The following is a 121896-nucleotide window of genomic DNA, read 5'->3' on the forward strand; positions in this document are numbered from 1 at the left end:
GTTTAAAGGTCAATACACCAGAAGGCATGCGGTTAATCAGGTAAACTGCATTGACAATAGCATCATCCCAAAGATGGCGAGGAACATGCGTGCCAATCAGAATTGCTCAGACGGTTTCAAGAAGATGTCGATTCTTTCATTCAACAACACCATTTGATTGTGGTGTCTAAGGACAAATCATCTTATGGATAATTCCATGTTGTTAGAAGTAAACTTGAAAGTCATGATTGACAAATTCTCCACCATTGTCTAAGCGAAGAATTTGTATTTGAGTATTGAACTGAGTTTTCATCTTTTTGTGAAAGAACTGAAAACGGGAAAACACTTCATTTTTATTCTTCAGCAAATAAAGCTATGTCATCCGTGTACAATCATTTATGAATATGACAAACTACCGAATGCCAAAAGGAGTGGTGATAGGTGAAGGTCTCTAGACATCAGAGTAAATTAATGTAAACAGAGAAGTACACTTGTTTGTACTTAACGGATAAGGCATACGGTGACTCTTGATCAAAATACAAGTATCATATGTGAAGTCGGAGTCCTTGAAACTTGAGAATAAATATGGTATAAGATGCTTCATATAACTAAAATTTGCTTTTGTTTGCTATGAGAGGGATGCGTCACACTGTTAGCCATGTCGGGACTGAAGTCATTTGCATAATATAGCCCCCATCTCTTGATACCACGACCAAGAATCTCCTTAGTGTGAATATCCTGAAACAAACAAAAACTCAGGTGAATGAGTACATAACAGTTCAATTGTTCAGTAAGCTGATTAACTGACATCAATTTATTGGATGAAGATTGAACAAGTAAAGTATTAGATAGTGAGAGAGAGGATGAGAGTGAAACAGTGCCAGCCTTTGTCACAAGAAAAGTAATTACATTAACGTTAGCAATATAGGTTCGTTGAAATTGGGTAGTATTTAGAAAATCATCAGGATCAAATGTCATATGATCAGTTGCACTGGAATCAATTATCTAGCTCGTGAAATCACTCTTATCTAAAGTATGGAATGCATGACTAGTATCATTACAGGTCATATCGGGTTGTGTCTGATCTTTGAGAGTAGCCCACGATTCAGGGTAGCCATGCAATTTAAAACAAGTCTCACGAGTGTGTCTCGAATCACCACAGTATGCACAATCTCGTCCATATGTCAAGGTCATTAGTTGGGAAGTCATAATTTGTGTTGCGGAAGATGTATAAGATACAAGTTTAGTAGGAATTCGGATCGGGATATGAGCCTGAGTCGGGGACGGGGTAGTTATTGGAGTCGGGGTCGTCGTCATTGTAGTCGGGGTCAGGGTTGTCATCATAGTCGGGGTCAGAGTCTAGGGTTTGGGGTCATGAAAATAAGATCCTAAATCAGGATCCGGTTTGGGGTCGAAGTCTGCATTTGTAGAAGCTGAGCCACCTGGGCACTTATCTTCCTCCCAATTTCTTCCCATCCCAAATTTCTTCAACCCCAGATTTCTTTCCTCCACCCAGATTTCTTCAACCCCATATAACTCAGACATATAGTGATGATTGGAGAGGGTCAGAACCAACACAATTAAGAAACTAGAAGTGGTGCGGTGGATGTAATGTTCGAAAGTCATATTTAAAACATACTTGTACGATACTTGACGATCACAATGAAATGCAACCAAAAGATCAGTATTCACATAATACATCAAGTCTATCTGCAATAAAGACAGATTTAGAACTCTAGAATTTGGAATCATCACAGTACTCTTTTTTGGTTTTTCTCTTAATCCAGAAATTCAAGTTAGATTGGAAGTTCTCTCCTTTGTATTTTGTAACTATAAACAAAGGTACGTCATCTAGAACTTCTAAATCGGGTTGGGTCATTAATCATGACCAATGCAACAATTATGAAATTGTTGAAGACCCAAAAACAGAAAACCCAAAAAAAAAAAGCTGCACAAGGATTGCGTCCGTTGAGGAGCCAACCCCCTCCCGACTCAATCCCACCTCTCAGCCACCCCTTTCCTGTCGCCCACCCCAAAACCCATTCATCACATCAGAGGTGGCTTGACGAGAAACCTGACATCGCCGACCATAAACATAACTGTTCTCAGTTTGGGAATTAAGCACAACCTTCATGGCAACTGATGAAGTACTCCGACACCATTCCCGAAACGATCCGACTGAAAAAACCCCAAATACTGGTGAGCGAAACGAAGATCGAAACGTCGACGTATCCAAGCGCCAACCTAATCTGGCCCATATTGTTCATAACCGCTAACCCCATCTCCACCCCACACAAAAACGACACAAACAACACCCAGAAATCCAAACTTGTCATCGCTTCTAAAATCGTGTTCCTCTCCAATTACCGGCCTTCTCCTCACCACCGCCACAACGTCACCACCCGCCACCTCTGCCTTATGTTGCGCGTCGTCCGCCGCCACCTGACTCAGAAGCGGCTCCACTATTTGAATCTCAGGATCCGCACCCGACTTCGACGCGACCTGATCAGACTTCGAAGGGTCCGGGACGAAGTCGTAGCCAAGGAGGTAGAGAACGACGAAGACGGCGACACCATTGAATACCCGGAGTACTTCATTTCGGTTTAGGGTTTGAATGGTTGTGGGCTAGGAGGAGAGGAGAGAGAGAGAGAGAGAGAGAGAGAGAATCTGGGTAGAGTTTTTTTTTTATTTTTATTTTTATAAATAATAAATAATTTAATATGTTTAATTTTTTTAATAATTTTTAAAATAATTTTTTTATTATTTATTTGTCCACCTGGAAGTCCACGTCAATTAAAAATGGATCCCACAAATGCCACGTAGGCAAATAACGGATTTCTTGACGGATTCGCTAACGGATGGGGGGCGATCTGTAAGTTTTCGCGAAGTTGTGTATGTACCCATAAATGTTCCCAAAATCGGGTATGAACTCGTAATTGACCTTATAGATTGGGGAGTTTACTGTAGTTTGTCCAAAAGTTTATATCAAATAAAGGACCAAAATTGTGCCTTCAACAAAGTTCATATCAACAAAAATAATCACAAAGTTCATACATGTCTTCTGCCTCTTTCTCCATTGTTGTCACAACTTGCAGAATTGTGACCTTCACCTCCACAAGTTTTACAACAAATGACAATCCCATATCTCTTCAGCTTTGTTGCATTTTTGGTATCTCATCAGGTTCCTTTTGCCTACTTGTTCTATGCCTTTTTGGTTGTTTGTGGTAAAGATGTGGCTTGATGGATCTAGGACCTATTTTTCTCCAGTATTCTTGACTAGGCATTGGAGATATATAACTCCCATAAGCCTTGTCATATGCAGTTCTTTTGTAAAGTGAATGCACAAAGTCATAAGGGCTCTTCTCTCTTTTGGCAATTGCAGCCATAGCATATGAACAAGGGATTCCACATAAGTCCCACTTTCTACAAGTGCACGTGTGCCTGTCCAAATCCACTACATACATCCCACCATGGATGTTATTAACTTGATATTTCCCCCAACCATCATATGATGCTATGCATTGAGCACTCTCAGTTGTTAGCTTTTCAATAATTCCAAAAATTCTAGGACCAACATCATGTGTCCAAACAATTTCTCTAAGTCTAGCCATTCTTAGCTTCAAATAACTTCGAATTCTCTCTAGTAGTGTCAGAATTGGCTTATCCTTTGCTTCAATAATAGCTGAGTTAAAAGACTCACACAAATTTTTAAGAAGCATATCACACTTAGAATGAGTTGTGAAGTGTGACCTACTCCAATGACTTGTTGGCCTTTCTTGAAGCCATTTGTAAGCTGCATCTAATTAAGATAACATCTTCTCCATTTCAGCTTCAAATGTGGGTATTGTAGTTGATCTAGGTGCTGCCACAATCTTTGCTTCAATGCTAGTCCACTGTGACCAGCAATCTTGAAATAATTGTGGAGGTGCCTAACACAATGCCTATGTTTAGTAGTGGGAATCAAATCCCTAATGGCTTGCCTTAAACCCTTTTGCTTATCTAACATGAACACCCAACCATTACCATTTTCACACTCAACATCAGCAAAGAAAATCTTCATAAACCATGTCCAAGTCTCAATATTCTCTACTTTAACCACAGCAAATGCGACAAGGTACATCCCATTATTTGCTTCAATACTAATTGTAGTTAAAATCTATCCTGGATGACTTTCCTTTACATGACAACCATCGAAACCCACAACTAGCCTGCATCTTGTAATAAAGCCCTTCTTCAATGCACCAAAATAGATATATATTCGTTTAAATACTAGGTTCTCCCCTCACAAATTACTCTTGATTAATACAATGCTACCTGGATTGTTTGCCTTCAACTCTTCACAATAATCCCACAATTTTACATACTGCTATTCAATACTTCCATATATTCTCTCTTTAGCTATGCTCTTGGCTTTGTAAAACTGGTTTGCAATGATATCTATGTCATAATTCTTCCTCACTATCTTCATGAAATCTGACATAAACATATTAGGATTATCTCTCAAGTCCTCATCAAACCTTTGAGCAAGCCATGAAGAAGTGGCAAACTTGGTCTGCTGCATCCTTCCACATACATGCTTAGATTGATATGTCTTGATCCTAGTAGTAGGCCCTATGCCCACATAAGATGCATATAGCAACCAATCACACTTTACATCCCTATTTTCTTTACCCTTTTCTTCACCATTTTCTCCATTTTCTTCTCTACCATCCTCTCTAGCATTTCATACACGTTTTTCTCTATTTTTTTCTCCATTTGTTTTTCCTTTTTTTTTTCCAGTCGTTCCTCTACTTCCACACATCACCCTAACCCTATGAGGGTCATTCTTGACCCATCTCATTGGCCAAGCACTTGAAACTACATAGAATCTTATTACCTCTCTACATTGTTCCACGTTAGCAAACTCCATTGCAATATGAAATACTGGATTAAATAAATTAATCTCCCTTTTGAATTGCTTGAACCTAGGAGCTTTTCTTCTGCAACTAACCTTTTTCAAAACTGTATTTTCATCAACTTCATCTTCCTCTTCTGAAACACTTAGAAGGTCCTCTGAATTGTGGTCATCACTTGGAACATCACCAAGTTCTCTTTGTGGTTCTTCAACAGCTTCAACAGCTTCATCCACTACATGCCTATCAAACCAACTGTCATCTTATGCTTCCTTTTGTTTGTCTTGTTCTTCATATTCACTATCTATGAACTGCATGCGCTCTTCCTCATCATCCTCTCCATCAACATTTACATCTTCTTCCTCATCTAGCTGTTGCTCCTCATCTTCCTCTTGAGTAGCCTCATCTTCATATTCATCATCTACAACATCAGCAATGTTCACATCATCTTGTACGTCTACTTGTATCAATTGTGGTTGAAGCAAATTCTGAAAGTTAAATATAGGTGCAGAGGCTTCATTCTCTAACAAGGTGGGTTCTAGCTTTTCTGTGATGTACAAACCTTGAACCCTTGATGTAGGTATATCATGCACAAACTCAAGCACATCTAAGTCTCCTTGAATTGCCACATAACCCAATGTTGTGGACATATAGTGATAATCGAGTTTTATGTGGTTGTATCCTAATGATTCAGTAATATCATATAAGTCTAGCATAGATAACTAATCTGTATTACAGTTGTCTGCCCACTGTAATATACCTCCCACATACTTTCCCTTTTTTAAATACCCCCTATGGCGAATTTCAATAGTAAATAACTATGGATTACCTACAAACAACAAAATTTAATTAACTCAGCAACTTCAATTTAAACCTACCAATCGAATCCAGCCTTTACTAACATCAGCCACACAAAGACAAAGCAAAGCATATGCTTTACTTTGGGACCACACTTTTTTCTATTAAAAAAGGAATCTTACAGAAAGGCAAGAAGATAGAAGAATCCAATTCTACCGACAACCTACGGATCACAACCGCTTAAACAATGAAAAGAAAGGGAAAGTTGAAGACTTACCATATGTGGGAACATGCCCACTGCTTCGCACTTCGACATGCATCTTTCTTGATCTCCACAAAGTGTTGCTTTGAGATTCCTATGACAACCTCGCCGATTTGTCAAATCTAGCTACTATGCAGCTTGATTTTGTGAAATCCCTAATCCCCCTCCAAAACTTTCGAACCCTATAGTTGTGTGAATGGAGTCTTTGACCAAGCCTTTTTTTTTTTTTTCTGTCAAAACTCTAACCTTGCCTCCTTCAACTTAAACTGGATTGACTTGAGTGGAGACACGAAATGACAAAACTAACCTCCATCTTGACAGCAAAATGCATGGGAAGTGCCAAATTTTGACACATCGAAGGGCACATTGGCGGGAAAAAAAATGCTTCGGGTCCTTAATTTTCTAAAAGAAATGATAGGAGGCCAATTGAAAGTTAGGTACAAGTTCAGGGAGCAAATCACCAACTAACCCTTTTTATCAATTATTGAAATCAACTCAACTCTTTAGCCCAAATTGATCTTAATTGGGTGACTTGGGTTGGGTCCAGGCATTCTTTTGGCTCAATGTAGAGAGAGAGAGAGAGAGATATATATATATATATATATATATATATATATGGGGGTTGGAATTGGAGTGGGGGAGGATAAGATGGGGTAGGGTTGGGTGGGTTGTTTTTTTTTTTTGGGTTACTTTTTGTTATTTTTTATTCTTTTATAGTTTTAATTAACTTAAAAAATAAAGAAAATTTTGTTTTAATTTTTATTGACATATTTTTTTATTTTTTAGTTGTAAAAGTCTTATTTACCCCCATAAATATAGCATGTGCTGCTACATGACTAAATTTAATAGAAAATGTAACGGTATTACCAATTGACTGAATAATAAGGAGTTTATGGACCATTTGAACGAATAATTTAGTTGAGCGACCAAAATGTAAATCGGGTATAAATTTGAGGATCATTGAGTAAATAACCCAATTTTAACTTACTTGAAGTTGAAACATCAATAAATGCTTACGAACTGTTGTAGGCGAAGGCCAAGGACATATTTATTTTTATTATTTTTTTCTCAGTTTTATCATATTTCTAGTGTTAATTTTTTGTTTAAATATGTTTTTTTGTTCTTTCTTCTATTGTAGCAGAGCTGATAATTTTGGTTAACTAAAGATATTGATAAGAATTTGTTCCATTGTGGCGAAGCTGATCATTCATTTTGTTTCTTTTTTTTTTCTTTTTTTTTATACTAAGCCGATTCTTACTACGAGGAGGGAAATCGTTTTATGTGTGAATAAATATGTGTATAGTGCTTTATTTTGTTTAGGGAAAGATGAGTAATGCTAATTCAAATTAGGCCTCCTCTCGTGCTCAATCTTATTTTGTGGTGCATTAGTTATTATGTATAAATGATGAATATGAGTACTTTGTTTTGTTTTATTGTATTATGACATTGAAGTATCGAGTATAATTTTTTTTAATACAAGTATATTATAATTTTATTAAGATTTATTATTATTTTAATTTGTGTCCCCATGTCCGTGTCCATGCAACATAAATTGTGAGTACTCTAGGTTTGGTTTTAGTGGGATCTCAAGGTCAGCGCTTCATCTTTTTCTATCAAAATATAACAAGAAATTAAGACCATCTACAATTCATGGTAATGTCCCGAGTATCAATTACATGGGCAACATATCATGCACATCCCTTCTTGAGTAATCATTTAGCCATTAGGGCTGAAATCAGACAAGATGGGAGAACTTTACGCTCTCCACAAAAAGTTACTTATGGCTGCCCCGGGCTTCGAAGTGTAACCTCCTTCCAGAAACAATCAACATAAGCATGATGTTTTTCCAACCAACAGGGCCAAGGATCGAGAGCCCAGCAAGGGCAGGGATCTAGTGCCTAGCAAGGGCAGGGTAGTGGTGGTCGAGTAAGGAAAGAAAGGTGCATCAACTTCAGCTCTGAGGTCTTCTTCCAACAACGAAGTTCAGTCTACTTGCAGAAGTAAGGGTGGTAGGCGTCAGAGAGGTCAAGTGAGGCGTCCGGTGACTCATGCTCGTGTGTTTTCCATGACCTAGCAGGAGGCGCAGGCCACACCTGACGTTATCATTGGTATGTTACTTGTCTTTGGATACCTTGCACGTGTTTTATTAGATCCAGGGGCCACACACTTATTATTGCAAATAGTTTTGTCCCTTAAGCAAGTGTCAGACCCACACCAATAGACGGAGAGTTTAGCATTGCTTTACCTATTGGGGATGTCCTTTTCGCAAATAGGGTGTTTAGAGGTAGCTTTGTTCAAGTAAGTGATGCGCCACAGAGAAATGACATGGATTTATTAGGGGCATTCCCATTTAAAATGCCCAGTTTCCTGACTCGTCCTCCAATTTGCACATTCTGGGGTGCATTTCTCTGTGAAAATTCTCTAGCTGTGCTAGCCATTGATGATTGACCCACACTCGAACCCAGGCTGGTGCAGGTCCGGATCTTCCACTCCTGATCCCGATCCACGTCCCCGGACCAACCACCTCGAAGAACTGGAACTTGACCCCTTATCTTGGATGGACCCTAACTTGGTCCACCCAAGCTAGTAGTATCTGGTGACGTCTCGCCATCCCCGATGCTCTACGTGTCCGTGACACACGATCAGCGACTTCGTAGACACGGCAAGCGGGTTTCGGTCATGTTTGTGTCAACCCGTTAAGTTAACGGGTTAACACGACACGACCCGTTAAGTTAACAGGTGACAAATCCTAAACCCAAACACGACCTGTTACAATTCGCGAATATCCAACACGACCCGTTAAGATATATATATACAGAACAACACAGCTTCTCTACCCAGCAAGCTAACACCGCCTTCTCTGTCCTTTTTCCCCCAAACTCTTTCTGGCTGCTCAAGTCTTGAGAAGTTTCCAGAGATTTCAGTCATTATGGAGGAGCTACAAGTGCTTCATTTAGATGGGACTGCAATTAAAGAACTGCCCTCGTCAATTTATAAGAGCAGAAGAGCTAACCCCACTGTAATATGCCATAGTTCACCTCGGTGCGGTAGTATATCACAAAAGCAGCGTTTCTGCCCTAGGTTTTGGCTATGGTGAAAGCATTCAAGGAGCGACGAGATTTCTTGGTGAAAAGCTTTGGTGAACTTTCTGGTGTTAAGATTTGAACCCAGTACGGATCTGATAATCCGTTTATTTCCTCTTTATTTTTCTCATTTTCATTTCCCCCTTGTCTGGAGTGTAGCAGTCCTTGACCAAAAAACAGCAAAAGAGAAGAAGAGAATAACGAGAGGAAGAAGAAAAGGAAAAGGGGAAAGAAGAAAACTAAAGAGGAAAAGAGGAAGAGTAAAAGAAAAAATATACTTTTTGCAAAATTACAAAATTAACCTCCTTAACGGGTGGTTAACGGGTTAACCTTTTTTTGACCCGACACGACCCGTTAGCTTAACTGGTGGCTAATGGGTTCACCCATTTTTAACCCGGCCCATTAAGCTCAACCCAAATACTGATAATTTTGTGCACATTTGTGTCGTGTTAACGGGTCGTGTGCAATATTACCAGGTCTAAGCTTGAGCCATCATTCCTAGAGAAGGATAGGTATTTGCAGTTATCACCATTTGGATCTTAGCCCACAAACCTTCTTCAAACCTTTTACACTTCTCTTATTCATTAGGAACAATCTCTAGACAAAACCTGGACAATTCATCGAACTTGTGTTCATACTCCAATACCAACATAGTCCCCTGTCTCAATCTTAAGAACTCGGCTTGCTTGGCATCACGGTAGGAGCGAGGACGAAACTGCCCACAAAACATATTCTGAAAAATCTTCCCAAGTGATAATACTAGGATCAGCATAGCCCCTCCGAACTGACTCCCACCAATAAAAAGCATTCCTCCTCAAGAGAAAAGTGGCCAAACGAACCCGGTCTTCCATTGGACACCTCATAACTTCGAAAACTCTCACTAGATCAGTGAGCCAGTTATCAGCTTCCACTAGATCAGCATTGCCTTGGAAATCACGAGCTCCCAAATCCTTAGCTCTCTTAATGTCCAGAGTTTCATTAGGGTGTCTCCCTTGTAGAGCGATCGCCACAAGATGCGGGTGGAACTGATCCAGCACTTGCTGTAGGTTGGGATCAACCTCACCCACACCCTCTGGATGAGGTGGAGGCGGTGGTGGATGTGGATCACCATCCCTCTAAGGGCGGGTCATCGGCCTCCCACGTATAAAAGGCATGCTCTAATAGGAAGTAAACAGGAAATCATCAATTCTCAAAAAGCACAAAAGCGTTTGGTCCAAAGGAAAAACAAGAAATTTCATAGGAAATAAATCAGTGACAGCCCCTCCACGCATATTAGGACTAATGCTCTGATACCAAGTTAACAAGATCCGACCCAAATTCCCCTTGGAATCTATGCCAAATCCTGCTTCCCTTCCGACACCCATATGATGTCGGGCCCACTACATGTTTACGAACTCGTGAGAGCGAGCCATACAGAATGACACAACTCAATTCCCCAAAATCCTTTCCAAATTAAAAATGACCAATTTACCCTTACTTTTAAGGGTAAAAATGTAATTCCATAGTTAAATTCTTAATTTAATAATTATTTTAGATCAAGATGTTACAATGCATTTTCAAACGAATTGTACCAATTCCTTATGTTTCACATGGACTGTCATCTCCCATGAAAACAACTCCACCTCTCAACTCCTTAAAGTTAAAGAACCAGTTACTATGAGGACACATATGATGAGTATAACCCATATCCAAAATCCACCTAGTAGAATAATTATCTGATGATGAAGCAATTAAAGCTAGCTCAAAATCACCATTTTCAACCTCTGCAACATTAACTTCAGAACTCATTTTCTCTTTGCCTTTAGCCTTCAATTTTGGGCGGTCTTTCTTCCAGTGACCTTTATTATGACATAAAGCACATTCATCTATGTCCGAACTTTTTCTATTTTTAGAATCTCCTCTCGACCAAGATTGAGACTTCCTCTTGTTAGTAGACGTCCTTTTCTCTGACGATCTACCTCTAACAACCGAAGCTTCAAAGGAACTATCATGATTTTTGTCTCTATGCCTTACTTCATGATTCATGAAGGCATTTGACACATCCTCAAACTTCACAGTTTCTTTTCCATACATGATAGTAAGAACAAAATGGTCATAAGACTCGCGCAAATAATTCAACAATCTTAAGGCCTTATCTATTATGTTTCTTATTTAGATCGGTGCACTAGATACTAAGTTATATCAGGTTTTGATAAGAGTTTAAATAGGTTATACCTTGAGGCCCAAAACCTTGTGGAATAATGAAAGGTTTTGAAGCCTATTAAGGGGTCCTATTTATTTCCTTTTTTGCATGAACCGTTTTAGTGGGCTTGGAAGATTAGTCAAGTTGGCATTCCGTGATAAGTAGAGACGACTTGACCTAGCCCTATATAAGCTTAAGGCCCTACTCTCGTTAGACACGTTCTCTAAACCCTAATCTTATCATAAAGAGAGAGCTTAAACAGATTCTGAGAGAGAGCAGACGTCTTAAGCCGTTCCTATTCTTGCTGGGATTGTTACTGTTGTAGTTGAATGAGTTTAGATGTTGTATACTCAAGAAAGATGGCGTCAAGTATGTCTTACGTATTTCAATTTGTGTGAAAGATCATGAAAACACATATAAAGAAATCTAATAGTTGTATCAGAGCACATGGTTGTTCGCACACACTAAAATCGTTTTTCAAGTATGCCTATTACGATTTCTTATATGTTTATGCCATGTTGAGTTTTTGGTTATGTTCAAAATTTGAAGATGGATTAAACACGTTTTCTAAATATCAAGAATATTAAAGAATATGGAAAAGCATGTTTAAATTTGATTTTTCATATCTTCAAAACTTTAAATACAATTTTGACCTACCAAATGACCTTAAAACCCTAAAAATGCCCATATGTCACAGCAAAGCTATGAGTTGTGTTAATTAGGTCATTCCCTATTCAGTTATTTTGCGTAAAAAACAAACACCAAAACTACCAGAAACACTGTTCACGGCAAAAGTTACTATTCACTGCAATTAAGGGTCTTCTCTCTTGAACTGTATTTGTTTGGTTATTTTCTGAGCTAGATAGGTGTTTCTCTTTGTTCTGAGAATCAACAAATTTTTCATAACAAAACCAAACCTAAATACTGAAACACTAAAGAAATAACCAAAATTGCATCATACCTAAATTACTTGATAAGTTTCTTCAACAAATAGAATCTATCCTGTAATTTGTTTATGATGGCACAAGATAACAGGTAATTTCTGTAAGCTATAAGTAATCTCTTGCCACAAAGGTGTGATACTTAATTAAGGAAGCTTGCATATGTTATTTATTAGTTTTGTGAATAAAGTTAAACGGAAAAACTGTTTTCTCTTAACAAATTGATAATCGGTTTCTTGGAAAGTAATTATGCTTTCTTTTGCAAATCCTTACAGCTTTGAACACTCCCTCAATCAATTTCTCACAAATTGAAAGATTCACTAGATCAAACTTCAAAATATGGACATTTGATTTTGAAGTTGTTCTCGGAATGAATGAGATCGTTTATGCTCTCACTCATGATTATATTTAATTCAAGCTAGTCATTTCGCTTATGTATCTTGTAGTGCAACTCCTAGAGCTTAGGGAAAAGGAAAAACATGTGGCGGTTAATAGGAGCCACTCGTGTCAACTAATCATGAATGAAATTCTAGTAAAGAATATAGTGGAGTTAATTAAGAAGCGGAAGGAAGATGAGCTAAAGCGAAAAAGGGTTAAGGCGCAATGATGTTGTCAACCTTATGGAGGACCCATAAGGATATACACGGCTACAAAGGACAGTCTCAAAAGTCTTAGGATCGCTATAAAGCTCGGTGTATGTGCTTATGAGAGAGGACAAAACATCAATAAGCTACTTCGATTCAAGAATCTTCTGGTGCAGTTTGTGAAACCTATGCCTCAACCTGAATCACCTATTGAGATTTTCGATACCACCACTAATAGGGAGATAGTGGTACTTGACCCGTTCCCTGCTAGGGAGAACAACACCTTCATGGCAGCACGTTATGACAAGAAGGATTAGATAGCTACCTGTTGATTTCATTAAATACTATTGGAGTAGTTGATTTTAAGTTGGATTCAGGATTTATTTTAGAGTTGGATTATGTAGTTTCAGTACCCTAAATAAAGAGAAATTTAATTTTTGTTTCAAGATATTTTGGATTCAATAAAGATGTTTTTGTATCTCAAAATTCAAAGACATTAAAGATGGATTATACTGTCTCAATTACAATAAAGATGGTAAAGTTTTAATAGCTGAATCGAGTGAGAAAAAGATTAGAAATGAAGGAACATCCACTAGGTTATGGCATGGATGTTTAGGTCACATTTCAAAAGAATGAATGAAAATTCTTGTTAATGAACAAATCTTGCCATCATTGACTTTTGGTGATGAAGAAATTTGTATTGAATATGTTAAAGGAAAACTCACTAACACTAAAAAGAAAGGTGCAACTCACAGTAGTGATCTTTTAGAAATCTTCCACATAGATATTTGTAGACCATTCTCTCATCAAACAATTGATGGAAATCACTATTTCATCACCTTTATAGATGACCATTCTCGTTTTGGTGATCTATATCACATAGCAGAAAAGTCTCAAGCTTTTGAAATGTTCAAAAAATTTCAAACTAAAGTAGAAAGACAACTTGAGAAAAAAATAAAAATTGTGAGGTTAGGCATAGAGGGTGAATATTATGGATGTTTGATGAAGGAGGAAGACGTGCTGAACCTTCACTAGGTATCTACAAGATAATGGAATAGCACTCAGTACACAGCGCCAGGAACTCTGGAACATAATGCTGTGGCTGAATTGATTAGTTGTCATTTTATAGGTTATCCCGCAAGGTCAAAGGGTTTTAGATTTTACTGTCCAAATTATGGTACCTGAATTGTTGAGACTGGTTGTTTAGTATGAAGAACTAGTTGATCAACAACAACAAGAAGAACAAACTACAGAAAACCCACAACAAGAAAATTCACCCAAACCAATACTGTTAAGGAGGTCTGATAAAACAGAAGATCAACAAAAATTTTGGATTATGTGTACTTACATGAAGCAAATTTTGATGTTGGAGATGAGGCTGATCCAACAAGTTTTAAAAAGTTATGGAGAGTCAGAATGCAAAAAAATGGAGGGAAGCAATGTTGAATGAACTCGAAAGCATGAAGAATAATTCAGTATGGGAATTAGTTGAACCTCACAACATCCAGAAATTGGTAGGCTCGAAATGGGTATTTAAAACAAAAAATGATAAGGATGGAAGAGTCGAAAGATTTAAGGCTAGATTGGTAGCAAAAGGATTTACTCAAAGGAAGGGAATTGACTACACTGAGACGTTTTCTCCAATTTCCACCAAAAATTCTTTCCGCATCATTATGGATTTGGTGGCATCATTATGACCTCCTTTTACATCAAATGGATGTCAAAACTGTTTTCCTGAATGGTGAACTCGAACAAGAAAATTTTATGAGGCAACCTGAAAAGTTTGCAAAGGAGGAAAAAGAGCATGTGGATTTGTAAACTTGACAAGGTAATTTATGGACTGAAGCAAGCAAGTAGGAGGTGGTATTTCAAATTCCATCAAGCTGTTTCATCTTATGGTTTTGAAGAGAACATAGTCGATCAATGCATTTATCTGAAGAAGTGTGGGAGCCGATTTATTTTTCTAGTATTGTATGTCGACGATATACTTTTGGCTACAAATGACCACAATTTACTAAAAGACACTAAGGAGCTACTTTCAAACAATTTTGAGATGAATGATTTGGGAGAAGCTGCTTTTGTGTTAGGCATTGAAATTCAGAGAGACCAAGCTTAAGGCCTCCTAGCATGTCATAGAAAACATACATTGAAAGGATACTCAAGCGTTTTGACATGAGTATGCGTTCTGGACAAAAAGTTCCATTAGCTAAAGGAGATTTAAAGAATGAGCATTGCCCCAAGAATAAACAAGAAGAAGATGAGATGAGGAACAAGCCATACACTTCTCAAGTTGGAAGCATTATGTACACACAAGTGTGTACAAGGCCAGACCTAGCCTTGTGCATTAGCAAGATGGGGAGATTTCAGTCAAATCCGGGAATGCAACATTGAATAACTAGAAAGAAGATTCTGAGGTATCTACAGAAACAAAGGCTTATATGTTGATTTACATATGCATAGAGAATTTAGAGCTTGTTGGTTATGCTGATGCGAATCTTGGAAAAGTAGAGCATGATTACATCTCTACTTCAGGTTTTCTTTTCAAGATGGCAGGAGCAGCTATTGCTTGGAAGAGTGCTAAACAATCTAGTGTTTTGAGTTCAACCATGTTTTCAAAATACATAGATTGTTATTAAGCCACTTTTCATGCAGTATGGCTAAGGAATTTTATTAAAACATTAAGGTGGTGGACTCGATTTCTAGACCAAACAGATATATAATGACAACTCTGAGGCTTATTTTCACTGCATGAATAGTAAGATGTCGTCTGGACTTCAGTATATTAATAGAAAATATTTAATAGTGAGGAAGAAGGTAGTGGACAAACTAGTCAGGTTTGATCATATCAGAACTCAAGATATGATTGCAGATCCATTCACAAAATTTTTGCCTTCAAAAGATTTTCTGAGACATGTTGAAAGAATGAGATTATTTCCTAGCTTTGATGTTGCAATCTAGTGGGAGTCTTGTTCCCATTCTGATATTTTACTAGTTTGTTTATTTTGCTGTTTTTTTGATTGAGGGATTTGCATTTAAGGATGTTAATTTGGTTGATAGTTTTATTTATTATTGAATAAATTCTACCATTTTGACTATTTAGCTGTTTAAACTTATTATGCAATTTTGTTTATGCATGTGAGTTTATGGTCTCTTTTGAGATGCTATTGTTATAATAACATTGCGGATTGACTCTTGCTAAGTCATAAAGGGATACATGTACTAACAAGCATAAAGATTCACATTACAGATCAGTACATATTAAGGTTCGTGTTTGTAGGTGCTTCATGTGTTTTGAGATTGCATTATGTGATTATAGATGGCATGTTTTTAATAAAGAGAGCAGTGCTTGTCTATAGTTCATTTTGTCTAATCGCTTTTCACTGTAGCTTGAGGGGAAGGACTAATTGTTTTAAACTTATGGCCAATAAAGATTATCAAACCTTTTGGAATACAGGAGCTTAGTGCTCTAGTGCTTGATCTAGTGGGAGAATGTTATGTTTCCTAGTTAGATAGGTGCACTAGATATTAAGTTATACCAGGTTTTGATAAGAGTTTAATTTAGGTTATACCTTGAGATACAAAGATGATCACTCATCAACCAAAGTAGGAAACCAAAAACCCAAACTAGGTTTTCTCCAACACTTAGCTTATATAGGACAACACAAAAAGGGCAAGAGGATAGCTCCCCCTTAGTTGCAAAAATTTTGGCTGGGTATTGGGGCTCCATTTGGTCCATGGTTATGCCATCTTATGCCACTTATCCCTTGAACCCAATAGCCTTTTGGGCTATTTTGTCCATTTCTTTTTAAATCATATTTAAAAAAACCCAATCCAATATTTCTATATGTCAATATTAATTCCATAATTAATTTTTTAATTATAATTTAACTATTGAACTATAATTATAGTCTTACTTAATTGACCCGGTCGAATTATTTGACTTTGGTCAATTGCTCCAGTCAACATGTTGACTTTTGACCGTTGACGTTAACATTTGATTATCAACCATTGACTTGTGTCTCTTCATTTCATTTCTCCTCATTAGTACCTCTAATCCCATTCTTTGGATGTGCAGATCCGTAGGTTTCTTTAGCAAGTAAGTGGGTTGACTCAACTCTTCAGAGATGATATACGAATTAAATTCCACAATTTAATTCTTCATATTAATAAAGGTTAATTGAAACCTTTTAGGACATCCACAAACCATGGTTGTTGCCTAGCAGCAAGTCACGGTTATCCGAGCTAAATGAGACGTTGTGAAAGAACCTATTCAAATTGGAATGACAGTGCAATTGAATCCTTCTCTTATGTCTATACTCCTTATTCACATTATTAGATCATGGAATCTGATTGTTAATATCCTAATGTGAATCATTTCTTTTATATGATTATCCTGATAAGATTTGAAGACTTCTTCTTTCAAGTCTTATCCTCTACTCTGCGCAAAGATTTGACCAATCATATCTTGGAGTATTCTTTCTCCTTTATTGAGAGTAGAGATTCCTTGTTGTACATTCATTTACTTCCATGACTCTATTGAGAATCCTAATGAGCACCTTTAAGCTATGCCTAATTCAGCATGACTGTATAGTGCCCTCAACGATTAACAACATAGCTACAAAACATCTAGGATGCCTCAAGTCTAAAGATTTGTTTGCACCATTGCAATTTATGAGCTCCAGCTTGACATGTGAATAAAGACCTCCATGTTGTAACTCATGTGTTGGATTGTTAGTGTACTTGTTCTTCTACAAGCACCTACACACATATCGATGTGTCTCCACACTTAATGACTTGAGACATTGTCATTCCCTACATATAGAGACGATACTGTGTGTACTGGTCTTTGCGGAATATTGACACCCGATCAATATTCCTATGTCCAGGAACATATTCAGGATTTAGGGATGATGAGAAGTCTCCATGTATGTCATCTCATTACATAGCTTTCATATCCACTTGTGTATTCCTTGGACTATGGTTGTTCTACATATTGAAAGATAATATAGGATGATTTAATGTATAAAACAACATTTCTTACCCATTGATAACATAATATGTCTTTTATCAAAGATGTCCTTAACTCTAACTATTATATAATTAGTTGGCTTTAAGGGCATATTTCTAACAACTTGTTGCAAGAAAATTCACAATGTTAACAAACCATGGTAATTTAGAAACACCAAACAATTGTTCATCAGGAAATGAGTCTTTTATAGGAAAACATTCAAAAGGCTCCTCAAAAGATATCTTAGAAAGATGGTCTGCAACAACATTCTCCACTTCTCTCTTGTCCTTGATTGTAAGATCAAATTCTTGGAGAAGCAAAATCCATCTAATCAATCGTGATTTGGTTTCCTTCTTTGTCAATAAATACTTCAAGCCGAATGATCTGTAAAAACAACAATTTGTGAGCCCAAAATATATGATCTAAACTTTTCCAATGCAAAAACCACAGCAAGCAATTCTTTTTCAGTTATAGTGTAACTTTTCTGTGCACTATTCAAAGTTCTGCTTCCGAAGCAGATAACAACAGGCTTCTTGTCTTTTCTTTGGCCTAGCACTGCCCCAATAGCACCATCACTAGCATCACACATTATTTCAAAGGGCATGGACCAATCTGGGGGCTGCATTATTGGAGTTGATGTTAGCATTTTAATTAATTTCTCAAATGCTTCTTGACAGGCAAAAATCCAATCAAATTTAGCATCTTTCTCCAGGAGATTATTCAATGGCCTTGCAATTGCACTAAAATTTTGTATAAATCTCCGGCAAAAACCTGCATGTCCCAAAAAAGATCTAATATCTTTAACAGTTACAATTAAATCAATTTTTGACTTATCCAATTCAATTCCTTTGTGAGAAACAATGTGTCCAAGTACTATGCCAAATGTGACCATGAATTGGCATTTTTCCCAGTTAAGCACCAAATTTTTCTCCTTACACCCGATAAGAACATTCTCCAAGTTAGATAAACAATTAGAAAATGAATCACCAAACGCAGTAATATCATCCATGAAAACTTCTAAATATTTTTCTACCATGTCACTAAAGATGCTTATCATGCAACGTTGATAATAGTTATTTTTTTCTTGATCTTCCAATGAAATCTCAATTTGATAATATCCTGAATAACCATTTAAAAAACAATAATACATATATGCTCTGCAACTCTTCCAAAATTTGGTCAAGAAATGGTAAAGGAAAATGATCCTTTCTTGTGACTATGTTCAATTTGCGGTAATCAATACACATTCTCCATCCAGTAGTGACCCTAGTTGGTACCATTTTTCCATTATCATTTTCAACTAATGTGAGTCCTGATTTCTTACAAACAACCTGTTTAGGACTTACCCATTTGCTGTTAGAAATTGGATATATGATACACGCATCCCAAAGTTTAAGTACTTCTTTTTCTACAAATTCTTTCACTGTTGGGTTAAGTCTATATTAAGCCTGCCTAACTGGTGTAGCGTATTCTTCAAGAAAAATTTGGTGTGTGCAAACCAAAGGACTAATACCTTTAATATCATATAAAGTCCATCCAATACCAGTCCTATGATCTTTTCACAAGCACTTAAGGTATATTGGTTTTTATTTACAGCCTTAAGTGCTTGTGGGAATGGAGCCAAAAAGGGCACTTAACAATTTCGGGAACATTATTTTATTTTTCATAATTTTTGGATTTTTTAAAATTCTTTTTATTTTCAACTCTTTCTGAATCATCTTTCCCAATTAGTTTCCCACTACGAAGAGTAGTGACAGCCTTCACATGTTCATGCTTATTTTCATTCAAAGAAGAAGAAGAAGGGGTAGCTACCTCTAACTGTGCATGTGGATTGGGTTGGACTTGAGAAAGAAATTTACCCTTTTCTTGAATTGATAGTGAAGAAGTGAGTTTGGAAAAAGTGCTCTTAATCTCACTAATGTCTTGTGCATGCTTTGGATTTGTGGCAGTTTGGCTTTGCATGAATTGCTTCATAACATCTTCCAAATTTGATGACGATGATGATTGTCCTTCCACCTGTGGAGAATAATAAAAAGAATTAGATTTTTGTTGATGCACCTTATTATTAGTATTATTTCTTCAACTGAAATTTGGGTGGTTTCTCCATCCTAGATTATAAGTTTCAAAAAAGTGGATGGTTTTTAAATTGATTCACAAAGTTTGCTTGATCATGCAACATTTCTCTGAAAGCTAGAAGTGTTGGACACTCTTTTGTTACATGTCTCATGACCCCCACAAACTTCACAAATCTAAAAAATTTCTTGACTTGCAATTGAATTAACTTTTTGAGGCAATTTTGATTTTAGAGTTTCAACTTCCCTAGCCATTGTTGCCAATTGAGCTTTGAGACTATCTTCCTCCTTAAGGTCATAAATACCGCCATTGGAAGGATTAAGAGAAGATTTTGCATTTTAGGAATTATGCTCAAATGTGTTACCAATACTCCAAATCTGAGATTTCTCTACAATTTCATCAAGAAAATCAAAAGCATCTTCAGGATCTGTATACATAAAATTTCCATTGCACATCATCTCAATAAATTGTCGATCTTTATGTGTTAGGCCATCATAAAAATGACTTACCACCCTCCATCTTTCAAAACCATGTTGAGGACATAACATTAACAAATCTTTTAATCTTTCCCAAGCCTGAGGTAAAGACTCAATGTCTTTTTGAGAAAATGTGCTCATCTATATTTTCAAAGAATTTGTCTTTTGAATTAGGAAAAATTTCTTGAAAAATTCAGTTTGCATTTCAAGCCATGTTCCAATTGTTCTTGACCTTAGAGAATAAAGCCAAATTTTCGCTTTATCTTTTAGTGAAAATGGAAATTTTTTTAGCAAAACTGTATCAAGTCTACACCCTTGTGTTGGAAAAGTTCCACAAACTTCCTCAAACTCATGCACATGTGAATATGGATTTTCAGATTCCATTCCATGAAAAGTTGGTAAAAGTTGTATCATGCCTGGTTTAAAATCAAAATTTTGACCATTTAACGGAAAAATGATGCAAGATGGCACACTGGTACAAGCATGATGCAAATAATCATGTAATGTCCTAACAAGTGAATTCTCTTCGTTATGAACACTATAATTCTCATCATTATGAACACTATGATTATCTTCATCATTTTGGGGCATTTCCAATACATTATTATTATTATTGTTCTCAGCCATTTGTGATCAAGTTTGATCAAATTGAGGTCTCTTTGCAAATCTACCAAACCAATCACAATATCTCATAAATAAAATAAAGAAGCAACAGACAAAAAAAAAACTAAATTTTTCCTTCTTTTTTTTTCTTTTTTTAAATTTTTTTTTTAAACTAAGACAAAAGCAAACAAAAAACACCAAAAATAAAAATAAAAAATAAAAACATAAATGAAAAATTGAGTTTGATAAACCTTACCGAATTAACTTTGGAAACTAAAACCGCAAACATCAACAATGAATTTTCCTTATGCTACTTTTCGCTTCACCGTTCCCTGGCAACGTCACCAAAAACTTGTTGCGTCTACCCAAGTGCAAGTTGTCACACGTAGTAATAATCTTGGAAGTCCAAGTATTGTATCCTCAAGGAGAAGGTAGGCAAATGTCTGCACACAAAGAAATAATTAAACTTACCAAAATAAAAGTGACAAGCAAAATGGAAAAGTAATTTGATTTGATTGTTGTAGAGATTGAGTTTAAAAATGAAATATCAATAAGGCATCAAGGTTCAATTCTTTAAGCAAAATATGTTTCATGCTCTTTAATCCAAATTATAACTCGATTAAAATTATCATTGAGAAACTTTAACCGGAAGATAAAGAAATTAAAACCAATTTAATTTTCCAATGTTAACTTTTATTAATGATTGTTCAGAAAATGAAATTGTTTAATATCTACTCTTTTAATTTAAAAGCATGCTAAGTCAGTTCTTAACAATGAGAAAAATATAATTGAACTCATGAAAAAATAGTAGTACTTAACATCAATCAAAATAAAAGGATATGAAATATTGAACAACCAAAAATAAAAGAATTTAGCAATTCATACTGTATATTGGATTAAAGAACAATTCATAAACTAACTCAAAAGACATTCCATTTAGCCTTAGCTAGAGTTCTAGCAACTCATTACAAGGGAAAACATAACTAAATTATGAGTGAAATGCATAAAGAAATCTGTCGTGGTGGTCTCCTTGCCAAATAAGTTGATGGGTGATTTATAGTAGTCAATGATGGGTGATTTATAGTAGTCAATGAGGTGAGTGGAAAGTAAATACATTCATGGTGGGTAATAAAGGTGCTAAAATATGAAAACTATGAGAGAATATTTGTTTGTGGGAATTTTCTATGTATTCTTCTCCTTGTAGGAGGTCATATTTATAATACAACAAAACCTTAATGGGCAAGTAAATAATAAATTCCTAAATCTATTTACAGTAGGAAATCAGGAATTAAAGTAAATCAATTACAAATAAAATAGGAATCCTTGGTGTGTAATAAAAGTAAGTCAATGTCCACAAGTCACGCCAACACTCCCCCTCAAGTTGGTGCATAGATGTCGCCAATGCCCAATTGATCCAGTGAATTGTGGAATGCTTTACTGGAAATTGCCTTTGTCAAAATATCCGCCAATTGATCCTCGGATTTCACAAAAGGAAACTGAAACACTTTAGCCTCAAGCTTCTGTTTGATGAAGTGTTGATCCACCTCAACATGTTTAGTACGATCATGCTGAACCGGATTCTGTGCAATGGCTATAGCAGCCTTGTTGTCACAAAAGAGATTCATTGTAGATGTAGGTTTATACCCAAGTTCAGTAAGCAACTTTCTTAACCAAAGAAGCTCACAAATCCCTTTAGTCATGCCTCTGAACTCGGCTTCTGCACTGGATAAAGCTACTACATTCTGTTTCTTGCTCCTCCATGTCACCAAATTACCTCCCACGAATGTGAAGTAACCCGATGTGGATTTTCTATCTGTTACATTACCTGCCCAATCTGCATCTGAATAACCATCAATATTTAGATGACCATGCTTTGAGAACATAAGTCCTTTTCCAGTGCAGACTTCAAATATCTAAGTATCCGAAGAACTGCATTCATGTGGTCTTCACTTGGAGAGTGCATAAATTGACTGACAACGCTCACTGCATAAGCAATGTCTGGTCGAGTATGTGACAAATAGATCAATCTTCCCACTAACCTTTGGTATCTTTCTTTGTTAGTTGGAACTTGATTTGGATATTCTCCAAGATGATGATTCTGAACAATAGGAGTGTCCGCAGGTTTGCAATCTAGCATTCCTGTCTGCATCAACAAGTCCAAGACATATTTCCTTTGAGAGAGAAATATGCCTTGCTGCAATCGAGCCACCTCAATTCCCAAGAAATACTTGAGTCCACCTAGATCCTTCATCTCAAACTCTGTAGCCAGATAGTCTTGTAGCTGTGATATTTTCTGTTTATCATTCCCAGCAATAATCATATCATCAACATAAATTATTAATGCTGTTACCTTCCCTTTCCGATGTTTCAAGAACAAAGTATGATCTGAGTTGCACTGTTTGAAACCATTATTCTTCATTGCCATGGTGAACCGTCCAAACCATGCACGTGGTGACTGTTTCAACCCATACAATGCTTTTCGTAGCCTGCAAACTGTTCCGGTCTGAGTAGTATTATAACCAGGAGGAATGTCCATGTACACCTCCTCTGTGAGTTCGCCATGTAGAAAAGCATTCTTTACATCAAACTGGTGTAGTGGCCAATCCAAATTAGCTGCAAGGGACAATAAGACTCTGACGGTGTTTAACTTTGCAACTGGAGCAAAGGTTTCTTCATAGTCTATACCATAGGTCTGTGTGTAACCTTTTGCCACAAGTCTTGCCTTGTATCGCTCGATAGATCCATCTGCATTGTGTTTTATAGTAAACACCCATCTACATCCAATAGTCTTTTTTCCTTGTGGTATAGTCTCCAATGTCCAAGTCTGATTTTTCTCAAGAGCTTTCATCTCCTCTTTTATAGCTTGGACCCATTTAGGATCTTTCAATGCTTCAGAGACCTTGGTTGGAATATGGATAGTAGACAACTGATGCACAAAAGCCTTGAGTGGTTCAGACAGCTTCTCAGTAGATACATGATTTGCAATTGGATACTTGGATGTCTTGCTAATATCAGGTGAATAGCGATTTGGTGGCTTCCCACGATTTTGCCTGAAAGGTAATTGATATCCAATAGTTTTATCCTCTAAATGCACAAGTCTAGTAGGAGTAGTTACCTCAAGGATATTCTCAGGAGATTCTTGGTACATTGGTCTTGTTGAGTTAGAGGGGGTCTTCATCTTGTTGTTCTGTATTGTCTGTAGGTGTGAGACTCGGATCAGAAATATCTTCGTATGGATCAGGTGGGTCAGGTAATTGATCGCTATGAATGGGCGATTGGTCGCTTTTCGGTGAGAGTAATCTTGTGCTCCAGACTCGGGATGATCAATCATTTCTGTACATAGGAGAATTTCTTCGTTTTCCAAGTTGCTCCAATTCTGCTCTTCATTTCGTATCTCCCCCAAGCGTAGAATTGGATGATGGGTCATCAAAGAACAGCTCAGATTCCGAAAGGTCACATCCAAAGTGACATAGGTACGTCGGGTAAGAGGGTGATAACAACGGTAGCCTTTCTGATGAGTGGCATAACCCACAAAAACACAACGAAGCGCACATGGATCAAGTTTGCTACGTTGATTTTTGTGGAGATGAAAGAAAGCCACACATCCAAAGATTCGGGGTGTGAGTACCAAAGCGGAGGCGAGTCTGTGTTGCACAAGCACCTGTAAGGGAGTTTTAAAGGTCAATACACCAGAAGGCATGCGGTTGATTAGGTGAACTGCAGTGACAATAGCATCATCCCAGTGATGGCGAGGAACATGAGCGCCAATCAGAAGTGCTCGGGCGGTTTCAAGAAGATGTCGATTCTTTCGTTCAGCAACACCATTTTGTTACGGTGTCTGAGGACAAGTCGTCTCATGGATAATTCCATGTTGTTGGAAGTAAGTCTGAAAGTCATGATTGACAAATTCTCCATCATTGTCGGAGCGAAGAATCTGGATTTGAGCATTAAATTGAGTTTTCATCTGTTTGTGGAATGACTGAAAACGGGAAAACACTTTGTTTTTATTCTTCAGCAAATAAAGCCATGTCATCCGTGTACAATCATCTATGAATGTGACAAACCATCGAACACCAGAAGGAGCAGTGATAGGTGAAGGTCCCCGGACATCAGAGTGAATTAACGTAAATGGAGTAGTACACTTGTTCGTACTCAACGGGTAGGGCACACGGTGACTCTTAGCCAAAATACAAGTATCACATGTGAAGTCGGAGTCCTTGAAACCTGAGAATAAATCTGGTATAAGATGCTTCATATAACTAAAAGACGGATGTCCCAATCGACGGTGCCACAACCAAATTTGCTTTTGTTTGCTATCAAAGAGATGCATCACACTGTTAGCCATGCCAGGACTGAAGTCATCGACATAATATAGCCCCCCTCTCTTAGTACCACGACCAAGAATCTCCTTAGTGTGAATATCCTGAAGCAAACAAAAACTCGGGTAAATGAGTACACAACAATTCAATTGTTCAGTAAGCTGACTAACGGACAACAATTTAGTGGATAAAGATGGAACAAGTAAAGTATTAGACAGTGTGAGAGAGGATGAGAGTGCAATGTGTCATCACAGGATAAGTAACGCCATTGACATTTGCAATACAGGTTCGTCGAGGTTGTGTAGTATTCAGAAAATCATCAGGATCAAACGTCATATGATCAGTTGCACCGGAATCAATTATCCAACTCCTAGAATCAATCTTATCGGAAGTATGGAATCCATAACCAGTACCATTACTGGTTGTATTGCATTGTCCTCGATCTTTAAGAGTAGCCCACCAATCGGGATAGCCATGCAATTTAAAACAAGTCTCACGAGTGTGTCTCGGATCACCACAATATGCGCAATCTAGTCCATGTGTCGGTGTCGTTAGTCGAGAAGTCATAACTGTGCAGCGGAAGATGCATAGGATCTGATTAGAGTAGGAATTCGGATCGAGATCGAGCCCTGAGTCGGGGAGTCGAGTCGAAATCGGGATCGAGGTCCGAATCATAGACAAATTCGGGGTTGTGGTCATCATCGGAGTTGGGGTCGAGGTCGTCTTGAGTCGGGTCGGGGTCGTCGTCGTCATAGTCGAGGTCGGGGTTGGGGTCGTCAAAATAGGATCCTGATTCCGGATCGGGTTCGGGGTCATCAAAATAGGATCCTGATTCAGGATCAAATTCGGGGCCAAAGTCTGCATCTGTAGGAGCTGAGCCATTTGGGCACTCAACTCAGCTATAGTTGGTTGAGAATGAGAGAAGGAGTCGGTGGTGCTACCTCCATGAGGGTTGAAAAAATCATCAACCCCCATAGCGGCAGTGGGGTTTGAAACTAGAGTCGCAATTCCAGGATCGCCGCTCTGATACCATGCTAAAATATGAAAACTATGAGAGAATATTTGTTTGTGGGAATTTTCTATGTATTCTTCTCCTTGTAGGAGGTCATATTTATAATACAACAAAACCTGAATGGGCAAGTAAATAATAAATTCCTAAATCTATTTACAGTAGAAAATCAGGAATTAAAGTAAATCAATTACAAATAAAATAGGAATCCTTGGTGTGTAAGGAAAGTAAGTTAATGTCCACAAGTCACGCCAACAGAAGGATTTAAGTGAGGGATTAATTAGATTAAACGTGTGTAGATGGTGGAGAGTTAGTAGAAAAGAAATAACTTCTCAAAGATGGATCGTCTCGGAGCAAAAGCCCCTTGATTTCGAGAGATGCAACTAGAGAGAAGAGGTCTAAGGCGTTGGATAATAATTTTGGTGATCAGTTTATAGGTGACATTACAAAGATTGATAGGTCTAAATTGTCCTACTTTCTCAGGGTTACTCACTTTAGGAATTAAGGCTATATTAGTATAGTTAATAGATGCCAGGGGTAGATTATTGGCGAAAAACTCATTAACCATGTTCTTTAACATGTGCTTGGTTTTATCCCAAAATTGGTGATAAAACAAGGCATGCATACCATCAGGCCCAGGGGCCTTAAGAGCTCCAATACTCTTAATGGCTGATTCAAGTTCTATATCAGACACATGAGCTAACAGACAATTATTGTCGCTTGGGGTAGCACAAGGTTTAATGATCTTGGTAAAGTCCTTAATTTGATTATGGTTGGGGGATTAATAGAAGAAAATCTATGTTTGAAGGCAGCAATGAAAGTTTGGATAAGAGTGTCACCTTCTACCCAAAGCCCCCTATTAATGCATTATGTTGTTAAGGGCATCCGCAAGGGTTGTTTAATAATTCAATGCAATAGAAAAAATATATCGATAATTTTTTTCTCAAATATATTCAAAATTGGTCTCTTTTTAAAGATCTCTTTGAGAATATTGCAATAGTACAATTTTTAGTGTTATTAAATTTATCCCTTTTATTTTATTTGAGTATATAAAAAAGCATATAAGTAGATATAATTATTGATATGAAGCTATTGAACTATGTCATTGCAAATAAAACTGCAGTTCAATTTAAAGATCCCAAAAGAGTTTAATTTATTGAACTATTATACAACCATTTTGGATGCTTTAACCTTAGAATTCCCACGCACACGTAGTAGCCCACAAATCTAAAAAGATCATTTATACTCGTCGGCACCTTAATTCCAAGCACATTAAATTGTATTCAATCACATATCCATCCGTCCTGACCCAAAAAAATATCATATATCCATCCGTTAACAGTTTTTGACCAAAAAAATCCGTTAGCAGTTTTTGACCAAAAAATCCGTTAGCAGTTTTTGACCCAAAAATCTGTTAGCAGTTTTGGTTCCAATCTAGCCCCCCTTTGATTTGGTGTAAGAGTGATTTGGTATAAGAGTGGCGAACAATCACCAACCAAAGGCCAATAGCGCAATGACATAAGATAACTTTTTCACGTGTTAGTGTTATTAATCAGAAATAACAAAACAGTATCATCCCTGTCACATGTAAGTTTTTTTGACAGGGGAGGGGTGAGAATAAGAGGGAGAGCTTAGGTGCTCGACAAATTTGACCCTAGAAAACGTGATCATTTCTAACAGAAAACTGAATAGATTCTACCCCATGGATTAACACTGATCCACGGCCATAAACATGGTATCCAGCACTCAATTTAATATTTTCCTCAAATACTCAACCATAGCATGGTAGGAGGCGGGGAAGGAAGGCGAGATGATAATAATTTAATTAACAAGAATAATAATTAATTTGTTCTCTACAAATGTCAACTTCACCAAACTCCAGGAATAATGCACACAATCACGAGACATCTGAATTTGCAGTCCAAATGCCAGTCAGAGGTTCTCTAGATCTGGGGAGATAACCCAGGCAGCCAGAAGACACCCACAATGTACAAGGTTGTCAAACCCCATATTAATTTTACACCCAGTAAACAGTCATCATAGGAGTTGCCAGTCATCTTCATGTGCACTTCCGTCTGCATCACTTATGGGCGGGGCCACAAATGAATCATCATTTTGAACCCCACCACTATCATCCAAAACATCACTGTGGTTAACCGGCTTGGGAAAATTATGTGTCTCAGTCACAGTGAACAGCGGAGCACCGTTTGATCCATCTGCCAGCTTGGAAGCTCGAAAACAAAAATCATCAAAATCATCTGCAAGCCATGAAAATTTAACAATACTAAGAAAGTATATGTGTTGAACTATTAACTACATAAACAAAGGTTCCGAAAACTATGAATTCAGCCAAGAGTAACCAGCAAACCTCTGTCACGGCAATAAAATCCTATCGCCAAAGATGGATCAATAGAATCAAGGGGAATGTGCCGTATAACACTGCACAAATTACCAATAGTTAGAAAAATAGTATAACGAAACACTGAAGACAACTAGTCTGAAAGGATCTTACTTGCAGTGGTAAGATAAAGTATCAGCCTCTAAATCATCCCGTCTTATATTGATTGCCTGGCACAACCAGCACCAAAAAAACCAGTCAGGCATGAACTTGAAGAGAACTCAAGTAATGATGCAAAACATTATTATCACCAGTATCAAGCCTAGTTGGACATTCCCTATATGCACTGCATCAACAAGTGTTGTAAAGATTGCTGTTAATAAGCCCAAAATCCACTTGTAAAAAGCACATCCTAATAATTAAGATGAGTCCATAGAGAGATGAGTTGGACATTCCCTATCAGCGATGCACTGTGCCACACTTGAGTACCGCAAAATCTGACCCTGCCCAAAGCTCCTCTCCTTCTACCCCTACTGCATCTTCAAAAAAAAAAATTTGTTTCTTTTCCCCAAATGACCTAATGACAGCTATCACACTTAAACCTTCTGTGCTTGAAATTTGAACGAAATCTTAAACTAGAGGAGTCTGTTGGTTATCGGAACTACCTAATTTCTATTCTTTAGGAATATAATGTGGAAACTTAAACTAACTTGTTTCCTGCTGATTTAAGACTTGTACTGAGATTTGAACAAAACCCTAACTTGAGGAGTCTGCTAGTCATTGAAACTGCCTAATTTCTAAATTTTATTTTAAGAGCATAATGCAGGAATTAAATTTAATTTGATTCATGCTGATTTTTACTCTCAAATTTACAATTTCATAATATGGAATGCATGCTGAATGAGTTTCAAAGAGCTTAAATTAATTCTGCAGTTGATCTCAGGTCCTAGTTAGTTTATATCCTACATCAACCGTTCTCTGCATCAAATTCTCTAGGATCTTCTTGTCTAGGTACTGAAGACCCAGAATCCATGTTTTCATTTTCCCCACCTCCATTCGCATTTTCCCTAACCAAAGCAGCAATAGTTTAAGCTATTTTACAATGAAACAATTGTTGCAATCAACTCATTGAGTGCCTTATTGCCTCGAGAAAGCTCAACCCTAGATGAGTTTTTGCATTTGTAATCACTGTACTCGAAGAAATAAAACAAATTTGAAAGAACACAGATTTGATGTACGTTAACATGTTTCTTATGTTGATGCTTGGAGTGGCCTTAAGATACTAATAAGTTTGGCAAACAGAACAGATTTAGAGAACAGTAGATTTAGGATTACATTGAGAAACAGAGAAGAATAAGGAAGATGAAAGAGAAGAAAGTAGAGGAGATATGACAGCACCAAGTCCAACAACACTTCATTTTCATTAATCCAAACCATATTTGGTTTACAAGAGATGACCTAATTCAAATATTTAGGCTTCAGAAAGTGCTCCCAAATATTCCTGGGAATACTAAAAGTAAAATAATCATTAAAAAAAGAAGATAATACTGAAAGACACATCATTGATAGGAGACTCTTAAAAAAATAATAAATATAATAAATATAATAAATAAATAAATAACAGAGTTGTTGTAAGACCTAAATACATCAACTTTTATGACACTTGATATTTACAGTATAGGAACTCTTTAGCCTATTTCTCTATAAGACTTTCAATTATTCTTTTTTATGCCCCACCTTGCACTACTGTGGCCATTTATCTTTCGACTAAAAAGGCCTTATTGTTCAATTTGGGCCAACAGGATTAGGCTTCACCTTGGGCTTTCAAAAAGGAAATTTCTTTTCCACCAAGTTGTTGCTACTGCAACAGATATTATGCCGGATAACAGAGAATAAGGGAGCTCCTATTACATACACTAAGATGGTTCAGTCCATTTTGGACATGTAGAACAACAACCTGGACGTGTACACAAGAGTAACTTGATTCAAGTTGAGGGCATCAGGGGAAGTGGAAGCCCAAAACATTGAAGTAGTTTGAGTGGAGGGACAAGAGATATTCAAAATTCTCAACAAATACCACTAGACTACCTTAACCGATTTACCCTTAGCATGAGATATTCAAAATTCATCAAATAATATTCTTTGCCCATAAGACAGGCCTTTGCAACACAGTTTGCTCATTGAATGATGCAAAGGCTATTAGCATTTTATCCAGGTTAAGTACATATCGAGACATTTGAATGAGAAGTAAATTATAAAAAAATGCCATACCGGCTGAACTTCATGCGGATCAAGGTAAAGTGCTTTTTCATCTTGCACACCTATAATGTAAGTTGATGCACCAGGTTTTCCACCCATGATGCCAAGACTTTGGGGAAAAGTGAATGTCGCCCACAACGATGGAATGTACCTGATAATAATGTTTTTATGAGAAACAATACTTTATTAAAGAGCTTAAAATTACAAAACAAAACGTAGTGCAAAAGACGTCGACCAACTGATACCACCCTAAAAAAATGCAAAAATAACGTCTTACATTGTAATACAACTAAACTATCCTACAGCAGTACCTGATAATTAATTAAATCATCCCATTAAGTACCATAAATGGTTGTGAAATTTGGAGTTATGAATTCTCTAATTGTATAATTCCCTATGTCATCTAGGCTGCCAAACTCCAGGTTGACTTTATGGTTCAGTTAGAAAGATAAACATAAAGTTTTAGTAAAGCACTTTCTAAATCAAAATTCTAAATCTAACCAGAAACAAAAAGAGATATTTAGTCATATACCCATTCTTAGCGCGAATGATATAGATAAACCCTATACCATTTAATTTCTATAAACAAACCCAAAAAATGACAGCTGGCCTTATTGAATTTAATTTTGATTATTAAATTACTTTGATTCCCTATTGAGTGTTTTGGTTTTTTAATGAGGTTTTGAGGTTGGGCTTGTTTTAAGAAATTTATGGCAGTTTTGTAATTTATAAGAAGTTAAAAGCCTCTTTGTTATGTCGTAAATGGGCTTCGGGTGTGTTTCTAAAGTCCATTTCATATAGGGTTTTTTTTTTCAATTTGGGCCCCTATATTGCGTATAATAGTGAATCTCCCAAAAAAAAAAAAAAAAAAAAAGCTAACTGGTGCTAACTCAATTTGCTAAACAAAAAATCCAGCGACCAAATATTCCCTAGGTCAGCAAAACGAATCATAATCATCTAGCTACCATGATTAAAAAAGGCACCTGGGGTTGACTTTTTCAAGTCCAAGAACCAAAGGAACCAGTAAAAGAATAGGCGTCCAATCAACCCGACCTCTTGAAAACTCCAAACAATGTCTAGAGGCATCTTGAATGCAGACAACTGGGGCTCCACCCCGTTCCCCATCTTCATCCCCAGATACAATATAAACAGCCATTGGAAGTGGCTGGTTATCAAAGGCAGTTCCTTCTCTCTTACACCGAACTAGAGTCTCCCATGAGCGGCACATGGCATATGGGCCAACCCATGACCCGGCAGCGAGGTCATAAGCCTTTCCAGACTGAAGAAGATTGTGGATAGAGAAAGCTGATCCTTCGGAATCACCAAAATGATGCAGGATCTCAATATATTGTTCATCTAAAGGCTGCATAACAAAGGTATAAAATATATATGTATGTATGTATGACTAATAATTCCAAAATGTGATTCAAGAGCAATAAGTAGATGGATAAGATGTAAACTACAAACAATCCATCTTACCTTGTGCAAGGGTCTTCTCCAAGATCTTCCCAATCTATGGAAAAGCAATGCCTGTAAACATACGCTGTAGTCATTCACTATCTAACCCAAAAGACAGCATGATTACAATGACTGATGCCATGATCAAGAAAGCTTTACAGTAATATTCAGACATATGAAACCTTAACCATGCATGAATGCAAGCACCCAAAAGAAACAATGCTGCACCACACCTGAGCTACAAGCATCTGACTACTCCGAAGCATGCAGCCCCAATTTACGTCACTAGTATACTTTGAATCTCCAATAGCATCAAAACCTAGAGATAAATATGTCAATATTGGTTTTGCTCCAGAAACTTATATGTGCTAAAGTTAAAAATGATGTTTGCAACTCAAACCTTTACGATATGTCATCAAAATTCTTGATGACAAATCCTGTTCAAATGCTCTTAATCCATTATTGGTAGCTGCGTCTCCAGAGAACTCATCTTGTGAGACTTTGTAGCGCACACCAAGAAGCCATATGTCACTAGCAGAAGAGATGCCAGTTCTGCTGGATCCAAGTACACGCTCGTGAATCCTCCTCATAGAGCCACCAGTCACAACTTTCCTCACAGCTTCTGTCCATCCATTGTTTCTAGAATGAATTTCCTTCTTTTCAGTATTTGATGACTCACTATGTGTTTCAAAGATTGAGAAAGCAGATGCAAAGAAGTTTGACCACAGGGACGCCTTGTCGTGCTTACTGTCCCTAGATCCTGAATCTGAACAAACAGATGACGGACCTCTATCTGTCGACTCTGTTGAACTTTTAGAGGAATATTTCGACGCAACAGCCCTCTCACAAAAACCCTTCATCACCTAGTCATGGAGCAGCATATAATCCTGAAGTTGCTCATAGAAGCAACCTGAGTTTTAAGCATCCATCTCAGTCAAGAAAGTTCCAAAGAAGAACCAAAGGAAACCCGAGATGAATAAAGAAGCATGTTTATGACAAGTTAGACATAGTACATTCAAAGCAACCATATGTGCAATATTCTAGAGGAACTAAGACCCAACTAGCTTAACTTTCAGAAAGTAGAAGAGAAGCAACGAAGGGAAAAAAAAGTAAAAGCGTTCAACTTGACCAAATAATGTTGCATATCCCAAAAGCGTGGGATTGGATCCAGGAAAGACCATATAACTTAAAAAAGAAAAACGAAAAAATATCTTCGATCGTTACAATTTTCAGTTATCATCCTAAAATGCTAAACATATTCAATTGTAGGCCGGAATTTTGAAGAATCCATATAGCGCGAGACAAAGATGCAGAGGAAGCAAGAAAGTATAATTTGCAATTCATGCAAATCATTAATAAGTCATAGAAGAAGAAATTAGGAAAGACATAAATCATGCAAAGCTGAAACAGATAAGAGATTTAGGAAAACAACAAAGGATGGAATTGCCGAGATATCTACCCAATCAAAAGAGTCACATCCCATAAGACAGCCCCAATTTCTGAACCCTAGAGAAGCCAAAAGGCGTCATGGCCTCGACCGATTATAATTCAACGACAGAAAACTCCAAAGAAATTTTTTTTGCACAAACAGAAGAAAGAAAAGAAAAACCAAACCTGGTGATCGGTGATGACAAGGAAACTGGCTGACCGACAACAGCCCACAAAAACCACGTACCCGGTTTCTGAGTCTATTCTTTAACAGAAACACTGGCACCGAGGGGAAATTCTACTAACTGAAATGAGGGGAAATTTGGAGAGACGGAATTCCAGGGTAAAATTCTCCAACGGGGTGTAGTCAATTAGGATTTTGGAGAATTTTGAAAAGCTTTTCTAAGTGATAGATTTTGGACAATCTGCTCTCCTCTCTATATCCAACAGATTCCAATGGGTTTTGGAAGATTCTACATGGGCTTTTGGGGAATTCTATTTAGGCCATTCCAACGGGTAAGGAGAAACTCAAATTTTGGGTTTTTAGCCCAGAAATACCTCCCAATGCGTGTGTACAAGGTTTTTGGGCCCAAACTCTTTTTCGGGCGAAATATCAGACTCAATATGAGTCCAACTGGAAATTTGTGGAGCCCAATGACATTCCAGGTCCAATTCACACGAAGCTGCTGTAGAGGGGGGCTCATATCAAGCCTTTCTTTTTTGGCCCAAGACCATCAACTAGTGGAAATGCTATAATGAGGGAGTTGTGGGAGGGGTTCAATCCCATCATCCAATAAGCGAGAAAATATTGGACTTAAACTTTTTAAGTGGTTGGATGGTTAGATTGAACCCCTCACCAAAATCCCCCTCATTGTAGCATTTTGTTCTCTTTAGAAGGCATTTTTACCAAGATCGAAGCAAGCTGTGCAAGTGGATCCAACCTCAGTTACGTGGTTAGTACCCATTTTATTCATGCAATAAAGGTAGGTGGGTGGGGGTGTGGTTGTGGTGATGGGAGGTAGGTTGGGGTGATGTTGGAAGGGAGGTAGCTGGGGAAAGGGTGTTGGGGCTCTAGTGGGTGCACCATGGACATGTTTGGCCTAAAAGGGAGTTTATGAAATCCACCGAAGTCTATGGAGAAAGGCTAGGACTGTTTATGGCTTAAAATCCACTCTAAATCCCACTAAAATATACTAATTTATGTATGTCCATCAAAGTTCATGACTTAGCTTAATTGTTGATATGTCCCATGTGCTTTACCAAAAATCTCAATTTACCTCATGTACTTGTAATTGGCACACTTTACCCCCTGTACTTTATCCTCGTGTCCTTTGTTCCCCTATTCCATCTAGTTCCTCATAACAATCATTAACTCTACTTATGTGGCAGCCACTTGGCGTCAAGTATAGTAACATCTGTCATTTGATAACATTTGAAGATCTATAAAAATTTAGGCTGCTAAAATTGACTATGTTTCCCCAATTTAAGGTTTAGTTTGGTGATGTAGTGCCCTAGAAATTGAAGGCTCATATCAATTGAAGACAAATTGGTCTTCCTCTATTGTGGGTCTTCGTTTCTGTTGTTGTAGTCAGTCATCATCAATTGATTAGATGGACACTGTTGAAGGAAGGCATTAGCGGTGTCACTGTGGAAAGCTAGCTAAAATTCAAACTTCGTGGACTAATTCTAACCCAGGAAGGAGATTTCTAGTATTTCCAAACTCGAAGGTAAGAAACTAAAATATAAGATGCTTGATGGGTGGTTATTTTTTGGAAAATAATAATGATAAATGTGGTATGGGTTGATGCAGGGAAGACACCAGAGAGGATGTTACTTTTAGGAGTGGTTTGATCCCAAAATTTGTGAATGTTCAAAGATGGCGATACCTGGATTACTAAGGAAGATTGATAGATTAGAAGAGGAAAAAGCAAGAGGTTGAGGAAAATCATGAAAAAAGTGGGCTACTATGTTGTTTTCTTTATTTTTGTTTGTTGTCATCAAGTTAGTTTGAAGGTTCATGTTATGAAATGTGTTTAAGAAGCTGTGTTTTGTGAAGTTAATGATGTAACTTGTTTAGTGAAGGTTGTATATGTTTTTCCCTGTTTCATCAATGAAAGTTCATGTTTCACTAAAAAAAAGGATCGGTTGAACCAAAATTGGAAGTTGCACTTTTTTTTTTCTTTTTTGGTGTAGGCCTGACACAACAAAGCCAAAGGCAAAGAAACCCAGGCCACAACACAATAAAACCAAAGGCAAAGAAACCCAAGCCACAACACAACAAAGCCAAAGGCAAGGAAACCTAGGCCAAAACATAGCAAAGCCAAGCGCAAAGAAATCCAAGACAAACCTACAACAGCATAAACAAACAAAACAACAAGTTTAATCCTATTACAATCAAATGAAATTATCCACCAAATACCAAATAGTCATTGCATAACTTCCAAATCTTGTCATAAGTTCCAAATAATAAATTCCAACAGGTTCTAAAATATAAATTCCAAACATAAGTTCCTAAACATAGGGTCTGCAGCAATAACACCCTAATCCACATAAGTTCCAAAATATTTTCAAAATGACAATAGCCCAATTTGCAGCAATAAGATCCTAATCCATAATCTGCAGCTTAAGAAACATATTTTCCACCTTCAAAAACACATCATCTATTTTCCACCTTCAAAAATGCATCTTCCATTTTCCACCTTCAAAAACACATCCTCCATTTTCCAAAACACACAAGCCATTGCCCCAAACAATTTTCAATTCTTCAAGTGTAGTGATTTTCACAAAGTACTTCCTCTGTGCATTTTGTTGTTGATTCTTCCTCTTCCTAGTTTGACCCTCTTGACTTGCATTATGTGAACTTGGCCCTACTTGAATTGGAGGTTGAGAGTTGCATGCTTCTGTTCTTGGCCTTACTTAACTTGCATGTACTTCAATTGGAGGTTGGGATCTGCATGCTTCTTTTCTTGGCCTTAATTTCTTGGGATGTGATGCCTCTCCATTAACTTCTTATTGGGAACTACTACTTTGGGTTCTTGGCCTGAGTGCCATCGTGTTTTTTGTAGCATCTCTCCTTCTCACCTACAAATAAAAAAATTGAAATTTTAACCCAAAAATACAGTTCAAATTTTCCATTATTGTAAGCTTTGGCCTAGAAATCCTCTTCCTAGAAGGCTGAGAGTTTGGGTTCTTTGACTCCTGAGATATGATTCAGTTAATATTTCAAAATCAAAATCAACTAAATAAATGAGCTTTAAGGGTCAGTTTATACCTTACAACCAAGCCGATTATGTCCTTCTTCACCACAATTCCCACATTTTAATGGGATTCCATATCTTGGAAGCTTGTAAAAATAAGTGGATTTTTTAAGTTCATCGGCTGCTTTGTTCCTTGACTTCTTTGGTCTGCCAGGTTGTTTACGGTATTTGGGAGGCATCAATGGAGGTAAATTAGTCTTCATCCATTGATTCTCACTAGTCATTGGCATAATCATGGGCTCATAGGTTCTCAAATAAGCATCTTTCTTATACTAATCATCAACATAATCCTCAGGGTTCCCATGAAACCTACTAATTGCAACACATGCATCCACACAAGGTAGACCATTAAGATCCTAAGCATTGCATGAACAAGAGTGGGCATTCAAATGAACTGCAAAGCTACATCTACTGTGATGCAATACCTAGAACTTATTCTACCCAGCAGCCTTGGGAATGCACCATTGTGAATTTTCTTTCTTTTTCTCCAAAATTCTTTGTATTCTTGGCCTAACTTCCCCATGCCATTTATCAACTTCAACCCTTCGTGATGCCATCAACAACATCAAATAAAGCCTAATTTTTTCTAACATAGTTAATATTGTCTTGTCCCTTGCATCCAATATGCTCTTATTAAAGGCCTCACAAAGGTTATTCATAAGAATGTCGCATTTTGATGTAGTCCTTAAATGGGCCCTACTCCAATGGCTAAGTTCTTTTTTCTACTAGCCATTCATGGGCTCTGAGGACAACTCCATTATCTTCCTCATCTCCACATCATACCAAGGAAAGTTGACCTTGCAATGCATTCCATTTGTTTCAGAGCACGTCATTTATGTAGAACCTTGAAGTTTGAATATAAGTGTTTTAAACAGTGTCTTTGCTCTGCATTTGGGAATAAAGTTGCTACAACTTCTAAAAGACCTTTTTACTTGTCAGACACGAACACATAACCATTGTTATTTGCAATTTCCAAATAAGCTACCAACAGTTCCAAAAACCACACCCATGAATTGACACTCTCAATCTCTAAATAGACATAATCAATAGGAAACATGTCATTGTTAGCATCAACACCAATAGCAGTAAGCAATTGCCCAGGGTGAGGGCATTTTACTTGAGTGCCATCTAAGCAGATAGCAAGCCTACAACCATCAAAAAAACCCTTCTTGCATGCTGCTAAACATATGTACAACCTCTCAAACCTTGGCCTATCTCCTTCCAATTCAGACTTAATAACGATTGTGGTTCTAAGGTTTCTTCTCTTCAACTCATGACAATAGTCCCACAAAGCTTCATATTGATGACTATAAGTTCCCTCAACAATATCTAATGCCAGAGCCCTTGCTCTATACGCCAATGACTTACAAGGAGTATAGCCATAGTCTTTGTGCACTTGCTCTACAAATCAAGCAGCTATCCAGTTAGGATTCAGTCCTAATTTCCTAGCCTACCTTTCAGCTAACCCTATGTTTTGATATGGTCACCAAATTCCACCCAAGTCAAGGAGACAAAGTTCCAAGAGGCCTAGCCAATTAAGAAAATGCAACAAACAAATGGCAATAAATAATTAAATCCAACTAGTTGGGATAAAGGATCAGCCAAGTGAAAAATCAAATTGGAACTTTACCAGTTTATTTTAACAAGTGGCCAAATCTACTTGCAAAATGTTGTTGATAAGGTTCGTGGCTGGTTTGGAATTGGTTGGAGAAGAAGATGGCTGGAGTCTTTTGTTGAGTGGTCTTGAGATTTAGTTGGTTGGAAGTGTATTAAAGAAGCCAACGTTGGTACTTGGGTTGGAATTGAATGGTTGGCCAAATATGTATATACTGATGGTGGTGGTGATTGGCCAATAACCATTCCCAAAACAAATAAAATATTTTAATATGTATGTTGGTCAATGACCTTGCCCAAATGAAGTGTTCTAATGTAATGGCCAAAGAGTTGGTTGGAGAAGTGTGGTTGAGAAGATAGCAGCTCGAGGGTGCGTGTTTGACAAGCTAAAGTGAGCTGGATTGGTCATGATGTTGTTTTGAATTCCTGACCTAAGGTAAGGTATGTTAAATGGCATTCTGACATAAAGAATTTGTGATATTAAAATATTAATTGGCCAAGCCAAATGGCCACTTGTGATATTAACATGTAATTGGTATATATATAAAATATTTATTTTGATATGGAGGGACAAGAAGTCACGTCACCATGGCTGAGCTTCTTCAAAAAGCCAAATGGCCTAAAGATCTTTATCCAAAAGGTCTGATGAAAGTCGGATGGCTATTTAATGGCCTTATACCATATATATAATAATATATGGATATAATATTATATATATATTTGTTTATATATTTATTTATTTACATATATATATTTATTTATTTTATATATATATATTTATTTATAGATATATATTTGTTTATATATATATATATGTGGTGCAGATGGACTCATTGAAATTCCAAGTCACCCAACATCAATGGATTATGTTCAACCAAAATTAGAGACTTCAGAAGCCACATCGCCTCATCAGATGTTAAGCCCAAGTTTTGGGAGGTCCAAGCCCGACCCTCGAAAGTAGGCCCAAAAACCTCCGGATGTTGTTATGCACGTGACTAGATCCATCCAAGGAAAACAATCAAAGAGAATGATGTCAATCTGGAACGATCCTAAGGAGGAGAGAATCAATTGATCAGATTTGCGATCCGATGATATTATTCGAATCAATTCCACAAATTTAGGAAACAACACGAGGAAAGATTTTGAATGAAGCTAACCTTTGGCCATTTAATGGCCAGCCCATGGGCTGACGAATGCCCCCATATAAACTACATCAGACAAAGAGCAGAGGGTCCCGACATCAGACACAAAAACCTACTTTTTGTCTTTCAATTCTATATCCCTATACTAGGTTTTTATTTTCCAAGCAAGTAGACTAGATCAGTTCTTCACTTTCGTTAGTGTAAGTTCAATTTCTTGTACTTTTCATTACGTTGTCTTAAGATTCAATTTTATCGCTTTATTGTTAATTGTTATCGAATTTGCATTAAGCTTAATTTAATTTTAAATTGCTTTATTTTATTGCCTTTATCATTTATATTGTTCTTATTTCGTTCTTCGTTTAATTTAAGTTTATCTATCACTTTGATTTACTTTATCACACTTCAATTCTCGTCTTTAAGTTTAAATCGCATATTTTAATTAATTTGCATCATTTTCATTAAAAAATCTCAAAAATACTAAAATACCTATACGAAACTTAACCATCCTCGACTTTGAGGAAGTGAAAGAACCTAGGTCAAGAGAAGGTTCCTTGCTTGGTCGATCAATCGGCTGGTTAGAAGTCAGAAGCGCGAACACAACAATCCAACCTTTTCCATTCAAACCAGGTGGCTTGGTGGTGGCACGCCACGCAATCTGAAAGAAGAATGACCAAAAAAACTCCTTTAACCGGCCTACCCGGCTGAAAAGAGGGAAACACCTTATTAATTTCAGGCCTGAAATTATCACCCTTTGGCATTCTCTTCCTCCTCCTCCTCAAGTTAGCAATTGCTTCATCTTCACTAGAAGAGCTACATATGCTTACAAGTGTAGGTGAGTCTTCCCTATGGTCTGACTCTTCATCATCTTCATCTGCCATCAAACCACTTGTCATCATGTTTCAACAAGCACTCCTCAGCTTCACTTTATTCATAATCGCTATCAACAAAATCAGGATCTTTGATATCATCCTCTTCATCAGCACCTCCACCATCATCAGTCTCAGTACCTTCATCATCAACTTGCTCATATACTTGTTCCTCCAACTATGCCTTTTCCATTTGCTTACCCTCATGTTTGAAATTTATGACTACCACTATGGTATTGATCTTATGAACTGATATCATACAACATAATAGTTTTTCATATGATGATATTTCCATAAGTTTCCTAGAAACCAAGTCATCACCATAAAAGCTCACACCACTATCATATCCCACCATTTTAGCTATTCCTCATAGCTCTAATATAGACATGTAGTCTACCTCACAATAATCAAACCAGCTAACTGAACCACCTAAGTAAGTCTGGCATGTCACTCAAGCCTTTCTCCACTAGTTTGCCTCCATGACAAAACTTAAATGTTACAAGATCATCATAATCTTCATCTGCCAATTACCAAATACCAAACTCACAAATAGTCCATGGAATACATACAAAAAAGGGACCACAAAGCTAGGTCCACAAGCAACAGAAGAATTAGAAAAAGACCACACAAAACACAAAGACAATAAAAGGACCTCACATGCCGAAAGCCACAAAAAGGAAGAAAGTCACATGCTAAAGACATAAAGAAATAAACATACCAGGTCCACAAACAGCAGATAGACAATTAAAAATGATAAAGACATAAACAAAGACCTTTGGACCAAAAACAGACATAAACAACAACTAAAAAACTAGCAACACCAAAAGCACATGCCCAAATATCCATAAAAAGAAGTGAAGACTGAAAAACTAGCAACACTCCAAAACCACACATGTGCAAATCCAAAAAAATAAGTGAAGAAAGACTACAAAACTAGCAATACTCCAAAATCATATGCCTAAATCTAGAAAAGAAAAGAAAAAGTGAAGGATGGGTCCACTTACACACACATTGAACACCTCCAGCTTATCTTAGAATCGTCATCTTCTTGTAGCTTTAAAGTTTAACAACAATCAATATTCAAAGCATGGCCTCAATCTCCAGTAACAATGAGATTCTCTTTCCCGATTTAACTTCCCATTGACTCAATCAATATTCAAAGACAGACAAACACACTGCCTTTCCCTATCTAAAGATTCGCTACCCAATTTCGATAAGTTGGAACCCTATTCCAAGATTCCCATTTTGCAGCTTTACAAATTTTGCCCCAAATGTTAACTCGATGTCCCTTGACCAAAAAAAAAAAACAAACAAACAAACAAACAAACAAACTCGATGTCAACAAATGGCTACCACCATTTGCCACGTCGAATGCCCCTATTTGATCCACTTGTTTGAATTTACTAATATAGTCATGCCACATAAGTAGAGTTAACGACTGTTGTGAGGAACTAGATGGAATAGGGGAACGAAGGACACATGAATAAAGCACAGGGGGGGTAAAGTGAGCCACTTGCAAATACATGGGGTAAATTGAGATTTTTGGTAAAGCACATGAAGCATATCAATAATTAAGCCTTTTAATACACCTAAACTTTTGTGGAGTATTTATAAGTCTAAATTGAATACCCTTATATTTGTAAATCCTACATTGAATACACCTTGAGCGCCACTTGTCAATTCGGCACTTCATTTTTACAATGTTGCAATGCTAGACTCAAAAACATCCACGGTGTAATCTATTAATTAAGACCTTAATTTCTTTATTAAAAAAATACCTTAATTGATGACATGAGAAATGCAAACTCTTTGATGGCATATATACTAAATTTGGGCCATGTGAACAAGAACGAACAAATAAAAGAGTTCTAATGTTTAAAAAATCAATAACTAAATTTAAAATATTAATAAATTATGCATAAGTGCCCAATGTTTCGTTTTTGTTGATGCCTTTTTCTTCCTCTTATGTCAACCTTTCTTGAGAATTTTGTGGGAAAAGGGAGAAGGTCGGGTTAGCACCAATGCTCTTATTGGATCTCTGGCTCGTGAGAGGACTCGTTCAATTTCAAACAAAATTGAAAGTTGGATCAAGTTGAAAATGGCAGGCCAGCATGGGCTGGGCCCTGGCAACTTGCTTCTTCTAGCCCTATTTGTAGTTTGCATAGGCGTGCCACTATTGGAGATGAGACTAGCCCAATAAACCTGGTATAAGCGATGTAGAATGCTTCGTTTGATGAATTTGGGCTTGTTCTAGACCTCTAATCAAGCCATTGTGCTCCAAAGGGGGGTACTCGCTCGGATGAGTTCTTTTCTATGCCTCAATTAAGAGGACTTCAATATTCTTTCAATCATGCATCTATGGCTTGGAAAGTACAAACAGTACCTAGCCAAACAGAAAAACAAATGTTGTGGTCAATGTTTCCTTGATTGGGTTTGGAAACCTAATTTGGGCCTCAGATAACCCTAGATTGGGTTAAGACTTAATTAATTCGGGCCCAATGGTATGATTCGGGCCTGAATAAACCCTTGTTTTCTGGCTAAAAAAAGCCCTATACAAATCTAAAAACCCTTGTTTTGGGCCTGTCCAGTAATGAACAGTTATATTATTCTTAGAGTGAAGATTCAAATATAAAAATGCGGGAAAGTAAATTACAGGAAAGTAGGGTATAAAAAAGATAAATGGCAGGAATGTAAAGTGCGATTAAGGTAAATTGCAGAGGGAGTAAAGTTCCAGAAGCTGGAGATTTCTTTATCCAGCCCCGGCATGATAACAAGTTAAGACAAAAGCTAAAGATTTCTCCATTTAGCTATTTTAAACAACAAGTTACAATAATGAAGAGAAATGAGATTTCTCTATCCAATCTGTTACAAGTTTTTGCTATTTAGAAGAAAACTAGACTAATTGTTTAACAAAGATCATACCAAGAGGATGATAGAGCAGTAAAAGATAAATGCAAGAGTTGTTAACTGGTTATCTGGATAGCGAGTTGGTTGTTTGAAAAGACTGAAGTTTTTTAAAGTGTTTACAAGACGTTGTGTCTTATTTTGGTGTCAGAGTCCTCGAGTGCTACTATTAAGCCTCTATATTTATAGGTAAAAAATCTCGTGAGTCGATCTCGTAAGTCAGTTGCAGACCTGTCCTCGTGAGTCGATCCACAGGCAGGAGAAAAGGTATCTCAAATGAAAATATTGGTTTCAAGGGACATCTCTTTGATTTGCCGTCCTTTCGCAACTAGAAAACTAGTCATTTGATCCTTCAAATCATTTGATCCCAGCGCATCAGCAGAATCATCCAGCCCCTCAACCACCTCCTTCAACGCGGGCGCCGTCTCCACCTTGAACACCTCCGTCTGCTGCAAGACCTTGTTCATCTTGTAAATCACTAGAGGCTCCTCATTGATCAACGTCCCCATTATCTTCGCCGTCACGACCTCCGTCTCCAAGCTAATGACCTCACCGTCATTTTGGACGATGAAATCGAACTTGTTGGCCTTGTCGATGGCTAGCAAGTTGACGAGGTCGTTGTTGTTATTGAGCATCTGGAGGGACTGGTACACGGGGATGTCATGGTAGAGCAGCAACGATGCCTCTTGGGATGTCGTTAGGTTTTGGTACTTGGGGAGGAAGTCGTTGATGACGGCGTCTGTCGGGAAAAACACGGTTCGGCCTCCATCAATGTTGGTCTCAAAGGTCATGTCGGCTCTTGGTTTTGGTGTCAATCAGCTAGCTTGCTTTCTTGCTACGAAAGACAGCGGTCAAGTCATTCTTTATGGTGAAAACCCATCTTCAGGAAGTCACGCGGGTTAACCTAGTAACAGCTACCCTTTTTCTAACTTTAGTGTGGGTCAAGGAGAAGGTATTTCAAGATATAGGCCTTTGAGTGAATTTTACCAAGTAATGGCTGATGTAAATTTTTTAACACCTGGAAAAGAGTATCCAAAAATCACAAATTAAATTACTCGCAAGCGCAAGAATCAACAATAGTACAGAGATATGCAAGTACGAGGTCAAATCCACAATGATTGATAAAAACAACTTAATTAATTAAATCACACTAAACCCAATTAAAAGAACGATTGATTGATTTGAGTGATGAATTAAAGAAAACTTAAATTGCAAGAATTAAAAGAAAGAAAAATAAAACACTCAATAAAGATAGAGTTTAAAAGAAATCAAATTATGAAGATTTAAGGTTATGAATCCAACAATGACAATCCTATTTTCTTTTCTTAGAGCCAATTACTATCCAATTATGATACCAATGTTAAAGGTTGTTCTTTCTAAAGTATGAAGTAAGCCTATCAAGGTCATAAATCGTGTATCCTTATATGCAATTCTACCATGTCAGGGTGTTAAAATTTAGCATACAAGAACCCGTTAAGATTAGAAGAATTTAATCAACTAGGTAGGACTAGTGGAAGCATTTATATCCTAACTATCTACTCTTCTTAATCTTAGTTCCAATAAACCTAGTCGATGGTGTTTCTCTCCTAGATGTATCCAATTATCTAGATGCAAAGTTCCTAGTGGTGATCAAACAATAGGACTTCAAACCTAAAATAAAATTTACACAAAGATTAAGAATTTAACACTGCATGTAATTGAATAGAAATCAACTAAATACTTTGGCAAATAAACATGTCACAGCTTCATCATAAACCTTAGAAAGAAATTTAGTTACACATAGTTATAAAAATGAGAAAAGACATAAAATAAAATAATAAAACCCGGAACATAGGTGGCGTGCCCAAAACTATATTCTTCTCTTTAATCTCCACCCCTTTCTTTAGAGACATCGGGCAATCATATATAGTGCAAAATAACAAACCCCTAATCTCAAAAAGTCTTGTAAAACTCCCCTAAAACAATATCAAAACATAAACAATTGAGGAAACAAACTAGGAAAGAACCCCTTCTTTCACTGGGAGACACGTCACCGACTTCAGTGGCGGATCCAGATTGAAAAGCCCATGAATTTACATTACTAAACTCGATTTAAACGAGTAAATTTCATTAATAATAAAAAAAAGATACACCTAGTCAGGGGGGACGTAATAAGCCTTACCCTCAAATACATCTATACATAAATAAAAGCTTAACAACAACAAAAAAAAAAAAAAAACCACAAGTAAATGTAATACAAAACATCACTAGTTAAATCTAAAATTTTACCTTGCGAGACTTAGAAATCTTAAATTCCTCAATTATCGATGCATTAGTGATACTATTAGCAAACTCTCTTTCAATGTGAAGGGTCATGCAATCAGCAAGAAACTCATCAGCTATGGTGCTTCGAAGCCGGTTCTTAATAATTCTCATACATGAAAAAGCTCGTTCCGTTGTTGCTGTAGAAATGGGAAGAGTCAACACCAACCGAATCAACCTGTTGATCAAACAATAGTTCTCTACCAAACTTGTTTCAACTAATTGTTGACATAAATGAGGAAGAGTGTTGGTTTCCTTAAAGCAAGGAAGGCGATGTACATCATTTTGAAAATACCTCAACTCAATTTCCAAATCTTTCAACTCATTTGGAAGGAAATCAGCAGGATAGAATTTCTCAGCAAGTTTACATATATGCTCAATATTAAATGACTTGAATGAATTGCGAGGATCCAATGCTGAGCTAAGAATAAGAAGTTCAACTGTTTGCTCTGGAAATCTGTCATTCAACTCCCTTAACATGCAATCTATAACATCATTGAATACATCAACGCGATAGTAATGCTCAAATGTAATAAAATCTTTTTGTTGACAAGAACGATGTGTGCCCGTCATATAACGAGCACTCATATCAGGAACATCAACACCATGTAGTTCACAAAATGATACCACACTACAGAATAAATCATCCCAACCATGTACCCTCATATCTTGAAGCTGCATTTTTGTGTTTTCAACAAAATTTAAAGCACTTACAATGTCTTGAGTTTTGGCCTGAAATACTTGACAAAGAAAATTGGTAAATCCCATAATTTTATCCATCAAAACCAATGAAAACACAAACTCAAAAGACATCATCGCAATATAGTTACTCTCAGCATCTCCACGAAATTGTTGGTTTGATCCATGATCACTGATTTCTTGAAAAAATAATTTAGTCTCTTTAAATAAACACATCAAACTTGTAATAGAGGCATAATGAGAGCCCCAACGAGTGGCTCCAGCTCGTTTCAAACTACGAGATTGATTAAGTCCTTTACTTGTCTCAAGTTCTCCAGAATCCAACAACCCATTGAGTTCAACTTTTCTAATTAAGTTTAACTCACTACGGCGCTTAGCAGAAGCACTAACAAAATTCACAATGTTAGTCAACATTGAAAAAAACCTCCATAAAACTTTCACATCTTTAGTTGCACCATTTAATGCCAATTGCAAGCGATGGGCAAAGCAATGCACATAATATGCATATGGACAATCTTGAAGAAATAATGCTTGTAAGTCATTCCATGAACCACGCATATTACTAGCACCATCATACCCTTGACCACGCATGTTTTCCACTAGAATGTCGTTATTACCAAGCACTTTGCATATCTCTTTTTTAAGAGTCAAGGCATTAGTGTCTACAACACTCACAATATCGAAGAAGCGCTCACGAATAAATCCATCACAATCAACAAATCTTAGAATAATAGCCATTTGTTCCTTACCGGATTCATCAAGTGATTCATCAACTAAAAGACAAAATTTGTTCTTCCCAAGTTCCTTACAAATTGTCTTCCTCACCTTGTTAGCAAAAATATGTAAGATTTGCTTTTATATGTCATGCGCAATGTATTGAGCATTTTGAGGAGCCTTATCAAGGACAACTTTCTCAACTTCTATATTCATTCTTGCAAAAGACTTTATGATTTCAATGAAATTGCCCCGATTAGATGAGTCAACGGATTCATCGTGGCCCCGAAAAGCCAATGCTTGATTCGCTAGATACCTAATGCCGTCTATTGTGGTCGTAAGTCGCAACCGATTTTCCATCACTTGTTGCTTTGATTGCTTCTCTACCACTTTTTCAATATGAAGAGATGGAGTTTTTAAGCTAATCCACTTTTGCATAGCAAGATGATGTGGTGAATTTAACTTGCCTATATGATGTTGAAATGCACATTGATTCCCACCAATTCTCTTCCATTTTTGTTACCCATCAACAATAAAGGTTGGATGTGACTGATTCATGTCAAAAATGAAGCAAGGAAAACAAAATACCTTATTCTTAGCAATTGAATACTCAAGCCAAGTGAATTGACCAAACCACTTTTTATTAAATCGACGAAAGTCCCGCCCTTCTAAGTGGCTTGGATAATCTTCTAACTCAGGTTGACATGGTCCTAAAAGAATATATGCTTTTCGCACATTATCTTGTTCATTCACCGGATATGTGCATATTAGACGACGTAATCCCGGATCACGCTCAAGATAATTGATATTAAAATCATGATAATCATCGACTTTTTCAGATTCAATTCTTTCAACTTGAGGCTTGATAATAGGAGACTCGGGAAGATTTTGCTCATCACATATTGGAATAGATAAAGAAGAGCTAGAAGGCAATGTACTAGATGATGACCCATCATTCTTTTTCTTAAAAAAAGAGAACAAGTTTTTTGTTCTCTTGGGATTCCGATTGTGATCCGACATAATCAAAGATAACCTATGAATAACATGTAAAATAAATAATTTAAATCAAACATACCAACAAAAAATCAAACAAATTCTAATAATAATAGCATCTCAACAATATCAACAAAGAACAAATCAAACATTGAAACATCTCAACAAAATTCCTAAAATCAAAGCCCTAATTAATTTCAACAAAATCACAAAATTATAATTCAATCTCTAAGTAAACCCTAGAATATTGAATTTTAAATTAAAACTATAATTAAAGACATATAGAAAATGAGAGAATTAGAAATTACTTGTTGTTGTAGAAAGAAGAGGACAAGATTTTGCCAAGTTGCCCACTGCCCAGCCAATATAATAGGAAGATGCAGAAAATAAAAAGGGAAAAAGGAAGCTGTTGTTGTCGTTGGGTTTGTAGAATGGAAGAGAGAAGTTGCGCCAAAAGAAAGAGACAAAAGCTGGGACCACTTTGAAGTTGGATGGGCGTGTGTGTACATTGGGTTAGCTTTTTAAATTTTTAAAGTTGGGCTGCCCATATAACATCTATAGGTTTTTAAATAATAATAAAAACTTTGGATGGGCGGGCACCCACCCTGCCCTTTACACAGATCCGCCACTGGCTGACTTGCACGAAATCTTTGGTGTTCCACTTCCTAGAAAAATCTGGAAAAATATGATAAATGTAGCTTTATCTCTAAGATTTCCAAAGATATATTACACATCATTTAGAAAAATCGGGAAGGTCTTCAAATGTTCAATCTCCCATAGCAACACGGTTCTGATGGGATTGCATCTTAGGCTATGTTGACTTGCAATTCTTAAACAATTGGCTACATAAAAAAAAATTATGAAAATTTGATACAATTATCTTCAATGTCTTAGCTTTCTTCTCCAATTAGCCTTGCACTAAAACTCCTCCGAAAAGTTAATTTTCCTTCAAATACCTTCTATGAGTGTAGAAAGCTGAAAATAAGGAAAGTAATGTAATAAGGCTTTTTTTAATCAATTTTCCCTACAAAAACCAAAAATAAAAGGTATAAAAATATAAGAAATAAGGCACTTATCAATGACCCAAATATAAAAACAAAAGCCCTTTTTGTTGGTTTTGAAAAAATGAAATTGGGCTTGGGTCTAATGTAATTTTAATATTTAAAAAATAAACCAGCTTTGGTCCATTTTCCAAATATGGTACAAACATTGCCCCTAGTTTCAATGTGCTTGAGTAAAGCTTATTGAAACTAACCCCTTCACGTCCTTAAGACGTCAAAGCATACCTAAAAAGGTATTTTTTTGGAAAGTAACGCGCCAAACGACAAAAAGCAATCGACATGCCCACGTCGCATTAATTTCGACGGCTGATCAAAACTCTCCAACTTCTTCTTTTTTCGAACTTCATTTTTTCTTTCTAAAAAAACCATCACGAAACTTTCTTCCGAAAAACCTAATCTTGTTGCAACTTTGTTTTTCGAGTTTCTCTAAAAAAAATTCTGAAAAATGGCTCCAAAGAAATCGAAAGCTCTTATGGATTCTGCCACCGTTCCAGATTGGATTTCGGGACAAGGTGTTGAAGAAAACGCCAAGAAATTGCAGGCGGCATTAGAACAAAAGCAAGCGGGCAGCTTGGCAAGGTTCTATTCCCATTTTCCCTTAAATTTGAGAAATCCTCCCAAGACTCCTTTTTTGGGTCCAAACTATCATCATGCCAAGCCGGAAGGCTACGGGTTTTGGAAACGCAACTGGTCGAGCCCCATTTCCTTACGGTTTAGAGGATATAGGGCAACAAACCTAGATAGATTGGGTCCGAACCCAAAGGTGGCCTTCTTTGAAGATTATCTGCCTTATAACAAATAGGTAGATGAACTGATGCCCAGATATCGGGGTAGATGGATACAAAATGTGATATACTATGCCACCATGCTATCGAGGCATCAAATTGAATTGAATGCGCCTCTACTAAATGTTGCCTTGTGCTATTAGGACAACACTTCTAATACCTTTGCCTTCAGGCCAGGCCCAATGACCCCTACCCTTTTCAAGGCATCAAATTTAGACATGGCTACCCTTTTCGGCTTTAGGCCTTGTGGAATGAGCATGGACATCTTGGGGGATGATGAGTCTAAGAACAGTAAGGTTGCGACTCCGATGAAGGCCACAAGGATGAAGATTATGTGCTTGAGAACATATTCCAGATATGTGATGACATATCAAGGGATAGCTGGTGAGGATCAAGAACACATGATGTTCCTACTCTTTTGGCTGAATGAGTTCATCTTCCCTAAAGTCAAGAGGAAGTGAAGCCGAATTACATGCACCGCGTAAGCTCTAGATAATGAAGTGGGTGTGGCTACAAGGCCATTTATGCTGGCCTTTCCCTATCACCGCTCCACTGTATCACCATCAATCTGCTGGACCTCAACGCCCATGGTTCAGTTTGGATGGCATGATATGGCTGGAATGTTATTTCCCGAGCTTGGGAACGAAGAGCTGAACTTTCTTGAAGACGACATTCCAGCCACAGCGCTGGCCATTAGCCTGAAGAGCTTCAAAGCACTGAGGAGTGCTTCATCTTCTTCGGAGACTACAAGCAAAGGGAGGAGAGAATCTGGCTGCACTCACTGGCCTACGATCATCCTTGGTTCGAGGATAAGAAATGTCATTATGGGGTGGGAGCGTGTATCCCCAATTTGTCAGCAAACAATTTAGGATGGTCGAGGTGATTCCAGAACTAAGTTATAGTTGTAAGAACAAAGGGAGTTCCTAAAGGAAGATGGATATAACTCCCAAGGAAGTCAGGGATATAACGTCAGCCAGGAGGACTGAAGCAAGAGCGTAGAGGTGCCTCCCTATAAGCCAACTCCACTCTATACTTCAGCCTTCCATGAGTTCTAGAAAAATAGGCTCTACTTGTGGCTTCCAGAATCTGCTAAGTTCTCTACGCTACAACCTTCAAGGATTGCCCTTTTTCTTGATTGATGATAGAGCAAGAGGAGGCATCCATGCTGAGAAGGCTAAAGCATCTTTAGAGACTGGAAGTGATAGGTAATTTCTCACCCTTCAACCAATAATTTTGGACAAGCCTGGCGGCCATGATGAGGATGGTAAGGATCCTATCAGAATTTTGATATGTTCCCTGTTGGATCATGTTGATTTTGTAATTTTGTCAGCAAATCAAGAGACTTCTCCAACTTCTTATCGAGATTCATCAGATGAAGAGGAGGAAGTATGGAGAGGAACAAGAGTTACACCTTATTCCTCTCAGCCCTTTCAGAGGAAACATAAGGCTCCTACTGCTCATGCTTCAGGGATTGAGCCTAAATTGCTCTAGCAGAAGGTAAGAGCTTATTTTGAGCCTACTCAAAAAAATCTATGGGAAGCTCTATGAGAACTAATGTGTATATTCATGTTGTGTTTTCAGAAAGACGTGAAAAGAGGACAAGGGTGGTTTCGCCTTCTGGAGAGGAAATGGAGCCTAAAATGCCTACTGTTCCGATAGCTCAGGTAAACTTTCAGACCCTGGACTAGGTCTTTAGTTGTTATTCTTTGTATTTCTTTTCCATGCCCTTTCTTTGTAACTAACATTGAATGTTTATCTTTTGCACAGGCAAGGGAAAGAGACGGCTCTAGAGCCTTCCAGGACTGGTAAAAAAAATCTCAATTTATAGTGCTGAGTGAATTTGGTGAAAGTGGAAGATGAAGAAGTTCTCACAACATCATAGCAACAATCGGGCCTGAATGTGGATGTAATGGGTGATGCTCCAGGGAAAAAAGCTTCTGAAACTCTAGGCCAGAGTGGCCCTAGTACCTCAACTCCAAAAGCCTCAAGTTATGCTAATTTTACCAGTGTATAAGGAAAGAAGATTCTTTGGGATTTGAGAAGGTCTAATGAAGTCCTTAGTCCTATGGTGGATAGGCTAAGGGAGTTGTGGAATTTATTCAGATCTCCATATATCAACCGGGTTCAAGACTCTGATAAACTCTCTAAGGTGCAACCCGTGCTCGTTCAAATTGCACAAGCAAAACCTCACTTGGCCCCAACGTGCCACTCTTTGAATTACTGGTTGGGCAAAATGTTGAAACACATATTTGTGGTAATATGGCCTCATTTCAACACTTAGGTCAGGGGTTTGAATGCCCTAAAGTGCATATTTTTTTCATAATTGCGCTAACACCCAAAATGGTCGGTTCGATAAATTGTCAATTTGAGAAAAAATGCAAGCCCTAGAGGATTCCATATCCAACCTTGAGGAGAGAGAGCTAGCCATGCACATATATCCAATATGTAGACAACTATGAACTGATGGCCCTCTGAAGTAATCTCGGCCACAATACCTATAATTCATCCACATTAACCATATGAAATATCTAGTAAGTGAACAAATTTCTTCTCTCTTAAAACCAAGGAAACTTTTATTTGTTTTGAACACATGCATGGTGGTCGAGAGAAAAGTGCCAAGCTAAGAAGAATACTTTTTGCAATATCTCTCGGCCACAATACTGCTTCAAAGTTTTCTTCAAGCATTTCCAACAACAACTTCAACAACTTTGGAATGCTAAAATAGGTGAGTCATATCATCAAAACTCTCTTTAACAACCTTGTCAAACTCTTTCATCAAAGGTGCAACCTATTTCTCTCTCTTCAGACTTTGGTTTTTCAAAACATTTAATTTTACTTTGGAAAAACAAAATCTATCTTGAAAATATAAAAAGAGTGCTGCTAAATGAACCCTAAAATTAACTGAGTACACCCTATTACCAAACTATTTAATGAATTATTAATTTACCCTAATATAAAATTACCAAAAAAGATATATTGAATTATGAACAAATATAATTTTAACACCTTACTCACCGTATTCAAAGTTTAGGAAACATTAGAAATTCATGCCTGACTTCCAACCCCATAAAAGGGTTATGCCTACTGTTGAGGCCCAAAAAATCCACGGTTGGGCCCGAATAAATTCCCGGCCCAGTACGACACATAACTTGTATCCAAGAGTTCATCATATACGCTTTCACACGTGCCACGCCAAACAAATAAGCAACACGCTAAGCTACAAACTTAAGTTGGCCCAAGCCACGCGAATACTTGGGGGCTTGCTGAGTGGGTTGTGGTATGGATGGTCACGAGTTTTCATGAGGCCCATTGATGAGCCAAGAAATGGAAGTTTTGGGCTGCTTGGGAGCCCCGAAACTCAAGCCTATTTCTTGAGCCCAAATATGTGGGTAAGCATAAAAGCAAGAAAATAGCTCATTACCTTAGAAAAGATATCCCATCACTATGGGAAGTTGGCCCATCCCTTTAGTGAACTAGCCTATTACCTTAAAGAATGGCCCAAGTTACCAACAAAATATCTGAAAGTCTCCAGCACATGGCTGGAGACAAAAGCATGACAAAAGCCAAAAGCCACTCACATCTGCAGCTGCTGGAATCTCCAGACATGACCAAATACAAACCCAACGCAAGCCATCAGAAAAATCAAAGGATACTTGAGCAAAACACCCTTCAAACTAGTGTACATACCCATTTGTTTCCCCCCATCAGATCTAGCAATAGAAGAGGGGAGAAAAGAAGGAAGAAAGATGGCTAAAAATAGGAGTCTCCCACTGAAACAGCTGTGAGAAAGGGGGCCTTGAGCTCCCAAAAATTCCTGATTTTGTGCAAATGGGCAGAGTGGATTTCACCAAAATAGGATGATTGAAGAGATGAGGGGAGAAAGGAAGGGAAAGACTTGATCAAATTAGATAGAAACCATTAGGGTTTCTTGGAAAAGAGTAGCTTCCAGCGCCTATAAAAAAAGGCATTTCCTACCCATCATCACAACACACATCTGGAGAGCAAGCTTTATCTCTCTTACTTCCAAAACTCTGCAATTTCGTGCTCAGTTCATCTTCCTCCTCCTTAGTTTTCCCTCTTAGCAGGCTGTTCTAACACTTGACAGAGCCTCTGTCAAGCTACTAGAAAAACACCCATTGCCTTCATCTCTCTCCCCCTCTCTCTCCTCAACGAATCCTCTTAAAATCCCTTCCCCCATGCCTTAAAAATTATGTTTCTCATAGGAAATCGCAGCCATTTCTCTCTCTCATGCTAAACTCATGAATGCTCAGCTCCCATGCCACAAGCTTCTCATGTCAAGCCAAGAATTTATCTGTAAGATGTTGTTATTTTTGTTGGTGAAGGTAACCAAGGTGTTTCCTAAGGCATCTATGTCCTTTTGAAGTATTTTTTGGGGCTTGATCTTCGAACTCAGGCTCAAGGGGCAATTTCATCCATTTTGCTATTTACAAGAGCCTGTGCCCGTAGCCTGGAAGAAAAAGCCCCTACGCCTACTAATAAAGGAAGAAAAGTACCCTCCACGTCTATGCCAAATTCTTCAAAGAATATTTACTATACATTTCTTATATACTGCATTGACCATAAGGGTTTAAAAATAAGGTTGGAGAAGCGAAGAACCGATAGGTTTTCCACAAGCCCCTTGCCCAGATAATGGCATGTCTTGTTAACAACAACAACAACAAAACCTTATTATTAGATTATGGTCCATATTCATTGCATGACCAAAACCAACCGGGTTCAAAAAACTCTACTTGAATATTTGATCCTTTTCTAGGTACTGCTTGAGGGCCTTGGTCAATTACTGATCCTTATTGTTCTATATTGTTGATCAATTACTTAATTACTTAATGTCATTTATTTCTTTCCTATTTAATCCATTTAATGTTAGTGGTTATTTTATTATTCATTATAAGTACTTACATTACTCAATTTTCCTTCAAAATGTTATTTAATTACTTAAATCTCTATAATCTTTTTTTTTTCCTATTTAATTCTTCCTTGGATAACTTTATTTATGTTCTTAGTTAATTTTCAATCTTCATTATTATTTTTAAGGGAGCTTCACTAATATACTCAAAATAGAGGCTGAAATTATAAATAAACTAACCCCTTAGCACATGCTCATGCATGTGCCAATTGGTTTTCTTTTTTATTTTAGAATTAAGAAAAAATAACATGGGTAGTTATATTCTATAAAAGTATGACCTATTATCTAATGTTATTTTTATTTTTAATTTTTTTAATATGAAAAATGTGAATTTGCCATATTATCCTTATTTAATTAATAATTTTAATTCTTAGTGTTTGAATTAACCAATGGCATTTTCTGGTATTTTGAATGTTTCACTATTCTCTGCCTTTAAATTTTAATTTTTTTTATTATGAAAAATGTGAATTTACCATATTATTCTCATTTAATTAATAATTTCACTTTTTAATGTTTGAATTACCTAAGGCCATTTTCTGGTATTTTGAACGTTTCACCATACTTTGTCTTTTGCTTTATATATATAGATAAACCCCTACATGGAATGCACTTTAGATTCACACCTAAAATCCATTTACTACATAAGATATTGGTATTGAAGTTCCTATAAATTACGTGACTGCCACTAATAAACTTAAAAAGAGCCCAAAACAAAAAAACTAGCCTAACCCAATTTTATAGAATATAAAAAAAGCCGGAACAATTCATTACAAAGAAAACAACTCGAAAACTGTAGATTCATTAACGCATCATGTTGATTAATGGTTGTAATGTTTCACAACTTTACTGTCATGTTGATTAATGGATGTAATGTTCCAGTCTAGGATAATAACACTGCTAGTTTCCTATGACATCCTATTTCTAATGCATGTCTACCCTTATAATGTTCCAATCTAAGTTAATAACACTGCTAGTTTTCTATGACATCTTGTTTCTAATGCATGTCTACCCCTGTAATGTTCCAGTATAGGGTAATAGCACTGCTAGTTTCCTATGACATCCTAATTCTAATGCATGTCAACTCCTTTAATGTTCTAGTCTAGGGTAATAATACTGCTAGTTTTCTATGACATCCTATTTCTAATGCATGTCTGCCCATATTATGTTCCAATCTATGGTAATAACACTGCTAGTTTACTGTCATGTTGTTGTCTATCATGTTGCTATTTATAATGCATGTCTACCAAAGAAAGGATGAAGAAAGAACAAACCAGACTAACTCAAAATAAGCCGAGCCCATATATATATTTTTTTAAACTGAAACAATTTATTTTAAAAAAAAATTCACGAAAACCAAATAGGGGCTCTTCAAAGAAGTACATTGTTAATACTATGTCATAGAAGTACATTATCAATACTATGTCAGAAGTACATTGTCAATACTATGTCAGATGTACATTGTTAATAATATGTCATTAAACTATCTTGTTAATACTACTATGTCATAGAAGTACATTATTAATACTTTGTCATAGAAGTGCATTGTTAATACTCACTCATAGAACTATCTTATTAATACTCAGTCAAAGAAGTACATTGCTAAACAAAAATGAAATCCATAACTGAAATAGTAACAAAAGATAAATCGATTATCAAATCTTAAAATATATTCTGAAAATCAACTAAAATCCGAAGACAAACACATAATCGAAGCAAATAAGCCTTTTGAAAATCTTAAAACTGAACATGATGGTTTGGTTTGGGGTTAGGCCAAAACCAACCCATTTGGCATGTGCATGGTTTCATGAGGGCCCATTAAACCAGGTTGTGTGTGGAACCCACCACACCCTTAGGCAATTGTTTCCTTCTCTTCCAATTGTAATGTAAAAATTGGTCGAGATTGGTTCTGCTTAGAATCATTTTAATGTATACTAGCCGCTATGCACGCTCTTCCGCGCGTGCGAAAGGCTTTGTTAAAAAATTTAAATTTAGGTAAACTACAAGAAACCCCAACCTATAGGTCATTTACGAGTCCACCCCGATTTTGGGGACATTTATGGACATACCAACGTCATGGAAACCTACAGATTCCCTCCGTTAATAAATCAGTCTGTTAAATCTGATGTGTCAAAATGGGACCTTTTTTTTGATGACGTGGACTTCCACGTGGATAAAAAATGAATAAAAAATTATTTTAGAATTATTTTAAAAAATCTCTCTCTCTCTCTCTCTCTCTCTGAACCAAACCCATAATTCTCTCTCTCTCTCTCTCTTCCTTCATAGCCTCTACCACCAAACCCTCCTCCGTCTGATCCACCTGTACCACCAAACCTAAACCCACGCCTCCCCCAACCACAAACCGTGGAGCTGCTCCTTGCCGATTCAAACTCCGACGTTGATGTCGCATACTACCAAGACAAGGGGTCTTCAACTTCCAAGCCTAAGGGCTCGCATCGTCCACAGCCACCGAAATTTTGCCGACGAGGAAGCTGGAAAATCTCCAGCCACTGCCATCCTCAAAAATATCCAGGAGTTGCCATTCACTCGATGCCGAAAGCCAACGACGAAGCACCGGAGAAAATGGAGGTCGCGACCAAGCTAGATCGAGGGCTTTCCCGATGTTTTCTTGTGAAAATTCAAAACAGAAGAGTGCCTAATAAGACAAGTTATTTACAATTAGTGGAGAATTTCTTCAATGAAACCCATATGCTGGATTGTGGCAAATTGCCATGGAAAAGTAGGTGAACCCTCAGCTGTAGATTCCGAAATTGCTCCTAAACTAGTTCCCTACCAACCAAAGATATGTTTCTGCTGTTTGAGAATTATTCTCTTTCTAGGCAAAGTTGATTGTGCGATGGTGGTTTAATTTTGAGGTATTGGAATCTTATAGGAGGAGGGAGAAAGAGAGTTGGGTTTGGGCGTCATCGATGGGAGTGGGGTTGGTTGAGAGGTGGGGTTGAGTCGGGAGGGAGAGAGGATTGGCGTGGAGATGGCTGGGTGGTTCTTTGGGCGGCGACGGGAGAGTGGTGGTTGAGAGGTCGGGTTGAATTGGGAAGGAGAGAGGGTTGGCTGGAGAAGAGAGATGGGAATTTTTTTTATTTTTTTTATAATTTTTTTAATGCTTTTAATATGATTTAAACAGTAAACTAATTTTTCTTAATTTTTGATCCACGTGGAAGTCCACGTCATCAGAAAAAAAAAAGGTCCCATTTTTGACACGCCAAGATTTAACAGACTGACTAAAGCTTACTAACTGAGAGGCAATCTGTAGGTTTTCCGCGACGCTGAAAGATGTATCATAAACGTCCCCAAATCGGTATGACTCGTAAATGACCCTATAGGTTGGGGTTTATTGTAGTTTACCCTTAAATTTATTTTAGAATTAAAAAGATAATAGGTAGTGTTCCATAAAAATAGGATTTATTATCTGATTTTTCTTTTAATTCTAATTTTTTTAAATATGAAAAAGTGTGAACTTACTATATTATCCTCATTTAATTAATAATTTCAATTCTTAATGTTTGCATTAACTAAGGCATTTTCTCAGATTTTGAATGTTTATTATTCTCTGCGTTTTTTACGTTATATATATATATATATATATATATATATAATCGGTCTCGTGTTTGATTTATTATTTATTATTATTACAAGCAATATTGGGAAAATGATTATTTGAACACTGGACTTCATGTTGTCCCAAAAAATAAAAAATCATAAGAACAGAGAACTTCATGTGCATTGGATAATTACTCTTAACCAGTTGAGTTACAAGCTCCTTGTAGTTTTGAAAATCTTAAAACTGAACATGGCAGTTCGGTTTGTGGGTTAGGCCTTCGGTTTGTGGGTTAGGCCTTCGGTTTGTGAGTTAGGCCAAAAACCAGCCCGTCCGACCTGTGCCTAACCTTAGTTTTACCTTTCTGAATTTAGATCTTCCCATTAGAGACGCTGGCCTGTGTGCAATATCAGTGGGGTTAAAAGTTGGTATTGGTAACAGTACATGACAACAATATTGTTTTTCTCCTGCACATTACACAAATTGGAGGATAGAGGGTTAACTCGTCTTTGGTACAAAATGCACTCCAATTGCTCTTTCCTTTAGATTCAAGCATCAAAACAAAAGAAAACTGCAAGACCATGATCTAAATTTCTGTCATAGACGAAAAAATATATCTGAACATTCCATCTCTCAGAAGCGAAAGACAAATGGAAATATAACTGTCTGCTCCCAATCTTTGACCGTTTGAATTTAGAAAGATATCAAGTAGCCTCAATCCGTTTGTTGCAACAGGAAGTGGAAGTCCGATCTTTGTCGGAGGATGGCTGGCGGATTCATATCAGATAGGCTGATATCATCAAAGGATCTGCACATCTCTTCAATAGAGAAAGGTATGCTGCAAACCAATTTTGCAACGCTATCTTCAGTTAATTTTTACCATGCTATAGAGTCGGGGCTGAATTCAATACATTACCAGGTTTAGAAGTTAATGACTAGAATATTACCTGGAATCAGCGTCGAGCAGGAAAGAATTATTGGGCATATTGATTGAATCCTCTGCCATCAACACTCTCATTTTGCCAATAACCTAATGCAAAAATCCCGGAAAGAGAAACAATGGGATACATAGTTAACTGCGTATTCTAACATGCTCATTACAAATCAATTTACTGAACACTCACTTCTGCAGATAATCCCTGCGCTCCATATTTGTCGTCCCAGAACATTGTTCCAATGCGATATATTTGAGGGATGCTCAGTATCTGATTAATGAAGTGTAAACTAAATTAACAGGAAGTCCTAGGTTCATTATATTGGAATTCTTTGATCATATTCCTTGTTCTCTTTCTGAAATAATGTTACAAAAGTTTGGCCAAAGAAAAAAAAGAACTTTTGCAGAATGGATTCAATCTCCAATATGAAAATAAAAGATTAAAAAAAGTGAAGAGGAGAACTAAAATAAAGAATTTCTTTCATATGATATAAGACTGGTGGAGTTACCGGACACAATTCATTTGTGATTTCATCCACTGATTTCTGAGTTTTTTGGTGTAAAACCTGCATGAATGAAGAATACTTTCATAAAGCAATGTAAATTCCTTCACGTAATTATTTAAGAAAATAACAACGGAATATTGGCTTGGTAATGTAAGCTCAAGAAACAAACCAAAAATCCTACAGCCTGCCTTATGTGTTGAAGCTCTTCCAAGGACGATCCAGCAAACTGTAAAAGTAGAAAAGTAATAAATAAGTAAATAATTTTCCTCATTTCCTCCTTATATTATTTTGTCAGCATTTGTTAGACCACAGACAGTTTTCTTGCCTGATCTGTTACTTTGAGACACCATTGTTCCAATTCAAGCAAACCTGCTTTCAGAAATTCTCCATTGCTAAATGAGCAGCACTCACGACGAAGCAATAAGCTGCCACCAAGGATTTATTAAATTCATTAGGACTAATGATGCATTGTAGCTAAACTTTGATCCTAGTCAATTGGTTAAAGTAATGAGTGGATATCAAACTCTGTTTACCTGTTAAAGAGCTGGACATTGATGAATGAGAAAACTTGACTGAAGATTTTCCTTGCGATCATGGGAGAGACCTGAAGTTGCAGCAGTTAACTCTAGAAATTCTTTATACTGATTTATATAATAGATGGATAAGAATCTTGAAAATTAAATTAAATTTAAGCTTACATGGTTCACAGACAAAATACCCAAGGTTTGATCTAACTTGTTGACAGTGCTTTGCCAGTGCATATTTGATGCCTGTTGTCTTGCTCTTATGTTTGAATGTATAGTTTTAGATGAGCCTCTTATCAACCTGCCCCTTGCAGATCTTGGTGCCTGTTGATGTTAAATAAGAACTTTTTCATGGTTCAATCTGTCATGTCATATTCTCGGTTATACAAGATGCTCACCTGAATGCACAAATTCAAGAATGGGCTAATCTCTTTCTTTAGACTATCACGGATGGTCCCATATATTTTCTCAACAAATGCAGTTAGATGTTGCTTGAACAATAATGCTGGGTACTTAGCCTCCACTTTTAATTGCTCATTTGGCTTTCCCATCGTTCCACTGTAGCCACTTGAAACTCCCGTGCTCATAGAAGATGAACGAAAACCCTGGCATAGTATTTCTTGCATTACTGTGTCACATGGTTTTCAATATGCTAAAAAATTTGTACGTGAAAGCTTACATGTGCCATTCTACCAAATATGGTAGCAGGAGTTCGGTTACGATATGAAGCTGTATTAGATGCACTGGCTGCCTTGAGCGTACTTTGTAGAAGAAATAGAAGGGTAGAAGTTGTTGAAAGCCAATATGCCAGATCACTGACATTGTTTTGAGTCTTCAAGAACATTTCACATTTCATATTGAGTTAATCAAATGGTATAAATACCCCATCCAACTGGTCAAGCTTAATGCATGTTGGTTGAAGGCTAATACCTCTATAATGGACCGAATTTTGTGAATGATCCTATCAAATACGTTTGTTTTCTCTGCTTCAAAGGTTCTCCACTGAAGAAGTGCTCTGTACACAATACAGGCAGTGACAGGCCTGTTCTTGTCAAATTGCCTATCTTCCACAAGACACTTAACAAGCACGTCAACACTTTCCTGTTTATAGTTGTAGTGAGTTATGGAAGAAGCTTTTTAAAATAATAATATTAATCTCAACTTTATAAATACCTGCTGCCTATCTGTGAGTGATCTTTGTCTACTAAGGTGAGACACTACAGGATCTGGCTCCTGAAACCATAATTTCATTATAGGTTGATGATAAGTTTATAAGAGATGATAATTAAAGTATCTTATGATTATTTGAAATATTTCTGACAATAATTTATTCTGGAAAGTTGGTAATACTTTGGTCCGAAGCTCTTCCCTTTTCCCGTTCCCATTCTCAAAAGGCTGTACCATCATAGAAAGTCAAAGGAAGTAATTTTACCGAAAAAGAAGATGAAAGAAGAAAAGTTTCTTTTTTATCTTTTGGTATGGGAAGAAAAAGGTTATGCAAAGCACTATACCTTTACTTGTGGCTGAAACCTCTCTGGAGTAGCTTTCTGCTCCGTGACTAGAGTCTTGTTGCGGAGGAATTTATTCTCTGACTCCAAATCTGCGATCTTCCTCTTCAGGCTGGACAAACATGAATACTTAGCATTGTACTCAATGGGTAGTTGGATATCTTTGTAACTTTGATGAAGTAATATTCCAGTTGAATATCCATTTATTTGGTGCTTCTACCATAATAAGCAGCTGTTTATGAGTATGATTCATTTAGAGGTCAAATTGTTCATATTTAGATTGAGCAACCATAATGAACTCAGTAGCTACGATAGAGCAAACACTTGTATTTTTCTTCCATCATCTCCAAAACTGTTGTTCAAGCATAAGATAGTAAAAATAGGTTTCTAAGATTCCACCTATCAATGAGGTGAAAACTTTTACTAGATTGCACATTCTTACATTCTCATTTCTTCAGAGAAGTCCTCATTTGCTGATGCAACCAGAGCCTGTTGGCGGAGCACCTGATTTTCAGATTCGAGACTGGACAAGTTCAACTCTAACCTGATTAAGAAACAAGAGTTAGTCAACCCCAGTTTATGTTGATAGAGACATTCATGAAATTCCTTAGCGTTGATAACAAAAATAAAAAAGCAAATATATGGGACTACCTTTCAATAGTTTCTTGAAGCTGTCTTGCTTTCAGCTGTGCTTCTTCTGCCTCTTTATGCCTTGCTTTACTTTCTTTTTCAACTTGAGAGTAATTTTCTTCAAATCCCTCAATTTCCTTCTTCAGCTCACTTAGCTCACCCTAACATTCATACCAATAATCAATATAACACGTGCACATGCACCACACATGCACCCACTACATATGCTTTCTGTTCTTTTAATGCCTCTCTCTATCTATCTATCCATTGATTTATCTTATTTATTTATCTTTTCGTTGTACACCACTCTTTGGACCAAAAAGACGACATTGTTAGACATTTTACGAAAGACCACACTGTTAGACATGAGCCCACAGGCTTAATTTTGGGCTTCTAAAAAAGATGTCCCTTCAAACCTAGTTGTTTCTACTGTATGAATATTTCACAGGAATAGTTCATATATTCTTAATTCCACGATATACAATGGTTTGATAATTTTATTCTAGAGTTTATCATTCAGTTTATGTGAAATGCATCTTTGGAAGCTAAGGTGTACCGCATTACCTCTAGTTTCTCATTGTGATTTTTCAGAATTTCTAGCTTGGTGTTGTCCACAACTGGCACCTCTTTGATGACTGGTGGAGCTTGTTCAATAGTTAATTTTGCTGCTTCTTTCTCATGGATAATTGCGGCATGGGCTTCATCAATTTGTGTTTGCATTTCATGCAAAGTATTTTGCAAATTTGCAATTTCTTTCCCTTTAGTTTCTTCAAGATCAATCTGCAAGTTGTTTGTAAATTATGATCATCAACTTTATATCCTCAGTGTCAAGGTTTGACATTTCTCCAACCATGCCCTTGACTGGAAAATTTCAAACTCAACATGACTAGAGATACTTCTATAAAAATGACCCAAGTTACTGAAACCAAATAAATCATAACAAAACAATTGCAATACCATGGGTGTTCTTCATCTTATCAATTAGTATTTTCTAAATATTAATGTATAAAAATTTTAGTGCCAAATAGAACTAAGAGGCAGATACTTCTATTTGTTAAACAAATTGGTGGAGAATATATACCCTCAAGTGCTTTTCAAAGTCCAGTCGCCATGTTAGCTCTTCAACACGCTTCTCCAGCATGTCCTTAGCTGCCTTAAGAGCTCCCGTTTCTCGTGCAGCCTGCATCAAGGAATTGTATTTATTTATTTATATCTTCCTGATTCCTTAATTTTGATAAATCTGGTTTTCTTGACATAGTTCAATGCTAATAATAGGTGGGCAGTAAGTAGATTCTTCTTATAGAGAAGTGAAGCTCACCATTCTAAGCTTTCTAAGCTCCTTCCTCGCTACCTTTGCTCTCCAGAGACATTGAAGAGTTAGAGTTGCCTTTCGCTGGTGTTTATATTCAGAAACAGCTTCAAATCTTCGCCAATTAGTCTGTCGGAAGAAGAGTGACAGCATTTTAAAATTTATCAGCTTAAACTTATTTAATACTGAATGATTCTTCTCGGAAAATAAACTGATCTCTGACATAAGTAGTACTATACTCCACCTTTATAATGTGGCATTTTCATAATTTTTCATAAAAAATTTGTAGGTTTTAGCTCACTCTATAATAAATAAATAATAGAGGTCTGATTATTTTCTGCACAATTCAATAGTATCATTCCTCTAATCCTGATACTGGAATATTTTCCTAAGTTATCAATCAAGTTCTTCATAAGTATTCTTGAACTGCATTTCTTTATGTACTCTAACTTTTACATTTTTAAATATCCCACAAATGCCCAAAAAATTCTGTATGCATCGATAAAATTGAAGTTTCTGTAGATTGTCCAGTCCAGAGCATTTATGACCTGAATAATGTTTGCAGCCTTGGTTCTTTTCCTGTTTCGATGATCATTTCGGGCTGCCATAGCTCGTAAACCAGTTTGGATGACGATTGATACAGCCTGAAATTTTATGTAGGACTTCCTTGCTGTGTGAGCGCGTAGATGTTTTTGTATACGTATTGAAGCAGCCTCCTTCCTTATCTGCTCATACATCTTACGTGCAAGTTGTCCTGTTTGAGGAAGTGTGAGATAAAAACTATGTCATTCCAACTTTCAAATTGTCACTCCATTATTACCTCTCCAAAGTTTCTGCAAGTGAATAGCAGCCCTTCGCACGGCAATGAACTCCTTTCTGGTTAGATGTGTTCGGATTTGCCTTTGAATACATCTGGCGGAATCAGCCAAAACTTTCGTTCTGCGTGCATCTAATTCAGCCATCTGACCAGCTCTAAGAAACACCTTTGATTTTCCAATCTGAAATACAACATTGGTGGGGAACTTGTGCATAACACGAACATAGTTTGGGGCACAATGAACACTAATGCGTCTTATTTTCACACCATAGTTTGATGTCTAAACAAACCTGATATCCCTTCAGGCCCATCCTGTCACATATGGCAATACATGCTGATTTTTCATCAGATCTGCACAGGCAAAGCAACCACCAAGGTGGTGAATGCATTAGATGATCATCTCATGTGGCATTACTATAGGCTCTAGATAAACAGACACTTATATCTAGATATGTGAGTTTTGTTAAACAACTACTGAACCTCAGAGGCTTAAAGCCGTTATGGAATGGGCCAATAATGAATGGCAACCCAACATGCTGCCCCATCCTGCAGTCGGAGAGGCAGACATATGCGGAAATAGTGAAACATATAGGTGCAACCACATTCTGCATCTTGCAAAGTAACAATAAGTTGGGAATGAGAAATAAATGTTTCAAACTAGAACCTCCTGCAACTAGAGCTCTAATGCCGTATTCGGCAACCAATCCCAATGGACCCCAAACACAACAACTAAGTAATGAGACAAAATATATATATCAAGCCAACAAGAATATCTTTGTAAAAGTTAAGGCATGAGCTTCATGCAAACACTGTCATCTCAGTCTTGACCTAGAGGTCCTAGTTTCATTTCAACATAATGAAGGTAAAATTGACAAATAGAAAATCAGATTAAATCAATTCCGGTCAATTTATACCCATCCAGAATATCAGGAGCCAACAAGCCAAAGCGGTCCAGGAACTCATCAAATGTTCTTTTTGTTGGATATCCAGCACAACTAATCCTTATAGCCTCTAGCACACCCTGTACAAGTGCCATTGGAAAAACATCATTAAATTAAGCAACCTAAACAGGTCATGGTTGCTGCCTCAGCCCGCACCCCCACCCCTCCCTTCCCCTGGAAATCTCCCTCTAGGGGGTTCTTTCTTTCTGTTTTGTTTAATTTTTAAACAACCTCAAAAATATTTTTGGAAGGGTAAAGATATTCTGTGAAAAAAGTTAGACTTTACTCACACCACATCTCAGCTGGTTTAATACATTGACATTCTCAAAAATTCCGGGCTTCAAAACTGTATTGGGCTTAACACATCTGATATAATGTGGTTCTGTCGTGCTAAGTGTCTCCATTAAAGCTTGTAGTTGTTGCTGCATGTGAATTTTGATTCAGGAGCAAGTTGCATCTTCAGAGTCAAATAGACCTTTATGAAAATGTGGATTACCTTGAAACGGGTACCTATGGAAGAAAACTTGGATTGTTTTGATGTCTCCTCAGGTAGTGGAGGGAATAGATTTGCAACAAATGAGCATGTGGAGGCATTTAAAAGAGCTTGATGTTCTGCTACTACGTAGTCCTTGTTTTTATCAAGAAAATGGTCTGCTTCGTATGTGACCTGCTGACTAGAAGGATAAATGAAGGGAAACTATGTTTTTTTTTTTTTCAGTATAGCTATTTGTTCAAGAATTTTCTTACATCTCCAGCATAGTGGTTAACTGTGAAGTCCGTTCGAGCAAGTTTTGGCTTTTTGAAGCGCTTATGTCCTTTATATGTCTGATACATCTTCTGTGCAAATGTCTCATGGGTTGACTTGGGGAACATACTGTAGATAAAATGAACTTGTTCATATATGCATAGGTTCAGCAGTCATGATCTTTTTTCTCCCATTTTCAAAAAAGCATTTTAGCTTTTCTTTAATTTTCACTGGTAGAAAAAACAATATGAGACTACGTATTTTTTTTGGATCAGGGAACAAGTATTATAATTATACACTGTGCTGAATGAAGCTTCAAACTTAACTGCCTAATAATTAATCAGATGAGACTTGAGTACTGAGGTAACCATTTTATTAGTTAGATTATCTGTTGTAAGAGATAAGATATCAATGGTATCATGAGGACCAAGGTTACATACCAGGCTTCATCAAGAAGAGCAATTATGCCCCCAGGTTTCTGCATGTAAGGACGTTTGTTATAACAGATTTATATAAATTTTGCTATTTTTACATGCAAAGAGCTATATGAAAATTAATACCTTCTCGATAAGATCCAAAACATCCTGGTTATCTACAAATTCTACGTAGCTCCAGTTAATTTCATCCTTTGTGTACTCTTCTTGCTCCATCTTGAACACATGCTGCAGTGGAAGATGCTTATTATATAAAATAACCGTAGTACAAATATGTTTAAAGTGTACCTAGAAATTCCCTTTACCTGATTAAAATGTTGTTGCAGCTTTTCATTTGTTAGGTTGATACATAGCTGCTCAAAACTACCAAATAAAGCATTAGATTAGGTCCTTATGTCCAAATGCAAAATTGTTTCAGTACATTTAATTCTTCTGTTAAGCTGTATCATTTCTACCATTATGTACCTGTTGATCTTGAAGCTTTCAAAGCCATAAATATCAAGGACTCCTATTAAGCTTGATGAATTTGGATCCTGACCAATTGAACTGTTTATCTTATCCACAATCCTGCCACAGATTAGGAACCACCAGCTGTAGTTAATCCTTATAAAGTTCGGTAAGTTTATAAGAATATGATATTACAAACCAATGTTTTGAAAGGGGAGGCGTAGAGGCTAGGCGTTTTTGGTCCTGCAAGGCGAGGCGTTTTCTAATAGAAACTGTAATAGGTTGGCTTTAAAGAAGTTTGCAGACTACAAGAATTCTGTGATTCCTGATCTGTTGTACTGATATCACATTTTTGGGGCAATAAAAGCCTGGGTCAAAAGTTGACTAAGTTAAGACTCTTTAACTTCCATAGTGGAAATATTAACAACTAATGCTGAATACAAGTACAATGGATAAGTCTATTTTACTTACCAATCGAACAGTCTGGAGTAAACTGTCTTTGCCAGGGCATCACGACTTAATGTAGCTGAGTCCGGATCCAGCGGTTTTGTAATGTTACCATCAGGAGTCACTATGACACGCTTGCAAAGCGAGTCTTCTAAAGCCTTCTTATCACACCTGAAGAAAAACATGTTGGAAGACACTAGGAATTAGAAACGAGTAGATAATCTTCATTTAGGTATTTCAAAATCGATCAAAGTTCTAACATGAGTAGCTCTGCGGCTGTTTGGAGATGATAGAATGATTTATCATCTTTTAATTTGGAAGAATCAACTTCATCCCCTTTGATGAAGTCAATGTTCCCAAGATGGAGGATTGCAGAAACCACTCGGAATATTGCATCCTAAAGAAAGAAACTTTTCCATTAATAATATATGTGGTTAGAGGAAATCATCACTACATCATTGTAGTTGTATTGATGCGAGGGTCGCTACCTGCTCTTCCTGGCTGATCCCAACAACATCCATAGCATTTCTGGTTTCCAAATACTCTCTTGCATCATCTACATTTGCTACTTCATAACAGGAGGATTGATTAAGATAGTGAAATGTTCTTGGGTCCCCTAACTTGTACCTGTTGATATCCTGTTAAAGAACATTTGTCAGCCATAACGACAAACATACCTAGATAGAGAGGGAGCTTCTTAAGAGAGATCCCTCTTTTTGAAAAAAAATTATGGGATGTATCATATAAAGGGATCGCATGTGTGGTCTTCCCTTGATGCCATAGTTTTTAAACGGTGATCAAACAAATAGCAAGAACAATATTTTTATAAACACTTAATCACGATAATAATCAAATGGCTAATTGATTCCCTAGTTATTGAACAACCGTAGTCCATGAGATTCAACTCAGGACCTCCTCCAACAGAATGTTGACTGGATGCCACTAGACCAAATTATTGGCATGTTACCAGACTATTACTCTTAACCATTGATACAGTAATTATTATTTAAAAATGTATAATCTAGATTAACAACAAAAGAATATAATGTCACACACAAACCTCCGCTGGTGCCGCACAAAGCATGTAAAAACAATGGTAATTTCTCTCTGGGTCCGAGACTTGGCAAACACGTGATCTTTCGAGAAGATATGTACGAATTGCAGCTCCAGAGATTTTCCAATTGTTATCAAATTGGATCTCTACAAATTTACCAAAACGACTGGTACAAGCATCATGTTTTATAAGTTTGAAGAGAAAGTGGGAAAAGCAATATAGAAAAAAAAAATTAAAAGGAAATGAGAGAAATCTATCTAGTAGAGGAAAGAGCTAACAAGTATCTCACCTCGAATTGTTGTTTTTCACAGTTTTGGCATTCCCAAATGCCTCCAAGACTGGGTTGGACTGAAGACGTGGAAATATTTACACTTCATCCCAAATAAATCAATGTACTCACAGTATATAATAAGGAACCAAATTGTTAGAAAGAAAAGGAAGGTTGGGTTATGAAGCATTTTCCTATAATATACAAATAGAGGAAAAAACGAAACTGACCTCTAAAACCTGTTGTTCTACAGTTCTTCCTTCTGTACCTGATCTGCCCCCCATGAACGCGAGATATCTCATGAGCATTTTTGTTGTCTCTGTTTTACCAGCACCACTCTCCCCACTAACCAGAATTGACTGGCTTCCTTGTTCGTTTATCATTGCCCTGGTGAATGGTACTAGTCATTTAACTTTATTTTCTTACCAATAGCTAGGGAATAACTAAGCATGGTGTCTGAGATGACATGATGGCATCTAATTAGCCAGTTTGCACGGCTTATATACCTGTAACAAGTGTCTGCAACAGCGAAAAGGTGTGGACTTAGTTCCCCAAAAGCAGTTCCTTTGTACTGCTCCATCATGTGGATTTCATACAAGTGTGGCAGTCTCTGGAACGGATTCACCGCTATTAGAATGTTCCCAGTGTAAGTCTGCTCACATTATATCACCGACTGTGAGACAACTAGTTTTTTGACATCTATGTTATCTGCTTTCAAGGGCATTGCTAAATAAATTCAATGCATATGACTCACATATATCTCATTAAGAGCAAACCGACAGGCTAGGTTATGCAGGACTCCCGGCTCATGGAGGTAAGCCAACTTAGTCATGTCGTCAACCCCGGCTGGTGGTGCTTCTGTGTCTTTTGGGTACATACTGGAAATGTCTGCAACTATCTGAAATTGAAGTAAATGCTAGCATTAGCCTGTATACGTACCTATTATGCAAGTGTTGAATATAAATCACAATTAGGTTTGTGTGACATGAGGACATGACATCACGTTCGTTTTTATTCAAAGGAGAGATTATGATAGAATTAGAGAATCCAACTAAAACCTAATTGGTACATAGTAGAACATAGTAGAATGGTGGACGGTATATTGTAATGCAAGACTTCAAACATACGACATGGGATTTTTCATTTTCTAACAATTGCAATCATTAGCTGCACACCCACAAAATCCACTGATATAGCACAGCATGGATTAAATAAGCTTTCTTTTGCCAAACCCTACAATCTTTAAGTGGTAGGAAACACTGGCAAATTGGGATTTTGAACCTCAGACCACATAGGAGCAAACCATGGGCCTAACCATTCTAACTAACCCCTCATTGGTATAAGCTTTAAAAATTTTAAAACAATAATTAAAGAAAAAGGTTTTTAACCGAAATAGTCCTCCAACTTATACTTGAGTTCTATTTTGGTCCTCCAACTCTTTCACATGTGTCAAATTGGTCCCGCCATTACATTCCCTCAAATTGAGGGGTAAAACTGTCAATTTGGGCACTAATTATCTCTTCTTCTTTTTTTTTTGGTCAACACACTAATTATCTCTTAAACTTACGGAAACTGTTACAGTAGGACCAATTTGACACAAAGGAGAGAGTTTGAGGACCACTGGAGTGAAAAACTTAGTTGGAGGACCAAAATGGAACTCGAGCATAAGTTCATGGACCATTTCCGTCAAAAGCCCTAAAAAAAAAAGATGAATACCGTAAATAAATATAAAAATATAAAAAATAGAAAGGGTTTAAATCAGGGTCTGTTATTTTGATGATGCTCCATGGCTTGGTTCTATTATCTGGGATGACTTGTTAGGTGTTGCTAGAACTCGCTTGGTGGGTTCTGTGTTTAGTTAGCTGTGCTGTTTTTGGGGTTTTTGCCCCCTTTCATCATAATAAAAAGGGTTTTATCACGAATGGTACTTGAATTTTCCAAAGATTTCATTTGAGTCCTTATACTTTCAAAACAATCAATGTGGTCTCCACACACCAATTTGGTCCTCCTCATTGCATTTCATCAAAATCTTCATTAAAATTGGTCGTGTTAGGATTTTGGCTCATCAAATATGTCCTAGTTGGTTTAGGATTGTTTTAGGAAAATTAGAGGTATACCAATTCTTGTCCTAGAGGGATTAGGAAAGAATTTCAGCTTTCCTTATTCAATTTAGGTTTGGATTTCTAGAAGTCTATTAGGATTTGGATAAGTGTAAATTCCTAATCCACTTAGGAATAGGAATTCAATCAACCTTGGGACATGTAAGCCAACTCTATATCTATAAATAGGGTGCGGCATGGCTTATTTTACTGCAGGAAAAACAGCCAGAGACAGCCAAGAGTTTTGAGATTAGTTCTAGGGTTGCAAAAGTTTTGTAATCTCTATTATTAATCAAATGAGCGGTGATTTCTCTACCTAGAGGAATCACAACTGGACGTATGCAAAAGTTCTGCCGAACTAGTATAATTCTTGTGTGTTTCTAAGTTTTCTAATATTTGCTAGTTTAGTCTATTACCGTTGGTTACATTAAAGAACAAGATCTAGTGGGCGGGTAATTTAACAGGTCACCTCACAACCTTTAAAGGGGTATTCTCATCAAAATACAACTTATCCACTCATGAGAAAAGGTAAACCTCACGTCTTTTCCTCAATGATGAAAGAGAATAATCATAAGTGTTCCAAAGTGGTTCGATATTCAAAATATCTATTTGTTTGGAAAGGAAGAGTTCAGTTTTCTCATGGAGTCTTTGGTGATGATGATCTAGACTTGAGGACAGTCTTTTCCAACCAAGGCAGTTTGATGCAGGAGCATCTACAAGGCTCACTAAAAGTACTTAGTCCCGTTAGTTAATTAGGTTAGGGTTCTAGTTTCTTTAAATTATTAGTTACTTATTTTGTTCTCCTATTCCTAGGATTTTGCTTAATTTCCTGTTTAGGTTTTTGTTTCCTATGTCAATTAGGTTTTCTGTATTGTAGTATAAAGAAAATATTTTTGCTCACCACTTTAACCCAAGGTGTACCCTCACCATCATTCTCAACACTTGACATGTGTCCATATGCATAACCATAGTTAACTTTTACTTTGTATTTATGGAACCATGGTTATGCCTATAGACATGTGTCAAGTGTTGATAATGGTGGTGAGGGTACACCTTAGATTAAAGTGGTGAGCAAAAATGCTTCCGATAAGCTATTTAGAGACTCTTGTATTCAGTTTTTGTTGAGGAATATAATTTCAGACTTTAGTCTATAGAGTTACTATTGGGATTTTGCCATAGAACTCAATTATATCTTCGTTCCAACTTCAATTATATTGCTTTATCCTTCTATTCTCTGTATTTTGGGAATATTTAGGTCACTTGACAGCAGCTTATAGCCGCTACCCTACATCACTCAATGAGACTATCAGCTTTCCTTGATGAGCTCCAAATGTGAAACCCAAATTAGAGAGCATATGACATTGTTGAGCAAAAACGTGGAACTAGGACTAAAATGAGCTATATGTTGATTATAATATATCTATAAAGCTGATCAAGTGATGACACGTGACCAATTTTAACCAAAGTTTTGTCTAAATGTGACATAAACGACCAAATTGATGTCTAGACCAAAAGATGAAAGATCACATTGATTGATTTGAGAGTTTGAGGACTAAAATGAGGACTTAAAAAAAGTCATGGACAACTTGTGATAAAAATCCTTAAAAAAACAAAAACAGAAAACCTTAAGCCACCCATCCACCAAACCCGACCAACCCCAAGGGACCACACCTAGCCCAAGGCCACCACACTCGGCAAATCCCACCGATGACAATGGCCGGTGTCTATGGTGGAGAAGGGAGGACAGGTTGGGTATGTGAGGTTAAGGGTAATTGGGTAGAAATTTTCTTTTCTTTTTTCAAAGGGTAAAAAGTGGATTTCATGTAGGAGTGGCAATGGGTCATGTCATGTCGAGGTATTAAACGGTTAGAAATCTCCAACCCGAACACAATTCTTTTTTTAAACAAGTAACATGACACAACCTGTGTAACCTGTTTACTAAATTGGTTGGGTTGAATTGTTATTTAGGTTAACCTATTAACTTGTTTAACTCATTTGAGATTTGACGCTTAACCTATTTAGCATGTTTAAACTCATTTAATCTATTAAGTATTCATATTTATCAATGTTGTGTTTTGGCTCATCATACCAAAATGGTTGGGTTAGGCATTCTCCAACCCATGGGGGGCTAAACCCAAATTTCCCCCCTCCAAAAAGTGACTATTTGGGTTTTGCCCGGACTCAAATTGTTTTTTCTCCCAACCCTACGGACTCAAATTTTATGTCCGCAACTTTATTAAATTGTTTAAGAATAGTTTAAGTCTAATTTTTTTATGGATAACTTTTCTTCATTTAATCTTTTTAAATAACATCATAATTTAATTTTTTGAACAATTTGACCTAAAAAAAATTGAAATTCCATTTTTTTTTTATGTACTTGAAATGATATCAAAAGTATGAGAATGAAAGGAGATTGATGAGATTGATAAAGGAAAAATAAATTGAGAAATAAATAAAATGTTTTTGGTAGATTATTTGAGAAATGGATAGGTATTTATAGAGTTTGGAGTGAGTTTTGGGGTTAGATCTGACCTAGATTAATTTAAAATATTATTTTGACCGTTGGATTTAAATTTCAGCCGTTGGATCTTTTTTTTTACCGTTAAAATAGCTTACATTTAATCTAGATCGTTAATTTAAAGTTACTATTAGAATTTTTTATTTTTTTAAAAAAAACAGATTGTTTAAAGCCCCAGCAATACTATTTGATTTATAAAAAATAAAAAAAAAAAAGGAAACAGCCAAAGCCCATTTATAGAGCTTGTAGTGCTGACACGTGGCTTTAGCCACAGCTAAAGCCCATCAGAAAATGTCAATAGCGCGGGTCCCACCAATTTTCAGAATCACATGGCCTCAAACACCTCAGCGTGGGGTCCAGCAAACAGATTGGGTCCAGGCAATACTTGGACCCATATTTGGGTCCAAATTTGGGTTTTCCCAAATTTTGGGTCCTTCAATTTGTTGGGTTGTGAGAGATTTTGGGGGATAATTTGGGTTTAAGTCCTTGCATTGTAGATGGCCTTAGGATTCTAGGGAACTCCAATTTGGGTAAGGAATAGTGTGCGCAAGATTTCCTACTAGAATTAGGAAACAGTTTCTCTTATCCATATTGGTTCAGGATTAGGAAATAATTTATCTTTCCTTATTCCAACAGGTTTTAGGAATCTTATTTTAACAAGTCAAGTAACCCACGACCTATGTATCAGAAATAGGCTTGCTGGGAGTTCTTTTCTGTAACACAACAGCAACAACAACAACAACAACAGAGAAGATACACAAGAGTAGAGACCCAAAGAGTGATAGAGATATATGTAGTAAAGTTTCGCGGATTAGCATAGGGATTTCAATAAGTTTTTGTAATCAATTGTTTTTCCCCATAGTGCTAGTGATTCTCTCACAAGAAATCACATGAGGACGTAGGCAAACTTAGCCGAACCTCGCTAAATTCTGTGTGTTGGTGTATTTACTTTATCGTTCAATTATTATTCCGCATATTCACATATCTTCATCCTTAAAACCGATAAACCAAATCAGAAAGAATTTAAATTTAACAATCAATAGTGATACTCGTATATACCATGAAACTTATGATAATATTGAAAAAAATTAAACAAAAAGACAAATTTAATATTAAAAAGATAATTTAACCCTAGAAAAATTTAAACTAACAAAATGAAGCGCAGGTTAAATTCAGTAATCATCTAATTTTTAGATTCTCATATCATCTTTGTAAAATTTCATTCAAATCAGAACTCGTGTAGTCACTTGATTATTATCATCAACATTCCCTTGTTTATTGAAAACATTGTGTTCGTCTATTTATTTGGTTAGAGTTAAATAACTAAACGTTCTTTAATTTGATAGTAGAGGAAGGTTTTTATTTTTTGCATTATCTTTACGGTATTATATAATTTTGTCTTCATTTTTCTGTATATTTTTGTGTATAGAAGCTAATTTTCTTGTGGAAGAATAGGGATGGAAGGCGAGGCCAAGTCGAAGTCTTCGTCAGTAACATTGCCCATTAATTCAATTATGAAATTGTTGCATAAAATTCCAAGTTGAAAAGCATCCATGAAATTCCATATATTCTTTGGGATTTTGATTTGGGTTTCAAAATTGAGTAGTAGAGATTGTTTGTAAGTGGTGTGAAATGGCAGAGGGAGAGAGAGGACAGAAGAGAGACTGAGGCTTTGAGGAAACGGCAACTCTAACGTAAGTTTAGAAAAATTAAAAATTAAACTTTACACAAGCTAAATGCGGGTAAATGCGTGAACTCTAAATGCAGAGCCTCGGGATCCTAACTATCACAGTAACTAAAATATAAACACAAATTAAAACTTAAAATTCTAAATTAACTAGCTATAGAGAAAATTTTATTATACATTTATGTTTTATTACTTATAAAATTATTCGAAATACAGGGATGGGTTCCCACCCCAGCCCATTAAGAGTAGGCTTAATTACACCAATGCCCACTAACAGTCATTGGAGGAGCTTCATGATAATTTCCAGAAGCCACACCACCTTCTCTCTCCTCTATCTCTTCCCCTTCTCTCATCCTTCTCAACAACCACCCACACCACCTCCCCCACCTCCTCACAGCCATCACAAACTCCGAAAAAGAAAAAAAAAACTAGTCGAAGAGAGAGAGAGGGGGGTGAGTTCTGGGTTGTGTTGGACTGGGATGGGGAGGGTAGGTGGGTGTGGTTTTGGATTTGAACAAACCCAGTAAAAGAGAGAAAGAGAGCGGAGGTGAATTATTTCTTTTTGTTAGTGAAACTAAATACAAGTTTTCATTTACAAGAGGTCGTGAAAAGTAGAGGAGAACGGTCCTTTGCCGACTTGTTTTTAGTGTGCAAATAAGAGGGAAGAAAATTGATCGCATTGGGAAGTCATGAAGCTACAATTAGAATGGAACTGTTGAAGCAATATAGGGCCGAGCCATATGCAACCACTTTCAGGGGTTCGGTAAAGAGACAGAAAGAGGAGGTTTGAAAAATAATTGTAATTTAATATTAAAAAAATATTTTTCAATTAATAAAACTGACGAAATTGAACATTTGACTTAATTTGTTAACACATGCAAATAGTGACCAAAATCAAAAATTTTAAATTTTGGTGACCAAAATTAAATTCCACCCTAAACCCGCCCGTGACCAAAAATATAATTACTCCTTAAAAATTTGGCATCCGATGATGCAGAGTACTCTCATCAATTGTAGTCAAGAATTTCTTTAACCATAACATTGTTTAATTGCTGAGAAAAAATAATATTGCTTTCAACAATTTGGGCTGATTGATTTTTTCTACTTCCTAATCTTCTCGGGAACCAACTACAACCTAATTCCTAAATCCTAAACCCTAAACTACCCTTAAATACACCCAAAAATGAAAAAATAAGAACTAAAATAGATTTTCTATTTAAACCCCACAATTTTCTTTGTTTCCAGCAAACAAAAAAAAAACACAAACAAATGAAACCCCAAATATGAAATTTAATACTTTCTAGAGAAAGAGAACATCTTACTTCTCCTTACTTTCTGCCCTATTTACAATGGAATTCGGAACAACAGCCACGATGGGCTGTAGCCCAGTAGGTTTTGAAGACAAAACTAAACCTATATCTCTAATCTATGGTCCAGTGTGCTCGCTTGGTTTGATTATTATTTGCTTCCTTCCACAAGTAGATCATCAAAACCCATAGTATAAACGTGTAAGTTACATGTTCGATTGTTTGCTTCCTTCCACAAGACTCTTTTTTTCTTCTCTGTTTTTCTACTAGACCTCCACAAGAGGGAAATATTATTTGTTTTCGGTCTATTTTTATTCTTTGTTGCTTTTTTGCGGTGTTTAATAAAATATTATTTTCTCTGCTTTCTTTTGGTGGAAGAGGGTTTTAAAAAGGGTACAATATCTTAATCTAATTATTTATATTTTTGCACTTTAAAGCTTATTCAATTGATGCCAAAAAAAAAAAAATTTAACTGATATAACATCAGATTTAATTCTTATTATGATAATGGTTAAATTTTTTATTCACATATATTTAGTCTTTATAAAGTAAATTGCTTTTGTTGTTGGTATATGTGTTATTATATTATAATTTTACATCATAACCATGCAAGTAAAAGAGTAAAACCTATTCATATATTCATTTTGATAATTTGTATTTTTTGTTGTTGTATTTAGTATGTATTTTTTTCTTTATGATAAAATTTATTAGAAATTAGTCAATGTAACTATGATTTATATGAATTAATTATACTTTTATTTATTAAAAACTATAGAAACTGTAAGTTTTTTTTAATAAAAAAGAATAATTAGATTTTAAACTAAAAATTTTGCTAGCCCACTCATAAAAAAAATTCATAGTTCCACCCTTGATAATAACTTGCGGACATAATTTTTAAGTACCAATGATGATGAGTTAGCTTACAGTCTTCCCAGTTGTGGTAATAATGGTGGCATCTCTGCCATGGATTTCTTTAACTTCGCCATCAATCCACGCAACTTCTGAATCCTCTGCCCAAACATGTGATCCAACTATGATGTTTACCGGCGTTCCCTGGATCATCCAACAATGACAAGAAAGACAATATTTTCTAAGAAAATGAAATGATAGGCCAGAAATATGCATTGAGGTAGAAACTAGCTAGTACTATCGTGAGAAAAGAAGCTTATACCATATCTGTCAGGATCTATGCGATCCAAATTTCAATATGGGGATGAGCAGAAATAGATGAACATCGTTCGCACAGAGAGAGAGAGAGATTAGTGGTGTTCTTAAAGAATGTTAGGATGGTGGACTGCAATCCTTGTAGTTACAAAGAATGTTGAAAAAAAAATCAATAACAATGGAAATGCCAGCGGTTTTAACTCATAAAGCAAAAGGTCGGTAGCCACCCTTTTCGCTCCCTTTCCCTCACTTCATGTGAGAAAAAAACTCTAGCTTGATTATTTATTTTAGATGGCTATGTTGTTTGTTGTCATAAATTAACAGCTTTAATAGAGTGAACATATCGGACCACGTTGAGCATTACTTTAGTCAATTAGTCCGATCAATCGAATATTCATTAATATTCTGAGATTAGATATCTATAGTGAGAAATTTATTTTTTTTTAAGATAAAGACGATAGAATTCAGATATAAATGTCGTCAAGTTAGAACTTACAAGAGTCAATACAAATACAAATAACTACACAAATAAAAAAAACTAAAGAACCTTGCTATAAAAGAAGGAGGTCAAGGTTAAACTTTTGAAATTCAAACCGGGGCCTAGGCTACAGTTATCATTAGAACGGCAATCAAACAAGCAGGGCCAAGGCGTGTCGCTTTAAAAATCTATATGCCCACCCACCAGTCACTCCTGTCTGGCTTTGAAATTTTAGTTGCTCCTTTATTTTCTTGTTCCAGTACATTATTCGAAGGGGCTGTGGAGTGGACAGAGAGGATTTCTCTGGGACGGTTGATGCCGGTGGTGGATGGTCATTCGCATGGGAAAAGGTCTTTGGCTTCGGGGCCCTAAAAATAAAGTAGAGATTGCTCTGCATGCTTTCCAACCAGACTTTCCTCATTATTCATTTCTTTTACTGTCATTCTTTAACAATTTGCTAATTTGAGTACTTTAATCATCATTAGTCGTGCTTACCAAGGCTGTTTCCAATTTATATTAGAAGGGTCCCATACACCCGTGAGGTGGTGGCAAATTGTCTCTCTCAAATTAAACGTCGGAGTACAAAATTGGTACTTACGTAATGAAGTTTTACTTTAATAATATTTTAAGTATTTATTTAATGTTAACTAAATTTTGTTATTATTTTAGGGAGATGATTTTCCTATTTCCATTTTCTCCACTTACACTCTATTTTGCTTTTTATACTTTTTAATCAATTTTATTCTTTTTGTTCTTACTCTTTCCTATTCTATAATTGCCGTACATTAATATTTTGATAACTTAAATTAAGAAAAGTTAACCCAAAAAAAAAAAAAAAAGTTAAGAGTGTCTTCTACTCCTTCATCGTATCTTTCCCACTCCTCCAGCCACCATCTTCGACAAATTTGAGTTGTTTCTAGGGAATACCCAAATTCTGGCATAAGAATCTACATGAAATTATTTTTTGTCTTTTATAAATCATGTTTTCCCCATTTATGTAAGAACCCACAAGAAAATACACAATAATTTAAAATTGAAGGCTTCTTATTCAATTTTCGATGTGTTTGTTTTAAAAAATTAAAGATTAAATAGGGCTTCTAACATGAACTTATACGGTAACCATTAATCATGCCTCCTAATTGGACAAAAGCAAAGTCTTTGCAAACTATTCTTTGCAGCAAAACATGCAATCCACAAAAACACTGTTGACATAATGAAGGAAACCTTCAAGAATTAATCCCCAAACTCAAGCCAGACAATCAATCTGGAAATGTCGTCCACATATAAATTAATATTTTTCTGAAAATATTTAGGAAAAAAAAAAAGGGAGCTCTTATGATACGTGTTCACTGTTCATTGAAGGAGCAGAAGACGCTCTCACTTCTTTCCTTTTCTTTTCTTTTAGTTTTTGTTTTATTTTATGTCAACTTTTCTTAATTTTGGTTATCAAAACATTAATATAGGGTAAATGTAGAATAGGAAATTGAAAGAACAAAATTGATTAAAAAGTATAAAAGAGTGTAAGTAGAGAAAAAGGGAGTGAGAAAATCAGCTCATAAAGACAGAACATTTATCCCAATCAAAAAAGACTTAAAGCTTTTATAATTCCCTAAATTAGAGAATGTGGTTGGAGTTGAAATTTTGTAGAGAGTTCCTATAAATAAATAAAAAAATGAGCTTTAGTAATATACCCAAAATATGGGCTAAAATTATATAATAAAAAACTCTACATGGAATGCACTTTAGAAACATACCCAAAAACTATTTAATGCATAAGAATGAGTGTTAAAGTTCCTATAAATTTCATCTCTACCATTAATTAACTTAAAAAGCCCAACACAAAAAAAAACCTCAAAAAATACCCAAAACAAGCCCAGCCCAATTTTTTTTTCAAAAAAACTCAAACTAAAAAAAAAACGAAAATCAAGGAGTTGTCCTTACAACCCTTCTCCACTGAACCTTCGTACACTGTTAACACTATTTCATAGAAGTACATTGTTAATACTATTTCATAGAAGTACATTGTTAATACCATATCATAGAAGTACACTATTAATACCATGTTATAGAAGTACATTGTTAATATCATTTCATAAAAGTACATTGTTAATACCATTTCATACAAAAATTTAAAATAAAATAAACTAAAAAAACCCAGCAAGACATCAGATATCTTTTGCAAGAAACCACCTCTAAGTATCCATAGTTTCACTACATACAATCGCAAAGTCAAAAGGAAATACCTCTACATACACTGTTAATACTATGTCATAGAAGATGTCGTGAGTACTAAATTCTCCACAAGCTCTTATTACAACCCAGTAAAACAACATCCAAACTTACACAACTACAGAGAGAGATATTATGAGAAGGATAACTGGCAAATGGTAAGGATAATTGGCAAATGGTACAAAGAGAGATCTTATGAGAGGGAAAATGCAGTCCGAGATCAAAAAATGAGGTCCAATGGACGGGGCCTGCCCTTCGCCCAACATGGGCCGGGCTTGGTGCGAGCCCATTTCAAGCAAGGCACGAGCCCAAGCCCGCTTCAAGCACGGCCTAAGCCTGACCCACTTAACATTTTTTTTCTTTCTCAAAAGTCAAAATGCAATAATTTGACATCTAATGTCATTGTTTATATGGTTTCTTTTTAAAATAAATAAATAAATTATAATCATAAACATATATTTGATGTCTTTCATTTTAGGGAAATTACTTGGGTCCTTAATTAATTAAGCATATCAATTACAAATTAATTAAACAACATTGGACTTGATGTCTAATAAGTACATATGACATATACACTCATCTTATAATCAAGACAAGACATTTCTTCAAATATAAAATAATAAGTTGTTTAAAGATGAAAAGTTGAAGTGGACATTATGGAGTTAGACACTTTTTGCACTCCACCCTTTCATATTGTTTGGATGTTTGATTGAATAATGTTTTCAAATAGTTCATCATTTCTTGCTTCTAATTATTTAATGTTAATAATTTGAATTATCTAGTTAAAAAAAAAAATCAAGTAAAAAAAATTCAAATTAAATGAGTTGGTTCTTGGGCCCGAGCACGCACAAGCACGACATGAGTCCAACCCGGCCCGTTTCAATGTGAACATGAATTTTGGGCCGAGCCGAGATAAATGATTTTACTAAATGGACAGGCATGGCACAGCTCGATAAAATTAAATGAGCCCAACCCGACATGAAAACGTTAAAAGCAAAAGTTTAAATGGAACGGGCCAGGCCGACACGGCCCATTTGACACCCCAGTTCACATACATGCCAAATTCAAGGCTTCTCCTTTTGTTAGAAATTTTTTATTTAAAAATATTAAAATATTACATTTTTATTTAAGTTAATTTTTTTTTAATTAAACTGATAAAATTGGGGCATTTGACTGAATTTGTTAACTACTACTACTCTTACAACATTTATTGAATTTATTAAGAATTGAAACTTTTCATTCAATTAACATTTTTTTCATATTAAATTTTAAAAAAAAATTTAAAACCAGAAGAATAATGTTACTCTCACAAAATTTGTATACCATAGTGGACAACCACATCAATTAGAATTATTTAATATATTTTTTTATTTATGATTTATTAACACTTTTAAAAAAAACTGTTAATTAAACTTTATTAAAATACACTTCATTGATTTAATTGATGTGGCATATGATATGGATATGACGCATCATGTGGTATAGAAATGTGGGATAAAAATGTAGTAAGTGTAGCATTACTAAAACCAAAATAAGTAGTCCTATTTTTTGGGAACACAACAACCAATCGCATCATGTGGTATAGAAATGTAGGATAAAAATGCAAAAGTTGATATAAAATCTGAAGGGCACAGAAGCAAACTACAATATCTAGGTTCTAGGTTTCTCTGTCTATGTAAAGAATACCAAAACCTTCCGTCTTGCTTTCCCAACCTAAGCAACCAGAGTGCTGGCAGTGGTTGACTCGCTGTAAAACAAAACAGGGTTCACAGCATTATCGTACAGAAACAGAGAACAAATATGTCAGCAATGAATCTAAACATCGGCGGCACATACACATAAATGGGACTAAACATCTGCTTAATTAGATGCTCTACAACATTAAGATAAAGCCCTTTTTCAATTGTGGGGCTCTCACATATGTTCTGACCAAATATACAAACTGAGAATACTCAAGCTTATGCTGTTGTGTGATATACCGATTTCAGCTAGCATTTTTCTGTTTAATACTCTAATTATATACACGTAAGTACATATATTTCAATAATATTTCTATAATCTGTGCCAGTCTTTAAAGAATCAGTAAAATACATGGTTTTTTTTAAACAAACGTACAATCTACTATTATACACGTACATACATATTTTTCACTTTTTTTTACAAAATTTTAAATAATACAGACAAACTTCACTTATTTTTCACATATTATTGAATAAAAATAATATATATTAAAAAATTTAAAAATATTATATAGCGGCCGAACTTTTCAATTGTATCTTGCCAAAATTTTGCCGAATAAAACATGTACTTTTCCCATTCCGCATTTTACAAACTAGGCCCCAAAACAAGTTAGAAGGGTATATTGCAAAGAACCCTATTTGTTCTACTTCCTTACATATGCAAAGCAACAAGGCAAGCAATAATTTTTTATTTTTTTGAAAAGGACGAAGGCAAGCAATATAGTAATATAGTAACCAGATATAGAATGCTTAGTATTTCCAGAACCATAAAAATGAAGATGGAAAAAAAAAGATAAAGAATGCTTACTATTTCCAGACAGGAGGAAGCTTTTTCGTTTTCTTGTAGTAACGAGAAAGCCTGTGAATCCTGCTCTCAACCAAAATCAACCGAAACTTTGAATCCTTATCCTTCCTATTCCTCTCCAAATGCTTCCTAATTGACACTGCCTTCTTGATAAGATGGTATAGATCCTCAGGAATTTCAGGAGCAAGACCTACCCGCCAACAACAAAAGGAAATTATGTTTTTTTTTAAATATATAAATATTTTATTTATTAAAAAAAAATACAAAAAAGTAGGCTGTCGTTTGGGTAGTACGAAAGAAACTAGAAAGGACACCTCCACAGACTTGTTTGAGAACAAAAACACACTCCTTTACGTTTTGAGAGAACATGAAACATACAAAATGAAGACAGAAAGGTCATCTTTTCGAGCTAGCCTAATCATACGACCAAACCCCATGTTAAAATCCAGAAAAAAATTGTGTAAGCAATCAATTAGTGCTTATTCGTTTATCTTCACCTATGTAATCGGGCTCAGTGGAGAAATGGGTTTCAATTCCACAAGTTTCATTACACATCCAAACCTTCTAACATAATTTTCAGAGTAACAGTGCAACAAAACTCATACAGAAAAATATTAAAATTAAAAGTCATACCGTGAGCTTTAAGAACACGCAAGATCTTGCTTCCAGTAACGCTCTTGACCTGAGCAATACCATGAGAGTCACGAAGAATCACACCGATCTGAGATGGAGTCATACCCTTCTTTGCAAACTTGCAGATGTTCTCTTCAACCTTAATCACAGATATAACCCACTCAAATTGACATCGACAATTACATACTTCAATATTAGATCTCGGGCTTTTCGTTTACTTACATCTGGAGCAGTGACCTTTAACCAGCTAGGCGAACTTCTCTTGTAAGGCAAAGCTGAGGCGGACATGCCCTTTCCATGACTGTGCATGCGACCCATGATGGGAGAGAAGGACGTGGAGGTTGCCTCTGTCCTTAGGTTCCCTGAGACGAGCCGCAAATGGTTTCCTCCGCCCCCACTTCAGGTTCAGTTCAGGTTTTCTAACTAGGTTTTATATATGCAGGCCAATTAGGGTTTAAGAAGCCCATGTGGTGGGTTGGATCCGAGTTCAGCCATTGCCCAGTAGAAAGGACCTAATGGGCTCTACACAAATAGTTTGGGTACAATAGGAATGGGCCGAAGGCATAATAAAAGAAGGGGTAAAAAATTTAGGGAAATACCGCTCAATGCCACTGCAATCCAAACTTAATCTGCAAATACCGCCTTTTCCCACATATTTTGCAAATACAACCTATAAATACCTACTTATTGGCCACATGATACTTTTTCTCACTTTTTGTTTTCTCTCTCTCTCTCTCTCTCGAATCGCGAACCCCCCGACTCCATTTTCTAGGTCTGTCTTTTGAATCGCCTAAGGTTGCAGTTGCTTACAACCTCGAGGCTCAACTCCATCACTGACCTCCAATAGGTAGTCTTGATGTTCATTTTATTAATGTCTGTAGGTTTCTTTGAAATTAGTTTTATTTTGATTGCTCTGGATTATGTGGTTTGAATCTACATGCTCATCTATCTGGGTTTTTACCAAATGGATTTTGACATTGGATATGTGAATCTTGAAACTTGGGATTTTCCATTTGATGTAGATTTATATTGTCTGATTCTGATGATTCTTTGTTTGAAACAGCCAATGAGTTTGTTATGTGACTATTGATTTTTACATTTCATTTTGAGATTTGCTTGTTTACTGCTGTTGTATTACTTCTGCTAGCTAACTAGACCTCTTTTGTCACTCCCTCCTTTTTCTTTATCCTTTTTCTTGCTAATTGCAACAAATTAATTAGCATGTCTTTCTTTTTGTGGCTGATGTGGACTTGACAAAAATTGGTCTGGTTCTCCTTAAGATGATTTCTCATCTTTATCTACCAAGTTCTTCCCCCTGTAATCCAAGCTAAAGTTTTATCGATCTTTGAGAGATGTTGAGAATTAATGAATCCAATTTTACAAGTTTAGCAGCCTTACATGATATCGGCCAAAGTATAAAGAAAGGTAGTTCAGAGTGGCAGTAAAATAAAAGGAAAGAGGAATTCAATACAAACAAGTATAGATAGAAAACATGACTCAAGAAGATATCCAATGCTTATTCAGCAGGCATCGAGTTTTCCGATGGATTGCCTCAGGATTTTGAACAGAAAGTCAATTGCAAAGGCATTAGTGGTTCCTATGCATATAATTGCACATTACAAGGAAAGTCGAAACAGGTCACCGAATTGGCTGATGGATCAATTCAAAGGTCACTTCCTTATCGGCAATCCCGCTTTACAGTGCCTATAGGATATCACTCTCCTATTTTCTTCACTGACTTTCTTTTATTTATTTATGTGGATTTTAATTTGGATGGCATTTAAGTCTATTTAAGTGAGTTTTTGACTATTTTTGAAAGTTTTTATAAAATTGACATTTATGAAAGTGGAGGGTAAATTTTGGCTATTTTTTTATAAAAACTTGTGCCACTATCCATATGTAGCAACTCATGCACAAATACAGATTAACTTGTCCAGAATACTTACTAACTCCCTAGAAGTAAAAATTGAATTCGTATTCACATATACATTGTTTGAAACATTTACAAATTCTTTAATTATGATGTGGTTTTTTCTCGTCGTGAACAATTGTAATGTGATTTATTTCTATTAATTATTAATTATTAATTATCATTTCATTTTTATGGGTTTATTTTTGTATAGAAATTTTTACCATTTTTAAACCCTGCAAGGAAAATTCATGTATCTGTCCCTAAGGATAGTTTATTCTGTTTGGAGTATGAATATACATATTGCCACTTATAATGCCAACGGATATGAGAAGTTGAACAATACAAAACAATTTCCGCCTAAGAACGCAATTTGGGTTTTCAAGACAAGTTGAACAATGTTTGGAAGCATGAAATAGCCAAAATTGGCTTTGTTGATGCTCGGCATACGCCGAGCCAAACTGCCCAATAAAAAGACAACATGTGGACTTTGTACAAAACATTAAAACACCTAATAAACTCGGCCTCGACTCCTAACACTACCCTGCCAAAAAGCCACAATATGAGGAACTGCCCACACTGTTGACAAGACCCCATCCCATCAAGATAAGACTGCCTCCATACCTGATAGGAAGGCTACTCTGCCAGCGGGGAGAGAGAGAGAGAGAGAGAGAGAGAAGTGGCAAGATTCACATGGAAGGGAATAGAGCTCCCCTTAGTTTTATGTTGTTGGCAACATTTCTAATAAACAATAATAATAAAATAATAAAATAAAATAAAATATATTATATAAAATCGGATCATATCATTATCGAATTGGACTAGGCAAGATTTAGATCTGTCCCGTTAACTTATCGGGTTAACGGATTCAACACATAATCGGATCATCGGATCCTACAATTAGATCAATCTTCTATTAATTATATCGGATTCAAATCAGATTCGGATCAAGATCCGACTCTTTGACAGCTCTAATTGTGAGATAGACTTTACTAGTGATTCCGTCTTAATTTTGTAACTAATTAGTGCTATTGTATCACAATCACATAAAAAAGTCGTTCTGCTACAGCATAGATGCACATGGGCACAACTCTTTATTTGATCCAGAACAACACTAGTAACATACTATTGGAAGAAGAAATTAAAACACGTAGGCGATATTAACTTAATTTGGTAGAGGAATCCGAAAGGTGCATCAACAGATATTCAGGATACGTGCAGAACTGGGTATTATTATAGTACTATATCCATGCAAATGGTGTAGATCTTCAAGCTGCTACAGCTTCAACCAACCCTGCAACCGATGGAGCAACAACAGAAAAAAGCTTTAATCAGTAGGAAATTACTTTGATGGTAAAACATTGGTAATCATAACGAAAGGTAGTTGGATTGGGAGAGAGAAAAATGAATATATCTGGATCAAAGGGTATAATTACTTTGAACAGTCAGTATTTGGTGAAATAGTGAAAGGCAAGTTGATTCCACAGTTCCCTGGAAGAGCCTGGGCCAATTGAACTTTGAGATTTATTTTCTGGGCTGCTGACTTAATACAGCCGCATGCAACTTTCTTGTCGGCAGAGGTTGATGCAGCAGATGCGAGGGCTGAGGCTCCAGCACAACATGCAGCAGGTGGCATCCCTGAGCCATTTACTAGGTAGCTCAGGCAAGGTCTAAGGTCCTTGGTTACATCGCTGCAAGATATTGCGGCCTCTGAAACTGTTGCGAGTAAGAGAAGGCAGCCAATGAGAGCAGCCGTGGTTGGAATTGGGCATGCTACACTGGAAAGTTTCATGGTGTTTAGAGAGACAATAAGGCTTCCTTGCGTTTGCCCTGTCTTTGTACCTTACTTAAAGGACATTTGTTAGGAAGCTCATTTTCGCAAGAAATATTATAAAAATATTTTGGACATGTCGATTGTGTCAATGAGTGCAAGAAAGAGGGAATTGATTCATTTTGATTTCTTCTCTTCTTCTTCTTACTCAGGTTGTTAAAAAATCTAGGTTTAGGTGAAAAGATATTTCATTTCACACGTTTTTAACTTTCATGAATTTTCTATATTGCTATTCCGAACACAAATTCAGTTGTTTCATCATCCATTAGCTATCTCGAGAGACTATACATGCCGACAACAATGCATGTCTTTTTTTTCTTTCTTATTCCCCTAAGGTGAATGCCAAATTTGTGCCACATGGATGCCTTTTTTCTCTCTTGAATTTTCTTTAATTTTATACAGTCGAGACTATATATCCATTAGCTATCAGTTGCTTCATCATCCATTCGATTCGTTCATCACAACCGTGTGGGTGCACTTGTTCTTGTCTCCATGCTCTATTTTCCATTATCTTTTGAGCAATAACAAAACAACGACATACACATGTCTCAACTCTTTGAGGTAAATTATTGTATAATATTAGAATGCAACAACATAGTATAACTTGTTCACGTATTCGAATGTAGGTGGATGACATTATTAAAATTTTCCACTTATAAAATATAATATTAATAAATATCTATTTATATTATAACATGTGTACGAATTATATTATGTTAACATAACCGTACTCCAACACCACACAACAATTACTTCACTAGTTGATAATTCATGGAACATAAATAACCTAACATGGAGCAAAAGTTTGGACAAGTTGACCAAGTTTGGACAAGTTGGCCCAATCAACAAAAGGAAGGATTGCTTCTTCAAAGAAATATACATGAGCACAAGTTAAAACATATGTCGGGTCCCACAAATGGAAACCGCAACCAGCTTGCATATTTTATTGACTAATTAACTGCTGAGCGTATACCATCAACAATATGCATTGCTTTGTACGTTGTTCTCTTGTTCTGAGCTCTGCCCTCCTTTTTGTTTAATAAATATTCATATACCAACAATAAAGTATGAATTTCCTTGCGCTTAGAAAATAAATATTAACCAAAAGAGAGAAATCCAGGGGTAGAAGATTTTCTCTATATGTGAATTCTATGCTAGCAGCCTTAATGAGTTTCAATTATTCATAGTAGAAGTTCAAAATTAAGGGGGGATTCTAAGTTAGAAATTGATAGAGGGCAAGTCTGCTTTGATCTGGCTATCATTGTTTCACATTAAGTATAATTGATAGAGTTCGCCGAGTTTGAGTATTTCATTAGGCACTGGTGGTTGTTATATAGGTGGTTTTGAGTTGACTGATGCACTTTTATTCCCTTTAAAAATAGATTCACACATTCAGACACAAAATCAGAGCATTTTAACCAAATGAGTTAAATGTGTTGCACATCCCTGGGTTCCTGACACACCAAAGTGGCTGAATGGGTTCAGCCCCAACACCTCTAGCCACAATTCTGCTCCTCCATTCATTCAACCGATCAGTTGCCTCTGCATACCTCTTCATACCTTTCTCGTCCCTATTCCCTGACCATAATGACTCTGCCACTGCTGAAGCTCGCGGCCAAATTCGTGCATCCAAAACTGTCGGGTCAGCTTGCTCAGACCACAATGCAACCTCTCCACCTAGCACCAACTTCACCTCCTCTTCAGTCAATCCATACGTTATATCATAATTATACATGGTTTGCCATGTTTTGAAAGGACCGCACCAGGATCCCCCATCTTTCGCGACACTGCCTGTTTGTTGATCATAGATGCTATCGTTCCCTAGAAAGTCACCGTGACCACAATCCAAGTAATAGAATTCCGAAGATGACACGATGACACGGTATCCAGAAGACACAATTCGTTTAGTGTTGTTGTGACCATTGTTCCACGTTTGTAAGATGGTATGCTCTTGGGGAAGAACTGTTGATTGCACCTTGATATTATCATCCAGTAAAACGTCTTCCCAATACACCACTGTCCTATTAAGTGATACAATGTAAGGGAAAGTGGAGTTGACAAAAAGCTCAAGGAGCTGACTGAGAGTTCCACCCTCAGATAGGAATGATTGAATGGTCGGATCAGCTTTCCAGCAGCCAGGTATGATCTCATCAGCTCCAGCGTGGTAAAATGGTTCAGGGAATAGCGTTGCCACATCACGGATGATGTTTTTGAGGACTTGGTAGGTCTTGGGGTTCAATGGATTCAGATGACCGGTTCCTGGTTCAGAAGCAAGCCGGTCAGCCCAATCAACTCCATCTGGCCACCAGAACATATTTGCACATGTCACAATATCTGGGTAGGCTGCGGCCCACGATCCTGTGTGGCCTGCACAAACATTTAAAATAAAAGAGGATGTAATTATACAACCACAATTGAGATTAGGAATAGGAATGTCTTATAAAATTGAATAAGGTATTAGGGTCATCTTGTATGTAGCAAGAGCGTAAAATAAAATAAACTACATACCATGCGATGGTGGCTCACACTCTCTCCTTCATTATACCATTATAACTTAAGTCTCACTGAGAAGGCTTCTTTCTAATTTAATCTACCACACTTTTCTTCAAATATCATAATCCCTATTCCCATAATATGGGACAATATCATCACACTTCTGAAATTCCCATAATCCAGACAATTTTACATGTGAACCCATAGCATGTAGACAACTAGTTTTCCCTGAAACTGAAAGTGGATGTGCTTTCTTCGATTTCTGTTCTTATTAGGAGGTGCAATTTGCGTTTGAGAACCAGAATAGTTTGATGCAGTATTCATATTTGTTTTGTTTGTCAATCTGGGCCAAAACCATTCCTGTCCCAATATTATTTCTATCATTGATATACCATTTCCCGAGGTTTTCTATTGGAAGAACAAAACATGTGTCTTTCATTGAGTATCCCAGGTCGGAGATGTAAGTACAGTTTGAATGATATTGGATTGTCAATTGGTTTTGGTTTTGATGCTCACATTCTATTGTGTATCACAGTAGGCTAGTAGACCCAAAAAAATGTGGAAGGTTATATAGATTAGGAAGGAGCGTAAGAATTATGATATTGATAAGTGTAAAACCAGAAATAAAATAGTCTAATGTCTTTTGAGTATCTATAAAACTTTATCATCATGTGAACAGCGAAAAAAGTAAGGCAGGTAGACTCCGACTCATTTGATAGCCCTTCGACATTCCTATTTCTTCCAAAGAAGTATAAGCTTTTATATTATTGTAAAACAGAATACAAGTTTTATTCATAACTAACATTAACTTAAATTTCTAATTTGAAATCTCACATGCCAAATAGAGCCAGAAAGGTTGCATTTTGGTTTCTAAAAGTCCCAACTTGACTGAGACAGTGGCTCTAATGAATCGTTAGTAGAATGAATTTGTAACACTAGGTGGCTGGACAAAAACAAAGCCACTTTTCTGATAAAAAAACAACGACAGAGCCTCTAATGAGTCGGTACTTAGGGAGTTTTTGAAGTACATCAGTCAAAGACCAAAACTCCTAAATAATCAAATTGGCAGTAGCTTATAGAAACATAAAATTAAAAATAGGTCCAATTTGGAGTGTTCTTTTGGGTGAGAAATTTTGACTGATCTAGTAAGCTGTAAGAAGGCTTTTGGTGCAAGGACTTGAGCTAAGGCACCCGAGATCCTCATGTGTATCAAGGAAAAAGGAAAAGGCTTGTGGCCAGAAAGCTTTTTATGGTCCCTTTTCAGTTTTTATTTAAAAAAATGCCAATTTCAAGAATAGAAGAGGAGGCTGAGAGTAATTTAAGCGATTCATATACAGAGCAGAGGAGCTAGTTTCGTTGTTTCCCCTAAAACTTAGTGGAAAGAATCAAACAGTTTACATATTGGGCATATTTTGAATTGATATCTTGAGTGGTAGACCTAAGAATTTGTGTTCGTGGGGGGCGTGATTAGAAGCTTTTAAATAGTGACCAAATCAAATTGCTTTGTGCGGGTGCATCCATTTCCTTTGCTTATCAGGCTCTTTGAGGCATTTTATCAAACAGTTTTTGCCGTCGGCTCATAAGGAAAGCATCAACAAAGCTAGGAGACAATAGCGTAAATTTGATGCCAGGGTATGCAGAGCCGCCACTATTATAGTAGTAATGAATGATGCAGTTAATTAATTGAGAAGAAAAGGAAAGACTGACCAGGCGAATCGATTTCCGGGAGAACCCTGACACCATGCTCCAAACCAAACTCAACAATCTTGGCGACATCAGCCGGAGAGTAGTGCATATTCGACCCATAAGATCCCTTAGATGCCAACTCAGGCTCGGAAGGCACCATCAGTGGGAAAGAATGAGAGTCAGTGATGTGCCAATGGAAGACATTGAGCTTATTGGCGCTCATTGCCTCAATGGTCCTGAGCATGTCCTGCACTCCGTAGAAGTTTCTAGAGGTGTCCAACAACACTCCTCTGTGCCCAAAGAGTGGAGAGTCCCACACGTAGACGCCCACAGCCACGAGCGAGGGATCGCCCCACACCAGCTGTGAAAATGTCTCGAGGCCCCTCATGGCGCCCCACGCTGTCTGGGCAGCCAGATCAGCGGCTCCTCCGGCGATGGGGATTGAAAGTGTGTACGACTCATCGACACCGTGGTGAAGAGGGGCGCTGAGATCAGCAACGGTGACGGAGAGGGTGAGCAAGGGTGGGGCGGAGGTGTTGATGTGGATGAAGGAGGACGGGTTGACGAGGGGGAGGTGGTGCTCGCTTAGAATAAGCTGCAGGTACCGTTTTACGGAGGATGATAGGTATTTGTGGTGGTCTGGAAAAGTGATGGTGAAGTTAGGGGAGAGCAGGTTGGCCTGCTGCGGCTGAGGCCACGAAAAGTTTCTTGGCTTTGGCCACACATTGACTCCGGAATTGGAATTAGATTGGGAGGATAAGAATGAGATTTGCGCAGCAGAGGCCAAGAGCAAGCTTAGGATGGTGAGAATTTGCAAGGCACTAGCATTGAAGGTATTGAAGACAGAAAACATAGCTAATTTAAATTTAGGGATCAACCACCAGTATTTATGTTTGGAGCCGCACAGTTGGCGGGCAGGCACAGTAAGCTGAGGAAGACCGGAGCGCTTTAAATACGAGGGAGTCGAGTCTACCGACTGCAGTCCTCTTCTTTGCTTGTTAATTACTTATAATTTGTTGGGTAATGATTTGGAGCTTCCTGTTTAACGTTATGTTCTATGTTCTATGTTCTATGCTCTTTGCATTTGTGGTTAGGAAAGTTCCTTCCTTTCCTACAGTCTACAGTCTACAGACAGGGCTTGACAAAATTATATTCTAAATCCAATGTGTCTTGTAATAGTCAACTTGCCGGCCGTATATTGTATTGTATTTGTATTCAACGAATGTGCAGCACAACGTATTATTTACTCCCCCTAACTATTCTCTTTTAAAACGATGTTGATCGCCACCATTTTTAATCCTTATGAATGAGGAAAAGAAGCAGTTGCATTACTTAGAAACGAATGGTAAAGTGCTTTTGCTGACCTCTTTCACAACTAGGAGTAACTAGACGACATGGGATTGTTCATCCCATTAATCACGATGGAGGACCACTTTCCTTGTGAATAGTTTTGAGTTATTTTTTCAGTTGACTAAAGAAACTACGGAAGCTATATTAGTCCACCCAAAAAACATGCTTTTATACACACCTGCAAACCGAATGATCAACCACAATCATGAATATGATAGACAAACAAACCACACACTAATATATCTTAACAACAATAATAATTCCACCCAAAAAAGACAAAACCCTAAAAACCTATGAACAAGGTAAAATAAGAATAACATAACATATTTGGCCTGCAAACTCTTTCAGCGTTCAAAATTTTTGAATGAATGACACGTATATTTAGCCAAGATTTTCTTGATAGAAACATAAATAGAGTGAATTCTTGGTTTATTTGCCTTTCATGATAATGGCATGAACTGTAAATCTTTTTAAAGGGATGGGTTCTATATTTGCCTCTATGGCTAGGCAACTGACTCACAACTGGACCAAAATTAATCAAAGGAAGGATGTAGACTGCATTGAATGTTCACCGACGAAAATGGATCTGTATTTAAGAACCCCAATTATTTTTAAATTGGGTTTTTATTAATATTTTTATTAATTTATGTTTTCAAAAAATGGGTCTCATATATGTCACGTCATCACTTAATAAAGATTCTAACAGTTAACCTAACGATAGAGTCATATTGCAAAAAATTTACAAACATATGGTACTGTATTGTAGGGGTGAGCATTATTACCGAAAACCATATCGATCCGCCCGAACCGGACCGCCAAAGGTGGTTTGGTTCGGTTTTTACACTGAAAAATTGAAGAATCGGTAAAAAAAGGGGCCCAACCGACCATGAACCGAGTTAGACCGGTTTTAATTGGCTACAACCCGCCAAAAATCAGACCGGACCGAGTATTTTAATTATATTATTAAAAAAAATAAATACGCGTGTCAAGTGATGATTCGTCGAAATGAAGGCATTTCCTACGCTACGTTACACCAGATCGAGCGAAAACCTAAAACTTTGCTTCAATTTTTTTTTCTCCATTTCGGCTCTTCTCCTCTCAGACTCACTCTCGCCGTTGCCTCTCTCAATCAATCAATCACTCTCGGCTCTGTCTCTTCTCTTCTTTCTCACCCGCTCTCTCTCTCTCTCTCTCTCAGCTGATTTTTCTCACCCAATCTCTCACCACTCAGTCTTTTAGTCACTCTCTCTCTCTCTCTCTCAGTTTGAGGTATTAATGTGTAAACCCTAATTAAAAATGTTAGGGATTTGACAATTTTTGTTAATTCTATTTATCTAATCTGACATTGTTGTGATTTTTGGTGGACATAAATGATTTTGGGATCATAGGAAGGAAACGATTGGCTTGGTGGACAGGAAATATCAAAACTGGAAAAACTGGAATTGTTGTACAGGAATCACAAAACTGGAATTGTTGAAAATCACCAAAAACTGAATGGGCCTGGAAAACTGGAATATAAAAAGCCCCTAAAGTGTTGCTTTTGTTGGGCCTCGCAAATACCCGAACCGAACCAACCCGGCCCGACACATTCGGGTTTCAACCAAACTCGAAAATGGGCCTAAAATAGAGGTCCACAGTTTTGCATTTAGGCCTACCGACAAGGCCCGGTTCGGGGTGTGGTTTGGGCCCATAATCGGCCTGACCCGACTCGTGTGCAGCCCTACTGTATTGTTAAAACAGAAAGTGTACTAAAGATAAACATGCCTTAATGGTAACTGCAGGTATAGCTGGGCAAATGAGACCGAAAACCATCCAAAGTAACCGAACTTGATCGATTGGTCATGCTTTTTTTTAAAAAAAGTTCTAATTTTTTCATATTATAAATTGGACTAAAATGCCGTTGACGGTTCACAGTTTGAGAAGCCAAACTATCACTTCACCTAAATCGAACCAGTTGAGATTAACTCTTACCCTATATGACATCATAAAGCAATTTAGAACTCTAAATTTAGGAACCGTGTGGGGACCACCTGGGCTCAAGGGGCTACATCCGCGTCCACATATTTGAGGACAGCTCCGACGGGTCTTTAGCATTTAGAGCCCAAAATCTCTCACATTCGGGATGCCTTTTTGGCATTAGGCTGCATATATCAACAACCTAAATTATTGGACGGCATACAAATCAACAACCAAAAATACATAATAAGGTACCAAAATTCAAGAAATCCATATCTGAAAAAAGCAAAAAATGAAGTTGAGCAGCCGATGCTATATAAATCATTCCAGTAAGTAAAATCAAAACAAAGGGTATCGATCTAGACCTGACGCCCTCCCCATCCCCCTCCCAGCCATCACAGCCCCACATGGTCCACCCCTTCCCACACAAAACCATACCTAGACCCACCCAACACTCATCCGAAACCCAACCCAGATCTCATCCTCCACTCCTCACCTCTCATACATCTCCTAAGAATCCCACAACCATCTCAAATCCAATTTTTTGGTACAATCAGTATGCTTTAAAAAAAAAAAATTCAGATATGGAACTTGGGTTTGGTGGATGTCGAAAAGAGAATGGGAAAAGAGGAAGAGGGAGATAGAAAGAGGAGGGTGGGTGGGGGGAGAAGAAACAGAGGGATGATAGTAGGATGGGTTGGGTGGGTGTTGATTAACTCCTGATTCAGAGTCTTTTTCTGACCTCTTTCACAACTAGGAGTAACTAGACTACATGGGATTGTTCATCCCATTAATCACGATGGAGGACCACTTTCCTTGTGAATAGTTATTTTTTCAGTTGATTAAAGAAACTAATTTTCCCACGTAAGCTATATTAGTTTACCCAGAAAAATGCTTTTATACACACCTGCAAACCGAATGATCAACCACAATCATGATAGACAAACAAACCACACACTAATTTATCTTAACAACAACAATAATTCTACCCAAAAAAGACAAAACACTAAAAACCTATGAACAAGGTAAAATAAGAATAATATAATATATTTAGCCTGCAAACTCTTTCAGCGTTCAAAATTTTTGGATGAATGACACGTATATTTAGCCAAGATTTTCTTCATAAAACATAAATAGAGTCACTACAAAAAAAGAAGACAATAGTCACCATTTTAAAGCAACAAATAGATTTTGGTGACATTTGAATGAGTGGTCACTATTAATTATGACTAGTTATCTCACACTTTAAGAAATTGGTGATTATTAATTTAAATATAGTAAATATAAAAGCATCTGAAACTTAAACAGTAATTTTGCAATATAAAATGTAGAAAAAACAATACGGATTGGTGACATGGGAAGGTTTCTTTTTTCGTCAACCTGACATGGGAAAGTTGGCAATGAACTCCTCATCATGCAGTGTACCCAACTAAAGCCAAGGAGATGTATGCCGATAACAACCATCCATCAATGCAACTACCTACAAGTCGCAAATCTAGAGGACAACTCCCTCTTTTTTCTATTTTTCCCCTCTCTCTCTCTCTCTCTCACTGGTCTCAGTCGCTTCTCTTCATCTTCCCTTTCTCTCTCTCTCTGGTCTCTGTGATTCTCTCATCTTCTCTCTCTTGCTCGCGCTCTCCCTCTCTCTCTTCCCTTTCTCTCTGGTTTCTCTCTCCCTCTCTTCGTCTTCCCCCCTCTCTCTGTCTCTCTTGAACAAAATCTCTAGATCTGGATCTAAAGTGGTTTTCAGGACTGCAATATGGATTCCAGCACCGTCATATGGTTTCTTTGATCTTATAAACATCGCAGCCGCGACGAACAATTTCTCTTTCCAGAACAAGTGGATTTGGTTCTGTCTATAAGGTAGCCGCCCTCAGAATCATTTCACTTTTTTGTGTTGTCATGCATTATAATTTAACCCTAGTACATCTATACACACATCTCACACACTCCACCACTCTTCATATTAAGTTTTAGAAACCTCCTTCCAATTTCCTGTTGACAAAGTCTCTCTCACTCTCTCAACAATATCCAAGTGTTAAAATTTCAGCTACAATTTTTGGAGAGAGGTAAAGTTGTTCTCTTTCTTTAGAAAGTATTAAATTTCAGATTTTGGGTCTCATTTGTTTTTGTTTTTTTTTGGGGAACAAAGAAAATTGTGGGGTTTAAATAGAAATCTCTTTTAGTTTTTTTTAATTTTTTTATAGAGTTTGGAGTGTATTTAATGGTAGTTTGGAAAGATAGTGAGATTTTCTTAGAAATTATGAAAATTTAAATTAAAAGTTGGGATGAACTTAAAGAAATGTGGGGTTAAAATTAAAATCTCAAAATTAATCAAAGGAAGGATGTGGACTGCATTGAATGTTCACTGACGAAAATGGATCTATATTTAAGAAACCGAGTTATTTTTAAATTGGGTTTTTATTAATATTTTTATTAATTTATATTTTTAAAAAATGGGTCTCATATATGTCACTTCATCACTTAACATAGATTTAACAGAGATTCTCAGTTAGTCTAACGAAGAGGTCATATTGGAAAAAATTTACAAACATAGGGTACTTATTGTTAAAACTGGAAGTGTACTAAAGACAAACATGCCTTAAGGGTAACTGCTGGTATAGCTTCTCAAATGAGACCGAAAACCAGCCAAACTGACTGAACTTGACCGATTGGTCATTTTTTATTTTTTATTTATAATTTTTTCATATTACAAACTGGATTGAAATGCCGTTGATGGTTCACAGTTTGAGAAGCCAAACTATCACTTCACCTAAATCAAACTAGTTGAGATTAACTCTTACCTATATGACATCATAAAACAATTTAGAACTCTAAATTTAGAGTCCCCATTGTATGAGACATAGAGCTGGGAAGATTTCTCATGGGCTCCAAATTGGGCTTTATTCACTATTTTCAGGCCATCCCCAATGGTTGGGGTTCTAAAAGAGGTTGATAGAGCCTTATTTAGAGCTCCGATGAAATTTTTGTGGCTCTAAAGGCATCTCTCATAATGGGATGTTCTATATTCGAGACTCTATTTATGATGTAATTTAATTTATGTGATATTTTTGTATTTTGTTAACTTATTAATACTATCTATTTATTTCCCAAAAAAAAAAAAACTTTCATTTGAAAAGAAAATAAAAAAAGGGGTAGAAAAAAAGGAAGAGAGTACTAAAACCAATGATCAAGGTCTTCAGTAATCATAATGTTTAAAGCTTTATATTTTGCCAATGGCCACTATTCTTTCCTTACCACATAGTTTATCTTCTTATTTTTTTGGGTATATGTATATATATTGCCACTTATAATGCAAACAGACATGTTCGACAAAATATAAAGAATGATTTAAAACTTATTTTATTCATTTACACTCCTTTTTAGTTATAAAAAGGAGTGTAAGTAGATAAAATAGGAGAAAAAGGAGTGGAAATCACCACTCAATATAAAAGCCAACGGACATGAGAAGTTAGACAACACACAATTTCCCCCAAAGAAAGCAATTTGGGTTTTCAAGACAAGTTGAACAATGTTTGGAAGCATTTCTTTGGGTTTTCAAGACAAGTTGAACAATGTTTGGAAGCATTAAATAGCCAAAATTGGCTTGCTTGCACGACACATCCAAGTTCCTGTCCTTTTTATGCCAATCGTTTTTTGAAGCCCTTCAATCCCTTCAATTGAAACAGAATATGCTTCTTGTTCCGTCTGCTTTATTCTGCTTCTAACTTCCTTATAGATTTTACATATCATTTCTGTATAGAAATTCAATCTTTGAAGACATCAATAATGGGAAATTGTGCTGCCCTCTCAGCTTCAGCAAGGGGTGTTTTCAAGAAAAGCAAGGCTTTACCTATCGAAACCACATTCAAGCTTCCGGCTCCATTACCCAGCTGGCCACCTGGTACGCACTACCATCTCTAATTTAGACACACACTAGCCATATATATATGTGTGTGTGTCTGTGTTTGACGATGATCTACTCTCTTTGGATACGTAGTTTATATGTGCTAATTAACTTAATCATATGATTTATCCACGTAACCACGTTTCAGGTGATGGGTTTGCAAGTGAAAGCATCGATCTAGGTGGATTACAAGTATACCAGATATCATCTTTCAGCAAAGTCTGGGCTACCCATGAGGGGGGACCAGACAATCTTGGGGCAAGCTTCTTCGAACCTTCACCTTTACCCCAAGGTTTCTATATGCTTGGTTGCTATAGCCAACCCAACAACAAACCTCTTTCGGGATGGGCCCTTGCGGCAAAGTCAACAAAAGATAAAGACGAAGATGAAGATGACCACCCTTTACTCAAGAAACCACTTGATTACACTCTCGTGTGGAATAGCGAGTCCTTGAAGAATCTAAAGAAAGATGGTGATGGCTACGTCTGGTTACCCACTCCCCCACTTGGTTATGAAGCCATCGGCCATGTGGTCACCAGCTCTCCGGAGAAGCCATCTCTTGATCAAATCAGGTGCGTTCGATCTGACCTCACTGACCACTGCGAGGCTGACTCGTGGATTTGGGGACCAGGTACCGCTGGTGATGCCAATGGTTTTAACGTGTTTAGCCTCAGACCAAGCAATAGGGGGACCCAAGCTATGGGCGTACCCGCTGGCACATTCGTAGCCCTAAATGGAATTCCTTCATCTAATATTGCGATGGCTTGTTTGAAGAACACGCTATCTCTATCTAATTCTCATATTTACATGCCCAACCTGACTCAAATTGAGGCATTACTTGAAGTTTACTCGCCACTTATATACTTGCATCCTGACGAAGTATACCTCCCTTCTTCGGTAGGCTGGTTTTTTAGCAATGGGGCCCTTCTATACAAGAAACAAGGTGATGCAGTTGCCATCGAACCAACGGGCTCCAACCTTCCCCAAGGTGGCTCAAATGATAACTCTTATTGGCTGGACCTACCCGTGGATAAAGGCTCCAGTGAAAGAGTGAAAAAGGGAGATCTACTCGACTGTCAGGTGTATTTACACATAAAGCCCATGCTGGGCTCAACATTTACGGATATAGCCATATGGATCTTCTACCCTTTCAATGGGCCGGCGATGGCCAAAGTTGATTTTTTCAACATCTCATTAGGGAAGATAGGCGAGCATGTTGGTGATTGGGAGCATTTGACCTTACGAGTCAGCAATTTCACAGGGGAACTGTGGAGGGTCTTCTTCTCGCAACACAGTGGGGGCACGTGGGTGGACGCTTCCCAGCTTGAGTTTGAAAATGGAAACAAAGCAGTGGGCTATGCGTCATTGCATGGGCATGCCTTGTATCCGAAGGCAGGGCTTGTTTTGCAAGGGAGTGGCGGAATAGGAATAAGGAATGATACAGCCAAGAGTAAGAAGGTATTGGACATTGGACGAAGCCTTTTATTAGTCTCGGCTGAGTATTTGGGGTCGACTGTGACTGAGCCACCATGGCTGAACTACTCTAGGAAATGGGGTCCAAACATTAGTTATGACATTGCGGAAGAAATCAAAACGGTGGAGAAACTTTTGCCTGGAAAGCTCAAATCTGCTTTTGATAAATTCGTAAAGAGTCTACCAAATGAAGTATTAGGGGAAGAAGGGCCTACAGGTCCCAAGATGAAGAACAGCTGGACTGGAGATGAAGTATGACTCACACACACTTTCCTTTATGTTTATGTAAGATTATTTCGGCAAAATCAATTTCATCCTCTTTTGCCAGTTTAGCATGCTTACCACCTCAATTTAAAAAATAACATACAAAATAAATAAAAGGGTGAGTCAGAGTGCAAACAGTCAAACAATATGGGGTAAAATAATTTTTGATATATTTTCATTCTCCAAAAGGAGGTTGTTGAGGCCCAGAAAAGTCACGGAAGCCCAAAGACATTTAAAGTCCAATATAACATATAATGTTGGTCATGCGTTAATCCAAGCTGTATTTTGGGAATTAATTTATTAAATAAATATAGAAATAGTGTACATGCCATGCCAAACCAATAATACATTTTTCATATGACAATCACCTACTAAGCTCATATGAACTCAAGTCATGTGGTTTACAGGACTTGCACGAGGGATTGTGGTGTGGAAGGTTATGGAAGCTCTTGGATAAGAGAAATTTGCATAAATACCACATAAACTTTCAAGTATGTGTGTCATTAGTACCTGAACTTTTAATTTTTATTTTTAACCACCTGAACTTTGTAAAGTGTTGTAATCCACCACTTATATCTAACTCCGTTAAAATTTATGTTAGGTTTAAGGATATTTTCTTCAATTAACTAGAATAAAGGATAATTATATAAAAAAACAGATTTTTAAAATAATAAAATAAGTTGACCTAAAAGACCCACAATACTCCTACTCCTACTTTTCACCCTAGTCCAACTTTTCCAACTTTTCCAACGTCAATTCGCTCCACCGCAAAAAAACCCCACCCTCTGCACACACCATACTCTATATTCATCTTTGTCGCTTGGCATCTCTTGTGTGGGTTGTTGAAATTGAGTAGTAAACTGAGGACTGAAACAATTGATATGGATAATAACTTCATATATGTTGGGGAGCCACCAAATTACGGTAAGCTTCGACAATTATGTATTTATACTTTTTTGATTGTAAGTAAGTGTTTGGTAAGCGATGTGCTGATTGATACATTTGTGTTTTTTTAACATTTTATGGTCAATTGCGATTCTAAATTTATGTGTTTTTTTTTCTTCTGAATTTCTTGATTGTTTAACTTTACTGTAACGTTAAATTTTTTATTGCTATTTAATCTTGTAGTTTTCTTTGTCCATTATGATATTCTGCTTAACAACTAGATTTGCATTGAGTGTCTGTGGGGCTATGTCAAATATGTCAAATTTCCACGTTTATATTTTATGTTGTGACTCACACATAACATATATATGTACTTCATGGGAACTGCATTACCAATCTTTGGAAGCCTATTCTGATATGGTTGAAATCTACCATATCTCCTCGACTTTTTAACACCTAAGTAGACAATTAAGCCACTTTGTCATTAATTGCAAATTTTAATAAGTTAACTCGCATTTTTTTTTATGGTACACTCTCACATGCCAACTTCTTTAAGTGGTTATTTGTAGGGCACAAACCCAACAAAATAAAATTTAAAAACGTTGCCTTGTTAGTTCAACAAAAAGGAGCAGCTCCTAATAGTTGTTATTGGTTTATGAAGATAGTTCTGAAAAATTATATGTTTTGTTTGTTATTTGCATGTATAAAACTAATTTCACATGAAAATTACGATCATGTATAGTGTATTACTATGGATATATAGGTTAAATTTTCAAAATTTTAAAAATAGTGGTAACTTTTGTTTGTTCAATGTTCTATACGCAGAGGGTTAGATCTAGCATTGTGGACTGCTAAAATACACCATGGTGGTCAACTTCAAGACATAGGTAATGGATACAACTTTTATTCTGGTGGTAGTGTGGTTTGGGTAGACAACTTAAATCGAGACTACATGTCACCTTTCGATTTTGATGATTTTGCAAAGAAATTGGGGAATCAAGAACGTGTTGGATACTACTATAGAGTGCCAGAGGGAGTAAATGGGCTAGAAAGTAAGTTGGTTTGTATTACAAATGATGAGGTGTTTAATAACATGTTTGATAACTTGCTGCACAGTAGAGTTGTTCATTTATTTCTCTCATGGAATTTCTTGTGGGTTTCTAGAGAGTCAGGCATCTATTAATAATAATTATGTGCAGCAAATAGATATATTTCAAACTGAGAGGCTACAAAGTAACACACTTCAGCCAGAGAAGTCTCCTCAATTAGATGTGCTAGAATTTAATTGGGAGGATGTGGATGTACAAAAGAAGAAGCAACCACTGAATCTGATGATGAATTTATTGATTCTGATTATGAGCAAGATGAAGAAGGGCTTGGTGTATCATTTGAGCAAAATGAAGATGATATCATATCATTTGAGAAAAATGAAGATGACATTGTGTTAGACACCTTCATAACAACTTCAAATTACTACACAAGGGTTTAGAATTAAAGCAAAGGTTGTGGGCAGTAGCAAGGGCAACAACAGTGCCTTGGTTTAATGTTGAGATGAGTAGTTTACAAAAGCTGGATGATGAAGCATATAAGTGGCTTAAAAAGGAAAATGCACACTACTAGAGCAAATCGCATTTCTCTGAGCACCTAAAATATGACATTTTGCTGAATAACTTGTGTGAGGCATTCAATAGTGCCATACTGGATTCGAGGGATAAACCTATTTTGACTATGTTGGAAACTCTGAGAATGTATATGATGTTGAGGATGGCTAAACAAAGGGAAGCATGTGACAAATGGCATGGTGATATTGGGCCAAGGATCCATACGATCCTTGAGAAGAATAAGGTAGAGAAGCAGTAACTACATTACTCATTTGGCAGGACAAAAAATGTATCAAGTGGTGCATACGTGTGGGGTTCAATTTGCAGTTGATCTGGCTAAGCACACTTGCACATGTAGAGGGTGGAATTTGATTGAAATTCCTTGTGGACATGCAATAACTTGCATTTGTAGAAGGCATGAAGATCCTGTCAAGTATATACATTCACGTTATAAGAAGGCATGATGGAAAAGGGCTTCTGGACCTTTTAGTCACCCTATAGCCAATGAAGAGTTGTGGGAACACACTAACTTTCCTCCCATTTTGCCCCCTATGTATCATAAGCAACCTGGGAGACCCAAAAAAGTGAGGGCAAGAGAAAAAGATGAGAAACCAGTAGCATCTATTGGATCTAAGCTATCAAGATCCTTCCATGTCAAAATAAAATGCTCCATTTGTGGGGAGCATGGCCACAACAAGAGAAAGTGCGATAAAAAAGGTGGTGCCAACAATATCAATAAGGTATTTAGCTTGATTGGTATTCAAACATATCATTTGCAAGCACATGATATATGTTCATAATTACTGAATTCATTTGTAGGTAAAAAGACCAAGGGCATCAAGAGGCCAACCAAGCACTATCAGTGAACAAACAATTCAACCAAATTTAGCAAATACATCAACATACCAACCAAGCTCTAGCTTGCCAATGGAATCACAACCTGTTTCTTCTGTGACAACCAACACAACAAGGAAATTTAAGCTCAAGTCTCTTACTAAGAAGACAAAGAATTAGAGATCATAGAGGACTTAATTGCTTGGTTATATTTCTGTTTTCTAATTAATTTGGAGTTTATTATAGGCATGTCCTGTATAAGGACTGCACTGGTGTTTTGGTACTTGAATTTAGGCATTCCTAGAACTTGTTTGTCAATTACAGATGTTTAGGACCTTTTTGGGATATTTATATATACTAGGAATGCAATTGATTCCTTCCCAAAACCCATGATGAAGTTACAAAATTTAAATTCTAGCTTTGATGTTAATTTTTTGAATTTGCTGGATTGAGGGTGAGAGAGAGTAATTGTAGTCTGAAATTTTTTTTTTCGATATGCAAACTTCCATTGAAATGAAGGACAAGCTTTTGAACAAATAGTGCAAGCCATGAAATGAATGCAGGAAGGGTTTGGCAAAAAAAAAAAAAAAAAAAAACAAGAAGGCAACAAAATCAATGGACCATTGCAATCTAATATGATATTTGGTGGAATAAAAACGATGGAGTAGAGAGGATAGAGAGATATGGAGGTTAGCTTAATTTTATTTTTATTTTTTTAATTATGTTTTTTATGTAATTATTCTTAGTTATAGTTAATTGACGAAAATACCCTTAAATTTAACTGAAACTTTAACGGAGTTAGACGTAGGTGGTGGATTGCAACACTTTACAAAGTTCAAGTGGTTACAAATAAAAAATAAAAATTTAGGTGGTAATGACGTACATGCCTGAAAGTTCAGGTGGTATTTATACAAATTTCCCTTAATGGAGACTTTGGGCTAGCTACTTGGGAGCACCAAAGTCCAAGCCCACTACTTAGAGTTCTCCAATGTGGGTGAGCAAATAAGATATTTTTCAAGCACTTTTTTTTACCTATAAAAAATAGTCATTTTCCAAATACATAGCTTTACCCGTTGGAAACAAGTATTTTCCAGAACTCCCTATTACCGGCTGCAAACAAGCCATTTCCAGCGCTTCCTTTTACCCATAAGAAATAATCAGTTTATGGTACTTAGCTTCACCTGCTAGAAAATAGCATGCCCTAGTGCTCCCTTTTAACCATTGGAAATAGGCTGGTTCTATCACCTCCATTTACTTATTGGAAATAAAGGAAGACCCTCACCCTCTATAGATTGGCATTCATGGCTCAAGCAAATGGACCACTTTTTCTTCAGCAATCAAGCCCTTTCATTCGGCTATTGCAAGCAACGCAGCAGCCATCAACCTCGTTCTTCACCATCAGGCCCTTCCTTTAGCTGATGGAGCAGCATAACAACTTCTTGCTTTGGGTGCTGCAAACATCCCAGCAGCCATCAACCCCATTCTTCAATCATCACACCTCCTTCCTGGCTGTTGCAAGCACCCTAGCCATAACCTCCTATCCTTGAAACCATTCTCCCTATAAATCCTCACCAAGCACTCCAAGCTTTTCTTTCCTCCTCACACCCTTCCAAGATATAAACACCATAGCCTTGAAGCCTCAAGTTTTTCTTCCCATCCTCTTTCTCTTGAAACTCTTAAACCCATAAAGCCTCACCAAGCATAACTCCAAGCTTTCCTTCCAAGTTGTAAACACCACAGCCTTCAAATATCAAGTTTTTCCTTCCATCCCCCTTCTCTTGAAACTCTTAAATTCCCATAGTCATAGCCACAAACAACAAATTATGAACACCTAACCTCAAACACATCCAACACCAAGCCAAGCACAAGCATTCTCATTTGCTAAACTTATGGGTCTTTAGCTCCCACACTCCAATCCCTCATGCTAAGCTCACATAATCTCGGTTCAACATCTATGCAACATCTCCAACTCTTCATCTAGTTGTAGGAAACATCAGCATAAAACATGCAGCCGTTAGAAGAAGACAAGAGTACTCTCCTTGGACTTGCTTCTCTCTCGGGATGCTTTAGGCCTAGTTCTCGCTAACTCAAAAAAAAAGGGGGCAACAAATGCTTGATTCATTACTTTATGGCGATCCAAGAATCAACAAGCTCGGACGAGCCTTATTAAGGAAAATACCCCAACGGAGGTATTTATAATACAAGTGTGTAAACTCTAGTAGAGTTATACAAGAAAACAAATTACACTTGATTTGTACAAAGGAGGGAGAAATAAAATCGTAATAGAGTAGGAAATAAATCTCCTAATAGAGTTAGGATCTCGCCAACACTCCCCCTCAAGTTGGAACAAAGATGTCACGCATGCCCAACTTGTTAAGGGAGTTTAGAAAGACAACATACAAATCAACAACCCAAAATACAAAATAAGATACCAAAATCCAAGAAATCCATATCAGGAAAAAGCAAAAATGAAGTTGATCAGCCGATGTTATATAAATCATTCCAGTAAGTAAAATGAAAACAAAGGGCATCGATCTAGACCTGATGACCTCCCTATTCCCCTCTCAGCCATCACAGCCCTATATGGTCCACCCCTTCCCACCCAAAGCCATACCTAGACCCACCCAACAGCCACCTGAAACCCAACCCTCATCCTCTACTCCTGACCTCTCGTATCTCTCCTAAGAATCCCACAACCATCTCAAGTCCATTTTTTTTTAATTATTTTTTTTTGTAGAATTAGTATGCTTAAAAAAGAAATTCAGATATGGAACTTGGGTTTGGTGGATGTCAAAAAGAGAATGGGAAAAGAGAAAGAGGGAGATAGAAAGAGGATGATGGGTGGGGGGAGAAGAAACAAAGGGATGATGGTAGGATGGGGTTGGTGGGTGTTGATTAACTCCTGATTCATAGTCTCTTGTTTGTTTGAGAAAAAATAGTTGTTCCAATGGGGTCTTGATAGAGAAGTTGGAGAGGATGAGGTCTCGGTTAGATATATGGGTTTTGTTTGACCCGTTTCTATGTGAAATCTTTTAAAACCATCTTTTAATTTCAACTATCCAAGTTTATTCAACGGTCTAGATATAAGTTCGCACTTAATGTTCCCATATAGTTGTTCTCACCTGATCTGAGCTCCATAATTGAAGCCACTGAAACTCAATTGAGCCCCACGTGAGGAAAAGGCCCAGCCCACATGCAACTAGGAAGCCACTTGCCCAGCGCGCTAGTAATTCTTACTCTCCGGATCGCACCGCATCTTGTTGTTACCATTGTTGATCAATGGTTCAATTTGAATGCAATAAGAAGCTGCAATAGTTACAAACAATGTCAATACTCTTCGTTTTTTTTTCAACCGTCCGATTATTTGTTTAATAAGTAACAATGGCAACTTTTATTTTAACAACGGCTACTTTTATGAAATAAATTGTTGTTTTCATAATCTCATCCAAATTTTAATTTCTTTTACTTGAAATGTTTAGAGGTGGCAATATTTTGTCATGACCCGTTAACATGACACGAATTTGCACAAAAAAATCAGTATTCGGGTTTGAGTTATCGTGTCGTGTTGATATCGTGTTGACCTGTTAACCTATCGTGTCGTGTCGTGTCAATCCGCGAATACCCATTAACCCATTAAGCTCATGGGCATTTTTGTAAATCTATCCCTTTTTTTCTTTGTCTTTCTTCTTCTCTTCCTTCTCTTTCGTCTTTTTATAAATTTATTATTATTGTTATTTATTTTTTTTAATTCTTAACAGGTTATTGTGTCGTGTCATGTGATTCGCGAATTGTAACGGGTCGTGTTCGTGTTTGACATTTCCAACCCGTTTTCTTATTGTGTCGTGTCGTGCCAGCCCGTTAAGAAAAACGGGTTGACACGAACACTGCAAACACGACACAAATGCCAGGTCTAGAAATGTTCATGAATAAATAAAACTAATATAACATAAATATACATTAACCACAAAAAAAAAGGGTTCACAATAAAAAAATTTAACACGTAAATTACAACATGAAAAATATAGAACTTTCATTGTGAGAAAGATTATTTTAGAGCGCGAAAGATTCCACTGGAGCTCTAAATGAGGCTACATCCACCATTTTTAGAGCTTCATTTAGAGCCTACCATTGAACTTTCCCTAACGAGTATAAAATTGAAGTAAACAAACAAAACACACACCACATATTGGGGATCACCTTTACAATGGGATTTGCTATAACAATTTTGTACAAATATTTCGTAAGTCCCCTCTCTCCTTTGTTAGATTATTCATATATACAACAAATGAAGAAAGAAGTTTGCTAGGCAACTAAGGGCTCGTTTAGGAGTGATTCTGGATAGGCTAACAAGCACTTTTTTGGAAAATCACTTCTCTATATAATCACTTTAAGATAAGAAAAAGAAATCCCAAGACTTAAAAGAAAAAGAAAAAAAGAAATAACTTACTATCTAAAGGGCCATATGAGAGTTCAAACAATATGAAATTATTATTTTTGGTTACATAACAAAAAAAGAACAAGTTAAAAATAAAACCTTTGATGCACATTATCTAGCTTCGAACCTTCGTCACAAATGAAACAAGTACATTCACAAACCAATATTTTCTAGGAGTGGAAGTCACTCAATCTAAACATGACATATTTCTTTCACAAAGGAAGTATGTCATTGACCTGTTGGCAGATACTGGGATGCTTGCCTGTAAACCAGTTGATACACATATTATTGAGAATCATAAACTTGAGGTTTATATGGATTAGGTACCAACTAACAAAGAAAGATACCAAAGTTGGTTGGGAGATTGATATATTTATCACTGACACGTCTTGATATTGCCTATGCAATAGCCAATTTATGCATTCGCCTAATGAGGATTGTGGGGGCCTTTTTTGTTCCAGCGGCTATAGATGGGCTTGGGCTGCTGTAAAGAGCCAAATGTATGAAATTGCCCCTGGGTCTGAGTTCAAGAATCAGACCCCAAGAGTGTTTCGAAAGGGTAGCTGAGCCTTAGGGAGCACCTTGGTCTTCTTCACCAATGAAACCAACAGTTGCTTACAGATAAATACTTGGCTTGGCTTGAGAAGCTAAGGATTCATGAGTTTAGCATGAGAATGAGTATGTGTGTGTGTGTGTGTGTGTGTGTGTGTGTGAGTGAGAGAGAGAGAGAGAGAGAGAGAGAGCAGATTTTCTACGAGAAACAGAGGTTTAAAGCAAAGGATTTTGTGAGAATTTGCAAAGGAGAGAGAGACAGAGATTAGGGTGGAAGAATGGGTGCTTTGGGTAATTTTTTGATAGCTTGATGAAAGCTTCGTCAGGCCCTGGAATGGCTTGCCATAAGGGAAGATGGGAAGAGATGGAGGAATAAGGCTCAAAATTGAAGGGTTCTAAGGATGAGAAGTGATGTCTGCTCTCTCTGTATGTGTGTTGAGATAATAGGTAAAGGATACCGCCCTTTTATAGCCACTGGAAGCTCCTTCTTACCAAGAAACCCTAATGGGTTCTCTCTAATTTTGCCAAGTCTTCCCTTTCATTTCTATTCCCTTCCTTTGATTCATCATAATTTGTGAAATCCCCCTCTGTTGAAACACACAGAGACAAAATTTTTGGGAGCTCAAAAGTCTTCGCGCAACTGTTCTAGTGGTAACCTCCCATGTTTGGTTATCACTTCTCCTTCTTTCCTCCCCTATTTCATGGCAAAAGCTGGCAAGGGAAGGAAATAGATAGCAGCGTTGGTTTGAAGGATGCCATTTGATATAACCATTATTTCGTACATTTTCATTATCTTTCTCTTAGATTCTTGCTATGTTCTTGAGTGAGTTTAGTCAATTTTTACTTAGTTTTGTGTTTTACTAGGTTTGAAGAGTAAAGATGGAAAAGCAAGGAAAAAAGGCAATTTTGGAATTGAAATATAATGTGAAATCCTAGGAGCAAAATGTGCTGTGCAGAACAGTCAACTTGACATAATATACTGTACTTCCTCAGAGTGAACCAGATGTTGAGCCTTGTATCGTTGGAAAGATACAGATGTTAGCTTTCTGTATAATTTTACAGTTCATGATTCGGATGTGTGGGAAGAGAGTTGTGGCCGTTTTAGTACAGACAGTTTAGGCAGAATGTGTTCTGCTGGTTTTGCAAAATAATCCATTTGAAGTCCAATCCTTAGAGTTTAATTTGTGTCAATTACATTTGGGAAGTGTCTACAAGGATGTGGAGTCATTTTCTGAAGTCTGATATTATATTTAGTATGATTTTGGATGCCAACTCATCAAAGACAATTGAAGCCAAACTAGGAAAGCATAGTTACCAAGTCAAAAGAAGATTTGTTCCTTATTTAAAGAAGACCAGAAAATAGGGTTCTCTGATGCTGGAGTTTGAAGGAGAGTCAAAGAGTCGCTGCCATTGTCAAGTTCTCGAGCATCGTCATAATCCGTAAGTTTTACTTTATGTTTTTTAGTTTTTCAATTATGTTTTCTTTGAACATGAGTAACTAAATTATTCTCTAGGGCAAGAGCATGGATAGTTATGATTCTTAATGCTATTTAATGGATTCTAAGTTTTTTATAGATGAATGTTTAATCACTATTTTAATTGTTGCTATTTGTTTAAGTTCTTTGATTGATCACCTCGGGGTTTTGCATCTAGTAAATCAGAAGATGAATTTGAGGCAGAACTCGCAATATAATTCAATTAGCTTCTTGTGATTAAGTGTGGTGAATTACATTATTTTTTGACGAAGAATAATGGTTTGCTTGGTTCTCTCGTTTTCTAGAACGTAATGAATTCAACTTGTTACATTTATGCCTTAACCAGGATAGATTGCAAGATTAGATATATGATCTTTGTCTGAACTAGAAAAGAATCTTACACTTAAGGAAAACTATGGTTTGAGTGCCTGAAAAGGATTTAGATACGAGAATTATCATCTAAAGAATCGAAAGAATCTGTTGAATGCATTGAAATCTAACTTGGCTTGCTTGTGGTTGATTCCGAAACCCTAGACCTTTATCATTGTTTTTCAACCTTAAAATTCAACCTTTTTATTCTCAATTGTTTTTATTAATTTCTTGTTTGTTTCATAAACTTTCACAACAACAATCTCTACAAATTCACTTGTGTATAAGTTAGATTTAATTCAGGTATTTGAATATTAGATTAATTTGGAATCCTCATGGGAACGATACTTGAATTTGTCAAACGCTATACTACATCAATCTTGTGCACTTTCAAGGACAAACCACCTTTTCTCCTAGTAACCTACTCGCACTAATACCCTTTGGTCTTTTGAATGGTTTCTCTTGAGGTTTGCATTTGGTCACATGCTGGAGCTTCCCAACAGCTTGCATATGTGAGTCATTCCTTGGCTTTTTGTCGTGGTTTTGTCTCCATCCATGTGTTGGAGACTTTCATATATTTTTCTTGGTCATTTGGGCCTTGCTAAAGTAATGGGTTTGTCTAATATGGAATAGGCCAACTTCACAAAGTGATGGACTATTTTTATTAAGGTGGTTGGTCAATTTTAGTGGTGGGCTCCATTTTTCTCTCCTTTATGCTTACCCACATAGTTGGGCCAAGAAATGGGCTCGAGTTTTGGGGCCCAAGCAGCCCAAAAATTCCATTTCTCACTCATCAATAGCCTCATGAATGCTTGTTATCATCAACACCACAACCCACTCAACAAGTCACGAGCATTTGTGTGGCTTGAGCCCACTTAAGTTTGTAGTGTGAGGCGTTGTTTATTTGCTTGGTGTGACACGTGTACAAGCTTATATGATGAACTCTTGCGTACCAAGTTGGGTTTCTTCCCAAGTTAGGTGTTGTATTGGGCTAGAAATATTTTTGGGCCCAGCCTTGGATTTTTTAGGCCTCAACAAGGATTATATGGTGTTGTGATACGTATTCTGAGTTACTTAAAATTTGCTCCTGGGCAAGGTTTATTATTTAAGAAAAATAGTCACTTGGATCTAGAAGGTTATACTGATGCACATTATGCACGAAATATTACACATAGACTTTCTACATCATGTTACTTCACTTTTGTTAACGGTGACCTAGTTATGAGTCGTAGCATGAAGCAAAATGTTGTATCTCGGTCGTCTGCGGCTGCAGAGTCTGATTACTTGCTGCAATTGTGTTTGGACCAGATGTTGCTACAAAGCTCCACTGTGATAATCAGTTTGCATTTGAATTGCTAACAATCCAGTACAACATGATCGAACTAAGCGTGTAGAAGTTGATCAACATTTCATTGAGGAAAAGCTGGAGCATAAGTTAATTTCTATACATTTTGTGCTTTATTCGAAGCAGCTTGCAGATATGTTGACCCATACCATGTCAAAACGCTGATTTGAAGACTCATTTGACAAGTTGGGCATTACCGATATCTATGCACCAACTAGAGGGGAAATTATAGAATAGGACTATATCACCATGTCAACTTGTGATACTCCAATTCAAAATTTGCCATGTGTCATGTTTTATATTAAAAAATATAAGTTTTTACAGCTGGATTTAAAACTTTTTTATATTCATAATAAAACTAAAGAAAAAATAAATTGAAAAAGACATAAAAGGACAAAGAAGACACGGGAAACCACCTCACACCCAACCCAACCCTTTATCCAGCACTGCCGCCCCTCCCTCTCCTATCAGTCTCTCTAAAACTGTAGGGTGTCTTGAACCCATTGAATACCACCTGCAAGATAATATAAGCCTTGAAAATGGGTCCAATTTTATTCAATTACCATTAACACCCATCTCTCACCTCAACCTTTTTCAAATCTGATAGCATCTGTCAACAAATGAGTAGACCTTAAAAAAGAAGAAATATAGATGGGTCTTTGGTAGCCACCAAAAGGGTGAGAAATAAGGATTGAGCTATGGTTAATTTATTGAATTGCGTGAGAAGGCCACAAAGAGAGAGAGAGAGAGAGAGAGAGAGAGAGAGAGAGAGAGAGAGAGAGAGAGGGCGGTGGCCAAGGGGAGGTTGCACAGGGTAAGAGAATTGGTCGGAGTGGGTGGTTATGTCTCTTTCCTAATTTTTTATTTTCTCCAACTAGAGGAGGAGTATTGACATGAGTCAAAGTCAACTTTCCTATTATGAGAATTTATATTTTATTGTAATTCTCTAATTTGAGTAGAATTATGAGATTTTGTATATATTTCTTATTTGTACGCACTCTGTATATAGTATATATCATTTATTAAAAGAAGAATAAACATATCAGTTTAAACCCTAATTACTTTTGAGCGAGACATCCATAGCAAATATGGCGAAGGGAGTCTTAGGAGCATATCAGAGTTGGCTAGATTGGTGGAGGTGTGACAACGCGGATGCCAGAAGGGGATGGGTTTCGTTTCTTGTTTCTTTAGGGTTTTTTCAACATTTTTGACATGGAATGGGTCTATATTAAAAGACCCCTACTTGTATATCCGTATACATCATATGGTTTAGAAACATAGCTCACCACCCGGACCCGTACCAAATGGATTGTAGATGTCAATGTCATTCAAGTCTTATCATGTCAGAAATCTTTCTTAAGACACATAGCAGAATCTTCACCATTTAGGAGTCTTTGACATCATCATTAAACGTGACAAAGTAGGGTATATATCAATACTTTATATTTTACCAAAGAAGGGAAAATTTCAAAATAGTAGTTACCATAAAAAGGAATAAATCACACTGATTGGATTATCATAGGTAATAATCATCAACCTCATACAGGGAAAGAAGAATTGTTTTGATGAATTATTCTGGTCAAAAGCTGGGTAACAATTATGTTTACTAAATCGCGGGGAAATCTGATAAAGCTCGATCGGGCACGTGTAGCTAGCTAGCTGCGTGCGACCAAATCTTCTGGTTATCTTCCACATATCCTGCAAACAGGTATAGTAATACTAAGCTCAATACCAATTTTGTGCGTCTCTCTCTCTTTTTTTTTCTCTCTCTCTCCACACGTACGTACCAGAGACAGAAAGAGGAAAGAAAACAGCACCAAATAGGTAGAAGCAAAAACTGGGTAATCTTTTGGACAAAATAAAAACTGGTAATCTCTCGACTACCGATGATTCCTTTTCGTTTCCGCGAGAAAGTGTAGCTTTAATTTTCCAGTTAAATTGTTTTTATATATGTAGTTGTGTAGCAACATGCATGCTAGGCCTGCATATTAAAATTGAAATTTGAATATTAATATTACTATAGGGATCGAACAAGTACATGAAAGCAAACTTCTTGTCTTTTTCGTCTTTTTGTAGCGCAGGCCGGCCGAGAGACAAAGATCTCTCTTGGGGTTTCCTGAGACAACTATAGCTAGTAATAGCTTTATTTTTTAATTTTTTGAAAAGAAGAGAAGTGTCTTGTTCTATTTCTTCACTTGTTGATGTATGTATGTATATGTATGTACTATGTATGTATGTTTGTTGGCATATTAATAATTAATGTTGTTGCTTTGGGCAGCACAAATAGTAGTAGAAAAAAAGAAAGAAGAGTGATATCTTCAATGGAAGTGAAAGGTGCATTTGCATTAGGAGGTGAAGTGAGGCGACTTCAAATTATCTACTTCCTCAGTCATCGAATGGGTCGCGTCGATCATCCCCATCTCATTCGAGTACACCATCTTACCCGCACCGGCGTCTATCTGCGAGGTAGCAATCGATATCTATCGTATATAAATTCCTCTTCCTTTGTTAAAGTATTTGATACTGTACTTTGTAATATTTGAGATGATGTATGCCTGTTGATTAATGAATTAATCAAGCAATTCATGATGATGGTTAGTATTGTTGTTGTTTGTCTCTAATTATGATTAAAAAGACGTTAAGAGGTGGCTTTCGGATTTACGAGGAAAGGACATGCCAGAGGCCTTCGCTTGGTCTTACAAGAGGTATCGCTTCATCGAACTTGGGACATTTTCAAACTTGAAAAAGAGAAATACATACCATTTTGATGAGACCGCCATGAGCTAGTTAGTTATAATGATTTCATTTTCATTTTCATGGTAAGCCATTAAAATAAGTGAATATGGAATGGCAGGAGGTACAAGACGGGTTATGTTTGGCAAGACTTGCTGGACGACGACCTCATCACACCAATCTCTGACAATGAATATGTCCTCAAGGGATCCGAGATCATCTATTCCGCTTTTGGTATAACTGTTTACACACAAATATTGAATGTAATCAATTTGATTGATTTCCATTAATAATCAAAACAATTTATATCGACCCTGTATATAAGGTTAAATTGTTAATTTCCATTAATTTAGTATATATTATTCATATTTGGAATCGTTTTTGGTCAACTTATGATGACCACTGACTGTAACAGATAGTCCTCCGAAATCATATGCCGAAAAGGGAAGTTGCTTGTTCAAAGAGCAGCCCGTTAAGGATGAGGTTCAGCCACCTACTCTTTCTAAACAAGAGGCCTTCCATTTACACAAACATTCCAAGAACGATATAGATATCCAAACAAAAGTATCCTCTGAAATCAGCGACGAATCACCTCATGTGGGCTCAGAGAGGTCTACTTCGACCTATGAATTTGATGCAATGCAACCCCAAGCAGATGAGAACCACTCAGCTGACACACTCAACCCCAACTCCAACTATCAACAGAGCAACAAGTCAGAAAACTCTTCTTTCTATTCCAAGTTTTTATTGAAGAAGAAGAAGAACAAGGACAAAGAAATGGCTCCATCTTTTTCTTCTTCTCCCTCTTCTTCGCATTCATCGTCTCTTCAATCACCTGCCGCACACAGTAGTAAGAGCAATTCAAAAGGCATGTTCCGCAATTTGATCACTTGTGGTGCCGTCGACACAAATGACGCCGTATTAGTCATGTTGAATCGGGCCAATAAAACAACTTCTTCCGACAAGTCTACCAGATGGAGCAGCCAAGACATTATCAAGGCTGATCGTATTTGTAAAGCAGATCACAAGAAGAGTGGTTCTGCTGGAGTTTTTGGGACTTGTTGGAATTCGCAGGGGCAGCCGCAGCAACCCCAAAAGCATACTAGTACTGCTACTAGGTGCGTACGTGTATGTCAATTAAATTCTTGATAAAAGAAGAATCATTTCAAAATTAATCAATACATGCACAACACAGAGGGTAAGTATATATAGGGTTCTTTCTACATTATAATACATTTGATAATGATGACTGAAGACTATTAATACATATGCATGTATGTATGTATTGGCTAAGGCTTGCTTGTGTCTGGATTTGATGCTGCAGGAAAAGCTACGATGGAGAAAAGGGTTCAAACAAGCAGCAAAAGGAGCCCGAGTTTAGTAGCCAAAAAGTGGCTTCCGCAGCTTACAGGCCTGTCGGTGGGCCGCATTGCTCGTAAGTGACTATGGTAACTTTTCCCTCTTCTTCTTTACCCACTTTTTGTTACTTTTATTTAGAGAGAGAGAGAGAGAGAGAGAGAGAGAGAGATGTGCCTATTGCTATTTTCGTAGGTAGGTTGATATCATAACCAAAGGGTATTGCGTTCTTTGACTAATGACCATCCAATTAAAGGCATGTCGCCTGTGGTTATAAATTGGACGGGCTGGATGGATTGCTAGACCAAACTGAATTTAGTACCAGATATTAAATCTGGCTAGGTCTTACAACCTCACCTCACCAGATACGCAACGAAATGACAATCGTTTGTGTACTAAACCCCTTGACATTTTCATGATCAACTAAAGTGTAATGTGTTGTGTGTGTGTGTGTGAGAGAGAGAGAGAGAGATCGAGATCATGACTCAATAATTAATCCTAAGTAATGGTGGACCGGCTCGGTGCAAAGTGTGACACTTATCAATTAGAGTTTTGCTTCTAACCCACTCAGAATCTCTCAGGTCTTGCAAGATTTAGTTTAGTTCAGTTTAATTGGCTTATTATAAAGGACACCTTTTTCTCTCTCTTTTTTTCTTCCTGTTGTATAACTATATACAGGTTCCCCTGAGACAGTCCTCAAGTCAAATGTACAAATTTATTAAGTATAAGCAACATGTGTGACCATATCAAACTCGCAAAAGATAAAGAAAAAAAAAACAATGACTGTTAGCATTGCATTCATAAAGCTGGAACTGCAAAACCGATCAAATTGGCTAAAATTTGAATGACTTAATGCAGGCAGTGCAGGAAACAGTTTAAGCCAGAGAAATTGCACTCACACATGAAATCGTGCAGAGGAAAGAAAGCTCTAAACAAGACTGCTGCAGCTTCTGTGGACAAGATACCTCAAATGGGATCAACGACTTCAACTTCTGAACAATCGTCTGCCGCCTATTTTCTTGACCAGCTCAATATGCACAGTACGGACTGATCACTTGATTTCAAACATACTGTTCCGTAGCCAGGATGAAAGGAAGGGGCTTTTCTTTCTTTTCTTTTCTTCTTTTACCTTTTTTTTTTCTCTTATGTAAATTGAAATACCATAGCACATTTGCACTGGCTGATAAAGGCAAAAGGAAAATATTACTTACATTATTCCCATTCCAACTTTGTTTAACATTCTTCCAGGTTAAGGGAACAATCCAGGATGATATTGTTTCCTGTTCACCATCACAAGGCTGGTCCAGAAGTGCGTTGAGAGAGAGAGAGAGAGAGAGAGAGAGAGAGAGCCTCTAATATGATGAGAAACCTAACAAGATTATGTTTCACCCGTAATACAGACTCCAGAGCAAGCCATATTGTGAAAGCCTGCAATAATTGAACACAAATGTAATCTAACAAAAATCTAACATAATTTGACGAGAGTACTAGACAGTTCAATCATGCACTTGAACAACAAAAGGAGTCCCCATTGGAGTAATATTTTTCTGACTTTCTGCATCCCTGAACTTGTTGAAGTTAAGAATGAGATTGTCAATATAAAACAGAGAAACACATTGTATCCTGGGAGGGATGTGAACCCCTGGCATATGCTGTTGCACCCTGAACTATATACTAATTTCTACCTGAATTTGAATGAGTAGTGGTAATAAATAATGTATTTGGAAGTGACATTTCTGTTCATCCTAGGGGCATATATCTATCTAGTTACTTGAGACAACGGATTCAACATGTTCCAGTACAAACTGATATAACCTCTTCCTCAAGTCCGTTATTCTCTTATCTACTGGAATCCCACCCTTGACCAAGTCATCCAACCATAGATTCACCTTTTTAAGCTGCCCCAGCAAACATGCAATCTCAGAGCTTCCTTCCTCTTTGTTCAATCTGAACCCCACATTTAAGGAATCCTCCAAGTACTTTAAGAACCATTGACAAGAAACTAAGAGTAGTTTTTCTATTACACTTGCTGTCTCTTTTAATCTCCTTTCCTTGGGGCAATCTTCCATCCCAGTGCTCATTTTCTTCACAGCTGGAATACGTCGTGGAGGATTTTGTTTATTTTGGGGTGAGCAATTTTCCAAGTTAAATTCCACTGGAGTATTCTCTATGACAATGTAATGATATTTCTCACAATTTGGAATTCCACCATTGCCTTGTGCTCTGAACAAACTGAATTTGGAAAGATTTGCTCCTAACGCAGCTTCCACCCATGAAGTGGCATTCTTACCAGTGGAACTTTTACACGCATGTGACACCCAACCCTGTAGGCCACCAGAACTGCTTGATTTTACATCTCGGTGGCCTGTGTTGAGCAAGGAGTCTACAACCTCTGCTGCTCTCACCATATTCTGATGGAGCTCCAAAAATTTATCAACCACTGGTCCTGCAGAAACTTTGTGAGAGGACTCGCTGAGTTCTGCAAACATGCTGGAAAAGCAAACTTAATCATCATTTCTTCACATGCAAGAGTAAGGGAGTAAATACTGTTGCTTGAATTAATTTAGAGCAGGCTAAGAAAACCCAATCAAACATTTAGAAGTTTCCTGTTCCATGCCAATATATTTTGTCATTCAACAGTTGCTAACTTGGACATGCTGAGTGAAAAAAAATAAATTGAAACTAAGCTCAAGTTTTTGCGGTAAGATGAAATTGCACCGCAGTGGAAGCCTCAGCAACTGCATACACAAGTGGAATCTTGTGTGCAACCCACTGTAGCATCACAACTGTCCTACTCGATACTGCCTACATTCTACAACAGTATAGGTTTACCCCAACCCAAACAGTCACCATAGCACAGTATTTTCAAATATCTGTTTTTATTTAATTATGCATTTCACTAATCCAGAATAAGGTCTATGAACATGATCGGTTCCCATCCTGCATATCTATAATTCTACTCTGATGTTCAAATCATATGAAGAAAACAATTTGCAATACCATTTACTCCCATACTAAATCCACATAAGAGTAAAAGCACTGTGTTGATTAGCACTTCTAACATAAATACATGCACCAACTATAATTTTTTTTAACCACAGCAAGCATAGGTCTGTAGAACATAAAATGCCTACCACATGCAATGAATGACACCCTCAGCAGCTGATGCTTCTTCTAGTGCACGTACAGCACCAGAAAATGCAACGTTCCTATGACAAATAGCTCCCTGAAATGGTTAAGAACAATAAGCACAGAAAATAATGAAAACACAGCATCACATTATAACAGAAGCCTAAAACGATATGAACTTGGAATTGATTGCAAACCTTTCCAAGATCACTAATGATAGATGGGAGAGCATTCCAAGGAATTTTTTGATCGGACCAAGTTTTGAAACTTAGGGGCACCCTAATAAGATGGTTCAAAGAGCTCCCTCAGGCAAGGACTTCAATTCTTTCTTGGAAGACTTATTCGCTGGTTTTGGCGAAATGGTCTCATTTTTATTTTTCAGTGGTGAAACGCTCATACTTGGATGCTTAAGATGTGAATTGTTCTTAGTAAAAACCTTCTTATCAGAAACCACCTGCAACAACATCTGGTCCTCAGCTTCATGAAATGAGAAAGAGAGGAAAACAAGAAGAAAACTATTTATTGAAGTGATCTAGAAAGTGACTAAAAATAAAATTTCATGAACATTTAAAATTCGTTATACTTCAAATAATTAAATTCAGTTATGCATTTCATCAATTAAAGAGAAAATTGATACTTGCAAAGTTGCATAAGATAATTTAGTACACTACAAATTCAAATTGAAGGGGTTCTTTCAAATCACCAATCCAAAGATAGCGTAGATCTTTCAAGTTCAGGTAGAAATTAGCATATAGTTCAGGGTCTAACAGCATATGCCAGGGGTTCCCATTTATCCTGGAAGGGATGTGAACCCCTGGCATATTCATCTTTTTACCGATTAACATGAATGTTTTGGTGCAAATGTGGAGACAGCCACCATTAAGTAATCAAACTCCAAGAACGGTGGTTCGAAAGCAGGGTGCAGAAGAGAAACAGTATTTCTCAAGAGAAGGGATGGTGGTTGAATCTAAAATGAGTAAAGATGGGCTTAGGTGATATAATTAATATAATTTTACATCTGATACAGGTTGAACATAACTAGTGCAGGGCAAGGCAAAGAAAGGAAATTAAAAGAAGAAAAAAAAAACTTGGTTTAGCCACAAAAGGGGGCACACATTGAAATTTGAAAGCAAGCCGTAGAAGGCATTCATAAATACTAAGTGTACTGAGACAGAGTAAGAGAATTTTAGCTCTAGACTCAAGTGGAGATTTGTTGAAAACAGAAAAACCATGCAAATGAAACAATTAGAAAAATGCAGAAAAAGATGTGAGTCAGCAATGAAGGGAAGCACTCATATAGTATATACTATCTCTCTCTATATATATATAGAGAGAGAGAGAGAGAGAGAGAGAGAGAACAAACAGCGGGAGAAAGTAGTGAAGGAATGGAAGAAAGGTGCTTAGACTGAGATTTGAAATGCGAGGTAGACGTAGTAGTCCGTGCATCCCAAGCCTTCCTGGCTGAATCCAAACTCAGCCTCCTTGTTGAGTCCACCACCGCCAACCTATTGCTCCTTGCCCTTTCATTATCAGTGGTCTGTGGACTGAGTGTGGACTTGGACTTGGGCTTTGGCTTGGCCTTGTTATTGCCCTCTTTCCTGTTAGCATTAGAGGGTTTTGTTTTTGTACGAGTCGCTGCAACAGGTGGTCTCGCGGTGGAGAGCAAATGAATGGGATTGGGATTGCCAAGGCAGAGAGGGGGTGAGGGCGAGAGAGCCCTCTTGCTCTTGGGGATGGGCTTCAACCCGCGAAGGACCGGCACAGGGGAGGCCGAATCCAGCTGAGTCACGTACACCAACTGCCCCAGCTGAATCTTGTCGCTGTATATTAAATCCAGGTCGTCGTCGTCGTCCTTGCCTGTGATGGACACGTAGGCCGAATGCAGTGAGTCAGACAACTTCAAGAAGAAGCCTCTGGGTCTACTCTTCCAGTTCCAGGCATTGTCTTCGTCTCCCGGCCAGGGCACGATCTCGATGACTTGCAGCACCGCCGACCGGTGCTCTCCGGTCACCTTAACGTCCTTGTTGCCCACATTGTCCAGGAGCTTCGATAGCACGCCAGGCGTTAGGGATGCCATTGCTCCTCCGCCACTTTGATGGATCACTGTTTCAGTATAATAGAACTAGTACGTAGCTGGCCTCCTGCTCTCCTTCAAGAACCTTGCCGAGTCCAAAGTCCAGAGTCTCAGCTGCACCTGCACTATGACTGCTGTTGTGCAACACAGACCTGACAGTGACAGGCTGATAGATATGCTTCATAGTCTGATCATAGGTTGATACAGACTAGACTAGACTAGAAAGTAGAGTATTCGACAAGTCGCTCTCTGTCTGTCGAATCTCAATGAAGCCATTGGGGAGGCAGCTTTTTCTTCGTTTTCTGCAACATTTCTGACACGTGTCAAACGGACGTCTACTTTGCTTGAGATTTGTACTCTCGCACACAGCTTTTTAGGTTTATCCCGCATAACTAATATTTTTGAAAATTGAGATTATTTTTATTTTTTTGAAAATTGAGATTGTTTTAGGTGTCTCGTACTCGTTGTCACGGGAGATGAGATCACGCACTCTACTGCTTTACTT

General features: G+C 37.0%; 9 protein-coding genes and 2 pseudogenes across 21 annotated transcripts; 2 read left to right on the plus strand and 9 right to left on the minus strand.

Moving 5' to 3' along the window:
* Window positions 1-3027: 3027 nt before the first annotated feature.
* Window positions 3028-4104, minus strand: LOC148916601 (uncharacterized; annotated as a pseudogene).
* Window positions 4105-28010: 23906 nt separating this feature from the next.
* LOC103331937 (cysteine protease ATG4) lies at window positions 28011-34125 on the minus strand. 2 transcript variants are annotated; one of them, XM_008234612.2, is made up of 9 exons: window positions 33879-34125; window positions 32665-33174; window positions 32498-32583; window positions 32286-32336; window positions 31790-32169; window positions 30819-30957; window positions 28722-28777; window positions 28578-28648; window positions 28011-28467 (listed from the first exon to the last, which is right to left on the minus strand). In XM_008234612.2, exons 2-9 carry the CDS (start codon window positions 33122-33124, stop codon window positions 28247-28249), a joined length of 1464 nt encoding a protein of 487 aa, XP_008232834.2. In that variant the 5' UTR covers window positions 33125-33174; window positions 33879-34125; the 3' UTR covers window positions 28011-28246. The 2 variants fall into 2 exon arrangements, with proteins under 2 accessions (XP_008232834.2, XP_016652438.2); XM_016796952.2 differs by having other exon boundaries at window positions 32665-33151; window positions 33879-34123.
* Window positions 34126-43747: 9622 nt separating this feature from the next.
* Window positions 43748-44266, minus strand: LOC148916602 (fasciclin-like arabinogalactan protein 2 pseudogene; annotated as a pseudogene).
* Window positions 44267-45119: 853 nt separating this feature from the next.
* Window positions 45120-47549, minus strand: LOC148916603 (uncharacterized). The gene is made up of 5 exons (XM_089051745.1): window positions 47385-47549; window positions 46575-47300; window positions 46072-46451; window positions 45744-45954; window positions 45120-45125 (listed from the first exon to the last, which is right to left on the minus strand). The coding sequence occupies exons 1-5, from the start codon at window positions 47547-47549 to the stop codon at window positions 45120-45122; spliced, it is 1488 nt and encodes a 495-aa protein (XP_088907871.1).
* Window positions 47550-58956: 11407 nt separating this feature from the next.
* On the minus strand, window positions 58957-78019 carry XIF (myosin-like protein XIF). Its single transcript, XM_089052764.1, has 40 exons — window positions 77858-78019; window positions 77611-77739; window positions 69830-69973; window positions 69582-69727; window positions 69306-69462; window positions 69097-69155; window positions 68814-68973; window positions 68242-68391; window positions 68014-68150; window positions 67778-67924; window positions 67325-67426; window positions 67165-67222; window positions 66986-67087; window positions 66866-66903; window positions 66428-66554; window positions 66177-66347; window positions 65971-66102; window positions 65654-65760; window positions 65030-65090; window positions 64743-64920; window positions 64471-64676; window positions 63932-64051; window positions 63695-63793; window positions 63178-63393; window positions 62635-62774; window positions 62426-62527; window positions 61987-62095; window positions 61826-61870; window positions 61649-61708; window positions 61406-61576; window positions 61155-61307; window positions 60874-61080; window positions 60650-60799; window positions 60485-60555; window positions 60277-60376; window positions 60121-60177; window positions 59955-60011; window positions 59636-59716; window positions 59459-59541; window positions 58957-59349 (listed from the first exon to the last, which is right to left on the minus strand). Exons 1-40 carry the CDS (start codon window positions 77858-77860, stop codon window positions 59226-59228), a joined length of 4659 nt encoding a protein of 1552 aa, XP_088908890.1. The 5' UTR covers window positions 77861-78019; the 3' UTR covers window positions 58957-59225.
* Window positions 78020-82047: 4028 nt separating this feature from the next.
* LOC103330570 (small ribosomal subunit protein uS15y-like) lies at window positions 82048-84147 on the minus strand. The gene is made up of 4 exons (XM_008233165.3): window positions 83957-84147; window positions 83735-83873; window positions 83105-83291; window positions 82048-82304 (listed from the first exon to the last, which is right to left on the minus strand). Exons 1-4 carry the CDS (start codon window positions 84050-84052, stop codon window positions 82271-82273), a joined length of 456 nt encoding a protein of 151 aa, XP_008231387.1. The 5' UTR covers window positions 84053-84147; the 3' UTR covers window positions 82048-82270.
* Window positions 84148-86707: 2560 nt separating this feature from the next.
* Window positions 86708-87463, minus strand: LOC103330571 (non-specific lipid-transfer protein 8-like). Its single transcript, XM_008233166.2, has 2 exons — window positions 87080-87463; window positions 86708-86937 (listed from the first exon to the last, which is right to left on the minus strand). The coding sequence occupies exons 1-2, from the start codon at window positions 87433-87435 to the stop codon at window positions 86928-86930; spliced, it is 366 nt and encodes a 121-aa protein (XP_008231388.2). The 5' UTR covers window positions 87436-87463; the 3' UTR covers window positions 86708-86927.
* Window positions 87464-88815: 1352 nt separating this feature from the next.
* On the minus strand, window positions 88816-92834 carry HEXO2 (beta-hexosaminidase 2). The gene is made up of 2 exons (XM_008233167.2): window positions 91675-92834; window positions 88816-89841 (listed from the first exon to the last, which is right to left on the minus strand). The coding sequence occupies exons 1-2, from the start codon at window positions 92504-92506 to the stop codon at window positions 88889-88891; spliced, it is 1785 nt and encodes a 594-aa protein (XP_008231389.2). The 5' UTR covers window positions 92507-92834; the 3' UTR covers window positions 88816-88888.
* Window positions 92835-96475: 3641 nt separating this feature from the next.
* Window positions 96476-102838, plus strand: LOC103330573 (hypothetical protein At1g04090-like). 11 transcript variants are annotated; one of them, XR_016127173.1, is made up of 6 exons: window positions 96476-96822; window positions 98699-98863; window positions 99015-100591; window positions 101011-101527; window positions 102314-102540; window positions 102688-102838. XR_016127173.1 is itself a non-coding variant. In XM_089052860.1 (6 exons), exons 2-5 carry the CDS (start codon window positions 98749-98751, stop codon window positions 102341-102343), a joined length of 1806 nt encoding a protein of 601 aa, XP_088908986.1. In that variant the 5' UTR covers window positions 96477-96822; window positions 98699-98748; the 3' UTR covers window positions 102344-102375; window positions 102688-102838. The 11 variants fall into 11 exon arrangements, 7 of the variants coding, with proteins under 7 accessions (XP_088908986.1, XP_088908985.1, XP_088908988.1 ...); XR_016127174.1 differs by having other exon boundaries at window positions 102314-102375; XM_089052860.1 differs by having other exon boundaries at window positions 96477-96822; window positions 101011-101094; window positions 102314-102375.
* Window positions 102839-113666: 10828 nt separating this feature from the next.
* Window positions 113667-117398, plus strand: LOC103330584 (UPSTREAM OF FLC protein (DUF966)). Of its 2 annotated transcripts, none has more exons than XM_089053659.1 (7): window positions 113667-113807; window positions 114378-114565; window positions 114735-114804; window positions 114954-115066; window positions 115248-115950; window positions 116157-116267; window positions 117047-117398. In XM_089053659.1, the coding sequence occupies exons 2-7, from the start codon at window positions 114421-114423 to the stop codon at window positions 117237-117239; spliced, it is 1335 nt and encodes a 444-aa protein (XP_088909785.1). In that variant the 5' UTR covers window positions 113667-113807; window positions 114378-114420; the 3' UTR covers window positions 117240-117398. The 2 variants fall into 2 exon arrangements, with proteins under 2 accessions (XP_088909785.1, XP_008231404.3); XM_008233182.3 differs by lacking the exon at window positions 113667-113807 and adding an exon at window positions 113830-113967.
* Window positions 117399-117546: 148 nt separating this feature from the next.
* On the minus strand, window positions 117547-121647 carry LOC103330585 (elongation factor 1-delta, putative (DUF936)). Its single transcript, XM_008233183.2, is given in 5 exon segments — window positions 117547-118678; window positions 119323-119414; window positions 119515-119621; window positions 119624-119771; window positions 120681-121647. Coding segments are annotated over 5 exon segments (1788 nt in total). The 5' UTR covers window positions 121395-121647; the 3' UTR covers window positions 117547-117951.
* Between the last annotated feature and the right edge of the window lie 249 nt (window positions 121648-121896).

The sequence above is a fragment of the Prunus mume genome, linkage group LG5 (genome assembly GCF_029339155.1).
Source record: "Prunus mume cultivar Tortuosa linkage group LG5, ASM2933915v1, whole genome shotgun sequence".
Classification (NCBI taxonomy): Eukaryota; Viridiplantae; Streptophyta; class Magnoliopsida; order Rosales; family Rosaceae; genus Prunus; species Prunus mume.

Coding starts and splice junctions, on each gene's coding strand:
- LOC103331937 (XM_008234612.2), bottom strand. CDS start 33,124: ATGAAGGGTTTTTGTGAGAGGGCTGTTGCGTCGAAATATTCCTCTAAA. Junction 28,778..30,818: donor ATCCGCATGAAGTTCAGCCG/GTATGGCATTTT, acceptor TGGTTGTGCCAG/GCAATCAATATAAGACGGGA. Junction 28,468..28,577: donor ATTTTATTGCCGTGACAGAG/GTTTGCTGGTTA, acceptor CATGGCTTGCAG/ATGATTTTGATGATTTTTGT.
- LOC148916603 (XM_089051745.1), bottom strand. CDS start 47,549: ATGGAAAATCGGTTGCGACTTACGACCACAATAGACGGCATTAGGTAT. Junction 46,452..46,574: donor CGATGATGTCTTTTGAGTTT/GTGTTTTCATTG, acceptor ACAAAAATGCAG/CTTCAAGATATGAGGGTACA. Junction 45,955..46,071: donor GATTTGGAAATTGAGTTGAG/GTATTTTCAAAA, acceptor TTTGATCAACAG/GTTGATTCGGTTGGTGTTGA.
- XIF (XM_089052764.1), bottom strand. Junction 66,348..66,427: donor TTAACCACTATGCTGGAGAT/GTAAGAAAATTC, acceptor TCTAGTCAGCAG/GTCACATACGAAGCAGACCA. Junction 65,091..65,653: donor GCTCCTGATATTCTGGATGG/GTATAAATTGAC, acceptor TTGCCTGTGCAG/ATCTGATGAAAAATCAGCAT.
- LOC103330570 (XM_008233165.3), bottom strand. CDS start 84,052: ATGGGTCGCATGCACAGTCATGGAAAGGGCATGTCCGCCTCAGCTTTG. Junction 83,874..83,956: donor TAAAGGTCACTGCTCCAGAT/GTAAGTAAACGA, acceptor TCTGTGATTAAG/GTTGAAGAGAACATCTGCAA. Junction 83,292..83,734: donor GCGTGTTCTTAAAGCTCACG/GTATGACTTTTA, acceptor GTTGGCGGGTAG/GTCTTGCTCCTGAAATTCCT.
- LOC103330571 (XM_008233166.2), bottom strand. CDS start 87,435: ATGAAACTTTCCAGTGTAGCATGCCCAATTCCAACCACGGCTGCTCTC.
- HEXO2 (XM_008233167.2), bottom strand. CDS start 92,506: ATGTTTTCTGTCTTCAATACCTTCAATGCTAGTGCCTTGCAAATTCTC. Junction 89,842..91,674: donor CCCGGAAATCGATTCGCCTG/GTCAGTCTTTCC, acceptor ATGTTTGTGCAG/GCCACACAGGATCGTGGGCC.
- LOC103330573 (XM_089052859.1), top strand. CDS start 98,749: ATGGGAAATTGTGCTGCCCTCTCAGCTTCAGCAAGGGGTGTTTTCAAG. Junction 98,864..99,014: donor ATTACCCAGCTGGCCACCTG/GTACGCACTACC, acceptor ACCACGTTTCAG/GTGATGGGTTTGCAAGTGAA. Junction 100,592..101,010: donor ACAGCTGGACTGGAGATGAA/GTATGACTCACA, acceptor TGTGGTTTACAG/GACTTGCACGAGGGATTGTG.
- LOC103330584 (XM_089053659.1), top strand. CDS start 114,421: ATGGAAGTGAAAGGTGCATTTGCATTAGGAGGTGAAGTGAGGCGACTT. Junction 114,805..114,953: donor TTCGCTTGGTCTTACAAGAG/GTATCGCTTCAT, acceptor ATGGAATGGCAG/GAGGTACAAGACGGGTTATG. Junction 115,951..116,156: donor CATACTAGTACTGCTACTAG/GTGCGTACGTGT, acceptor TTGATGCTGCAG/GAAAAGCTACGATGGAGAAA.